The following is a 131,546-nucleotide window of genomic DNA, read 5'->3' as shown; positions in this document are numbered from 1 at the left end:
TATATCTATAGATATATATATAATCTGTATGCACTAAAGTTATTTTTTATGTTTTTGTTTGCGCTAATATTATATCGGATGCAAAGAAACAGTGTAAATATATATCTATATATAGATAAATAAACAGATATTACCCATTTTTTGGTAAAATATTAAACACTTGCCAACCGAGCCCCTTCTCTCATATATGTAATGATCATTATTTTTATTTTTTTGCTAGAAAATTACTTAGAACCTCCAAATATTCCAAATATTATATATTTATTTGGCAGAGACCCCAGGGAATAAAATGGCAAACGCTTCTTTTTTTAAAGTCCCGCTGTATTTGCACAATGGTTTTTCAAACTACATTTTTGTGGAAAAAATACACTTTAAATAATAAAAAAGAAAAACCACAATATATACCCCAACTTTTTTAGTAAACGTTAAAAGATGATGTTACACCGAATAAATAGATACCTAACATATTATTATTATTATTATCATACAGGATTTATATAGCACCAACAGTTTACGCAGCCCTTTACAATATAAAAGGGAGACAATACAGTTATAATACAATAAAATACAAGAGGATTAAGAGGGCCCTGCTCAGAAGAGCTTACAATCTAATAGGGTGGGGCAGGGGGTACAGAAGGTTGTAACTGTGGGGAATGAGCTGATGGAAGTGGTAGGAGATTGGTTGGAGATGTGATAGGCTTTCTTGAAGAGATGAGTTTTCAGGGATCTCCTGAAGGTAGCGAGAGTAGAGGGATAGCCGGACCAGTTGAGGTAGCGAGTTCCAGAGGATGGGAGAGGCTCTGGAGAAATCCTGGAGACAAGCATGGGAGGAGGAGATGAGATGAAAGGAGATGAAATGAGATGAAAGAGTATGAGAGTAGGAGGTCTTGAGAGGAGCGGAGGGGACGATGTGGGTGATATTTGGAGACAAGATTGGTGATGTAGCTCGGGGCAGAGTTGTGAATGGCTTTTTATGTTGTGGTTAGTATTTTAAATTGAATTTGCCGGAAAACGACACTAAGATATAGGCCATGTAAGCTAACACGTGACCCTATGGTACTCTGTAAGAAGTACGAGTGGTAAGATACGGACAGGGTTTAAAATGGAAGTAAACCCTTCCAAACAACTTTGACCTACAGGTAAGCCTAGATTAAGGCTTACCTGTAGGTCCAAGTAATATCTCCTAAACCTATATGGTTTAGGAGATATTTGCCCGAAAATGGGCACCGCTGTCTACGGCGCATGCGCCGTAGACAGCGGCGCGCAGGCGCACTAAATGCGGCAAGTCCAAGAATGGATTTGCCTAATTTGTCGACTCCCGTGCGCATGCGCGGGAGTGACGTCATCGCGGCTCCGCCGAATGGCAGCGTCGGAGCTCCGAGACGCGACTCCCGTGCGCATGCGCGGGAGTGACGTCATCGCGGCTTCTCCGCTGTCATTCGTCGGAGCTGCGAGAGACGCCACAACCAAGATGGATGCGGCGGACTACAGGTGACAGCGGCAACTTCGCTGGCTCCTGTGTCAGGTAAGTGACACATAATGAGCTACTATGCGATGCATAGTAGTCCATTATGCTTTACCTTTGCAGGGAAAAAAAGAGGAAGTAAACCCATCAGGGTTTACTTCCTCTTTAAATACTGTGGGAGTACAATGTTAGAGTTTTTGTTCTATGTTGTGGATGCAATGTTAATTCCTCGATTGCTACAGCTGTATATATGACATAATATGTACAATGTTTATGACCTGTTACCTTTTAAAACCAAATAAAAAACACTTGATATAAAGTGAATTCGCTGGGTGATTGGGAGCCAGTGTAGGGATTGGGGGAGAGGGTTGGCAGCAGCATTCATGATAGACTGAAGAGGGGAGGAGCCTATGAAGAGGCAGGCCAATGAGAAGGGAGTTGGAATAGTCAAGGCGAGAGATAACGAGGGAGTGAATGAGGAGCTTGTTAGGGGTGAATTGTAGAGATGTTACGTAGGGGAAATCTAAAAACTCTTGACAATGATTGGACTTGGGGCTGAAATGACAAGTCAGAGTCTAGGATTACACTTTAAAACTGGCCATGCTCATGGAATGCCGACAAACTACGGTACTTAAAAATCTCCATATAGGAGACGATTTAAAAACCTTTGCAGTTTAGAGTTACAGAGAATGTCTAGGGCTAGAATTATTGCTCTCAATCTAACGATCGCGGCGATACCTCACATGTGTGGTGCAAACGCTGTTAACATACATATGCGTTCACTTCTGTGCGCAAGCATAGAGGGATGAGGGAGCGCTTTCATTTTTTTTAGGTTTTTATTTTATTTTATTTATTTATTTTTACACTGTCCCTTTATTTTTATTTATTTTTTAATCACTTTTTGTTATCAGAGCCTCTGATGAAGCTCCCGGGTGGAGTGAAATGCATTAGAGGTACAAAGACTTCCTGGGAGGTAATTTCTTGGATTTTGGAACGCAAACCACGGATTGCATGGTGTGTTATATGCTTGTCATGAAAGACCAACATGTGATTGAATATTATTTTAAAATAAAACCTTTTTAAACGATATCACGCCATGTATGCTCTATTTCTTCTCCTATGAATATGTCTAACTATTGGGGATGTGTGGAAGAGGAGAAAGACACACGAGATATTTCACCAGTACAGGACGATCGTTACATGGATAGGTGTTGAGGGAGGGCACAGGAGGAAGGGGCGCACAGCACTTTCATCGCCTTTGCCATATATTGCACGGATTAAACTTTTAAAAATAGCTTTTTCTGCACGGATGGCAATATATAAACTTTTATTGTTATGCTTTGTCATTACCTTGCGCCTGCAAGGTAACCCCCTCGGCAAGGTAACCCCCTCGGGGGAAGCACTTCTCCATGGGGGGTTATTGGATGTGGGGAGGAGCTGCAAGAGCCGCTGGGGGAACCCCAGAAGACGAGGTTCGCGGCCACACTGTGCAAAACGAGCTGCACAGTGGAGGTAATTATGATATGTTTTTTATTTTTATTTCTTTTACCGTTACAATCACTTTAAGCCTTTGGGGTTTGCAGTATTGCATGTGGCTCGAGGTGCGGGGGGCACCGTTGATGCTCAGAGACATTTGGTGATGCTCTGAGACACTCAGAGACACTTGGTTCCCTAGTTTCTCTGAGCATCTACGAGTGGTCTCCAAGCGTCTCCGAGTGTTTCTGGCATCCCCCACCTCTGGCCACATGCGGTACTGCATGCACTAGTAGTGACACTGGAACAAATTATGCGAGTTTCCATTGATTCCAGTGGGGAAACTCGCTTTGATATACGAGTGCTTTGGATTACAAGCATGCTTCTGGAATGAATTATGCTCATAATCCAAGGTACTACTTGCTGTAAAACCTATTTTTTTAGTAAAATATTAAACAACGAGGTTACACCAAGTCAATAGATACCCAACATGTAAAGTCACGGAGGCCTCCATCTCTGCAAAACCACAGCGCCCAAAACTATCAAGAAGTGAAGCTTTAACCCTGTCGACTCTGACCATCTCCTTTATCATGTCTGCATTCCCTGACCATTTCCTGTAGTATATCTGCAGTCTCTGACACTGAAAATTATGTGGTTCCCTTTGGCAATGTCAAGAGCCACACCAGTGTTCCCCATATCAAGAAAGCTAACAAACACTGACACAGAGGGCCAATCGGCCCCTATATGATAACATATTTAACTCCAGCTCACACTATAAAGCCCAAGGAAAGCACATTGCATTCCTGTGCAATTCACATGCGATTCAGTGCAGTGCCATTTGAGCCCATTCATTTTAAATGGTTCAAATCGCACGCAAAGACACAGCAAGCGGATTGCATTGTACAAAAGGCACAAGCCATGTGATCCGTTGCAGGCAAACACACTGGGTTTGAGACCTGCGTTTGGGGTATCATTAACTCATCGTTGACACTTACACAGGGGGTTTAATGGACCGCATTCCAGTGTGAACCTAGACTTACAGTGGCAGTTTCTCTTTCTGGAGACATCAGCAATCTATTAGAAAGAAGTGAACTGCGATACAAAATTGATACAAAATGAATACAATGTTGCAGAGATGGAATTCCATTGCTTCAAAAGTTTATGGGACTGAAATCCTTTACAGATCTAAGGTAAACAATTAAGTTATTTCTCTGCAACATTGTATCAATTCTGTGTATAAGTTCACTCTCTGTAGGAGCTGATTTATAGCTCTGTCCGTGATCAGCACACCATACAGTACTATACACTTTATACACAGACCAGGGGACTCCTTCATATTATTTCCTCTTCTGGTTGAATGTACTTAGCTTATAGGGTTAGGCTATTTTCCCTAATGGTCGAATGTTCTTTAACTCTTCTGATCATATATTCTTAACCACTCACCACCAGGGCCATTTCTGACACTTCGCTCCTACATGTTAAAATCAACTTTTTTTTTTTGCTAGAAAATCACTTAGCCCTTGTACACACGGTCGGAGAATCTGTCGGAATGAGTCTTATCGGACCGCGTCGTCAGATAATCCGGCTGTGTGTGGTATGCATCGGACTGATTCCGTCCGAATCTCCGTCCGATCCAAATTTCCAACATGTTGGAAATATTTCCCGACCAACTGGGCCGGACGGACCTAATCCGATCATGTGTAGAGCATTTTCATCGGACCAAGTGCCACGCATGCTCAGATCAAATTCCTATATCAAAGCTATTGGCTACTAGCCTGAATGTAGTCCCATCGTAACGAAATTACGTCATCACGTTCTGAAAGATCGGATTTTTCGCCAACTTGGCCCGACCGTGTGTATGCAACAGTTTCGGACACAATCCGTTGGCCTAAATCCGTTGGGCAAAATCCAACGGATTTGGTTGGCAAAATCTCCGACCGTGTGTACGTGGGCTTAGAACCCCCAAACTTTATATTATATATATATATATATATATATATATATATATATATATATATATATATATAATATATATTTTTTTTTAGCAGAGGTCCGATAGAATAAAATGGTGGGTGTTGCATTTTTTTATGTCACATGGTATTTACGCAGTGGTTTTTCAAAAGCAATTTTTTTGGGAAAAAAAACACTTTCATGAATAAAAAACAAAACAAAAAAACACTAAAGTTAACCCAATTTTTTTGTATAATGTGAAAGATGATGTTACGACAAGTAAATAGATAACATGTTGCGCTTTAAAATTGTGTCTGCCTGTAGAATGGCAGCAAATAACTGCAAATAATCTCCATCGGCGATGCTTTAACCTCCCTGGCGGTATTCCCGAGTCTGGTTCGGGGTGGAATTTCAGAACCAAAAGCGGTAACTCCGAGCCAGACTCGGGATTGCATCGCAGGATCCAGGAAGAGCTTACTTACCTTGTCCCCAGGATCCTGCGATGTCTCCCCGCAGTGTGAGCGTCTCGTCCTCCGCTCGATTCATAATGGGGGCTCCGTTCTCTGCGAGCGTTGCGACGCACGAGGACGGAGAACGGCGCCAAATTCAAAAAGTGAAACACACACAATACATACAGTACACTGTAATCTTACAGATTAAATTACTGTATGAAATTATTTCACATCCCTTTTGTCCCTAGTGGTTTCTCCAGTGCCCTGCATGTAGTTTTATATTATAAATACTGTTCTTTCTGCCTGGAAACTGGAGATTGTCCATAGCAACCAAAACCGTCCCTTTACATCAAAAGTGGTTTTAGACCAGCTAGAAAACAGCGATAATAAATTAGAATCACTCGCAGAATTGAGCGATAGCGATTTGTGGGGAGATCCGTCATCAAACGCTGAAAGTAATGACAGTGACAATTCTGCAACTGAGCAAATTTCAGTGTTTTTGATTTGATTACATTATTGAATAATTTTAATTACTATTATATTATTATTTGGTATAATTATTTATAGTTATTTATTATATTATAATTTATGATTTAATTTTTTTAACTTTATCATACCCGGGATGTCTACTAGACTCTTGTTGGGACAGATTTAAGTGAGTTATTCCTAAGAATTACAGGACTACAATATAAAACGCCAAATTTCCATGCAAAATAATTGTACCGCTTTCAGCACCAAAAATCTGAAATAATGGTACCGCCAGGGAGGTTAAAGAGCTTTGCAGGTTACCAGTTTAGAGTTGCGCCAGAGGTCTGGTGCTAGAAATATTGCTCTCACTCTGACGTTCGTAACAGAACCTCACATGCGTGGTGCGGGAGTAAAGTATGCGTTCGCATTAGCGCTTAAGCACAGTGGTACAGGGGCGCATCATTACATTTCTTTTTATATTTTATCATTTATTTTATCCCAAAAATTTTTTATTTAACCCTTTTTTTAATGAACTTTATTTCTATCACAAAGGATGAACAACATCCCTTGTGACAGCATGGGCTGTGACAGGTCCTCTTTTTTATAGAGAAATCTCTCCTCTTGCCTCCCAGGCAACCAATCAGACACATCGCCTTAATGGCTGCTTCCCTGGCCACCGGTGCCAGGTAAACAAAGCCAAAACCGGAAGTGATGACATAACTCTTGCTTCCAGTTTCCATGGTTACAGAGAGAGGAGAACAATGTAAATTCCTTTCTCTCTGTACAGGGCAACAATCACCGACGGCCTCATTACCTCTGGCCTCCATGATGGGACCGGGGGGCCCGGCAGAGGCAGCGTTGGGGTTAAAGCAGGCGGTAAGCCTTATTGTAGGCTTACCTGTAGGTAAAAATGTGCTAAAGGGGTATACAACCGCTTTAAGTTTGGGGGCATTAAAAATGAGCGGCTGAGCTTTGTAGTTTGTAGTGCCCCCAACAGCCCCCCTTAAGCTGCAAAAGCAGCGGACAGGGTTGTTTACATGCCACGGTCATGTTGCTTTGACAAAAACTATAACTCCTGTTATGTTCAGCGGGCAGTAAGCCTGCTGATCATGATACATTGAAGTGAATGGGGAAGCACTACAAATGCCCTGCAACCGCATGCAATGCACATGATTACAGCACGTTGTTGAGACAATCGCAGGGTTAAAACATGCTGTAAGTAAGAGGCACATTGCCTCCTTACTGGCGGACAAAAGGCTCTGAAAAGCATTCCATGCGCAGATCACTTTTCAGAAGCGGAGAGGTTTTGACAAAAGTCTAAGGCCGCGTACACACGTGGGGACTGTTCGCCCAACTTTGTCCATCAAACAGTTTCGGCAAACAGTCCGCTCAAAATTAGCATGGACGGACATGGCCACACACGACGAACGAACAGTTTGCTGAAACCGTGCGCGATGACCTGAACGGCACGTACGACGGGACGAAAAATACGACGTCCTATACACTGCATTATAACTTTCGGCGTGTAAATCCTTTCTGAGCATGCGCGGAACTTAGTTTGACGAACAAGCCTACACACGAGGGGACTGTTCGCTGAAACAAAGTTTCAGTGGACAGTTTTTCGGAATTTCCGAAAAACCTTGTTCAGCGGACTGTTCGCTGAAACTGTCCGCTGAAAGCCCACACACGAGCGGACTGTTTGCCGAAACACTGTTCAGCGGACAAAGTTGGGCGAACAGTCCCCGCTTGTGTACGCGGCCTAAGGCTCGGTTAACACATGAGCCGCATGCGGCTCGCAGCAGGGGTCCGGTGCGTGCTGTTTTCGCCATTTCTGGTGTGATTTCAGCCCAAATTTTGGGCTGCATTCGGACCTGAAATGGAACAAAAGACACACAGCGTTTTTGTGCAAAACGCACCGGACCGGCTGCGGAGATATGTGAACCGCTCCATAGAGAGCCGGTCAAAATCTCCTGCTATTGCGAATTGGATGAATGCGGGGATCCTGCATCCAATTCACAATGATGTGAACCCCTTACGCCTTAACATAGCTTTAGAAAATCATACACTTCTTCCAAAAATGAAAATTTTTGTTCATCATTTTGCTCTTGTGTGGTCTACTTTAGAGGGTGTGCCCTTGTTGTGGGTTTAGAGTCACTATCAGAGGAGAGGAGATGCAGGTAAAGCACAATAATACAGAGTGGAAAGTTCTTGTAGCAGATGGAGCTGAGGCTTTCTTTCATATGCAAGTGTTTCTTTAGAATGCAGCAGCCAAGGGTGTTATGTATGCACAGCTAGTGACATGAAAAGGTCCTATTCAGATTCCACATTGACCTATTAATGGCATGTGATGGCCAAGAGAATAACCGGGCAGGGGGGTTAAAGTGCTGGTTTCACCTTTTCAGAAAAAAGGTGACCTAACACTGTACACCCTTCCCCATCCTAACCCTGGTCCCTGCTATACTTACCTCCAGGGATGCTGAATTGTCAGCGCCCATGCAACCAGCGCAGTGGTCCAGGGATTTAAAATCCCTGTTCTTCACCCTTTAATCAGTGCCGCACTTCTGGGATGGATTAGAGGGATTCTGATTGGTCAGCACAGAGCAAGGCTGTGATCCATCCCAGAAGCGTTGCAGAGAAAAGAAGGAGAAGAGTGGGGATTTCTAATCCCTGGACTGCTGAACCAGTTGTGTGGGCACCTTTTCATTTTTTCTGAAAGGGAGAACTAACAATTTAAGGGGAGCATATGCCCCTCCGGTCCAATATTTATCTGGTATGTTAAACTGGTGGCCATGAGTGGAGATGCTGGGGTTAATTTACTAAAGGCAAATAGACTGTGCACTTTGCAAAGTGCACTTGCACCAGAGCTTAGTAACTGTAGTAAAGCTTCAATTTGCAAAGAATAGCCAATCACATGCAAAGAAAATGTAAAAAAAACAGCATTTTTGCTTGCACATGATTGGATGATGGAAGTCAGCAGAGCTTCTGCTCATTTACTAAGCTCTGGAGCAACTGCACAGTCTAATTGTCTTTAAATCAACCCCACTGTATTCTACCATTTAGACCTCAATCAGAGAACAGGCATACCCCACTTTTAAGTACACAATGGGGTTTATTTACTAAAACTGTAAAGTGCAAAATCAGGCTCACTTCTACATAGAAACCAATGAGCTTCTAACCTCGGCTGGTTCAATTAAGCTTTGGTAATAAAACCTGGAAGCTCATTGGTTTCTATGCAGAAGTGAGCCTGATTTTGCACTTTACAACTTTAGTAAATAAACCCCATTGTGCACGTAAAAGTGGGGTATGCCTGTATGCTTTGTTAGCGCCACCCCCCCACCAAAAAAAACAAAAACACCATCTGCCACTGTTCCTTCCACTGACACCAACAGGTAAGCCTATAATAAGGCTTCCCTGTAGGTAAAATTAAAAAAAGATCACCAAGCGCTTTAAAGTGGTTGTAAACCCTTACAAACCACTTTGACCTACAGGTAAGCCTAGATTAAGGCTTACCTGTAGGTCCAAGAAATATCTCCTAAACCTACACGGTTTAGGAGATATTTGCCAAAACACAGGCATCGCTGTCTACGGCGTATGCGCCGTAGACAGCGGCGCGCAGGCGCACTGAGCGTGCCGCTGTCAACGGCGATATGCCGCGAGTGGCGGCTCCCGTGCGCATGCGCGGGAGTGACGTAATAGCGGCTTCGTCGAATGACAGCGGCAAAGCAGCGAGACCCACCGAGAAGATGGATGCTCTGGACTACAAGAGACAGCGGTGACTTCGCTGGCTCCTGTGTCAGGTAAGGGACACATAATGGGCTACTATGCGATGCATAGTAGTCCATTATGCTTTGCCTTTGCAGGGAATCAAAGAGAAAGTAAACTCATCAGGGTTTACTTCCTCTTTAAATGCTCCTGCCTCTAAATGCCATTTACAGATGCCTATGTGTGCATGGACACTTAGAGGTTGATTTACTAAAGGCAAATAGACTGTGCATTTTGCAAGTGCAGTTACTCCAGAGCTTAGTAAATGAGGGGAGCTCTGCTGACTTCAATCATCAGGAAGGAAATCAGGAAGTGAAGCCTTGAGGGGGGGGGGGGGGGGGGTTCTGAAAAGCAAAAGTTCCAGTTTTGGGTTGAACTCAGGTTTAAGTTGCAACACAGGTTGAGATATGAGGACTTTGGAACCCCCCCATAGTGCTAACCTCTGGTGACCACGTCCAGACCGGTTAATCGCCCTTTTGTGTAAATGCATATGAGATGTAATTGCATAAACATTAACCAGACACAATGGCAGCACGTTTGTGAACAATATCAACAATGAGATGTATTCCTGGCTCCTGGCGGGGGACTGATCACTCCTAACTCTATCATCGTCTTAGTAATGGGTTTTCACACCTTTACAGGAAGTTTTTAGACACTGGGAACATTTCACTCATCTGATAACGTTACTGACAATCCAACAAAGTTAATGGCTGGTTGGGAGAAATGTAGAACCTCATCGTTACATTAATCTGCTTAAAAAAGACACAAGTCTATTCAGTTCAACCAACATGAGAAGGAATGGCATCAGTAAGTGGAATACCAGCGCCTGATCAATTTGGTTCAAAACAATTTGGATTCTACAATCCTATCCATGAAAGATGACTGTAGGCCCTATTCATACATACATTTTACTATAGAAACACTTAAAGTGGAACTTCACTCTCCCAAACAACATTGACTATTTTTATTCCTTATGCCCCTAGCATTAGTAAATAGACAGGAATGAATATCATATTTACTTGTTCTAATTTTTTTTTTTTTAGATTTCTTCAAGCAGTAGTAAAGCTCGCTTTGTGATTTTTTCCTACAGTTACTCCTATAATAAGGCTTACCTGTAGGTAAAATGAATATCTCCTAAACTTGCACCGTTTAGGAGATATTCACCCTGAATGCAGCTGGTGACCTCACCGGTGCATGTGCTCTGAAGATCCAGTATACCGTGCCGGACCTTCTGAGATTCGTGCCGGAACCGAGGGCTCCCGCGCATGACGTCATCGCAGCTCTGGCCACTCACACCGCCGGAGCCCACAAACCTGGAAGAAAGACCAGGGGAAGATGTCAGCCCTCTCAGCGGGGAACAGCCTGCCACTGGACGGCATACTAAAACACATTACAGGCATACCCCACTTTTAAGTACACAATGGGTTTTATTTACTAAAGCTGGAAAGTGCAAAATCAGGCTCACTTCTGCATAGAAACCAATCAGCTTCTAACCCCAGCTTGTTCAATTACGCTTTGGCAATAAAACCTGGAAACTCGTTGGTTTCTATGCAGAAGTGAGTCTGATTTTGCACTTTCCAGCTTTAGTAAATAAACCCCATTGTGTACTTAAGGGTCGGTACACACTGGGACGACTTGTCAGGCGACTTAGCCGCCTGACAAGTTGCGTCCCGTTCTGTACAATGGAACCGTTCTAATCGGAGGGACACAAGTCACTCCGACTTAGAAAAGGTTCCTGTATGACTTTGGGGGCGACTTGAGGCGACTTGCATTGACTTCTATAGAGAAGTCGTTTTGCAAATCGTGGCAGCGGTCATGTCCAGGTCGCCTGAGGCGTTGCAAGTCATGCTACCTCAGTGTGAACCGACACTCAAAGTGGGGTATGCCTGTATGCAAGTGCCTTACAGGTGTTTTTCTTTTTGTTTTTTTTTAAAGCGGAACTTCAGTCATTTTTTCATCTTTCCGTCTATTAAATCTTCTGCCCTTGTTGTTTTAACTTTGGATAGTAAAACATTTTTTTCTGACAAAATACCTTATACATCGCACTTCCTGTTTCTTGTCTGGAAAAAAAGCCTAGGCTTATGACATCATGCACAGCTCTCTCTCTCTTGAGAGTTTGCCAGGAAGGGAGGGGTGATGAGCCATAAGAGGGCCAGTGAGAGCTGCAAAGCTGGAGGTGCGCCACTGTGTGTCTGTGTAAATCCAGGAAGTGAAAAGGCAGCAGCTTCAGCTGCCCACAGTTAAAATGACTGCAGCCAGACACAGTGGAAGGAGAGTTCTGCAGCATATTTGGCAAGTACAGAATCCCAGTATGGCTACTTTCACACTGGGGCGGATGGGAGCTGGTGGTAAAGTGGCAAATTTTTTAGCGCTGCTTTACTGTCATTTTAGTGGCAGTATTCGGCCACTAGTGCGGCGATTTTGACCACTGCTAGCGGGAACAAATTAGAGTAAAACTGCCCGCAAAGTGCCACTGCAGTGGCGCTTTGCCGGTGTGTTTGCAGCGATGCCCCATTGTTTTCAATAGGAAGGGGCACTTTAGGAGCGATGATTACACTGCTCCTATAGAGCTGCAAAGATGCGGCTTGCAGGACTTTTTTGACCGCCCTGCAATCGCACCTCTCCAGTGTGAAAGCCCTCGGGCTTTCACGGGGGAGTGAATTAAGCGGCTCTTTCAGGGTGCTTTGCAGGCACTATTTTTAGCGCTATAGTGCCTGCAAATCTCCTCAGTGTGAAAGTAGCCTAAATATAAAATAATATGCAAAGTGATTGGAGGGAAGTTTCAGAATGACAAAGATGTTTTTATTACAAATTATGTAAGCAGACCGCAGTTCCTCTTGGTTTACCTCCCTTCATGACCAGGCCATTGTATTTAACTGACAATTGCGCAGTCATGCAACGCTGTACATAAATGAAATCTATGTCCCTTTATTCCCCACAAATAAAGCTTTCTTTTGGTGCTTTTTTTTGTTTTGTTTTTTGCAATATAAACAATAAAAGACCGACAATTTCGAAAAAAATAAAACTTTTTTTACTTTCTGCTTAAACACATATCCAATAAACTTTTTTTTTTTTACGAAAATCTAATTTCTTCATACATTTTAGGCCAATATATATTTTGCTACATATTTTTGGAAAAAACAAAAACAAAACAATAAGCGTATATTGATTGGGTTGTGACTATAGTGTCTACAAACTATGGGATATATATAAACTGGATTTTTTTTTTATTTATTTATTTTTTATACTAGACTATCCTTGGAAATAAGGGGCATTACACAACTATAAATAAAACACACACCATGTGTGCTGCTAAAGAAAAAAAAAAAAAGACAATAAATTCATTATTTAAAAAGAAAAAAAAAGAAAAAACATTTTGTAGCGATATCATTGACTGTAACAAATTTCAATAAAAGTAATCAAAGCGAGAAATGCTCTTTGTGTACAATAATAAGCCTGTTTTTAGATAGATAACACAAAGTTTACAAGTTAATTTATGCAAAGAAACAATTGCTAATGTGTCTTTTGTTCTCAACAAAACCACCAATCAAAGTCCTGGGCTCATTGTCAATTCCAGTTTCATGGCTGATGCTGTTTACACAATAGAGAGTAGACTGAGCCTTGGAGGTGTGATCATCTATGGGGGACACCTTAGCCCCAGGGACACATTCCATCCAGGACCACACCCGCGCTTGTCAATTATTCACCTGATGAAGAACCTAGACTTTTGTTCTATAAATCTATTCAACGTGTGTAAATAATGTGGAATGGCAGGATGGAAAGAAATCGCCATTGGTAGTCCTTTGACGTCATTCAAAGTTTGTCCTGTCCAGTCCCAGGAATGACAATGCATTGGCAGCCAAGAGCTTGTCCTGGAAAATATAAGAATTGAAATGGTTTTGATGTTATTAATGGAAGGCTTATTATTATAAGAGTAATCTTTTAAGAGGAACTTCAGTCTCCTTTTTTTTTACAATCATATAATTATTATTATTTTTTTTTTACAATTTTTTTTGTTATAATACATATAAACAAATAATATATCAAGTCCATCCATAAGATATTTGTTGTGATACATATAAACAAATAATAATATAGTCCATCCATAAGATATTTTTGTTGTGATACATATAAACAAATAATATGTAAAATGAATCCATGCCCCATCCCCCCTTCCCTTGAACCTTGGCTACCATCTATGATTGCCCAGGACATGTGCAGATGCACTAAAGGGCTCTTCCTAGCCTAAAGCTGGCCAATAGATGGATTGATTTTTTTTTTTTTTTTTTGTTCAGCAGGGACCAGCTGCACTTCAATCCATCTATGGCCATTCCTACTCAACAGAAGTTGATCTAAACGGTTGTCTCATGCCAAACAGGAACGTTGGAAAGTTTTCATTCGATCAATGGCTGCAACGCTGATCAGTTTACTCTGACAGCGAGGAGGATTCCTTTATCCATCTTGCTTGTGTGGATGGGGGAATCTGTTCAACTTGTTTTTTTCAATAAGCTGACTGCCTGATTAAAAAAAAATAAAAAAAAAGACCCATCTATACCCAGCCTTAGAGTCCTTTCACACTCACAGCACCCGGGCCTTGCGGTAAAGCGCGGCTGTTTTTAGCGACACTTTACCATAGTTTTAGCAGCACTTTTTGACCACCGGCAAAGTGACGCTTCCCATTGATTTCAATGGGAAGGGGCGCTTTAGGCTACTTTCACACCGGAATGTTGGGGACATCGGTGGTAAAGCGCTGCTATTTTTAGCGGCCCTTTACCATAGTTTTTGCAGCCCTTTTCGCACGCTAGCAGGGTGCTTTTAACCCCGCTGATGGCCGAAAAAGGGTTAAATGTGCCCACAATTTGCTGCAGTGGTGCTTTGCCGACACTTTGGCGGCGCTGGCCATTGATTTGTAGCTCAAAGATGTGACTTGCAGGACTTTTTTTGACATCCTGCCAGCGCAGCGCTCCAGTGTGAAAGCCCTCAGGCAGGAGAGGCAGTTTGCAGGCGCTATTTTTAGCGCTGTAGCGCCTGTAAAGCACCTCAGTGTGAAAAGGGTCTTAGGGTCCCAGCAGAGACCTTCAGCACATGGGAGATTTTTCACATCTGCACAGACACTGCATGTTTTGGGACATCCCTAACAGCCATGTATTTGTGCATGCGCTGCTAACCAATGGGTTGATTTACTAAAGGCAAATAAACTGCTATGCATGAATCTATCCATTATGAATATAGGGGGTGGCGTGAGAGGGGGGACGGCGCCCGGGCATCCCTAATGGACAGGCCACCACTGCTTACAAACGTGCTCTTGGAACAGAACTTGATTTAAGAAGCAGCGGTGTGCAGCAATACCACTGAAAAAAAATCCTCTAAAAATGAACCTACGTGACCTATAAAAGCCACATAACGCACTCTTTTTCTGTGCTAAGTGGGGAGAAATCCATGGAGCAGTACTAGCTCAATACAAGGATCTTCATTTTATGAATGGGCTGCAAAATGCAGGCCACAGTATTCTAAATAGTGTGAAGTAACAGAAAGCAGATAGCGATATAGACTCCCAGATATGAAATTATATATTTGCAGTACATATATCATATATCTAAAATATAATAATGGTATATTTATCTGTATTATAAAATCATTGTATTATAGATATGAAGTTATGCTTTAATAACTCAACAAAAAATCTTACTTTTAAATTCATGTCAAAGTTTTCCATTGATTCAATAAGCTGTCCCGGATTATGCTCTCCCAAGGGAAAAGGATAGTCAGTTCCTAACATCACTTTTTCCTGTTTGGGGTGGAAAAAAGGAAAAATATGGATGGTTAATTACAAAGTTACTGATTGTAATAACTAAAATGTCACACTGCGTTTTCCAAAAGGGGCATTCCAGAAAAATAGAATGTTCCCTATTAACCTCCCTGGCGGTATGATTATTTCGGATTTTAGGTGCTAAAAGCGTTACAATTATTTTGCATGAAAATTTGGCGTTTTATATTGTAGTCCTGTAATTCTTAGGAATAACTCACTTAAATCTGTTCAAACCAGAGTCTAGCAGACATCCCGGCAGGCCCGGACTGGGACATAAAATAGGCCCGGGCATTCTAAGCTGAGCAGCCCATTAAAAAAAAAAAAAAATGAATTATAAATAATGGCAACCGGTTTCTCAATGTATTTTGGGGCCCCCCAACCGCTCTTAGACATTTAACATATAGCAGTAAGATTCAAAATCAGTTTACTGCAGAAGATCAGGCAGCAATTGCAATTGGTTGCCAGAGGATACAGCATATTATTACTGATCACTGACTGGTTGTTAAAGGCTACAACACATAATTTCTGCTTCCTCATTCATTGATGGAGGATACTGCACATTATTACTGCTCACTGAGAAAAGTACGACAGGAGATGACCAGAGACTGCGGATCTAATACAGGAGATGACCAGAGACTGCGGATCTAATACAGGTGATGACCAGAGACTGCGGATCTAATACAGGAGATGACCAGAGACTACAGATCTAATACAAGAGATGACCAGAGACTACAGATCTAATACAAGAGATGACCAGAGACTGCAGATCTATTACAGGAGATGACCAGAGACTGCAAATCTAATACAAGAGATGACCAGAGACTGGGGATCTATTACAGGAGATGACCAGAGACTGCGGATCTAATACAGCAGATGACCAGAGACTACAGATCTAATACAAGAGAGGACCAGAGACTGCGGATCTATTACAGGAGATGACCAGAGACTGCGGATCTATTACCGGAGATGACCAGAGACTGCGGATCTAATACAGGAGATGACCAGAGACTGCGGATCTATTACAGGAGATGACCAGAGACTGCGGATTTAATACAGGAGATGACCAGAGACTGCGGATTTAATACAGGAGATGACCAGAGACTGCGGATCTATTACAGGAGATGACCAGAGACTGCAAATCTAATACAAGAGATGACCAGAGACTGCGGATCTATTACAGGAGATGACCAGAGACTGCGGATCTAATACAGGAGATGACCAGAGACTGCGGATTTAATACAGGAGATGACCAGAGACTGCAGATCTAATACAGCAGATGACCAGAGACTGCAAATCTAATACAGGAGATGACCAGAGACTGCGGATCTATTACAGGAGATGACCAGAGACTGCAAATCTATTACAGGAGATGACCAGAGACTGCGGATCTAATACAGGAGATGACCAGAGACTACGGATCTAATACAGGAGATGACCAGAGACTGCGGATCTATTACAGGAGATGACCAGAGACTGCAAATCTATTACAGGAGATGACCAGAGACTGCGGATCTAATACAGGAGATGACCAGAGACTACGGATCTAATACAAGAGATGACCAGAGACTGCGGATCTATTACAGGAGATGACCAGAGACTGCGGATCTATTACAGGAGATGACCAGAGACTGCGGATCTATTACAGGAAGTGACCAGAGACTGCGGATCTAATACAGGAGATGACCAGAGACTGCGGATCTAATACAGGAGATGACCAGAGACTGCGGATCTAATACAGGAGATGACCAGAGACTGCAGATCTAATACAAGAGATGACCAGAGACTGCGGATCTAATACAGGAGATGACCAGAGACTACAGATCTAATACAAGAGATGACCAGAGACTGCGGATCTATTACAGGAGATGACCAGAGACTGCGGATCTAATACAGGAGATGACCAGAGACTGCCAATCTATTACAGGAGATGACCAGAGACTGCGGATCTATTACAGGAGATGACCAGAGACTGCAAATCTATTACAGGAGATGACCAGAGACTGCGGATCTAATACAGGAGACGACCAGAGACTTCAGATCTAATACAAGAGATGACCAGAGACTGCGGATCTATTACAGGAGATGACCAGAGACTGCGGATCTATTACAGGAGATGACCAGAGACTGCGGATCTAATACAGGAGATGACCAGAGACTGCGGATCTAATACAGGAGATGACCAGAGACTGCGGATCTAATACAGGAGATGACCAGAGACTGTGGATCTAATACAGGAGATGACCAGAGACTGCGGATCTAATACAGGGGATGACCAGAGACTGCAAATCTAATACAAGAGATGACCAGAGACTGCAGATCTATTACAGGAGATGTCCAGAGACTGCGGATCTATTACAGGAGATGACCAGAGACTGTGGATCTATTACAGGAGATGACCAGAGACTGCGGATCTAATACAGGAGATGACCAGAGACTGGGGATTTAATACAGGAGATGACCAGAGACTGCGGATTTAATACAGGAGATGACCAGAGACTGCGGATTTAATACAGGAGATGACCAGAGACTGCGGATTTAATACAGGAGATGACCAGAGACTGCGGATTTAATACAGGAGATGACCAGAGACTGCGGATTTAATACAGGAGATGACCAGAGACTGCGGATCTATTACAGGAGATGACCAGAGACTGCGGATCTATTACAGCAGATGACCAGAGACTGCGGATCTATTACAGGAGATGACCAGAGACTGCGGATCTATTACAGGAGATGACCAGAGACTGCGGATTTAATACAGGAGATGACCAGAGACTGCGGATCTAATACAGGAGATGACCAGAGACTGCGGATCTATTACAGGAGATGACCAGAGACTGCGGATCTATTACAGGAGATGACCAGAGACTGCGGATCTATTACAGGAGATGACCAGAGACTGTGGATCTATTACAGGAGATGACCAGAGACTGCGGATCTATTACAGGAGATGACCAGAGACTGTGGATCTATTACAGGAGATGACCAGTGTGAAAGGGATCTCTAAGAGAGACTGACCACTTTTATTTTTTATTAAGATCAATTTTAGGCTGGGTTCGCAGTGCTGCGGCTACGAGAACCGGATGTGATTCGCACCGCACTGCAGTGCAAATCACATCCGATCTCTGTGCGATGCGAGTTCAGCCATACAGATAATATGGCTGAATTCGCATCGCACCCGCCCCAAACTCGCACAGGACCATTTTTTTGGTCCGCAGCAGAATCGGAGCGCATGGGTGTTCACACCATGCGATCCAATTCCTGTCCGAGTTTGCAGATCGCACTGCGATATGCGAACTGATCTGGGGGTGTCATTAACATTTCACTGACACTCCCAGCAGTTCGCATAGGGCAGTGTGAACTGCCGCCGGGAGGCATGCGATGCAGGAACCCGCCGCGGATTCAAGGCGTTCCCGCATCGCTGCAGTGTGAACCCAGCCTAAAGCATTGCCAGGCATGAAAAAAAAAAACACACTATCAGCCAAGATACAAAAAACACATTGGCAGGCATGATAAAAAAAAATAAAAAACATTGGCAGGCATGTAAAAAAAAACACATTGGCACAGGCATGATAAAAAAAAAAACACATTGGCACAGGCATGATAAAAAAAAAAACACATTGGCACAAGCATTAAAAAAAAAAAAAAATTACATTGGCACAGGCATGATAAAAAAAAAAACACATTATCAGCAAAGATGCATAAAAAAATATACATATGAGGCAGGCAATAGTGTCACTTACCTTTCTAGTTGCAGGTCCTTTTACGACACTAAGCAGATGAGGTCTCCTCCAACTCCTCCCCCTTCGGTCACATGACCTCTTCTTCACTTCCTCCTAAGGTGAAAGGCTGGCCGGATGGCCGCGGAGGTGGCCGAGGAGATGGCTGTGGTGAGCGGCGCTGGCACAAGGAGCAGTCCAGCCCGCAGCCCGCGACCAGTCTCTGGCAGAAATAAATGCGGCCGTCTCCGCGGAGCCGGCCGTGGAGTCGGCCGCGGAGCTCATGGCACATTGGCAGGACCAGCTTTGCAGTGACATGCGGCCCGGCGGTCCGCGGCCCACCGGGCAAATGCCCGGTGTACCCTATGGCCAGTCCGGGCCTGCATCCCGGGTATGATAAAGTTTGAAAAATGAAATCATAAATTATAATATAATAAATAATTATAAATAATTGTACCAAATAATAATATAACAATAATAAAAATTATTCAATAATGTAATCAAATCAAAAACACTGAAGTTTGCTCAGTTGCAGAATTGTCACTGTCATTACTTTTCAGTATTTGATGACGGATCTCCTCACAAATCGCTATCGCTTAATTCTGCGAGTGATTATAATTTATTATCGCTGTTTTCTAGCCGGTCTAAAATCACTTTTGATGTAAAGGGACAGTTTTGGTTGCTATGGACAATCTCCAGTTTCCAGGCATAAAGAACAGTTTTTATTATATAAAACTGCATGCAGGACACTGGGCAGACCACTAGGGACAAAGGGGATGTGAAATAATTACATACAGCAATGTAATCTGTAAAATTACATTATACTGTATGTATAGTGAGTGTTTCACTTTTTGAATTTGGCACCAATCTCCGTCGCCATGCGTGGCAACGCTCACAGGGAACAGTGATCGGTTCCGTGATAGATCGAGCGAGACACAGCTCGCTCGTACAGCGCGGGGACATCGCTGGATCCAGGGGACAAGGTAAGTAAGTGTCCTCCTGGATCCAGCGATGCGGTCCCTAGTCTGGCTCGGGGTTACCGCTTTTGGCATAAAAATTCCACCCCGAGTCAGACTCGGGAATACCGTCAGGGGGGTTAAATTAGGATACCCCCTGTCAACATCAGAGAACACTGCAGTTCCTTTAGAGAAGCCTTTCTCAAATACTTTAACACAGAGGAACCCTCAAAATAATTTTCAGGTCTTCGGGAAGCCCTACTAAAATTATTAGAAATACAGCTCATGATATATTAGTTTACTCAGTAGGCTGTAGAGCAGGGGTGGGCAAACTTTTGGGCGCAGTGTGCCGAAAAATGTTTTCAAAGAAATTGAGCGCCCTGATTTTAGAATAAAAAAATGTCAACTTCACACTCTCAATCATGAAAATGATTTTCTATAAAGCAAATGCTGTAAACTACTTTAGTAGTGAGAAATTAACATCCTGCAACTCCACACCTCAGATCAGCCCCAATTCCTGCAACTCCAAACCTCAGATCACTGTCCCCCCTGCAAATCTGTCCCGCCACTGTACTACCCTGCATATCTACCCCACCTGTGTACTCCCCGCTCTTCTGTCCCACACTGTAACCCCCTGTACATTTGCCCCACCTCTGTACCCCCCTGATCTTCTGCCCCACCCTGCTCTTCTGCCCCACCACTGTATCACCCTGCTCTTCTGCCCCACCACTGTACCACCCTGCTCTTCTGCCCCACCACTGTACCACCCTGCTTATCTGTCCCACCACTGTAACCCCCCTGCTCTTCTGCCTCACCACTGTACCACCCTGCTCTTCTGCCCCACCACTGTAACCCCCCTGCTCTTCTGCTCCACCACTGATCCACCCTGCTCTTCTGTCCCACCACTGTAACCCCTTGTACATTTGCCCCACCTCTGTACCCACTGCTTTTCTGCCCCACCACTGTACCACCCTGCTCTTCTGCCCCGCCACTATACCACCCGCTCTTCTGTCCCACCACTGTAACCCCCCTGCTCTTCTGCCCCACCACTGTACCACCCTGCTCTTCTGCCTCACCACTGTACCACCCTGCTCTTTTGCTCCACCATTGTACCTGTCAGGAATCCGCCCGTTCCGTGCGATCGGCTCTCCGTACGCGCACGCGCGTTCGTGCCGCGGGTCGTCGCGGGCACGAGCGTCTTCCGACGCGCGCGGGTGCACGTCGTTCGTATGTGCGCGCGGTACACGCACGCACGGGCGAGTGTTAGCACGGTTGGCGCCAGTGGCCCTTTTTAAAGGCACAGCTGCTAGGGCTCTGTGCTGTCTCGTCTGCAGCTTGTACCCGAAGTTACCTGCTATTCTGCCTGAACCCTATCTGATACCTGACCCGGCTCCGTCTGACCTTGCTGATCTCTCCTGCTCCGACCCCGGCTTGTTTGACCCTTCTTGGACTGATTCTTGTTGCCGAACCTCTGCTTGTTACCTGATTCCTCTGCTGGCTCCTGCTTGCTTCTGTGTCTGCTACCTCTTCATCCAGAGATCCATCCATCCTGATTCCACGGTCCGTGGCCTTCTCCCAGCTGCCTTCTTGCTACAGAGAGCTCCTGCTCCAGAGGATTCTCATCTACCTAGCATCTGCTGCTGCACCTGGCTGGATTCTCCTACCCCGCTGCGCTCCGGTCTCCCTGTTCCCATTCCAGAGAGACTAGAACCAGAGCCGTAATAGAGGTCCCCTTCCACTAAGTCAGACTCACTATCTGAAGACCCTAACAGTACGAGACAGCCATGTCTGAGTCTGCGGAAGGGGCCTCCGCCATGAAGGAGATCTGCTCCCACCTTGCGGCTCTCACCCAGGCCGTGAAGTCTCTTCAGGATGGCTACACCAGGTTGGAGGAGCGTGTTCAGCATCTCTCTACCCCGGGTTCACCAGACACCACACCTCAGCCTCCTCCTGTTCAGCCAGCCGCCCATTCGGCAATCATGATGCTTCCACCTGAGCCTAGGGTTCCCATTCCGGAGAGGTTTTCGGGGGACCGCTCCAAGTTCCGGGCTTTTCGCAACGCCTGCCAGCTATACTTTGCCCTCCAGCCCAGGACCTTCTCCCTGGAGGCAACTAAGGTGGGGTTTGTTATCTCTCTCCTGCAAGAAGAACCTCAGTCCTGGGCCCACCACCTTCTGGAGAATGACAGTCCCCTTACTCAGACTCTCTCCACCTTCTTCGAAGGGATGGCGCAACTTTACGACGATCCCCAGCGGGCTGCCACCGCAGAATCCGCATTAACTGCGCTCCAGCAGGGCCGTAGGACGGCTGAGGACTATGTCTCGGACTTTAGACGCTGGAGCGCAGATACCCAGTGGAACGAGTCGTCCCTAAGACACCAATTTCGCATGGGCCTGTCTGAGGGCCTCAAGGACGAATTAGCCCGTGTTGGTACCCCTGACGCCTTAGAGGACTTAATTGCTCTGGCCATTCAGATTGATCGAAGACTTCGCGAGCGTAGGGCCGAACGCTCTTCCCAACCTCTGAGACCTGCTTGGATGACCGCCAGAAACCCGTCTTCCACACCTTTCTTCTCTCCTCCCCCTCAAAAGGGGCCTGCCAGTGTTTCTCCTGCTCCTGAGGAACCTATGCAGCTTGGATTACTCCGACCTACCCTGTCTCCTGAAGAGCGAGCCCGCCGCCGACAGATGAACTTGTGCCTATACTGTGGCGGCTCCGGACATTATGTGGCCAACTGTCCTGTTAAGTCACGTAAGTGCCTCTCTTCAGTGTCTCGCAGTTCCTTAAACCTGCCTTCCAACTCTCTCCATGTTGCCCTTCTGCTCTCGTTTCAGCTTCCGGGAAGAACGATCCACGTCAACGCCATCCTTGACTCCGGAGCCTGCGGTTGCTTCATTGACGCTGCCTTCACCAACCTACATTCCATTCCACTCCAGAAAAAACCTCATGGACTCTCTATCTTCTTGGCCGATGGTTCCCAGATTAAGTCTGGCCGGGTCACCCAGGAGACCCTTCCATTACCCACCTCCACCTCCTGCCGACATACGGAACTGTTAACTCTTGATGTCATTTCATCCCCACTCTTCCCTGTGATTCTGGGTATACCATGGCTGCAGGCCCACAATCCCTCCATTGACTGGTCTACTGGGGAGGTGAGGTTCCTCTCCCCCTACTGCCAGGACCACTGTCTTCCTGGGGCTTCTGTACAATCCGGAACGCTTCTCTGCCTAGACCCAGACCTGGACTTATGTCAATCAGTCCCCGAGCCTTACCATGAGTTTCTGGATGTCTTCAGTAAACGGGGGGCTGACTCCTTACCCCTGCATCGCTCCTACGACTGTCCCATTGAGCTCCTTCCTGGGGCAGAGATCCCGTTTGGACGTGTCTACCCTTTATCCGAGAAGGAACAAGAGGCCCTGAAGGCGTACATCTCCGAGAACCTCAAGAAGGGGTTCATCCGTCACTCCACGTCTCCTGCCGGGGCTGGGATATTTTTCGTTACTAAAAAAGACCAGACCCTCCGACCCTGTGTGGACTATCGAGAGCTGAACAGAGTCACGATTAAAAACCGCTATCCCCTACCCCTGATTCCAGAACTCTTTCAAAAACTGAGGTCGGCTACTATCTTCACCAAGCTAGATTTGAGAGGAGCCTATAACTTGGTCCGTATGCGAGCAGGTGACGAGTGGAAAACTGCGTTCCGAACTCGCTTTGGGCACTACGAGTACCTGGTGATGCCTTTCGGGTTGTGTAACGCCCCAGCCACCTTCCAGCACTTGATCAACGATGTCTTCCGGGACTTTTTGGATATTTTTGTTATTGTATATCTTGATGACATCCTGATCTTCTCCAGGTCCCTGGAACAGCACCGGGGACACGTCGGCAGAGTACTGCTTCGGCTTCGGCAACATGGACTCTACGCTAAAGCCGAGAAATGTAAATTCGAGCAACAGGAGATCCAATTCCTCGGCCTTGAAATCTCCCCAGCAGGCATTAGGATGGACCCGCAAAAAGTCGCTGCTGTCCTCGAATGGCCAGCCCCCACCGACAAGAAAGGCATCCAACGCTTTGTGGGCTTCGCCAACTTTTATAGAAAATTTATTAAGGGGTTCTCGGCCATTATCTCTCCTATCACCCAGCTCACTAAGCAAAACATGCGTTTTCTCTGGGGTCCTGAAGCCCAGGCCGCCTTCAAGAAACTCAAGGACTTGTTTACCTCTGCTCCCATCCTCAGTCACCCGGATCCATCTAGACCCTATATTCTGGAGGTAGATGCCTCTGAGATAGCAGTAGGGGCGGTGGTCTCCCAGCGCTTAGGTAAAGACGACCTGATGCACCCCGTGGGGTTCTTTTCCCGAAAACTCTCTCCGGCGGAGAGGAATTATGATGTGGGTGACCGGGAACTACTTGCCATTAAGTCCGCTTTGGAGGAGTGGAGATACTTACTTGAGGGGGCGGTACACCCCGTGCTCATCTACACGGATCACAAAAATCTCGAGTACCTCCGTACCGCTAAACGCCTAAAACCTCGGCAGGCCCGCTGGGCCCTCTTTTTCTCCCGGTTCTGTTTTCACATAACCTATCGCCCTGGATCAAGAAACGTAAAGCCGGATGCACTCTCCCGCATGTTTAACAGCCCCAAGGACACCGCACCCCCGGATACCATCCTCCCTGCTAACACCTTTCTGCTCATCCAACCAGACCTAGTGTCTCTGCTAAAGAGTGCTTCCTCCACATCTTCCTGTCCCCCAGGAATTTCATTAGCATCCAGGGAAGGCCTGCTTTGGAAGGAGAACCTGATCTTTGTCCCTGAAGATGTGAGAGTAAAGGTCTTGGGTCTCCTCCATGACCATCCGCTCGCTGGGCACTTTGGTGTCCGCAAGACTTTGGAGCTGGTACAACGCTCCTTCTGGTGGCCAGGCATGAGGGAGTTCTGCAAGCAGTACGTGAATTCTTGCCCCGTCTGTAGCCGGAATAAGGTCCCCAGAAATCGGGCCTGGGGGCTGCTTAAACCTCTTCCCGCACCCGACCGCCCCTGGCGGATGATTACTATGGATTTTATCGTGGAACTTCCCCCTTCTGAGAACTGTACTGCCATCTTTGTAGTTTGTGACCGTTTGTCCAAGATGGCCCACTTCCTACCCTTAAAGGGAACCCCCTCCGCGACCGTGCCTGCCCACATTTTCATCAAGGAAATAATCAGGCTTCACGGGGTACCCACCAACATTGTATCTGATAGAGGGGTTCAGTTCACCTCCCGTTTCTGGAGAGCTCTATGTGAAGCTTTGAAAATAGAATTGGCCCTGTCCTCCGCCTACCACCCACAGACCAATGGGCAAACAGAACGCACCAACCAAACCCTCGAGCAATATATCAGATGTTTCTCTTCCTTTGTCCAAGACGATTGGGTTTCCCTGTTACCTCTGGCGGAATTCGCCTACAACAATGCCAGCCATGCTACCACTGGGCAGTCCCCGTTCTTTGCCAATTACGGTTTTAACCTGTCTTTTCTTCCCGATATCCTTACAGAATCTCATGTTCCAGCAGTACAGGACACAGTATCCTTTCTTCAGCAGAATAACCGGACCCTGCAGGAGGCCATAACCAAGGCTCAGGCTGACAGCAAGAGGAGCTTCGATCGAGGGAGAAGGGGAGAATTGATCCTTCAAGTCGGGGACCAGGTATGGCTGTCTTCTTCTAATTTAAAATTAGCATGCCCCTCCAGGAAGTTGGCACCCAAGTTTCTGGGCCCGTTTCCTGTTAAGAGGAGGAGTAACGAGGTGTCATATGAATTGTCCTTACCTGATTCCATGAGAATACACCCAGTCTTTCATGTAGCTCTACTTAAGCCTGCTGTACCTGATCCCTTCCCTGGTAGAGGAACAAGGCCACCTGACCCTGTGCTGATTGATGGCAGTGAGGAATTTGAAGTGGAGGCCATCCTGGATTTCAGAAGACGACGGGGACAAGGTCAGTTTCTGATTAAATGGAAGGGCTATGGCCCGGAAAATAATTCATGGGAACCTGCTACTAACTTACATGCTGATAGACTAATCCAGGCCTTCTTTGCTGCACACCTGGAGAAAAGAGCCACTAGGGGCACCCGGAGGTTGCCCCTTGTGGGGGGGCAACGTCAGGAATCCGCCTGTTCCGTGCGATCGGCTCTCCGTACGTGCACGCGCGTTCGTGCCGCGGGTCGTCGCGGGCACGAGCGTCTTCCGACGCGCGAGGGTGCACGTCGTTCGTATGTGCGCGTGGTACACGCACGCACGGGCGAGCGTTAGCACGGTTGGCGCCAGTGGCCCTTTTTAAAGGCACAGCTGCTAGGGCTCTGTGCTGTCTCGTCTGCAGCTTGTACCCAAAGTTACCTGCTATTCTGCCTGAACCCTATCTGATACCTGACCCGGCTCCGTCTGACCTTGCTGATCTCTCCTGCTCCGACCCCGGCTTGTTTAACCCTTCTTGGACTGATTCTTGTTGCCGAACCTCTGCTTGTTACCTGATTCCTCTGCTGGCTCCTGCTTGCTTCTGTGTCTGCTACCTCTTCATCCAGAGATCCATCCATCCTGATTCCACGGTCCGTGGCCTTCTCCCAGCTGCCTTCTTGCTACAGAGAGCTCCTGCTCCAGAGGATCCTCATCTACCTAGCATCTGCTGCTGCACCTGGCTGGACTCTCCTACCCCGCTGCGCTCCGGTCTCCCTGTTCCCATTCCAGAGAGACTAGAACCAGAGCTGTAAGAGAGGTCCCCTTCCACTAAGTCAGACTCACTATCTGAAGACCCTAACAGTACCACCCTGCTTTTCTGCCCCACCACTGTACCACCCTGATCTTCTGTCCCACCACTGTACCACGCTGCTCTTCTGCTCCACCACTGTACCACCCTGCTTTTCTGTCCCACCACTGTAACCCCTTGTACATTTGCCCCACCTCTGTACCACCCTGATTTTCTGCCCCACCACTGTACCACCTGCTCTTCTGCCCCGCCACTGTACCACCCTGTTCTTCTGTCCCACCACTGTAACCCCCCTGCTCTTCTGCCCCACCACTGTACCACCCTGCTCTTTTGCCCCACCACTGTACCACCCTGCTCTTCTGTCCCACCACTGTAACCCCTTGTACATTTGCCCCACCTCTGTATCACCCTGATTTTCTGCCCCACCACTATACCACACCCTGCTCTTCTGCCCCACCACTGTACCACCCTGCTCTTCTGTCCCACCACTGTAACTCCCCTGCTCTTCTGCCCCACCACTGTACCACCCTGCTCTTCTGCCCCACCACTGTACCACCCTGCTCTTCTCACCCACCACTGTAACCCCCTGCTCATCTGCAGGGGGTTACAGGAGATGGATACATTTTGTAGCTTCTCCACCTTATGTTTCTGCTTCCCCTGGTTGGGTTGCATGATTAGAAATTATATGCGATATGTTTGTCTCCTTGCAGATCTAAATTTACTACGAATCCACCTATTGCCATGAAACGCGTTGGTCTTATACTGATGCATTATGGTTACTCTTAGGATAATATCTAATTTTTTAGAATTTGGTTTATGGAGGATGACCTTTTTAATCATGTTATGTACAAGTTGACAATTATATGCCTATGTTTTGCTATATGCTGTTCATGTGTGTTTTTTTCTTTATCAGATCATTCTTTATTATTACTTTTTCATACAATATACAAAAACATCACAGACAACATACAACTGACATACAACACCCGGCACGAAATAAGATGGGGTGTGGGGAAAAAAACCCCCTCATAAAAGCGCTCCCCCCCCCTCTCCTCTCTCCCGCCACATTATATATCCAAAATGTCCATCCATCTTCCTCATATATTTTCAAAGTTCCCTGGGCAGCCTCTGTGTAAAAATATATACTTTTCCTTAACTAATGTTTCCCTTATTTGTATCTTCCATTCCGCTATTGTAGGTGGGCTTAATGATCCACTTTTGCGCTATGAGCTTACGCGCCTGAAATAAGATCCTAGTTAATGATATCCTGTATTCCCCCGGGATATCCCACTCATCTAGGATACCAAAGAGGCAGCCTCCCAGTTCAGGAGACATCCTGGTCCCAAAAGTACTATTAACCACTAGGCGTCCATGCTATAGCCGAAAGATGGCTACAGCGCGGCGCCCAATTGCAGGGAGGGTGTCCCTGGATGTCCTCCGCGGGTGAGCATCAGGGAAATTCTGTGTTGGCCGTGTCCCTTGGACATAGTCTGTCACAGATCGCTGTAAATGGCCAATCACAGCCGCTCGATCTGAGCGTCCAATGAGAGATGATCTCATATGTAAACATATGAGATCATCTTTTATTGCCGGCTCTCCCTCCTCACACAGAGACAGCGTGTGAGGAGGGAGAGCGACCTGCTGCAGAGTGAGTGTGAAAAAAAAAATACAAAATACAGTACCCACAGTAACCGTCAGTGCCATCTGTCCCCAGTGTCACCTATCAGTGCCAACCATCTCCAGTGCCACGTATAAGTGCCATCTGTCATCCGTGCCACATCAGTGTCACATGTCATCAGTGCCACATATTAGTGCCACCTATCATCAGTGTCACCTGTCATCAGTGCCACATATTAGTTCCATCTATCATCAGTGTCATCAGTGCCAGGTATCAGTGCCATCAGTGCCATCAGTGCCATCTGTCATCAGTGCCACCTATTAGTGCCATCTGTCATCAGTGCCATGTATTAGTGCCATCTGTCATCATTGCCATGTATTAGTGCCATCTGTCATCAGTGCCACGTATTAGTGCCACCTGCCACCGGTGCCATGTATTAGTGCCTCCTGTCATCAGTGCCACATATTAGTGCCATCTGTCATCAGTGTCACGTGTCATCAGTGCCACATCAGTATCACGTGCCAACAGTGCCATCTGTCATCAGTGCCACATCAGTGTCACATGTAATTTTCCTGGTGCTCCAGGGCCTTCAAAAATGTAATAGGTAGTCAACAATTTAGAAGTGTAATTTATGCTCCTAGAACACCTGATGGTGCTCCCTGCATGTTGGGCCTCTCTAAGTGGCCAGGCTGTGAAAAAGTCTCACACAAGTGGTATCGTAATACTCAGGAGGAGTAGCAGAATGTATTTTGGGGAATTATTTGTGGTATACACGTGCCATGTGAGAGAAATAACCTATTACAATGACAATTTTCTAGGTAAAAAAAATCTTGATTTTGCAAAGAATTGTGGGAAAAAAATGACAACATCACAAACTTCACTATGCATCTTACTAAATACCTTGGAATGTCTATTTTCAAACAAGGGGTCATTTGGGGGGTATTTGTACTTTCCTGGTTTGTTCGGGTCGCAAGAAATGAGATAGGCCACCAGTACATCAGATGTGATCAATTTTTTATGATTTGCACCACAACTTGTAGACTCTCTAACTGTCACAAAGACCAAATAATATCCACTAATTTGGGTTATTTTTACCAAAGACATGTAGCAGTATAAATTGTGGCCAAAATTTATGAAGAAAAATTAATAATTTGCAAAATGTTATCACAGAAACTAAGAAAAATGCGTATTTTTCAACCTTTTCAGTCTTTTTTAATTTATAGCGCCAAAAATGAAAAACCCAGAGGTGATCAAATACCACCAAAAGAAAGCTCTATTTGTATGAAAAAAATGACAAAAAATTTATTTTGGTAGAATATTACATGACTAAGTAATTGTCATTCAAAGTGTGAGAGCACTGAAAGCTGAAAATTGGTCTGGTCACGAGGGGGGGTTAAGTGCCCAGTAAGCAAGTGGTTAATCATTGACATCACTTCATGTCAATGGTGATGGAGCTTGGGGCATCTTCATAACATATGGATTAGATCTGGGATCTGACCCAGCTAGATATCTCCTTCATCTTTCAGATTTCTAAAAACGCAAATACCGAAACTCGTTGGTCGCTCATTTGTTGTTTGTCCAGCCTTATGGAAGCAGAAGACACCCCCCTCGATCTCGCTGTGGTTTAAAAAAAAAAATAGCTGATATATATGCTATGGAAAAAGGTATTGCAACTATGCAGGGGAAAGAGGAAAAATTTAAAGATCCACCCTAAAGTGGAGCTTACGCTCATTGGAACCCTCCCCCACAATTGGCACCTTTCAGGGGGGAGGGGGGTGCAGGTACCTGTACAGTACAGGTATCTGCACCCACTTCCGGCATAGATATCTGCAGAAGGTACGCCCCTTTCCGCAGAATCTACGCCCCTTTCCGAAGGTCCCCCGCTGTCTGCTGGGAAACACACAGATCCCAGAGACAGCGGGGACCATACTTATTGCGCAGCGCGACTCGCGCATGCGCAGTAGGGAACCGGGAAATGAAGCCGCAAGGCTCCACTTCCTGATTCCCATACCCAAGATGGCGACGGCAGCACCCGAGAGACGATCGAGAGATCGGCTTCGGTGCCGACATCGCAGGTGCGCTGGGCGGGTAAGTGTCATTATTTTAAAAGTCAGCAGCTGCAGTATTTGTAGCTCCTGGCTTTTAAAAAAAAAAAGGTGGACTCCCGCTTTAAGTTAAAATAGGAACCTTGGTCCCATTTTGTATGTACCAGGGAATATGGCTGTGCGCTTGTGGAGGGAGAATCAGTGGGGGAGGGAGGAGAGAGAACCTAACCCCCACACTTTTTTTTTTTTATAACGGTTTTAGGTATAATCAGATGAAAAACTAAACTATGTATATTTAAGATATGTTTTGTGGTACGCATGCAATGAAATTGTCTTTGTGTATGTACCGTATTTATCGTCGTATAACGCGCACCCCAAGTTTAGGAGGGAATTTAAAATAAAAAAACTTTTAGGAGGGAAGTTTAGGGAAAAAAACTTAAATTTAAATTCCCATCAATGCAGCCTTGTCAGTGTCAATTGCAGCCTTACCAGGCATTTGCAGCCTTGCATTGCAGCCTTGCCAGTCATTTGCAGTCTTGTTAGTGTGTTTGCCATTTAAAAATGGCGCAGCCGAGATACAGAGCGGATGTCCTGTGTATCTCGGCGGCGCTCGGTAGTTCTCGGCCGTTCTCGGCGTCCTTCAGGTATTTTCGGCCGCACTCAGCCGTTCTCGACTATTTTCGGCCACTCTCGGCTATTTTTGGCCACACTCGGCCGCTCTCGGCGGCTTTTGGCTTTCTGAAAGCCGCTGAGAAAGGCCGAGTGCGGCCGAAGAGAGTCGAGAATGGCTGAAGATAGGCGAAAATACCCAGAAGCCGCAGAGAGCGGCAGAAAGGGATAGAAACAGCGGGGGATCGGCGTATAACACGCACCTCTGATTTCCCCCTGATTTTAGGGGAAAAAAGTGCGTGGTATACGCCGATAAATACGGTATATAAAAATTGTTGAAAATAAAATATAAAGTATAAAATAAAATAAAAAACATATGGATTAAGTTCGCCAGACTCCCTTCACATCCAGGGCATTGGGCTGTATCTCTACGTTTCCATTTAAATAATTTCTCTGGTGTATAATGAGCCCTGTGTAATATGAATATTTGTATTAAATTTTGTGTTGGGGATAGAGATGACAGGGATGTTACCGGCAGTGCCGATGCCCATTGTTCATGTGAGATTGGCCCTATATCACATGACCACGCTGCTCTTGCTGGTATATCTACTGTTCCTTTAAATTTATCATATAGTATATTATAGATTTGTGAAATCAGACCCTTTTTTTTGTCTTTTCCAACAAGGCTATTACCTCTAAATTATTAAATTTCAATTCTGTCAGTCGGGCCTGTGCTTGTAATGCATGCCTAAACTGTAGGTATTGAAAAAATCTTTTGTTTGAGCTATTATATTCACTTCTTAGTTCAATAAAGGTTTTTATCACTTTTTCCTGTAAAACCTGTGTCAAAGATCTTAGTCCCTTGAGCCTCCATATCTCAAATCCTTCCAGTTTCATCAGTTCCGCATAGTCGCTATTATTCCATATAGGGGTATACGCCGCATAACCTTTTATTTCTTGGATTTTTGTCATTTCCTGCCATACCTTGTCAAACAATTCACCCGTAAGAAAACCTTTGTTAGACCATTGGTTTCTCGTCTCCAATAAAGAGATCAATGGGTAATCGGGATATACTGATAATAGCAGGCTCTGTATGAAATCACAATTTGCCATTACTGTCCATCCAAAAAAGTGTTGTATTTGTGAAGCTAAAAAATAGCCTTTTGGACGGGGAATCGCCAATCCACCTGCTCCTTTATTAAACATTAATGTTGTTTACTTTATGCATGGTGTTTTTTTTCTTCCAAATAAGCTCTCTAAAGGGAGAATAGCATACTAGCTCATTATGAATAACTTACCTGAGAACGAAGCCTCTGAAGCGGTCCTCCGTCTTCCTCTTCGCTGCTGCCATGTATCCCGGAGAGACTTCCGGGTCTCGCTGCTCCGGTGCTGTGATTCGCCGGAGCCGCGATGACGTCTCTCCCGCGCATGCGCACAGGAGCCGACACTCGCGGCATATCGCCGTGATCTGTGGCCTGCCCAGTGCGCCTGCACACCGCTGTCTACGGCGCATGCACCATAGACAGCAGTGGCTGTCTTCGGGTAAATATCTCCTAAACCGTATAGGTTTAGGAGATATTTCTTGGACCTACAGGTAAGCCTTAATCTAGGCTTACCTGTAGGTCAAAGTGGTTTGTAAGGGTTTACAACCACTTTAAACACATAAAGCAATTGTGGGGACCAAATCATTTTAACAAGCTTTGCCCTGCCTATCACTGTGAGTGGTTATTTACACCAACTTCTGCATTTTTCCTTAAATTTTTCCAATAAAGGTTTAAGATTCAGTTTAATATAATCTTTTGCACTTCTTGAAATCTCAATCCCCAGGTAACTCACTACATGCTTAATTTGAATTTGAGACACGTGATTTAGTAAAGGGACTTTTAATTCCGACTTAAATTAATCTGGTTCCCCCGAGATTCGCCCAAATATGGAGGTAAGGTGGCACAGTGGTGTAGTGGTTAGCACTCTTAGCTAGCACTAAAAAGGGTTGCTGGTTCAAATCACAACCATGGCACTACCTTCCTGGACTTTGTATGTTCTCCCTGTTCCTGTGTGGGTTTCCTCCCACATTCCAAAGATATGCTGGTGGGTTAATTGGCTTCTGTCCAAAAATTGGCCCTAGTATCAGGGCCAGGGCTACCAATAGGCAAGATAGGCAGCTGCCTAGGGCGCCCCGGCCACTGGTGTTTATACTCTCTTCTCTCTGCAGCAAACAACTAAGTCTCAGCATCATCAAGCAACTGCCGCTATGTTCGCACATAGTGTCAGAGGCATACTGGTGGCAGAGGACTATGTCTGCATCCCAACTCCTGAATGAATGGAAACAAGCAAACATTCATTGATGGGTGTTGGTGAGGCTGCATTTGATGGGTGCTGGTGAGGCTGCATTTGATGGATGCCAGTGGGCTACATTTGATGGGAGCTTCACAAAAAAGGTGGAGTATACATGTGCAGGACAAAGGAGGTGGAGTCAGGGGTGGAGCCAATGGGGGGGAAGGGTGGCAAAATGAGGTTTCACCTAGGGTGTCAAAAATCCTTGCACCAGACCTGCCTAGTATATGCATGGGGACCTTGGATTGTTGTATCCTTGAGGGTAGGGAACGATGTGAGTGTGCAATGTACAGGGATAGAGACAACTGTAGATACTCACTCAGGATGGACTGGTGTCTTTGTTCAACCTTACTAACTATGTAACTATGTATCCCCCAGGAAAATAAGAGCATCATCTGCATAGAGAGCTACATTGTCCTCTCTTCCTGCTCGTCGAAACCCAACAATGCTATTGCAAACAATAGTGGGGACAGAGGGCATCCCTGCCTAGTCCCTCCAGACAGATTAAAGGGTCTGAATAATGCATTCATTCTTACCCTTGCTTTTGGTTCCCTGTATAACATTTTGACCCATTTTAAAAATCCTGGGCCTATACCAAACGCCTCCAATGCGGCCCAAAGGTATTTCCATTCCACCATATAAAAAAGCTTTTTGGGTATCCAGGCACAATATTGCTCTGGATCCCATATTTACCACAGGGAGCTGCATGTTTAAAATAAAGTCTACGTATAATAGTTGAAGCTGCTCTAGGTGGAATAAAACCTGTTTGGTCCTCATGAATCAAGGTGTTAATATAGCATGATAATCTATTTGCAAGAACCCGGGCCAATATCTTAACATCTGAGGTGAGGAGGGAGATAGGGCGATAAGACTCGGGTAGCATTGGGTCCTTAACCGGTTTTATAATTACTATAATTGTCGTTTCCTGCATTGACTCAGGGAGTTTTTGTTTCTGGAAGGCGTCATTTAGTACTTCTAATGCCGCGTACACACAACCGGACTTTCCGGCAGACTAGGTCCAACAGTCTTCCTGACGGACTTTCTGCACAGTTCCGATGGACTTTCTGAACGAACGGACTTGGCCACACACAATCACACCAAAGTCCGACGGATTCGAACGTGATGACGTATGACCGGACTAGAATAAGGAAGTTCATAGCCAGTAGCCAATAGCTGCCCTAGCGTCGGTTTTCATCCGTCGGACTAGCATACAGACGAACTGATTTTACGACTGGACTCTCGGAAAGATTTGAAACATGTTTTAAATCTAAAGTCCATCTGATTTTTAGACAGCAAAGGTTCGCTTAAGCCCACGCGCGATCGAATTGTCCGGGGGATTCGTTCCTTCAGACCTAGTCCGTCGAAAAGTCCGGTCATGTGTACGTGGCATTATAGTTCTGGCAATAGAATCTTACCAAATTTTTTATAGACTTCCGTTGGTGTTCCGTCCATCCCGGGAGCTTTATTATTGTGTGTTTGAAAAACTGCTTGTTTTAGTGCTTCCAGGGATATAGGGCTATTGAGAGAATCTCTTTCCTCTAATTTCATAAATGACCTGGAGGATGGGGTAAACAGGTCAATCTCTGCATTTGCGGATGATACTAAGCTAAGCAGGGCAATAACTTCTCCACAGGATGTGGAAACCTTGCAAGAAGATCTGAACAAATTAATGGGGTGGGCAACTACATGGCAAATGTAAAATAATGCATTTGGGTGGAAAAAATATGAATGCAATTTATACACCTGGGGGCAGAACCTCTGGGGGAATCTAGGATGGAAAAGGACCTGGAGGTCCTAGTAGATGATAGGCTCAGCAATGGCATGCAATTCCAATCTGCTGCTAACAAAGCAAACAGAATATCGGCATTAAAAAGGGGATCAACTGCAGAGATAAAATGATAATTCTCCCGCTCTACAAGACTCTGGTCCGGCCGCACCTGGAATATGCTGTCCAGTTCTGGGCACCAGTCCTCAGGAGGAATGTACTGGAAATGGAGCGAGTACAAAGAAGGGCAACAAAGCTGTTAAAGGGTCTGGAGGATATTAGTTATGAGGAAAGGTTGCGAGCACTGAACTCATTCTCTCTGGGGAAGAGACGCTTGAGAGGGGATATGATTTCAATTTACAAATACCGTACTGGTGACCCCACAATAGGGATAAAACTTTTTTTGCGGAAGGGAGTTTAACAAGACTTGTGGCCACTCAATAAAATTTAGAAGAAAAGAGTTTTAAACTTAAACTACGTAGAGGGTTCTTTACTGTAAGAGCGGCAAGGATGTGGAATTCTCTTCCACAGGCGGTGGTCTCAGCGGGGGGAATTGATAGTTTCAAAAAAACTATTAGATAAGCATCTGAAGGACCACAACATACAGGGATATACAATGTAACACTGACATATACAGTGGTGTGAAAAAGTGTTTGCCCCCTTCCTCATTTCCTGTTCCTTTGCATGTTTGTCACACTTAAGTGTTTCGGAACATCAAACCAATTTAAACAATAGTCAAGGACAACACAAGTAAACACAAAATGCAATTTGTAAATGAAGGTGTTTATTATTAAAGGTGAAAAAAAATCCAAACCATCATGGCCCTCTGTGAAAAAGTGATTGCCCCCCTTGTTAAAACATACTATAACTGTGGTTGTCCACACCTGAGTTCAATTTCTCTAGCCACACCCAGGCCTGATTATTGCCACACCTGTTCACAATCAAGGCATCACTTAAATAGGAGCTGCTTGACACAGTAAGGTCCACCAGAAGATCCTTAAAAGCTACACATCATGCCGAGACCCAAAGAAATTCAGGAACAATTGAGAAAGAAAGTAATTGAGATCTATCAGTCTGGAAAGGGTTATAAAGCCATTTCCAAAGCTTTGGGAATCCAGCGAACCACAGTGAGGGCCATTATCCACAAATGGCGAAGACATGGAACAGTGGTGAACCTTCCCAGGAGTGGCCGGCCGCCCAAAATTACCCCAAGAGCGCAGCGACGACTCATCCAAGAGGTCACAAAAGACCCCACAACAACGTCCAAGGAACTGCAGGCCTCACTTGCCTCAGTTAAGGTCAGCGTTCATGCCTCCACCATCAGGAAAAGACTGGGCAAAAATGGCCTGCATGGCAGAGTTCCAAGGAGAAAACCACTGCTGAGCAAAAAGAACATCAAAGCTCGTCTCAATTTCTCCACAACACATCTTGATGATCCCCAAGACTTTTGGGACAACATTCTGTGGACCGTTGAGACAAAAGTGGAACTCTTTTTGGAAGGTGTGTGTCCAAGTATATCTGGCGTAGAAGGAACACTGCATTTCATAAAAAGAACATTATACCAACAGTAAAATATGGTGGTGGTAGTGTGATGGTCTGGGGCTGTTTTGCTGCTTCAGGACCTGGAAGACTTGCCGTGATAAAAGGAACTATGAATTCTGCTGTCTACCAAGAGATCCTGAAGGAGAATGTCCGACCATCTGTTCGTGTACTCAAGCTGAAACAAACTTGGGTTCTGCAGCAGGACAATGATCCTAAACACACCAGCAAGTCCATCACCGAATGGCTGAAGAAAAACAAAATGAAGACTTTGGAGTGGCCTAGCCAAAGTCCTGACCTGAATCCTATTGAGATGTTGTGGTATGACCTTAAAAAGGCCGTTCATGCTCGAAAACCCTCTAATGTAACTGAATTAGGACAATTCTGCAAAGATGAGTGGGCCAAAATTCCTCCAGGACGCTGTAAAAGCCTCATTGCACGTTATCGCAAACGCTTGGTTGCAGTTGCTGCTGCTAAGGGTGGCCCAACCAGTTATTAGGTTTAGGGGGCAATCACTTTTTCACACAGGGCTATGATGGTTTGGATTTTTTTTCACCTTTAATAATAAACACCTTCATTTACAAATTGCATTTTGTGTTTACTTGTGTTGTCCTTGACTATTGTTTAAATTGGTTTGATGTTCCGAGACACTTAAGTGTGACAAACATGCAAAGGAACAGGAAATGAGGAAGGGGGCAAACACTTTTTCACACCACTGTAATCACACACATAGGTTGGACTTGATGGACTTATGTCTTTTTTCAACCTCGCCTACTATGTAACTATGTAATTTAAGCTTAGGAAAAGCCTGTTCATGTGTTTACTATACTCTATGTATTCAATGCTGCATGTTATTGTTGTGTGTTTTAGACAATAAACACATTTTCCACTACCTGGCTTTACTTGCCGAGTCCCATCATACTTACCTCATATAAAGTCCTGACAATCCTTTCTTTATTCTTTCTGAGATTGGTAGTGGCAACCAAGCAAGGCATCTTCCTCCAGATGGTGGATGGGGCTAGCAGGACTGTGATTAGCTTTAGCAGTGGCCAATTACAGTCCTCCTCCTCCTAGAAACAGGGACCGCCACCCACTAGCAGAACTTCACCCAATCTCTTCCCCATCACAAAAGCTGACGATCGCATCTACAGCAAAGTTAGAGAACCAAACAATGTTTCCCATCTTTTACAATGTGTGGGGGCGCAGTGCGGGGAATGCTGAAATTGGATTGCATTCGTGTCTCACTAACACTTCCCTGCACTGCTCTGCTGATGGGGATGGAGCCGACTGTCCGCAAAAGAGGATTTGCGTTTCGTGGGAAAATCGTAGTGATCCATTACATCGCTGCTCAATGTGGACATGACCCCTTACATTGGTGCTCAGTGTAGAAATTATCCCTTACATTGGTGGTCTATATATACTGTATATTGTCAAAAGGATTGTGACACCGGCCATTACACACACATGAACTTTAATGGCATCCCCGTCTTAGTCCGTAAGGGTCAATATTGAGTTGGCCCACCCTTTGCATCTATAACAGGTTCAAATCTTCTGGGAAGGCCGTCCACAATGTTTAGGAGTGTGTCTATGGGAATGCTTAACCATTCTTCCAGAAGTGCATTTGTGAGGTCAGGCACTGATGTTGGACAAGAAGGCCTGGCTCGCAGTCTCTGCTCTATTTCATCCCAAAGGTGTTCTATTGGGCTGATGTCAGGACTCTGTGCAGGCCAGTTAAGTTCCTTCACCCCAAACTCACTCATCCATGTCTTTATGGACCTTGCTTTGTACACTGGTACGGAGTCATGTTGGAACAGGAAGGGGCCACCCCCAAACTGTTCCCACAAAGTTGGGAGCATGAAATTGTCCAAAATGTCTTGGTATGCCGACGCCTTTAGAGTTCCCTTCACTGGAACTAAGGGGCCAAACCCAACCCCTGAAAAACAACCCCACACCATAATCCCCCCTCCACCAAATGATTTGGACCAGTGCACAAAGCAAGGTCCATAAAGACATGGGTTTGTGGAGGAACTGTTGTGGAGTTGTGGAGTTGTGACCTCAACCCGATAGAACATCTTTGGGATTAATTAGAGCGGAGACTCTGAGCCAGGCCTTCTTGTCGAAGTTGAGTGCACTTTGGTTGACCATGGTAAGGTCTGTTCTGAGTGGAACTTCTCCTGTTAAACCACTGTATGGTCTTGGCCACCGTGCTGAAGCTCAGTTTCAGGGTCTTGGCAATCTTCTTACAGCCTAGGCCATCTTTATGTAGAGCAACAATTCTTTTTTTCAGATCCTCAGAGAGTTCTTTGCCATGAGGTGCCATATTGAACTTCCAGTGACCAGTATGAGAGAATGAAAGCGATAACACCAAATTTAACATGCCTGCCCCCTGAGACCTTGTAACACTAACGAGTCACATGACACCAGGGAGGGAAAATGGCTAATTGGGCTCAATTTGGACATTTTTCACTTAGGGGTGTACTCACTTTTGTTGCCAGTGGTTTAGACATTAATGGCTGTGTGTTGAGTTATTTTGAGGGGACAGCAAATTTACACTGTTATCCCCCTGTACACTCACTACTTTACATTATAGCAAAGTGTTGTTTCTTCAGTGTTGTCACATGAAAAGATAAAATAAAATATTTAGAAAAATGTGAGAGGTGTACTCACTTTTGTGAGATACTGTATCAAGCACTTGCAAAGCAATTGAAAATATTCTCTGTAATTAGCCTAATGTGTGTATTTCTTATGATTGTCTTATGATGTCCGCTCCATCTAGTGGCCATAATGCAGTATTTTCGTGAAATACCCTTATCAGTAAATACTACATTATGGCCACTAGATGGAGTTGATGATCATATAAAAAAAACAAATTAGGTAAATTACAGGGACTATTTGTGAGGGCTGGTAGATAGATATATTTGTTAAAAGTAGAACCCTAAGCTAGCCCAACCCATGACAGTAAACTAACCACTTATCGTATACTGGGAGCAGCCATGTAAATTTGAATATTGGGTTTAGATACATTTCAGGTTAGTACTTTTTAACCTTTTTAGGTATGGCTTTTGTTTGCACAGCATTAGTTCAATCCCTATAGGAGTCGGAAAATGCCTCTAGAAGGCAACTGCTATTACAGTGTTCGCCTCCAGCTTTATGGGTGCCATTTAGGGAACTCTTTTGCCACGTACACACGATCAGAATTCTCGTTGGAAAAAGCTCTGATGGTTTTCCCGATGGAATTCCGACGGAATTCGGCTCAAGCTGTCTTGCCTACACACGGTCACATCAAATTCCGATCGTTTATAACGCGGTGACGTACAACACGTACAACGGGACTAGAAAAGGGAAGTTCAATAGCCAGTAGCCAATAGCTTCTCTCTTGTAGTTGAATCTGAGCATGCGTGATTTTTGACGTGTCGGAATTGCATACACACGATCGGAATTACTGATAGAAAGTTCTTCCGTTGGGAAAATTGAGAACATGCTATCAATTTTTGGCTGGCGGAAATTCGGACAGCTAAATTCCGATGGAGCATACACACGGTCGCATTTTCCGATGAAAAGCTCTCATCTGTCTTTTTCTGGCCGGAATTCCGATCGTGTGTATGCGGCATAAGGCATTTTCTCAGTGAATGCAAAATTCTCACCACTCAATGAGGAAGAGATCGTGACCCGCCTCTGGACCTTGTCCATGGCGGACCACTTTAACTATGCAAAGAAAAAAAAAAATCATACCTAAAGTTTAGTTTTAATTTAGCCCCATGTGTGGCTGGACTATTATTAGGACATGGTCACAGGTTCTTCTTTCCCTGAAGGACTTCTGAGGTTCCTCCAGTTTCAAAAATAAAAGTGTAATAGGGAAAATAATTTGTCAGCCACCCATGATCCTGCAGGGGGCAGTATTTACTAAATATTTTTTAGACATTGCTCAATCAAGCCCTGCACGGTTTTCGGCAGAGGTCAGGTCTATCATTTGTTTTATTAGCGTGTGCAAGCCAATTCTGCTGGTCTTTACAAAAATACACGGAGCATCCAGATCAGTCTCTGCTCAAAAGAAGCTGTCAAATAATATCCTTACTACATTCATACAAACGCATGCACTCTCTAGGGTCAGGTTTACGTGAAAGCCAGCATGTTTGGGTTGCAGGAGATCAATGAGAGCATTCAAAAAAACAGTCAATGATGGGAGTAATAGTACAGAGTAATTGGTAAAATAACAATAATTAAAGAATACAGTATGTAACCCCAACATTGCATATTCCTGATATGTGACTGCTGTATCATGTACTTCTATGAAAAAGTATCCTGTTCTCTATGTATTGCTTCCTTTATGTGAAATCCCTAGTGTTCCTGCCAGTCCTTTGCTTTCCTATTAAAAACTGACCACACCAAGCATGCAAGCATAGTGTGGTTAGTTTTCTGGCTGTGCTGAGAACTCAGCCTGCTTTTCTCCAATGATCAGGCTTGTCCTGACACCCCCCCCCCCCCCCCCAGGGCCAGATTAAGAACATCGTGGGCCTGGTGCTGAGGATTTTGAATTTTGATGGGGCCTTTTATAAACAATAAATAAATAAAAATGCTAACTATTTTTTGTTATAACAAATTAAATTAAAGAGAGAGAGGGAGGAAGAGAGAGAGAGAAAGGGGATGAAAGAGGTGTGAGGGGTAAGGGAGGGAGGATGAGAGAGAAAGGGGGGGATGGGAGAAAGAGGGAATGACATCAACGCAGCCTGGCCAAGGCAAATGACGGAAGGCACAGAACCCAGAAGGAAGACCGGGTGAAGATGGAAGTGCCCGGGCCCCGCCGGACAGATCACAGCACAGCACTGGAGGTCTGACAGGTAAGTGTACCCTAATGTGCTAATATGCTGGGCACACTTGTACATTATGGCATAACCTCCCCAAGGGCCTCTAAAAAGTAGTAATGTTAGAAAAGTTTACTACCGCTTTACTATCACCGGAGCCTCTCATGGGGCCCCTACTGACCCTGTGGCCCTTGGGCAGTGCCTAAGTACATGGTTGTCAACATTTCAAATATATTTTAGGGACGCTTTTTTTTACAAGTGCTATATTTAGAGTAGCTGACATCCCCCGTGTTCCTCTATACATCACAATAGTAATTACAAAATAAAATAAGTACTAATAATGGGGCAGAACAAATATGAGGACTGTGAGATTTCCTTTAGTTGAACTGACAAAAGTGCCTATTCTAGAGCTGGTAACATTGAGGAACATATCATTTTAACATATAATTTTAACATATAATTTTAAAGAACAGTTTTTGTGGGTAAGAGGCATAGGGGAGGAGTGTGGATGGTATAAAAGTGTGAAGTATGTGCAGGTGAGGGAGAGGAATGTGGAGGGTCTAACAGTGGGCACTATGTACATGAGAGGAGTGCAGAGGGTATGGCAGAAGGCACTATGTACAGGAGAGGAGTGTGAAGGGTAAGACAGTGGGCAGTATGCACAGCAGAGGAGTGTAGAGGGTATGAAATTGGGCACTATGTATAAGAGAAGAGTGTGGAGGGTATGACAGTGGGCACTATGTACAGGAGAGTAGGACAGTAAGCAGTAATTACAGGAGAGGAGTGTGGAGGGAGGGTAAGACGGTGGGCACTATGTATAGGAGAGGAGTATGGAGGGTATGAAATATAGTAGTATGTACAGGAGTGGAGGGTATGACAGTGGGCACTATGTATAGGAGAGAAGTGTTGGAGGTATGGCAGTGGGCACTATGTATAGGAGAGGAGTGTGGAGGGTATGACAGTGAGTAGTATGTACAGGAGAGGAGTATGGAGGGTATAGCGGTGGGCACTATGTATAGGAGAGGAGTATGTCGGGTATGTCGGTGGGCACTGTATAGGAGAGGAGTGTGAAGGGTACGACAGTGGACACTATGTACAGGAGAGAAGTGTATGACAGTGGGCACTATGTATATGAGAGGAGTATGGAGGGTATGATAGTGAGTAGTATGTACAGGAGAGGAGTGTGGAGGGTATAACAGTGGGCACTATGTATAGGAGAGAAGTGTTGGAGGTATGGCAGTGGGCACTATGTATAGGAGAGAAGTGTTGGAGGTATGACAGTGGGCACTATGTATAGGAGAGAAGTGTGGAGGGTATGACAGTGAGTAGTATGTACAGGAGAGGAGTATGGAGGGTATAGCGGTGGGCACTATGTATAGGAGAGGAGTATGGAGGGTATGGCGGTGGGCACTATGTATAGGAGAGGAGTGTGAAGGGTACGACAGTGGACACTATGTACAGGAGAGAAGTGTATGACAGCGGGCACTATGTACAGGTGAGGAGAGTGTAGGATATGACAGCGGGCGTTATGTATAGGAGAGAAGTGTGGAGAGTATGACAGTGGGCACTATGTATAGGAGAGAAGTGTGGAGAGTATGACAGTGTGCACTATATATAGGAGAGGAGGATGAAGTAATCTGGGAAGGAAAAATGTAAAGGTTTGTGAAAGGATGTTTAGGGACTGCGTAGTGGTTAAGCGGGCCAGACATGGATTGAAATTACACCAATTAAGCAGAGACCAGCCATAGTCGATCTATGTATGGGCTAGCTGGTTTTACACAAGTCAACCTATTAAGCGACTTGAGTGCAACCAGCCTGGCAGGTTTCCCCCAAAACAATTAGTGCTGCCAGCTATAGTTAGCAACACTAATCATTGTATTCACTGGCAGAACACAATAACACTGCGGGAGTGATTGCCCCATTCACAGGTCAGCAGGTGAGAGGGTGTGTGGGGACAGGCTGGGGAGAGATACTAGTCAGTCCCTGGGTAGGTACTGGTTAGTATCAGAGCCAGATACACACAGGTTACATACGCCAAGATCATTAGAGCGAGAGCAATAATTCTAGCACTAGACCTCCTCTGTAACTCTAAACATGTAACCTTTAGGGCCGGTTCACACTGCAGGCGAGGCGAGGCGACTCCGACTTGCCTCGCCGCGACCTGCAGCGGCCTCGGCGGCGACTTGCAAATGACTTCTGTATAGAAGTCAATGCAAGTCGCCCCGAGGTCGCCCGAAAGTAGTACAGGAACCTTTTTTCTGAGTCGGAGCGACTCGAGTCGCTCCTCTCAGAACGGTTCCATTGTACAGAACGGGGGCGACTTGCGGGAGCGAGGCGAGGCGAGTCGTGTCGCCTCGCATCGCCCGCTGTGTGAACCGGCCCGTAAAAAAATGTAAAGCATCGCTTAGTACACAACAAAAAATCGTGATAACTTTAGTGTTTTTTTTCTATGAATGAAACAGTTTCTTTCCAACATAAAAAGTTGCAAATATCACCATTTTATTCCTTGGGTGTCTGCTAAAACAATATATAATGCTTGAGGGTTCTGAGTAATTTTCTAGCATAAAAAAATTATGATTTTTAAATGTAGGAGAGAAGTTTCAGAATGGGCCTGGGTGGCAAGGGGTTAATTATCATAAGTAATATACAAATAATTATTATAAGCACTGTGAGTTCATCCTCTCCGTCTGCAGCAGAGTGTTCCAGCTTGTATATATACTGCCGCTCTGTATGTAGCTTCTGACAGGCTGTGCAAGGAGACCTGTATCTCCGGAACCATATATGATAGCAGCCCCATATTTTAACCAGTGCTTGGGTGGGTCTTTAGCTACATACCCACCAAATATGGGGTCTCTGTGACTCCTGATCGCCGAGCTACAATCCTCGAAGTTGATCCTTTTTTTTTTTTTTTTTTTTTTTGGGCAAATGGGCCTATCTTGAGAAAGGGGCCTGGAGCTGCAGCTCCAATAGCCCCTATGTTAATCCGGCCCTGCCCCCCCCCCCCCCCCTGCACAGCCAGGAATTCTCCTCCCCCAGCTCTTTAACCACCTCAGCCCCAGAAGAATTTACCCCCTTCCCGACCAGAGCACTTTTTGCGATTCGGCACTTCGCCGCTTTAACTGACAATTGCGTGGGTCGTGCGGCGTGGCTCCCAAACAAAATTGATGTCCTTTTTTTCCCCACAAATAGAGCTTTATTTCGGTGGTATTTGATCACCTCAGCAGTTTTTATTTTTTAAACAAAAAAAGAGCGACAATTCTGAAAAAAATGCATTCTTTTTTACTTTTTACTATAATAAATATCCCCCAAAAATATGTAAAAAAAAACAATTTTTTTTCCTCAGTTTAGGCCGATGCATATTCTTCTACATATTTTTTGGTAAAAAAATCAAAAAAAATCGCAATAAGTGTTTATTGATTGGTTTGTGCAAAAGTTATAGCGTCTACAAAATAGGGGATAGTTTTATGGCATTTTTATTGATAATTTTTTTTTTTTACTAGTAATGGCGGCGATCAGCAATTTTTATCGTGACTGCGACATTATGGCGGACACGTCGGACAATTTTGACACATTTTTGGGGCCATTGGCTTTAATACAGTGATCAATGCTAAAAAATTGCATTGATTACTGTAAAAATGTTGCTGTAGGGGCACTGTAGGGGCGCTGTAGGGGCGCTGTAGGGGTTAAGTGTGTCCTGGGGAGTGATTCTGTGGGGAGGAGGGGCTACGTGTGACGCAACACTGATCCCGGTTTCAGGGAGCAGAGATCAGTGACAGTGTCACTAGTCAGAACTTCCTCTCTGTGAGACGATCGTGGGTATGCCTGTGGACATCGAGTTTGCGGGACCCGCGATCACACTCACGGAGCTCCCGGCGGCCGCAAGCCGCCTCTTAAAGGGCAACGTACAGGTACGTTAACCTTCCTGCACGTGCCCTTCTGCCGCAGTATATCTGCGTGAGGAGGTTGGGAAGTGGTTAAAGGGGTTGTAAACCCCTCAAGGTTTTTCACCAATCTATGCATTAAATTGAAAAACCTTCTGTGGTGCAGCTGCCCCCCGGAGCCCTCCTTTTACTTACCTGAACCCGATCATTCCATTAATGGGGACAAGCACAGCAGCTCCAGCCGCTGTCTGGGGTCCCCATTGGATAGATTGATAGCAGCGCAGCCAATGGCTCCTGCTGCTGTCAATCAAATCCAGTGACACGTGAACTGGGAGGGGGGGCCGAGTCCTGCTGTCTTTGTCAATGGACGCAGCAGCAGGACTCGGGAGCGCGCCCGCACGGGTGCCCCCTTGGAATGCGGGTGTTTGCGGGGGCACCCAAAGCGAAGTAGAAGCCAAGAGCGCCGCTGGGGGCACCCCAGAAGAGGAGGATCGGGGCCACTCTGTGCAAAACCCTTGTACAGAGGAGGTAAGTATAACATGTTTGTTATTTAAAAGAAAAAAACCCGAACCTTTAGAACCCTTTTAAAGGGACGTTACGGCCACAAATTTTTTTTTTAAAGTCAGCAGCTACAAACACACTTACCTGTCCAGCAATCCCACGATGTGGGCCACCCCGAGGCCGTTCTGTCCATCGGAGTGGCTGCCGGCACTGCCATCTTAAGGAAGGGAAACAGGCAGTGGAGCCATACACAAATACACAAATATAGCCTATACACAAATATTTTGCCGTTCATTTCTATTTTAAACTGAATGGGTTGTTTTACAAGGTCATTGTTCACATATACCTTAAAGCTGAACTCAAGGCAGATAAAAAAAAACAACAACAATTAAAACGATAGTAAAGTCTGATTTGTGCTTTTTACCTACAAGTAGGGATGAGCTCGGTGTTCGACTCCAATATCGGTCGTTCGTCTGTTCAGCGAATTCAGAACTTTGTGGACCGTTTGCACCAAATTAGTGTGGCATGAACGGCCCACAATGCACTAAGCTATCGCAGCCATCGCTCATGATTGGCCAAGCATGCACCGTGACCCCGCATTCTTGACCAATCACAGCGCCGGCAGCGAGGAGAGCCATAATTGGCCACAGGCAGGATGCCTGTGGCCAATTATAGCTCAGGGGGTTTAGTGCACGCCCCACACTATATAAGGCTGCCAGCGCGGCGGCCTTGTGTAGTGTGTTCCGGCGTGCAGGGAAAGAGCAAGATAGGCATGGACAGTGTTCTTTTCTCAGGCATCTGTAGGAGTTAGTGGGTGTTGTGTGCCTCCGGCACCGTATACACCTGTATCTACCCTTTTTTGCTGGTGTTCTCTAATACAGGCATCTGCAGGAGTTAGTGGATGTTGTGTGCCTCCAGCACAGTATACACCTGTATCTACCCTTTTTTGCTGGTGTTCTCTAATACAGGCATCTGCAGGAGTTAGTGGGTGTTGTGTGCCTCCAGCACAGTATACACCTGAAGATGCCCCTTATTGCTGGTGTTGTCTGTTGCATATCTTGCATATTAGCCTTTAAAATTAGCACTTTTGATTTTGAACGTTCGAGTCCCATAGACTTTAATAGGGTTCTAAAGTTCGTACGAATTTTTGGTCCTTTCGAAGGTTCTGGTGTGAACCAAACCGGGGGGGTGTTCGGCTCATCCCTACCTACAAGCCTATAATAAGGCTTACCTGTAGGTAAAATGAATATCTCCTAAACCTGTACAGTTTAGGAGATATCCACCCTGGATGCAGCAGGCTTACGAACATAACCTTCCACCAAAGAATAACTCAAATTAAATTCTCCTGCTCTTGACGATTGCGGGGATACCACATATGTGGATGTTAGTTGTTGTTTGTACCTGTAGTAGAGCCCAAAATCAATAGTGTTTTTATTTTATTTTTTTGTATTTTATTTTTTATTATTGTTTATTTTATATTTTTTTTACGCACAGATTTTTTTCCCTGCAAGAAGAGAGAGAGATACTAAGTATCTCTCTCTCTCCTCTATTCACAGAGAAACAAAACAAGGGGGTAGGGTTCACAGTGACTGATCACTGTGATAGCCAGTCAGAGGCTATCACAGCGATCAGGTGACCCGGAATCGGGAGATGCGGGTCCCGATCGTTAGTACGGAGCCCGGGGCTCTCCCTGACACACTCCCAGCAAGTCATCTGACGGGTTTCAGCCTATAAGGCCTTAGTCATAACCCGCAGATACGCAAGTATGCGGCCCCATGGAAAAAGGCCAGTCCAGTGGTGCCACATATCTGCATACGGTCGGCGTGACGGGGTTAAAATAGTCAGTTTTAATTCCTTTACCGCAAAAGGAAAACAGCTGTTGCTGTAACTACTTAACCACTTAAAGTGGTTGTATACCCAATTTTTAAACTTTCACCTACAGGAAAGCCTATAATAAGGCTTACCTGTAGGTAAAAAAAAATATCTCCTAAACCTGTACGGTTTAGGAGATATTCCCCTCGGTATGCGCCGCTGACTGCAGCGACGCATGCGCACAAGGGGATTCTCGGCCTGAAAATCCATCATTATGCCTTTTGCTTTTCAGGTTTAAAAAAATAAATAACAAATGTGCGGGTTTACTACCGCTTTAAGGACCGAGCCTCTTTCTGAGATTTCTGGTGTTTTGGTGTTTACAAGTTAAAAACATTTTTTTTTTGCTAGAAAATTACTTAGAACTCCCAAAACATTATATATATTTTATTTCTAACACCCTAGAGTATAAAATGGTGGTCGTTGTAATACTTTCTGTCACACCGTATTTGCACAGCTGTCTTACAAGCGCACTTTTTTTTAAATTGAAAAATAAGACAACAGTAAACTTAGCCCAATTTCTTTTTATATTGTGAAAGATATAGCTGCATATGATGGGAAAAGATGCTGCATATGTAGGGCATAGAAGCTGCATATGGTGGGCACAGAGGCTGCATATGATGGGCACAGAAGCTGCATATGGTGGGCACAGAGGCTGCATATGGTGGGTACAGAAGCTGCATATGGTGGGCACAGAAGCTGCATATGGTGGGTACAGAGGCTGTATATGATGGGCACAGAGGCTGCATATGATGGGCACAGTGGCTGCATTTTATGGGCACAGTGGCTGCAATTGATGACACAGTGAGGCTGCAATTTACATTTTTTTCAGTGTTTTTTCAGAATTTTGCAGTTTGTTTGCTCCCCCCCCAAAAAAAATTATGAGCACCAGCCGCCGCTGCTTCACAGTCTGGTACATGACAGGTTTACAACCACTTTAACTGATCACTCATAGCAATGACAGAATTGGTCCATTAAACATAGGTATGTTCTCCAATACAAGCATGTACCTGCAAAGGTGAGAATGCACAAACAAGTAGGCATTGTTTTGTTGGTAAGGGAACTATGTTTGTTGGGTGAGATCACGTTTAGTAAATGTTCCCCATTGCATCTCAATGACACAACAACTCACCTCTCCAATCACATCAATCAGGAGTTTTAGAGCTCTCGGGTCATGTACCAGGGAGTCTGTGTAGAAAGATCCAAGGTATTTTTGGGGGGGTTCCTTATTGTGAATAGCACAGAGATCAGGACGCACATTAAAACCATGGTTAATGCGACCTACGGTAAAGGGGAAGGCTCCACCTATAAATAATAATAAACAAATAATAATTAATACCTTTTATAGTAAATTAATAAAACAATAATGATACATTTGTAGAGCACAAAGAACATAGTATTAAAAAAAGGGAATCAAATTTAAGAAAAAAAAATAGAATTTTGAGTACAAAAAATTTGGTTTGTGTGTACAACCAGCACATACAATGAACACCGACAATTACAATCAACACACACATTAGGCCATCTATTTCATTCAGCCATCCCTAATCATTGTATAGTGTAATTGTTAGATAAAGTTACTCCGATGATAAGCGAAATCCAAGAAGTCTACATGTAGTTTGGCAGAAACATCTTCCTTCTTCAGGACCATGAACAGAGACAGTTTTAGACCTTGGGCGGCCCGGGACACTTCAGGCCCAAAGGGGCCCCTTATACACAGAGTTGGTTTACATTCTCAATGACAGTCACACATTTTTAAAATGCATGACACGTCATTCTGAGGTCATGCATGCGCACGCACACGCAATTATAGTGCTCTATGTGTGGTTTGCTTGAGCTTTGGGTGATGGCTGGCAAAATATTATTATATTTAATAAAAGAAAATATGTTTTTTATTATACATTTTATATATTTTTTTATGATCTTTTTATTATTTTATATAATATTTTTTTTATGTTGTTTGATATAATTTTTGTATAGAGCAGGGCCATTTTGCCCACCTTATAAATCCGGTCCTGACTACGAAGGCCTCCTTTACATGAAACAATGACTCTGCTGATCTATGTGGAATGCAGATGTCTTCTTAAAGGTGAGGATGACATTTTGCATAAGGGGCTTTTTCGCTGCCAGTGGCTGATTTTTTGAGGGTAAATATGCATTTTATGGTACATTGACTGGTGGTATGCTGTGGTGTGGTGTGTTGTAGTACTACATTACTTTACAGACTTTGCTATAAAAACTTCAGCCATCCTAATTAATCACTTTGGTCAAGTTATGGTTCTATATATTAAAGGTCATTATATTCATGAAGAAGCATGAGGTTCCACCGAAACACGTTGGACCTCTTGATTGGACCCAGGGCAAACATTTTCTTGGGCCCCCCACCATGCAATTTAGACTCTCCACCTGCTCTAAAAACATACAATAAATAGCAGCTAGACTCAAAATCTGTTTACTGAATCAGATTAAGTAGCGATTGCGATTGGTTGCGAGAGGTTACAGTGTATAATTACCGCTCCCTGACTGACTGCTAGAGGTTACAGCACACATTATGGCTCACTGATTATTCGCTAGAAGTTACAGCACATGACTTCTGCTTGTTGATTGGTTGATGGAGATTACTGTACATCAATACTGCTCACTGATTGGTCGCTAGAGGTTACTGGACATCCTTATCACTCACAAATTGGTTGATAGCGGTTACTGCACCTTATTGCTGTTCACTGATTGGTTGCTAGAGGTCACTGCATATCCTTACTGCTCAATGATTGGTTGCAAGAGGTTAGTGCACATCATTACTGCTCACTGACTGTTCACCATGGACTGGGGAGGTGAAGGGACCCATCAATAGACAGAAAATTCCTAGGTTTCCTAGGACTCCTGGGATCAGTGGCAATGCTGGGGGGGGGTGATCAGTGGAAATGCTGGGGGGTTCATGGGATCAGTGGCAGTGGTTGGGGATGGGATTAGTTAGGAGGCAGTACACTGTGGCAAATTCTGAATCATGTAGAGCAAAAAGCTGGAAATCTTTGGCAAGCATATAGTGGGGGAACCTACACTGACCACCAATGTAATGGGGAATTTACAATGACCACCAATGTGAGGGGGATTTACACTGATTTACACTGACAACCAAAATAAGGGGGAATTTGCACTGATCACCATGTAATGGGGGACTTCTACACTGACATCAATGCAATAGGATAATTTACACCAACCACCAGTTGACCGCCATGTAAGGTGATACTTCTACAGCGACCACCAAGGTTAGGGGGATTTACACTGACCACCAATGTAAAGCGGGATTTAGACTAACCACCAGTGTAAGGGCAATTCTGCACTTACCACCAATGTAAAGGGAAATGTACACTGATCACCAATGTAATAAAGAATTTACACGGGCAACCAATGTAAAAGGGGATTTTACATCAACAACCAATAAAGGGGGATTTCTACACTGGCTACCAATGTAAGGGGAGATTTACACTCCTCACCAATTTAAAGGGGGCTTCTACATGGACCACCAATGTAAGGGGGGATTCAGGGCTGAACACAAATGCAAGTTTGGATTATTGTACCGATTACCAATATAATGTGGAGTTTCTACATTGGCCACTAATTTAATGATGATTTACACTGACCACTAATGTAATATGAGCATTTACAGTAACCACCAACGTAAGGAGGGATTTACACTGACCACCAATGTAAGGGGGGCCTCCACTAATGTAACTGAGACATTTAGCCTACGTTCATAGTTGTGTGTGTCGGGGATGCATGCAAAATCGCTTTCCTGACACCACAGAAACGTGCTGCCCTTTAGAAGATACACAGCAGTGCCGTTAATTGTTAATGACACTCTCACATGTACCATGTATTAACATGCACCAAAATTCATGGTGCTGTGGCACCATGTTATTTTAATAAAGGGTTCCACCTCCAATTTGCTTATCTTTGCAGAACAGTCTGATGTTAGGCTTAATGACCACAGTTGTAGGCAAAACTTTCCAGCATGCCCCTTTACCTCCCCAGTGGGCAGCATTCAGTAGAGGCGATGGTGGATACGACTTCAGAGGGGCATGATCTACATATGAATGCCACCTCTATTATCAATGCAGCCGCCCACGTCTATTTACATATCAACGTAGGTTATTTACATGTAAACACAGGGTCTGCAGGAGAGTCATCTGTATATGGCAATAGGGCAGAGCTGGGCAGCATTAGTAACAGAACTTCAAACTAAGATATTGGGACACAGCACGGCACTAAAACTTCAAGGGACAAGGGAATTTAAACTGGGATGGTTGGCAAGTATAAGGCAACTGCTTTGGGCCCCACAACAATGACAGGGCCCAGGGCAGCTGCCCCTTTTGCCCTGCCATAAAGACGGCCCTACTGTCTCCGAGCAACATTATCTATAAATTGCAAAATACAATAAATGCTAATTGATATTATCTGTGTTCATTCTTGGTGATAATTTTGTAATGTTTGTAGAAATAAATAATATTTTATATAAACTTTCTTTTTGCAATTTTTTTTATTACAAGTATTAAGATTTAATTCACTTTAAACCTCCTTCCTTTAACCTTCTATTGTTGGAACCAGACAAATGGGTAAAATTTTAAAGACGACCCAATATCCAACATCTCAGTCAATAAATGTCCAAAACATGTTTCTAAATTGCTATTTATTGAAATGACATCATATTACATTGGATTTTCCCAAATTTTGGTATACTGTCAATATTTCAGACAAATAACCTCCTAATAATATCCCAGTTTCAATTAACACCATTATGCCCTGTACACACGGTCGGACATTCCTGTGACAAAATCCGTCTGATTTTTTCAGACGGATTTTGGCCCAAACTTGTCTTGCATACACACGTTCGCACAAAGTTGTTGGAAAATCCGATCGTTCAGAATGAGGTGACGTAAACCACATACGATGGGTCTATAAAGAGTCCAGTAGCCAATAGCTTTCGTCACGTAATTTATTACTGAGCATGCGTGGCACTTTGTCAGTCGGAATTGTCTACACACGATTGGAATTTAAAGGATCGGATTTTGTTGTCGGAAAATTTGAGATCCAGCTCTCAAACTGTGTTTTCGGAAATGCCGATGGAAAAAGTCTGATAGAGCCCACACACGATGGGATTTTCCGGCAACGCGATCCGATCGCACATTTTCCGACAATATTTTTTTTAGCACAGACTAATATGAATTAGAACTTACAACCTTCATATTGTAGAAACTGTGATAATATTAGGTGGTTATGTGTCTCAAATGTTGACAATATGTTGTACCATACTCTTTAAAAATATATGTACGGTATATATATATATATATATATATATATATATATAAAATCATATATATATATATATATATATATATATATATATATAAAATATATATTTAATTATATTTAAATGTGAACACTTGAAACAAAACATAAGCAAAAATAAAGCATATATAAAATATAATTTTACATTTCTTAAAATGGATGTTTATTCAAATTACATCATAAAATACTGGCTGTTTATAAAGTACTACATACTGTCAATACTTGATACACATAACCTCCTAATAATATCCCAGCTGTTGATAATTTATGATGCCAATTTGCATAAATATATTTGTAGAAAAATTATTTATTCACTGTGATGGTGGATGTTGGCCACCTTTAAAATTTAATAGGGGATAGATTTTATGGCATTTTTTTTTTCTTCTTTTTTTTTTTTTACTAGTAATGGCGATGAACAGTGATTTTTACTAGGACTGCGACATTGCGGTGGACAGTTCGGACACTTTTGACATTTTTTGGGGACCATCGACATTTATAGAGCACTCCTCCAACATGATGGGACCATCGACATTTATAGAGCACTCTTCCAACATGATCTCCAACATCTTCCCAAGTGCTTAACCTTAGAAAAACAATAATAATATGCATCCATTGTATTATAGGAACCAGGTAAAAAATGAGTAAACCTCGTACCTCCATGAGCAAAGCAAACTTTAAGTTTGGAGAACTTTTCGAATATTCCACCCATAATCATACTGCAAATGGCGGTGGTTGTATCCGCTGGCATGCCTAAAAAAAACAGTATTCAAATGATAGTTATCACAATTGTTTTCCATTTATTGTTCCATTCCTATCCTATTGCTGCTGTGTATCAGACCCAATGTATCCCCTGCTCCCTTTGTGTTAAGGGCAATTTATATGTTTTCTGTTCTTTTCCTTTGTTTTATGGCTGACCAGATTGGTCTACTCGTCATATCTCCCTGACCTATGTTACTGTAATGGAATTTGGACTCTGTAAGTTCTGTTATGTATTTCCACTATAATGTGTACAGCATAGTCACTTGGAAATTGCCATTTTCTCTTAAAAAATGTGAAAACAAAAACACAACAATGTAATATATTGCAGCTTTCCAGTCCTTAGATGTGTTGTTTGTATTAGTGTTCCCTTTGTTTTCACCTGGGGATCCTGCCAGTAACACACTTCCTGTCCCAGATTGACAATGTTCAGTCTATGTGTCTCATACTACTGCGGCTGGATGCTCTACCAAGTGCTGCTTAGATTTAAAGTGGTTGTAAACCCTGACATATACCCAGTGAAGGGACTAGCCTCGGGTGATACACGGATGAAACAAATCCTTGTACATAAGTTGTACCTGTTTATCTGCCGTCTTCTATTCTCTACATTCGTTCAAAGTCCAGAATTTATACAGCTTGCCTGAGCTGCCAGAAACAGTGGGCAGAGAGCTGAACTTACTCTCTGCAAAACTTAGTGAGGAGAGCAGTGAGAGCTGACTGAAGGGAAGGGACCCCCCCCCCCCCTCCACACAGCAACAGAGCTGAGGCTGTCAATCACATGCTGTGTGCTGGAGCTCCCTTCCCTGTCACAGTTTTTTCTCTTGGTGTCAGGAAACATGTCAGAAGTGATTTATGCTGATAACAGAGGAAGCAGACAGAAATTACACTTAAGCCCCGTACACACGATCCGAAAATCGTACGGAAAATACCGCTTTCGAAGCGATCGTACGATAATCGGATCGTTAGTACAGAGCTTTCGAGAGCCGATTCGAACAGTTCATCCGATATTATTCTATCGGACGTGCACGGAAATTTTTTTCGTACGATGCCAGATCGTACGATTTTCGTGTAATCAGTACAGCTATCGTTCGAAAATGCAATACAAATGCATTACAACACATGACATCACTTCCGAATTTTTTTTCTGTCGTGAGGGAATTTTCGTGACTTTAGTAAACTCATCAGATTCGATCTGAGATTAGCATGCAATAAAAAACGGACGATCATTCGTCCGATAATCTCATCGTGTGTATGGGGCATTAGTGTTCTTAATTGAGACAAATAAACACTATAGAGGGATATGCATTGTTCATATTTCATGTTTGAGGTTTACAACCACTTTAAACACTTGCTTACTGGGCACTTAAACCCCCCTCCTATCCAGACCATTTTTCAGCTTTCAGCGCTGTCGCACTTTGAATGACAATTGTGCGGTCATGCAACACTGTACCCAAATGAAATATATTTGGTATTTGGTATTTGATCACCTGTGCGATTTTTTATTTTTTTTTAAATGTAAAAAGTAAGATTTTTTTCTATTTTATAACGGGTAATTTTTGTCCATCATTGATGTATGCTGATGAGGTGGCACTGATGGGCCCCAATAGATGGCAGTGATGGGCACTGATGGGTGGCAGTGATGGGCACTGATGGGTGGCAGTGATAGGCAGCACTTCTAAGTGGCACTGATTGGCACCACTGGTGGGCATTGATAGGTGGCAGTTGTGGGCATCGGTGATCACAGCGCAGGGAGCATGCACAGGGGAGGCCGTCATTTTCTGCTAGTCTTAGTAAACAGATAGGAGGGTATATTATATAGACCAGTCTTTCTCAACCTTTTCAACACAGAGGAACCTTTGAAATAGTTCTCTGGTCTCAGGGAACCCTCTGCTAAAAATTAGAAATCTACAATTCATGATACATTAATGTGATGGTTGTTGGAAAGAAGTGTCCTTACACTTGTGGTCATTGGGAAGTATCCCTTTACAGATAGCTAAAAAGGATCAATGGGATCTTGGGAACAGGGGGAACTTATCTAAGAGGCAGAAATTGCCCAGTGCTGAAGGAAGCCTTGCAACCTCTGGAGGAACCCTGGTTGAGAATCACTGATATAGAATATAGAAATATGACGGCAGAAAAAGACTGAGTAGTCCACAAGTCTGCCCATTTTTTTAAATTTATTTAAAATTTTTTGTTAACTTTGCTGTTTACCTTTACCTTGTGCCTTTTTCTCCAATACCTTTGAAGTTAAAGCGGGGTTCCCAATTAAAAAATAAATAAAAATTAAAAGTCAGCAGCTATAAATACTGCAGCTGCTGACTTTTAATGGTTGGACACTTACCTGTCCCAGGGTCCAGCGATGCACTGTGCGCCGTCACTGGCCGCGCAATCATCTGGGACCGGTCACATGTTCCAGATGATTGACAAGAGGGAGGGGGGAGAGGCGATCTCCCTTCCTGCGCCGAGGGAAGTGACGTCAGGAGCCCAGGCCCCCGAAGGAGGCAGACTATGAGGGACCCCCTAGCAACAGGCATTTAGAGGTGAGTAAAAAAAAAAAAATTCTCCAAATGTTTTTTGGGGGATTTTTTTTAGGCACATTAATAAATTATTTTTTTTGGGGGTGGAACTCCACTTTAAGCGCCTGAACGTCTAACAACTGTCAAATTATGTAATTGCCTGCCAACTTACAGAGATTTGTGTGCAATGGGTGGTATGCCATTCTATTCGGTGCCCTTGGAATGTAGAGTAATTGCCACTACTAAAGCCCTATAAATGATTCCTTTAGTACATCATTCACTTGACATTTTTCTAAATCATTGAACCCAACGACCCAAGAAATATATGATACCATTACTAACCTACCAGCCAGGGAAGCCAGTACTTTTCCATCCTGCCTGTGGTTGGCATGTCCCAGGGGTGCACAAATATGGAGCAGTTTAATTCTTCAGCCGCCTGAAAAAATGTTAGATGCGTTATTACATTGCCAGTAGCTGTGTGAGCACATTATGTGTGGTTGTTTTCTATATGCAGGAGATTACTCATATATGAATGGGCTGGTTGTTCAGTATGCCCCTGTGCCTTTAAAGAAAGTTGGGCCCCCTCCAGGTTTTTCTGCCCTACACCTGTCCATTTAATGCATGTGAGAGAGCAAAAAAAGATGGTGGATTGGCTCTACCTGACTTTTCTAAATACTTACAAGCAGCATCACTGATCAGAATAATAGATTGTTATCACAATGTGGAAAACAAGCAATGGATTAACCTTGAGGAAGATATTGTAGGGACAAAAATAAAATATTTACCATGGATAAAACCTAATTTGAGACCAAAAGAAAAAGCATTACCGATTTTTGTAAAATCCACTTTAAAAACTTGGGATACCATACTGAAAAAAGGAAAACTATCCACTATAGTGGGACCCATGACTCCAATATTTTCCAATCCGGAATTTATTCCAGCTTTAAAAGCCACAAAATATCTAAAATGGAATATCGTGGAACATGAATGGGCAACTCAGATTTTATTGGATGGGAAAATGCCAACACTTCAAGATATGGGGCCTGAATATAGAAATAAATGATTTCAATATATTCAATTGAAGGCATTTATTGAGCCAATTGAGACCTAAAACTAAATTTGAACAAATAATAGTGGAAAAGCATAAATCGATTAAAAAGTTTTCTAAGATATATGCCTTATTACTTCCCTCTGGAGGAATCAAGGAAATAACAGGCATAAAAAAATGGGAGGAGGAAACAGAGAACCCATTAATGGAGGAAGAATGGGAATTTTTTTTTTAGGAGAATACCTAAATTATCAACTGCAACTAAATACCAAGAAAAAAAATTATAAAACTGCACTAAGATGGTACAGGAGCCCAGTGATAATGAATATGATAAATAAAGAGAATACGGAAAAATGTCGGAGATGTAAGGTAGAAAGAGGAACTTTAGAACATATATCATATATGGTATAGTTGTAGTAAGGTAAGAGTATTTTGGAATACGATAATGGAAATATATCAGAAAGTGGTTGGAATAGAAACAAACTTAAATGTAGTAATTGCGTTGTTTTCCCTTACTTCAAACTTAATAAAACAAAGGGGGATAGAGTTATTGCACCATATGAATACAGCAGCAAGGGTTGTGATAGCACGTAAATGGAGAAATACAAGCAGCCCAGAGGTGACGGATTGGATATGTGAGATGAACGAAATATATCACATGGAAAAACAGGTAAGAGAAGACGGTTATAGAAATAATCCATTATCAAAATTATGGCAAAGATGGGAGGAATTTTGTTCCTCAAGAAGGATCAGAGATTATGCATAACAGAAGGGAGAAATGGGATTGATGGGGGGGGGGGGGAGTACCACGTGATACTGTATGTGGTATTGTATAAGAATGAATTTTTGAATGTTGAATATTTATGGAATGTAATGTTTGATATATATGTCTAAAAATTGAATAAAAAGTAATTGGAAACATTTAATGCATGTGTCTCCATTGTTGGAGACTCACAGAAATTAGAGTTTAGGTCCACAGAAAATGGGGTGCCTTGCCGAATCTCTGTGGCTTACACATGTATTTGCAAATGTGTGCAACTAAACCCCTGTTTTTAACGCTGTTGGACAAGTCAGTTTGGTTGGTCGCAGGCTGGTCGGTAAGTTGAGCTTGGAAATGTCTTTGTTTTTTTTAAATATGCAATTGCCTTTCCAATGCTCCTTTCTGCAGTGACCAGTTATAGGTGGGTGCAGTGACCTCTTGTTTGTACCCATAAAATAGAGCCTGTCTTTGTACTGAAAGTCTTTGAGAAAGTCAGGGAGTCATGCCAGAACTATGGGCTAAGGTTTACATCTTCCTTGTAAAGGTGACACTTGTACATGAGTGGAGCTTGCCCTTATATACCAATACAGTAGCAGGGCATCAGATAATATCAGATAATATCAGAGGTTGCCTAAAAAAGCCACTGTGGGTAGGATTCCTGTACGTACCGCATAAATAGGATACAGTTCAGGTGAATTCAGGTCCCACTGATTGATATGGGATCCAATCTGTACACCAGGGAACCCCAGTTCTTTTACGCAGCGATGCATCTCCTGTACTGCCAGCTCTGGACTCTGCATAGGTAGTGTCCCCAGCCCTACAAATCTCTCTGGATACTTCCGAACCACAGCCGCCAAGTCATCATTGAGGAACTGAGACAGATCCAGGGTATCCTGGGGCTTGGCCTGTACCGAAAAAACTCACAATGTTAGAAGATAAGGTTATATGGATGCCATGACCTTCTAATACATATGCGGCTATATTTGTTGCTTGAACTATATTGTTTTTTGATACTTTCTGGTGAGCACTGATAAAACTTAGATTAGCACTTTATATACACTTTAATCCTTCTTTAATAATCTTCTTGTAATATGAACATCTTCTTCACATTAAAAGAAAGGAAGCTCAGAAATCCATAGCATGTTCTGAAACATAAAACCTCCTAACACTAATGCACACGGTTGGAATATCGGCCAGCAAAAGACAGATGAGAGCTTTTCGTTGGAAAATACGCAGGTTCTCAATTTTTCAGACGGAAATTCCGATCATGTGTATGCAGTTCCGACACGCAAAAACTCACGCATGTTCAGATTCAACTACGAGACAGAAGCTATTGGCTACTGGGTATTGAACTTCCTTTTTCTAGGCCTGTCGTACGTGTCGTATGTCAACGTGTTCTTGACGGTCAGAATTTGGTGTGATCGTGTGTATGCAAGACAGCTTGAGCGAAAACCATCAGAGCTTTTTCTGACCAAAATTCTGATCTTGTGTACGGGGCATAAGATGAATATGAAACATAAAACCACCAGCATGATCCTCTATCATCTTTAAATACTGATGCACTGCTGCCCTGGAGTCTTCTGAGCTTCTATGAAAATCCTGACTTTAGGGATTATCCTTACATCCCAAATAGAGATGGGAAGAGCCAGAAAAAAAACTGAAAAAGTGGGAAAACAAATGTTTATTTTTTATTTTTTCTGTTTAATTTTTTCCCGGAAAAATTGGAATATGTACTTTTACAATGATAAATATATCTATGACATGGTATTCAAACTATTTAACATGAAGACCTTAATGAAGGATTTAAGACTTGCAAGCTCTCTCAGGTGAAGACAAGCAAATCTTGGAATACAGTTCAAATAACACTGTACTTCTCAAAGCAGTTCTCAAAGCAGTTCTCAAACAAGAGAAATATGCATTTCTGCCACTGATGCCACGTATACACGATTGGACTATCAGGCGGACAAACCACCGGACTTTGCAGCGGAGGTCCGCTGGACTTTCTGAATGAGCGGACCTGCCCACACACGACCGGACTTTTCCGGCAGACTAGGTCCGGCGGACAATCTGCCGGACTATGGCAGCAGTCCGCCAGACTTTTGAAATGAATGGACTTGCCCACACATGGAGTAAAGTCTGTTCATTTTGAACGCGGCTCCAGGTAGACGGGACCAGCGCAGGAAGTCAATGTCGCCACCTACATCGGCGAGATTGACACCTTGCTGGCCGCGTCACCTGGTATGGACTTAAAGGGGAAGCCCTACGCCGAGAAAACGGCATGGGGTTCCCCCCCAAAGTCCATATCAGACCCTTATCCCAGTACATAGCCTGGTCGGTCAGGAAAGGGCAGTACCAGGCCCCGTACCCTCAACATGGGGGGGTGCTTTGGGGAAGGGGGGCCCTGCGGCCCCCCACTCCAAAGCACCTTGTCCCCATATTGATGAGTACAAGGGGGTCCTCTTCCCGACAACCCTGGCCGTTGGTTTTTGGGGTCTGCGGGCAGGGGGCTTATCGGAATCCGGGAGCCCCCTTTAATAAGGGGGGCCCTAGATACCTGCCCCCCACCCTATGTGAACGAGTATTGGGATACCATGTACCCCTACCCATTCACTTGCTGAAAAAAAGTGTAAAAAAAAGTTGTCGGGAAGAGGCCCTTCTCCTCATCAACATGGGGACAAGGTGCTTTGGGGTGGGGGGCCCCATGTTGAGGGCACGCAGCCTGGTACGGCTCAGGAGGGGGGCGCTCGCTCGTCCCCACCCCCTTTCCTGACCGGCCAGGCTACGTGCTCGGATAAGGGTCTGATATGGACTTGGGGGGGACCCCCACGCCGTTTTTCCCCTTTAAGTCCATACCAGATGACGGGGCCAGCGGGGTGGCAATCTCGCGGATGGAGGCGGCAACATTCACTTCCTGCGCTAGTCCCGTCTACCTGGAGCCACGTTCAAAATGAACAGACTTTACTCCGTGTGTGGGCAAGTCCGTTCATTTCAAAAGTCCGGCGGACTTGCACACAGATGGCCAGATTGTCCTCCAGACTCGACAATTTTGAGTCAAAACTTCTTTCTAAGTACGCTAGACTTTTGGGAAAAAAAAGTCTGCCGGAGCCCACACATGGGCGGATTGTTCGGCGGACTCTGGTCTGTTGGACCATGTCTGCCAGATAGTCCGATCGTGTGTATGCGGCATGAGGGGCACTGCAGAGGAAAGGCTCCATTTTTGTTGCTGGTTGGCTCCACATTGTACCTCCTACAGTTAGTACAGCTGATTGTTGGGATACAATAGATGATAGTTTCTGACCTCTCAGATCTTAATTGACAGGTAAGATGTTAAATTTGTGTGACAAATGAGTTGATTTTTTTTAACCTTTAAATGATTCCTATTAATGTTCTCCACCATCACAGCATAATGTTTTCCTATATTCTGGTCAGTAGATTGGTTTATCTTCTCCTCCTCTCAGTAAAATGGTGAGATCAACGTCTAGAGCTTGGAAACATTTCCACAGTACAGTTGCTGCTGAGATCCAATCTGCATTTTGCAAATATTGTGAGAAGAAATTTTCTTTTCCAAATGCTACAAGGATGACAAAACATCCTGGCATGCCAGAGGTGCCCGAAAGACATTAAAAATACTTTATAGAATGAAATGATGAGGACCAGAATGAAAGTGCGAGTTGCTTTTCTCTCTGGAGTTCCTTCCACAAACACTCTTTCTGCTGCTTCTGGATCATAACAAAGTGTTTCTTCACCAGCAGCTTCTTCAAGTAAGAAAGTATTACAAACCACGGCCTTCCAAAAGTACACAATCCCTTCATTTATAGATAAAACCACACCTGAAATCAGGAGAGCATTGATCAAGCTCTTAATATCTGCTTCTGGATCATCATTGTCCATAACTGAAAATGCATATTGACAGGAAGCTTATAAATTATTATGAGGGAAAGGGGGGAGGTCGCCTGTTGTCATGTATAGGTGAAATGTTCTTAACATATACAACTCTTATTTTATTTGTAAAAAAAAATATCATTTTAAAAGAAAGTTTAGTTTATTTACTGAATAAGCTGTACTTTTATTTGAAGCATAATACTTTAATATACACTGCATTTCACCTTGCCAGTGTAACAAAATGACTTTCAATTACTCTACACTAAATTTTTTATTTTTTTTTCAAAATGTCAATTATTTCCTAAACAAAAAGAAAACTGGGGAAAAATGTTTTTTTCCCATGGCTTTAAAATTACCATAAATTTTACATCTCTAATCTCAGAATGCAATGCGAGCACTAGAGGTGCCACAATGGATACTTCAGAAGCCTGTACCGACAAAACAAAATATGAATTAAATGCTTTAAAAAATATATATACTACTGTGCTGTTTGAAATCTATCACAAGAGCTGCACTTTAAAATAAAAAAATATAATTATACATACCCAATAACTGAACATTACTGGCACTGTTGAGAGCACCTGCACTCTTACTCCTGCATGAGAAAAAGTATTTGTCTTATTTTATATGTAATTGCCCATCGGTAATATAATATTTCTTTGCAATGATAGGATTTTTGTACTTAGTGTAATATTCTTTTCTTGGAATCCATTGAGGGACACAGGGATTACAGGAGGACTGGACATTAAAATGATGTAGGCCAGTCAAGTATAACCCCTCCAGCATGATTCAGTTTTGTAACAAAAAAGTACAGAAAGCATGAAAATAAACACAGAGGTATGGGACCAGTGCAGCATTGCCAACCTCCCGCAGCATATTTTACTGACAAAACATGGACATTGTATTGACAAAGCACATTTTTTGCTGACAACCTGATATGGAAACACTGACAATACACATAAAAAGTAATTTGAGAGGTCAATCAGCGTGAAGAGGAAAAATAGCCGATTACCGGCTCTGTTTACATCACATGATCAGCTGTCATTGGCTGACAGCTGATCACGTGGTGAGGGGTCGGGATCGACCCCTTACTCCGATCTGTGATCAGGCACTGATCACAGAGCGTGCCGCGCACGCCCCTGCAGGTGACGCACAGGCCGCTTGAGCACGGGAGGACGTCCACGTACGCCCTCCTACCAAATTAAGTCTGCGCTGTAGCCGGCAAGTAGCTAAAGAACTTGATGTCTTTTGGAACTTTGAAAGCCTGCACAAGTTAGTTCCCATACGTTTGAGGCCCATTAGGACAAAAGAGTGCCACCAGTGACAAGAAGTCACTACAAAGCCATGTAATGCCATTGAAAGGTAAGAGTGGCCATTGAACAAATTATCGTTCACATGTTTTGAATATTGCTTAACATACCATCCAAAATGTTTATTTTATTTGCTGATTAAGATATTTATAATAAATGCACATACGTCCATTGTAAACACCTATTGAGACAACTCACTTGTGCGCAGGCAAAGTTTGTGTTTATTGCATGCGGTAGAATGCAACCAAGGTGCAGGATGAGCAACCGCCAGCTGTTAAAGCGGAGTTCCACCCAAAAATGGAACTTCCGCTTTTCCTGTTCCTCCCCCCCCCGGTGTCACATTTGGCACCTTTCCAAGGGGGGAGAGAATGATTATGAGACTCATTTATGCTTTTAGCCTGAGCTACCCTGAAAACCTAAAATATACCTTTGGAGTTTTTCAGAAGATCTTTTTAGAGCTAGATGTGGGTAATCTACCTTCAAAAATGTACACTTTAACCGCTTGCAGGCCAGCCACCGTCATTATACTGCAGCAGGTCGGCTCTCCTGCGCAAACTGCCATAGGAGTATGTCGGTCTTTGCACAGGAGATAGCGGAAGCGCGCCTGCGGGTCCGGCAGACTCGATGTCCAGCGGCGACCCACGATCTCCATGTGCAGAGGCAGAACGGGGAACTGCCTCTGTAAAGAAGGCGATTCCCCGTTCTGCCAGATGACATGTCAGAGATCTTCTGTTCCCAGTAATCGGGAACAGTGATCTCTGTCCTGTCCCTGGTAGCCCATCCCCCATGCAGTTAGAACACACCCAGGGAACACACTTAACCCTTGATCGCCCCCTAGTGTTAACCCCTTCCCTGCCATTGTCACTTATACATTGATCAGTGCATTTTTATAATACTGATCATTGTAATAATGTCACTGGTCTCCAAAAAGTGTAATTTGGGGTAAGATTTCTGTGCCGCAATGTCACAGTCCCGTTCAAAATCGCAGATCGCTGCCATTACCAGTAAAAACAATAAAAAAAATAAAAGTCCCTAAATCTATCCCATAGTTTGTAGACGTGATAACCAAACCAATCCATATATGCTTATTGCGATTTTTTTTTTTACCAAAAATATGTAGAAGAATATATATCAGCTTAAACTAATGAATAAATTCGTTTTTTATATATATTTTTTGGGATATGTATTACAGCAGAAAGTAAAAAAACATTTTTTCAAAATTGTAGGTCTTTTTTTGTTTATAGCGCAAAAAACAAAAACCACAGAGGTAATCAAATGAAATCAAAAGAAAGCTCTATTTGTGGGGAAAAAAAGGACGTCCATTTTGTTTGGGTACACGACCGCACAATTGTCAGTTAAAGCAATGCAGTACATTTACATTTTATGTTGCTTTAATAATATTACATCTGTAACACTTTATAAATAATAAATGTTAATTTGTTTTGAAAACCTTTTCATGAGACTATTCCTATTTTTTTTAAAACATATTATTGTATTATTTTTATATAAAAACTTTCAAACATATATCAAATACATTTGGATAATAAGTTTTACCAATTTAAAAAAATTTAGTCAGTTACAAGTTAATAATATCAGTTAAAACGAAGTAACATAATATTTATTAAATCATTCACAAATTCCCAGAAAACGCTACTTCAAGTCGGTGGCTATGCACTTGATAAACGCTGCTAGGCTATGTGTACTGGTCCACTGGAGATCTACGTCTCTGCTCCACTGGACCTCTTGTATCCGCCTCGTTGCAGTGATGGAGAAGCTCATATATACCACCCTCGATAAAATATCTCAATACTCAGCTTGACACACCTACGAGAATCCCATGATCACCAAGAGCTGATACAACATAGCAACTGACATGTCCTATGAGCAGGGGACTTGGCAGCAAAGGATACTCCTGACTACTCTTCATGAGTCATAAGATACAAATTGACATGTTAGAAATGGAGAGGGTAGTTGGTGGTGGCGCCACCCCTTCTACTCCCTTTTTTTTTCTTTTCTTCGGTACTCCTACCCATAACCCCCACCCCCGCTCCTCTTCCCCCCACTTTTTTTTTTACACTTTTAAGTTTTTTCTCTCTCTCACTCCCTTTCTCTCCGTCCTTTCTCTCTCTTGCTCCCCGCCCTCCCCCCCTACCCTTCCCAGTTCAACATGAAACGGGAAGGCGGGATCAATACCAAAAAAGTGTTGAATGCTCTTGCTCCCACTCCTCCTTGAGATGCTTTAAATTACCTAACCAGTAGTGCTCCTATATACCTTGTTCTTAAATGTTGGACAGTTTAGGGCTACTCCCTACAATAACCCTATATGAGGAATAACATAGTGGGTATAGCTACCCAAATACTGCAGGGACAGGAGACCCGACTCCCTCGGATCTTAAGATATATAGGCTATAGGTGGATTTCTTTTTGTTTGCCATATTTTGTAACACTTTCTGCATGTACTAGTATATTTACAATGTTGTCCATGAAACCATTTACTGTATTGTACATGAAAACTTTTTAATAAAATATGTATGAAACAAAAAAAAAACAAACAAAAAAAAAAGTAACATAATAGGGCAGCACAGTGATGTAGTGGTTAGCACTTTTGCCTAGCAGCAAAACGATTGCTGGTTCGAATCCCGACACTACCTGCCTGCAGTTTGCATGTTCTCCCTGTGCCTGCATAGGTTTCCTCCCACACTCCAAAGGCATACTGATAGGGTGATTGGCTCCTGTGTAAATTGGCCCTAGTATGTGTATATACTGTATGAATGTGAGTTAGGGATCGTAGATTGAAAGCAACTTGAGGGCAGGGGCTAATGTGAATGTACAATGTATATGTAAAGTGTGCCATAAATTGACGGTGCTATAAAAGTACTTGAAATAAATAAGTTAATGTATGTGTTCCCAACTTAAACTTTTCTAGAAACTATAAAAAATGAGTTGGCTTTACTTGAACCTATGGTCTATAAACTGGAAAAATTGAGTTGGATTTACTTGAACCTGTGGTCTATAAATTGGAAACATTTAGTTGGCTTTACTTAAACCTATGGTCTATAAACTGGAAAAATGTAGGCTTTACTTAAAACTATAGTTCCAGACAATTTACAGTATGTATTCCTAACTTGAAACACTATGGTCTATAAACTGAAAGAAATTGAGTTGAGTTTACTTAAAACAACAAAGTTAAAAACATGAAAAGTCTAGTGAGTCAGACAAAAATAAGTTTAGTTGACAGTACTTAAAAAGCTGATGCAAATAGTTGCCTCGATTTTTTTGAGTAGACTCAGCACAACATTTTTTACAGTGTGTCCTTGGGTGGCACCCTGGAATGTTCCTAGTTTTCGTTCTGCTGAAATCATGTAAATAAACTCTTTATTTTGCAAATAATAATTTAAAGCCACATTTCACCTTTCTAAAAGAAATTGAAAAACCATGGCCAGCATTTATGACAATAAAAAAGCAACCCCCATGGTAATACTCCCCTGCTTTCCAGAGTAAGTAACAAAAATAAATAAATAAAAGAACAAACAAAAAAAACAGCTTATCAAATACATATTTCTAAATTGCAGCTTGATGAACCAAGGCCATTACATTGTAGGCCAGTTGCAGAAGGTACAAATATGTAGACTTCATCTACCTGACTGATCCATCTCTTTTAATCTCACTTCAGGATTCCAACAGTTGGACTGAACCACCCGGAAAACATTTCCATCCTTCATCATTCTCGCCTCATCCTAAAAACAAAAAAAAATGAGAAAAGAAAACAATGGAACCTTTTGCAAAGCTCAATTTTGAAGCTGCAGGAATCCAAATGAAGCCAATGATTCATATTCTTGCGTATTGACGTTTGGTTAGTAAAAAATGAATTTGGATTAGATGTCATTCATTTATGCCCCTTTTTTTAACCTGTTTGGAGCAGTATTTCTCAAACTTTTTTCAGTCAAGGCACCCTTTACAATTATGGACAGTCTTGAGGCACCCCATTCTAAAATGTAAAAAATTATTCTAATAAAGTTACATAATGCAGCAGCATCCACACACGTAAGACACCCAACGTTAGAGGCGATTTTTTCTTTCAAAGCAAATACACCTTTGCACACTAGTACTGACTAGTATTCCAATGTTTCTCCTTTCCCTCAGTTTCTCTCCATCACTCAGCAAATGTGGCCCCAGTGCTGATAGAGAGGGGTAGTGGAGGGTCAAACAACACCCTTCTTATCAACACTGATGACATCACTGGTCGTTAGGATGCCGGTAGCTGGATGGTTGTACTGGTGCACAATAAAAACCAGTGGCTTTGTGGAACTAAAAGGCAGTCTTCATCCACAGGCCGACTTGTATACATTTTTGGGCAGTTTTTTTAGGCATTTTGCCAAGGCTACCCTGAAGAATACTCAAGGCACCTGTTTTAAAAAGGCTGGTTAAGAGATCGGGTCGTGCCGTGTCATAGAGATCGGGTCGTGCCGTGTCATATGGCGTGGTCACGATCGCCGCACTGCGCGCCCCCGCGGGGGCACAAGAGTGGCCGTTCTGGGACACCGTCATATGATGGAGTCCCAGAACGAGAACCGCACCACCCCATCTTGTGGCCGGGCGGCAACTGGTTAAAGAGTAAAAGGAAATTGAGGAATACTGTGCAATGATGGCCGTTTTTTTTTTTTTGGAGAATCAATGTATGGTAGAAGGTGGAGGCACATGAAAGAATATTGCTGCTTCTGCTGGGCAAATCTCTGGTCTACACCCGAACATTTAGGGATCAATTTGTAGAACATTGATTGCATGAATGTGAGAAGCATTTGTGCACGCTGAATGAAAGGTCCTGTAATATTCTAAAGAGATTATTGCCTGCAGCTTCATCTCTATCTAGTGGCCAAAATGCAGTATAGCTTTCTCATTGAGGTGTTTCAATAAAGCATACTGCATTTTGACCATTACAGTGAAACCTCGGATTGCAAGTACCGCGGTATACGAGCGTTTCGCAATACAAGCTATTTCTTTTTTTAAATCCTGTCTCGGTTTGTGAGCGTTGTCTTGTAAGACAAGCAGGATTCAAGCCGCTACGGTGTGCAGTACCACATTTGGCCAGAGGTGCGAGGGCGACAGTGACGCTCAGAAACACTCGGAAACACTCCGTTCCCGAGTGTCTCAGAGAGCTTCCGAGTACCCCAAAACCTCTGGCCAAATGAAGTACTGCATACACCAGCAGTGACTGTAGAACCAATGATCTGAGTTTCTGCTTTGGATTACATGCATGCTTCTGGAACGGATTATGCTTGTAATCCAAGGTACTACTGTATATAGAGCCATAGGCGTGCGCAGAGGGTGTGCCAGGACACACCCTAATCACTCTGTGTGGTGCTGATTCCCCCTACTGACTGGGCAACCCCCCGTGTTGTACCCCCTACTGCAGTGCTGCTGGCTTCCCTCTTCTCCCCCAGCTGCTGCAGAGGATTTTTCAGGATGGAGAGCGAGGGGGGGGGGGGAGGGGGGCTAATCAATATGTAATTTACTGGCCCATTCCTTTTCTAAATGAACACACTCACACACAGTGTTCAATCTTAACTGAAGCATAGTAAACTGTGTTTACTATGCTTCTGTTTGTGAATTAACAAGAATGCGTACTAGCTCATTATGCCTTTGTCTTGCAGATTTTTTTTGTGGGTTTACAGCCACTTTAAAGCCGTCCTTCAATTTTGTTTCTACTGGGTATCTATGTTTCTCAGTAAGGTGGTGTGGTCAAGGCAGGGACACAAAATCTGCAGCAGGGAAAAATGTTGTCATCCTCCTTATATTCTGGATTGTCTTTGACAGTAAAAGTCTTCTTATGTGTTTATAGTTGGAGATGCCCTTTAAAATAACCCCCAGTAATTTATTTCTCCCGATTCCAGGTATATAACGCCGCTGCTTTTATAACCTTGATTGATGGCGCCGTGTCCGAGATGAAAATTTAATTAGGCGGAGAGACCGCAGTTTATTCGGTTTAGATGGGAGAACGCGCTAGGCATTCCGCGGAGGTCAGGAGGCCACAAACCCCGCGACAAAGCTGAAAAAAGCTCAACATTTTAACACTGTGCAATCAAAGAAAAGCACCGACTCTATTTATAGAGCACTCTCTGACCTAGATTTACTGCAATATTCAATAAAAAGATCAAGGAAAAATCCATGATACATCTGTAAATGGAAGGCGATCTCTTCCATCCGGCCAATTTAGCGCTTATTAAAGCGGAACTACCCTGCATATGAACAGCATAAACCGAAAACGCTATTTAATTAATTGGTAAATAATTAAAGCAAACTCCCCCACCCATCTGTATCTCCATGTCTTATTTTGCTGAGAAATCACCTTGAAAAAACTCCCCTCTATGCGGCCATCTTGAGTAAGGGCAGATTGATTCATGTAGCATTTACTTCTTGGAATCCACCTGCCCTTAGCTCAGGCACACAGACCGGAGGGTGTGCTTAGTTGAAAAAACTCATCTTCCCCTCCTGAAGACTCCTGGAATGTATGACATAATTTGCCTAGACATGAAAAACCAGGGAGTAACTGAAGAAATGTAAAAAAAAACAAAAAACATTTTTAACCACTATACGACTGCATGCTGTGGATATAATGTGGCAGGGCAGCCGCTCGGCGCCAGATCACATACCCAGTAAGTGATATGACACATACGGGTCTGGGGTGTGCACGCACACCACCAGACTCCAGAAACCCGCCAACTGTTCAGCACAGAGGTAAACATGACAGGTCGCCGTTTTGTCAGAAGGGAAGGCATTGATCCATGTTGGAAGAACAACAGCATATAATGCAAAGCACTGTGAACTATATATTTGCATTATACCTGTCTATACCAGTAGGTGGCACTGCAGTGTTATAATGTGCATTCTATGGTAATGTAATGAGAGGAAGTGATTGTCTTTCCTCTCTGTGTACTTGTATGTTCCTACCTATCTCCATGATGTATAGACATGCTTTTCAATCTATCATGAAAGTAAAGTACCGTATTTATCGGCGTATAACATGCACCCCAAGTTTAGGAGGGAATTTAAAGGAAAAAAACTTTTAGGAGGGAAGTTTAAGGAAAAAAAAACTTACATTTAAATGCCCATCAATGCAGCCTTATCAGTGTCATTTGCAGCTTTGTCAGTCATTTGCAGCCTTGCATTGCAGCCTTGCATTGCAGCCTTGTCAATCATTTGCAAGCTCGTCAGTGTCTTTGCCATTTTAAAAGTTGCGCCACCGAGATACAGAGCGGATGTCTTCGTTCTCGGCAGCTTTCGGGTATTTTTGCCTGCACTCGCCCATTCTTGGCTATTTTTGGCCCTTCTCTCCTATTTTCGGCCGCACTCGGCCGTTCTTTCGGAAAGCAGCCGAAAATAGCCGAGAACGGCCGAAAATAGCCAGGAACGGCCGAATATACCCGAGAACGGCCGAAAATAACCGAAAGACATTTTTTTTTACCACTACTATTCCTTTATATTGGCTTTTGGAATTTACAAATGCAGCAATTTATAAATCAGATGAAAGGTTTAGCACCGGAAAACACTTTTTGATAGATAAATTTTTTTATATATATCTATATGGATCAGACCAAAATGAGGGACAAATGGTGATGAATGAGGGACAGAGGGGCATTGCTCCAAATCAGGGACAGTCCCTCGAAATCAGGTACAGTCCCTCGAAATCAGGGACAGTTGGGAGCTATGCAGAAGATTTGACAATAATGCCTTGCAAAGTGTTTATGAAATGCAAGTGCTATTTTGAAGTAAGAGCCACACGTGCTCCCCTTCCACAAGCATCTCAAAGAAAAACTACCGATACTCTGCAGCTCATACACAGCGACGTATGCGGTCCAATGAAAACTCTCACGTCAGGAGGAAACAGATATGTACTGACTTTCATTGATGACTATTCCAGGTACACAACCACTTTTCTAATAAAACATCAGAGAAACCTCAAGAGTTTGTTTCCATGTTGCCAAGTCAGGCGCACAGAATCCAAGTTAGAAGAAAAGCCGTGGTATAAATCTTTGGTAATAAATCCTTTTTTTTTTTGTCTAACTTGGATCCCGTTGCTCATGACTTTCTGTTGTTTGAAATCTATTCAGTAGAACCAAGTTTCTCTGCTATGATTTGTGCTTCTTTTGGTGTAGCCATACCTCCCAACATTTTGAGATGGGAATGAGGGACACCTTACTAGCAAAAGTATGTAGGCGTAGGACACGCCTCCTGCCACACACCCTTAAAGGATAATTAACCCAAAAAAAGGTTAATTAATTCCACAAGGGTTTTTTTTTTTACCACTACTATTCCTTTATATTAGACTTCTGGTCTTACCTGTGGGTTTGGTGCACTTTCAGAAAGAAATTCTATCGCAAAGTACAGCTAACCTGCGGGAAAGCCACAGGTATGGGTAGTCTACAGACCATCAGTGTAAAAGTAGCCTTATGCCCCTTTAACATGATCTGTCTGACCCAATCGGACCCTCCATTCACCTCTATGGAGCGGCAGATGTAAACAGACTTGTGTCCTTTTTCACCTGCCTCCTTGCAATCCGATCTGCTAAAAAAAGGGAAGTGGATCCGCCCCCTTCCATTTGATCAGATAAGAGGGCCCCATAGAGTAGAGTGGGCTGTGTTTGTGTCCGCTTTGCATAAGCAGAGTGGATGCAGAAATGTCATCTGCTCATTGTGGCCCATGATCGGTTACTAAGTTTCTTAAGTGGCCCTCGGTCTAGAGCAGGGATATGTAATTAGCGGACCTCCAGCTGTTGCAAAACTACAAGTCCCATCATGCCTCTGCCTCTGGGTGTCATGCTTGTGGCTGTCAGAGTCTTGCTATACCTCATGGGACTTGTAGTTCTGCAACAGCTGGAGGTCCGCTAATTGCATATCCCTGGTCTAGAGGATGTCTTTTTGTACAAGAAGACCCATTGTAACTGAAATCTGCAGGATTATTATTGCATTTTTATAGTTTGCAAGAAATTCCCTTTTTCTGCCACAAGATGGAGCTTTGTGAACTCTGATTCATCTTTACTTATGCCCCGTACACACGATCGGAAATTCGGGCAGCAAAAGACAGATGAGAGCTTTTGGTCGGAAAATGTGACCGTGTGTATGCTCCATCGGACTTTTGCTGGCGGAATTCCCACCAGCAATAGATTGAGAGCAGGTTCTCAATTTTTTGGTTGGAAAAAGTTCAGATCGGAAATTCCGATCGTCTGTAGCAATTCCGACACGCAAGATTCCTGCGCCTGCTCGGAAACAATTGAACGCATGCTCAGAAGCATTGAACTTAATTTTCTCGGCTCATTGTAGTGTTGTACGTCACCGGGTTCTTGACGGTCGAAAGTTCAGAGAACTTTTGTGTGACTGTGTGAATTCAAGCCAAGCTTGAGCGGAATTCCGTCGAAAAAACCATCCAAGTTTTTTCCGACAGAAAATCCGATCATGTGTACACGGTATTAGAGAACGGGTTGATGGAAAATGCAGTCCCAGCTAGAAGGAACTCCATTATCAATAGAGACACAGTCAACTAAAAAATCCAGTGTGCCTGCATGCAGGAGGGGTTATGTACATTTAAAAGCCTGGGAAACTAGAGGGGAGTCCAGAAGGGGCGTTGCTAGGTCTGCAAAAGATCTGTGGCTAGAGCCCATAGCCACGGGTGGTAAGCAATTTTTCACCGGCAATGGCTGGTATTGGCGCCTCAATCATCATGGCACCATGGTTGATATGGTGTCAGGGTGATTGAAGCACATTATTTCTATTATTACATTGTAATATATAATGAAGTGGTTCAACTCACCATAATGCAGAATCAGTGGGAGCCCCGAGTATGTTACTTGCCAAATCTCCTGCCACCAGATGCAGCTTGTCACTTGCCACTGTTGCCTATAACCAGGTGCAGCTTGTTACTTGCCACTGTCACCTGCCACCAGATGTGGATGATCGCCTTCCACTATTTGCAGATTTTCACTTGCCATGCCAGCCAGTGCCACCAAATGTGCATTGTCGCTATATTGGTGCCAGGCTGACAGCACAGGTCCATTTAGCATTTAGTTCTGAGCGAGGGCAGGAGAGAGGTGATGCGGGACGTGCAGTGAGAGATTATGTCATCTCGCTGCTCCCCGCCGCACCTCCGACATTGAAGAGGCCCTCGCTGTGTGGGCAGAAGAGCAGTGATGTGGGACGGGTGGAGAGAGATGATGCCATCTCACCGCTCCCCGCCGCACCTCCGACATTGAAGAGGCCCTCGCTGTGTGGGCAGAAGAGCAGTGATGCGGGACGGGTGGAGAGAGATGATGCCATCTCACCGCTGCCCGCCGCACCTCCGACATTGAAGAGGCCCGCACTGTGGGGGCAGAAGAGCGGTGATGCGTTGCAGGTGGAGAGAGATGATGCCATCTCGTTGCTCCCCGCCGCACCTCTGACATTAAAGAGGCCTGCGCTCTGAGGGCAGAAGAGCGGTGATGCGGGGCAGGCAGAGAGAGATGATGTAATCTCTGCTCGTCGACCCACTTGCTTCTGTCATCCACCTGCCCGACTCTTTCTTTCAGCCCGTCCACCGGCTGCATACGCAGCCTGGCTGCAGAGAGACCACGGCCCTCTGGTTAGGCAGGAACCCTTGTGGTAAGAGACTCGGGGCTATGGGCCCCAGATTCGGGCTATAGCCTCAATAGCCGCCCCCTAGCAATGCCACTGGAGTCCAGTCTGTGTCCATGCTGCCGTTTGCTGGAGCTGGGGGGCTCCTTCTGAGGCCTATTACTGGATCCAGACCTGCTGATTCCTGCTCTGATGTCACCAAGCCTAGCTAAAGGTTACAGCTGGATCGCAAAGCCACCGCTGTCTGATCGCTGCAGAAGCTAACCTGGAATTGTTCTCATCTTAAAGGGGGCCAGTGTTCATCACTAAAGGAGACCTGCTACTACAAATATTGTGGAGTTGGTGACTGGATTTGAACCCTTTGTGACATATTGACTGACCCAGTAATTAAATCTATTGGAAAGCCATATTGCACCTTCCCATTTAAAGTCATCACATAAAATCCCTATAAAATAAATTTACGTTTTTGGTTATAACATGACAAAACGTGGAAAATTTCAAGGGGTGTGAATACTTTTTCAAGGCACTGTGTCATGTTGCCTCCCCCCTCACTCTCTCATAATTGGATATGAATGTATTATTCTAACTGTATGTAATTTATTTGTTCTGCAAAGTAACACTTCTGCATTTATCGCCTAAGCGAGAAAAACTTTTTTTGTTCTCTCCCCCCAGCAAATGCACAGATGTGCCACAGGGATTCGGTTCCCAAGTGAGCCCTGTGGCACATCTATGCAGGTGCAAATTTCCCAAGCTATCTGTCACAAAGACGGCTATTATGGAAGTCTGAAACTTTTTTGGATGTGTGGGTAAATCTCCCGTCTCTGTGCTAATGGGTGCTGCCAGGATCCAAAACCTGGGTAGATCCCTTTGGCACATCTACGCATGGGCCTTTATGGCGGTACTGGAGGGGGGCTATCTATGTTAGCAGGTGCATTTAACTTGTCTGGCTATGTTGCTATCATGGCATGGTAAGGGAAAATTATAAGAAAGTGTTAGCTACCCTTTTAGAGAAAACCCTCCTCTTGCGGTGTAATGAGTGGAGTTAGTGCCCATAAAAATGTCAGCTGTGGGTGGGACCCAGTGTAGATGGGGTTTTGTAACAGAACATCCTAGAGCTGCTAACATATAGTCCTACACAGAGCTGATCCAAAGAGCCCTTTGCAAGACTGACTTCCCAGGCAAGGTGGTACAGAACATGGGAGGAAAATCTGGTGTCGTCTTGTCTCCACTGACCTTCTTCTGCAGGTCCTGTAATGGAGTGGACAAGGCATTGGAGGCCTAGACAGAGTCCTCTTATGTGAGAAGTGGTGGAAGCCTAAGGATTATATTGTCACCTGGGAGCATGCCCAGCTGTGTAGAGCTACAGAAGGGTCATTGGGAGGAGAATGGTGGGTCCTGTGACTTGGTGATGGTAGTCTAGGACCGTGGACTTAGTACACGCAGGGAAGTGGTCCTAAAAGTGTGGTGCTCCTAAGAACAGGAATAGAGGAAAGGGAAGATGGGTCAACTAAAAGATGTGCACTTGTGCTACGGAATGTCTAACCTTGCATGTGGGGTTCCATGAAGATTCTGTTAGTATTTCAAATGTGATACAGAGTGTGTCACGGGAAGTTACATGAAGATGTGAAGTTGCAGTAAAGTGTTGAAAGTGCATCTGTGTGTGGACATTCCTTTATTGTGAATATTAAGGCTTCTGGCTAGAGATATCATGAGCAGGCCTTTGGCCAGGAGAGTGGCACAAAATGGTTTCTCTCAACAACTGGTGGGGTGATTGTTCTATCCGAGAAGAAGCACTCACATCTTGCTATCAGAAGTCCCCTTCCATGTGTCCCCCAAGGGGAGATTTCCCTTCACTTCCTGTCCTATAGCCAAAACAGGAAGTGAGGGATTAAATTGGTTTACTTCTGCTTAAAGACTAGGTTCTCACCAGCCCATTCTCTGATAATGTGGTTTGCAGTCCTATTGTAAAACCATGGTTATTTGCGGACCCATTAACTTGAATAGCCGAGTTTGACAGGCGGTACCACCTGTCAGTTCAACATGACGTGTTGTGATGATTTTATCGCAAAGAATCGCGACATATCAAATTGACAGGTAGCACCGCCTGTCAAACTCAGCCATTCAAGTCAATGAGACCTCGAACTAGGGTTTTACAATTGGACCGTCAACCACGCTTTTCAAGGAATGGGCTAGTGAGAACCTAGTCTTCAAGTGGAACTAAACCAATTTAATCCCTCACTTCCTGTTTTGCCTATAGGACAGGAAGTAAAATCTCCCCTATGGGACACGTGTAAGTGGACCTCTGATTGAAAGATAGTTCTCCTTCTCAGATAGAACAGTCACCCCACCTGTTGTTGGGAGAAACTCTTTACCATTTTGTGTCACTTTCCTGGCCAAAGGCTTGCTCAAGACATCCCCAGTCAGAGGGGAATTTTTACTATCCAGCACCCAGAAGGGGACCTTTGAAGGATCATGTCATCTCTATTGTTACATTGAGTCCACTGATCATCTGAGTCGGATCCCATGTACCACTGCACAATGTTGATAACAATATTTGAATACTCTAGTACAGCCTTTCTCAACCTTTTTACCCCAGGGGAACCCTTATAATAATTTTCAGGTATTGGGGGAACCCCTGATAAATTCCATTCATTGGGGGTCAGTGGGAACAATGCCCCTTACTTTGTTGGCCATTGAGAAGAATGCCCTTTTTTACAGTGGTGGTAAAAATGTCCCCCTTACAGAGAGCTATAAAAATCATTGGTGTCATACCACTCGCTCCTCCAAATGACATTGGCTCAGAACTATGGAGGCAACATCAAAACAGGAGGTAAATCAGCCACAGCTCTGGGAACCCCTAGCCACCTCTGGAGGAATCCTAGGGTTCCACTGAACCCTGGTTGAGAATGGCTGCTCTAGTACAGAAATTGGACATTCCATGATATAAGTTTGGCTGGTGTTGAATACTACATCCCGAATAACTCATTCCCAAGTACAAGAATATAAGGTCCGGAGGAAGCAATTAAAGCGGAATGCATCGGCCTCTAATGTCTTGGTCCTACGGGGCTTATACATTAATGGAATAGTATAAACTATGCTGTGTGGGTCTTCTGTCTCAAGGACCCTAAATAAATCTTTTTGGAGATGTTTTTTTTTTATGTGATTTTAACTAAAATAAAATTATTTGTAAATTTTCCTATCTGTTGGCTTGTGTGTCCCTAGAGTTACCACCTTTCCGGAATGCACCCGGACAGTCCGGGTTTTGAATCATGTGTCCAGGTTCCAGTCCACCTGAAACCCGAAAGCATTATTCAAACAGGAAGGTCGCTTGGAACAGGGCTTGACAGGGGGTGAGGGGGCACTATGTGTATCACATTACTATTCTCTTTGGAGTGCCCAAAGGTGTCCCAGGTCTGTTACAATCCTATAGTGGATACTAAAACCCCAAACATTTACTGTGCACAGCTGAAGTGTTTGGGTTCGGTTTGAAGAGAAAGGTAGCAAACCTATGTGTCCCATTTATACTAGTAAAGTTTAATCACTATTTTTTCTGACAACCAGGGATTCCCTCACTTTGGAGGGATTTTCTCTAATTTCCTGTTTTGGCAATGGTACAGGAAGTGAAGGGTAATCTCCCCAATGTGACACATGTAAAGGGTGCCACCTGTCTAGTTGACAGGTGGCACCACTAACTGATAGCGGTGCCACCTGTCAACTTGACACGCTGCGTTAAAAAAATTTGCGATGGCCACATTGCAAAGCATTGCGGCATGTTGAGTTGACAGGTGGCAACGCCTGTCACATTCTGCCATTCAAGACAATGGCACCACAAACAACGGTTTTACAGCACCCTCGGCCATCTACCTAAAGTATACAAAACTTGTATTGTGTACTTTAGATGGGTATTCAGGCAGGGGGGCTGTGGGTCCTTTTTTTACCACCCTCCCAGCTGTTGTGTGGAAGAGGCCTAAGGCTGGCTTCACTATAGCGCGTGGCAGGAATGTGCGCAAAATCACATGTTTTCCCCCGACATGCACAGAAATGCGCCGCCCTTTAGCGTGCGTCAGTACCATTCGCTGTTAACGATACCCCCATGCAGCTGCAGACGTGTGCAAGTGCATTTTTGGAAAAGAGTCAGGGACTTGAAATGAATGGGCTGCCCTTTGCATGAGGGGAAGGGATCACCGCTTCAGGTGGATGTGTGGAAATGACACTCTCCTCAGGGTGGAAGCATCAGGTGCAGGCTAAGCACATAGCAATTAGAAGAGGGAAGGTCTGGTCAAGCACTGTTGAGAGTGTGAAACGCGTCAGATGTTTTTTTTATCTCGTACCCTGCTGTGGTTTTTACTTTTGTTATTTTGCACAAAAAATGCGTTTTTATTGGAGTACGGCTGTCCAGACCTTCCCTCTACTAACTTCCCTATGCATGACCCGCAGGGATGTGCCCGCGCTTTGGTGGCACCTGTAGATGTGAACCCAAGCCTTAGCAAAATCTATTTTTTTCGGAGCTTTCCAAAAGTCAGAGCAAGAAGAAGCTGTATTAGTCGTCGCTCGCTAGAGGTATAACCCCCCCCCCCCCAACACACACACACAAAACCTGCCCTAATTAATGGAATCAAGTCCCCGTGTTTGTGAGCGCTGCAAAGACAGTTCATTAGTTTCCAAATAAGACTGAAGGGGCTGAATATTGACGTGCAACTGGCACAAGTGTCCTCGCGAGGATATTTATTCATACATGACGGAGAGGCTGACCATGGTTGCCATGGCAACCCGTTCCTTCGATATCTCTGTTCCAGAACTTGATTAATGCGGCCTCTTCTCTCATGATAAATGTCAGCGCCGCCAGAAACGTGCTTATCAGCCGCCCCGGAAATATGTGAGAATAATTCCTCGCACCACGAAACGCTCTTCTCTCTTCTCACATCGGTTTAATGACAACAATTCCAGTGACTTCGGAAGTGCCGCCAAACCTGAAGAAGAGGGTTCAATATTATAGGGGATTTCATTGCATTATCTGCGTTTACGCATTCCGAGTTATTATTGTCAAGTAATACTAAGCACACACCGTTTAATTCACATTCTCCTTTCTATTTCTGTATCTGGATGATGGCACTTTAACCACATGCTGACCAGCGCACAACGATATACGTCGGCACAATGGCATGGCTGGGCAAATGGGAGTACGGGTACGTCCCCTTTAAGAAGCGGCATTGTGGTCCCGCTGCATGCTCTGTGACCACGGGTCCCGCGGACTCGATGTCCACCAGGTGCCTGCGAACGTGTCACGGAGTGGAAGAGCGGGGAGATGCCTATGTAAACAAGGCATTTCCCCGTTCTGCCTAGTGACATGGCCGAGATTACTGCTCTCTGTCATCGGGAGCAGTGATCTCTAACATGCAGGGCCATCTTTAACCAGTTAAGCCCTGAACCATTTTGCTGGCCAAAGACCAGAGCACTTTTTGTGATTTGGCACTGCAACGCTTTAACTGACAATTGCGTGGTCGTGCGACGTGGCTCCCAAACAACACGTCACTGATCTCTGCTCCCGGGCATAGGGAGCGGAGATCAGTGACACTGTCACTAGGCAGAACGGGGAGATGCTTGATTACATTAGCATCTCCCCATTCTTCCTCTCCGTGAGACGATCGCGGGTATCCCCGGAGGTCCCGACCCCTGCGCGCGTGCGCTGATGGCACAGCAGCAAATTTAAAGGGACGTACAGGTACGCCCATTTGCCTGTCTGTGCCATTCTGCCGACGTACATCGGTGTGTGCCGGTCGGGAAGTGGTTAAGGCAGGGCAAAAGGGGCAGCTGCCCTGGGCACTGTCATTGTTGTGGGGCCCAAAGCAGCTGCCTCATACTTGCCAACTATCCCAGTTTCAATTTCCTTGTCCCTTGAAGTTTTAGTCCTGTGCTGTGTCCCGATATCTCAGTGTGAAGTGCTGCTACTAATGCTACCCAGCTCTGCCCTATGTGTACAGATGACTCTCCTGCAGACCCTGTGTTTACATGTAAATAACCAGCATTCATATGTAAATAGTGGCGGCATTACTAAGCAAATAGCTGTGACTGGCGGCATTGATATGTAAATAAAGGCGCCATTCTTATGTGTATCATGCTCCCCTGCAGTGAGGAGATGATGTGCTGTAACCTCTAGCAACCAACCAGTGAGCAGTATTACTGTATAGTAATCTCTAGCAACCAATTAACAAGCAGAAATCATGTGCTGTAACCTCTAGCAACTAATCAGTGAGCCGTAATGTGTGCTGTAACTTCTAGCAACCAGTCAGTGAGCAGTAATGATACGCTGAAACCGCTGGCAGCCAATCACAATTGCTGCCTGATCTGATAAAGTAAACTGATTTTAAGTCTAGCCTCTATTTATTGTATGTCTCAGAGCAGGTGGAGAGCGAAGTTGCATGGGGGACCCCCAAGAAAAATTTTGCCCAGGGTCCAATCAGTATTAAAGACAGCCCTGCTGTTATGTGACTATTAGCCCCCCCCCCCCCAGTTAGAATCACTCCATAGGACACGCTTAACCCCTTGATCTCCCCCTAGTGTTTTTTTTAACAATAAATAGGTTTTTATTTTAAAAGTATTGAAGTTAACAATGACACAGTACATGGACATTAGATATTTACAGAAGGTGACAAAGTTGAGTAGTACAGCTGGTGTTGAACCCCCCCCAGTATTTAATCCCTTCCCTGACAGTGTCATTTACACAGTAATCAGTGCATTTTTATAGCACTGATCGATGTATAAATGACAATGGTCCCAAAATAGTGTCAAAAGTTTCCGATGTTCCCACCATAATGTCGCAATCACTATAAAAATTGCAGAAACATTAATATAAATAAAAATGCCATAAATTATCCCCTATTTTGTAGACACTATCCAAACTATCGCACACCAATCAATATATACGCTTATTGCGTTTTATTTATTTATTTTACTAAAAATGTGTAGAAGAATACATATCGGCCTAAACTGAGGAAAAATAAATAGTTTTTTTATATATTTTTGGGGGATATTTATTATAGCAAAAACTAAAAAATATTTCTTTTTTTTCAAAATTGACGCTTTTTTGTTTACAGCGCAAAAAATAAAAACCGCAGAGGTGATCAAATACCACCAAAAGAAAGCTCTATTTGTGGGGAAAAAAAGACGTAATTTTTTTGGGTGCAACGACGCACAACCGCCCAATTGTCAGTTAAAACGACGCAGTTCCGAATCGCAAAAAGTGCTCTGGTCAGGAAGGGGGTAAATCCTTTCGGGGCTGAAGTGGTTAATTATTTGAATAATAATAAAAAAAAAATCTGAGTACCTTTTTCCTAATCGATATCCAGCTGTCACATGACCCAGCTCTCTCCCAGCCTGTCTGCAGGGAAACACAAGCAGGAGGAGCTTCTAGTCCTCTGCTGCTGGTCACATGTTCAAAATAAAAAAACAGCTTTGGGTACAGAGTAAAAAGAAATAATTAACCGCTTGCCACCCGTGTAACGTCATATGACGTTGCAGACTTTGAGCGGTGATATCTGAATGATGTCTACAGCTACAGGCATCATTCAGATATCAGCTTTCAGAGCCGGCGTTTCCCTTCACCATGAGAATGATCATATCGTCTGAATTGTTCTTATAGCGGAAAGAGGGCCCCCCCCCTTTCCACCACCCTCCAGTGCTTCTGCCGGCTCGCCCCTGCCATTGGCGAACTGGAAAAGGAACCGACCAGCCCCGGATGCTGACCATAGAGATTTCCGGTGGGCCAGATGGTTCCCGGAGTCTCTATGATTATTCGGAGGCTGGGCACAATGTTATGACGTCACGCCCAGCCTCTGCATTTGGAAAATGTTTTTTTTTTTTTTTTGTAGTATCTGTTTTAGCTTTTTTAAGTGAGATTTTTTTCACCATTACTTTCATTTATTAGTTGTTTTATTTTTTAACTAATTTTGGTTTCACTACTAATTAGTATCTTCTGGGATATAACCTTTAGCAATTCCAGTGTGGTATTTGCCTTAGTTTTCTCAGTTGAGAGTTTTCCACCATTGCTTTTTTTTTATCCATAATTTTTATTAATTTATTATATTAGCGCTGCATCTTTATTTATGACATTGCATTTGAGTTTAGTATTAGACTTTTTGGTGCTGGCATCTTTTATAAATCTTTTCTCAATAGATCTTTTTTATTTTTTTTATTTTTTAACCCTTTGGGTTTTGTTTATAATTTGGAAAAACTACGCCCGCCTTGGCTGGGAAGCTGAGATCTTTTTATTTTTTTATTTTAGGTTTCCCAGCCTAGAGGCGAGATGTGGGACTTATTGGCCTCATATCTCACTGTAAAGAGGACCTGTCAAGCACTATTCCTATTACAAGGGATGTTTACATTCCTTGTAATAGGAATAAAAGTGATAAAAAAAAAAACTGTAAAAAGTGATAAAAAAAATGTAAAAAGAAAGTGTCAAAATATAAAAATAAAAGTAAAATTAACAAAAACAATACGAAAAGTAAAGCGAATGCATACGTAAGTCGCGCCCACATATGTAAATGGCATTCAAACCACACCACGTGAGGTATCGCCGTGATCGTTAGAGTGAGAGCAATAACTCTAGCACTAGATCTCCTCTGTTATACAAAATTTGTAACCTGTAAAAAAATTTCAAACGCAATCTATGGGGATTTTTAAGTATCGAAGTTTGGCGCCATTTTACGAGCGTGTGCAATTTTTAAGTGTGACATGTTATGTATCTATTTACTTGGCATAGCATCATCTTTCACATCATACAAAAAAAATTGGGCTAACTTTATTTTTTTTTTATTTTTTTTTTTAATGCATGAAACTTTTTTTTTTTTTAAACACGTTTGGAAAATTGCTGCACAAATACCGTGCGAGATAAAAAGTTGCAACGGCGGCCATCTTATTCTCTAGGGTCTCTGCTAAAAAAAAACATATCTGTAATGTTTGGGGGTTCTGTGTAATTTTCTAGCAAAAAAATAAAATAATGATTTTTACATGTAGGAGAGAAATGTCAGAACTGGCCTGGGCGGCAAGTGGTTAATTACAATAAACAACTTTTAGTCATAATACAAATATACATTTGAAATCAAATCTTTATTTTTTATTTTTGGGAAATAACATGGAGTGGGTGGATTTCTGCCAGTCATAGGCTGTGTCACGCCCCTCCAGTCTGCGTCTTAGATTAAGAGGGAGGTGAAGCCTCCATCAATCTACATGTAATATCCTGCCCTCATTGTGCTTAGCTGGAAGGAGTGGGCAGTCTTTTACCACTGTGTATACACCCACATGTGTGACTCTGTACTGGCAAAATAAGTTCAATAGATAGAACTAACCTTGGTGGTATGTTGCATCTGGATCCATCCACCATAGCCGTATTTCTGAAGAGATAAAGAAAGAAGGCACATTGATGACATTGATGTACAATTCTATAGAGTTAGATCATTTCAATATTGGTTGGTTGTATTAGTCTTTGATCTGACCAGTCAATGTTTGTGCATTTCCCGGCTAGTTCCTTGGACTACAAAACTTTTCCCCCTGTTTATATATAGAGAAAGAAAATGGGATTTTTAAGGTGCAAATTAATTCGAAAAATAGTAACAACTATGTTATATAAGAATTTATTTTATTTTAGAAAAAATAAAAAAATATTAAAAACACAACAATTGGCAACTACAATTCAACAAGATTTTATGGATACAGCATAGAAGGATAAAATTCCCAACATGTTTCACCCATATATCGGGCTTCTTCAGGGGATGTTGTCCAGCTAGAGGTACAAGCCTTCTATTGAAAAAACATATACCTGTGACCCCTTAGAGAAGGTAAGGAGTGTTGCCCTGATAATAGACATGCACATGTATATATTGAGGTTGTTATGCAATTAAAATTAAAATATTATGTTTGTGATACTATGGTTATAAATTAATTGTTGATGTAATCATTATATGTATATGTTTGTTCAATAGAAGGCTTGTACCTGAACAGCATCCCCTAAAGAAGCCCGATATATGGGTGAAACATGTTGGGAAGTTTATCCTTCTATGCTGTATCCATAAAATCTTATTAACTTGTACTTGCCAATTGTGTTTTTAACAATGTTTTCTTATATAACGTAGTTGTTACTCTCTAAGTCACTCTAACCCAGGTAAGAAATACGGAAGTGCTGCTTTGCGGCACAAAAAAATTCATTCAATTAAAAAAAATCTATTAACATTCAAATGTGAGAGAGGGAGGGGGGAGGAAGCATCCAAACTTTTGCTCTGGAGTAACCGATTTAAAGCAGTATTAAACCATAAACCATAAACCAAAAATGTCCTATATTGCAGCTTACCAATCATTAGATGTGGTGGCTGCATTAGTTTTCTTTTTTCAGGCCCCCCCCCCCTCCGCTTTCACCTGGTGATCTGGCCAGTAACACAACTCCTGTATTAGAGTGCCTCCACTCTGGATGAAGGAGCACAGGGGGCACCTTTGGATGGACAGCAGCATTGTCAGTCTGGGGGGAGGGGAGTGTTCGATGGACTATCAGATTTAGAATTACAAATTGAAGCCAAACCCCAGCTCACACTTTATCAGTTACAGAAAACGTTTTTTTCTTTTCGTTTTTCATTTTTCTGTAATTGAAACATCCTGCTTGACAGCTTGTTCTTTTGAAAAGCAACAGATTTACTGGCTGGATCAAGGCCGTCTTTAATATTGATTGGACCCTGGGCAAAACTTTTCTTGCCCCCCCGCCCCCTCTCCATGCAGTTTTGCTCTCCACCTGCTCTGAGACATACAATATATAGCAGCTAGATTCAAAATCGTTTTACAGAATCAGATCAGGCAGCTATTGCAATTGGTTGCCAGAGGTTACAGTATCATTACCACTCACTGACTGGTTGCTAGAGGTTAAAGCACACATTACAGCTCACTGGTTAGTTGCTAGAGGTTACAGCACATGAATTCTGCTTGTTGATTGGTTGCTAGAGATTACCGTGGATATGACCTCAGGGGGGCATGATATACATATCAATGCCGCTGGCCGCCTCTATTTACATATGAATGCTGCCGTCATTTACATGTGAATGCCAGTAATTTACATGTAAACACGGGGTCTGCACAGAGCTGGGCATCATTAGTAGTAGCAATTCACACTGAGATATTGGGACACAGCACAGGACTAAAACCACAAGAGAATTTAAACTCGGATAGTTGGCAGGTATGAGGCAGCTGCTTTGGGCCCCACAACAATGACAGGGCCCTTTTGCCCTGCCTTAAAAAAAACGGCCCTGGGCTGGAGCCCCAGATGAAAATAGAGGAAAGAAAGCTTTTAAAAGAAAACAAATGCAGCCACCAACATCCAAGAATTGGCAAGCTGCAATATAGTAAATGTTTGCTTTTAGGTTTATTAAAGAGGAACTGCAGTCTTCTCACATAATTTGTAATAAAAACATCTTTGCCATTCTGAAGCTTCCCTCCAACCACTTTGCATATTATTTTATATATACTGAGATTCTGTACTTGCCAAATATGCTGCAGAAATCTCCCTCCGCTGAGTCTGGCTGCAGCCATTTTAACTGTGGGCAGCTGAAGCTGCTGCCTGTTCAATTCCTGGATTTACACAGCTCTCATTGGCCCTCTTATGACTCATCCCCCCTCCCTTCCTGGCAAAATCTCACAAGAGTGAGAGAGAGAGCTGTGCATGATGTCATAAGCCTAGGCTAATGACTAGACAAACAGGAAGTGGGCTGTATAAGGTATTTACTGGCAGAAAAAAAAAGCTTTTACTATCCAAAGTTAAAACAGCAACAAGGGCAGAGGAAAAATAAGTGGAGGTCCGCTTTAATGCTTTAATCATTCTTCAAAACAACTTTATCATTTCCCACTGCTGATTACTCAGCAACAGTAGCATGAACGATAAATGTGATATCAGTCTGCTCTTCCTGCGTTCCTTGACAGATGAACTGTGTATCTCGGCCAGGATTGAGTTATTCATTGCCGTATCAGAGGAAGTCTGCAGATCCCTCCATGTAGAATAGATGACTCAGTGGGTGAAGGTCACCTTTCTCCCTTCATTCATAATTTAGCAGCAGAGATGGGCTGGGAGGTGGAAGATCACCCTGCTGAAGGCTGTGCCCTCTTTAGTCTATTGATCTACTAATAATAAGATCCCATTCATGCCCACAGTGGGGGGGAATTGATCATTGCATGAAATGGTGATACAAGCAACGCTGTCCCTGCTAAATACACTGGAAAAATGTTTTTTAGGTTATTTACAGCATTTTCGGGAAAACAAGAATTTTTTTTTCTAGCAAAGCCAATGTCGTTATCATAGATAAAAACCCTAACTGCATGGCATTTACAGTAAAACCTTGGATTGCGAGCAGAATTAGTTCCGGAAACATGCTTGTAATTCAAAGCACTCTTATATCAAAGCAAATTTTCCCATAAGAAATAATGGAAACTCAGATGATTCGTTCCACAATTATTCATTAATAAGTCCTTCAGTTTATAGTCCATATAAAAAGATTATAGCAATGTGATAGGTTGTGTAACCATAAAATGTCCATCCACAAATGGAAGCCTCCACAAGGGGATTAGAAGCAAAATTCAGCAGGAGCTACAGAGTATAAAAGAGAAGAGGGGCGCCTCTAAGCCCTTGTACACACGGTCGGACATTCCGACTGAAAATGTCTGATTGGACCGTGTTGTTGTATAATCCGACTCCATCGGACTGTTTCCGTCTGAATATTCGACAGACAAAGTTTTAGAGCTGGGCTATAAAACTTTCCGACAACATGATCCGATCGGACTTTGTCCGATTGTGTGTAGAGAATTCCGATCGGACAAAGTGCCACGCATGCTCAGATCAAATTCCTAGACAAAAGCTATTGGCTACTAGCCTGAACGTAGTCCCGCTGTAACGAAATTACGTCATCACGTTACGTACAATCTGATTTTCCAACAACTTTGTCCGACTGTGTGTATGCAACACAAGTTTCGGACAAAATCCGTTGGACAAAATCCGACGGATTTTGTTGTCGGAATGTCCGACGGTGTGTACAAGGGCTAAGTGTAGCCATATGGTTACATTTAATGAAGGTACAACATTTAGCAACTCACATGGTTGATGATTAAAAGAGGCACATCTAAGTATGCAGGAATGCGGGGTAAAGCTGTCCAACCTACACCAGTGTTGGTGAACCTTGGAACCCCAGATGTTTTGGAACTACATTTACCAAGATGCTCAACTACACTGCAGAGTGCATGAGCATCACGGGAAATGTAGTTCCAAAACATCTGGGGTGCCAAGGTTCGCCATCACTGACATAGACCATCCCCCGCACCGCTGGCTCTTACCACTGTCAGTCTGCAATCGTGAGAGGGAAGACTTCCCTGCAGTAGAGCGATCTGAAAGTGAGGCTTGAAGTGTTCATGGAGTGCAGCGTGGAAGGGATGACGTCGATGGCGGTGTGGAGGATGGTCTATGTGGACAGCTTTACCTAAGATGCCTGCATACTTAGATGTGCCTGTTTTATTCGTCAACCATGTGAGTTGCTAAATGTTGTACCTTCATTAAATGTAAATGCTTTTTTAAATGTAAAAAAGAAGCAATCTCAGCCAGTGTTTACATCTGCCGGGCCGGATGTGACGTCGTAACGTCACGCCTGGCCTCTGAAGGTCATAGAGACTGCCGGGGACCATGTGGTCTGTGGTATTCTCTATGGTTACCACTTTAGATTTACAGAGCAGGTGTAAGGCTAGAATTACTGTCCACAATCTGACGTTTGAGGCGATACCTCACATGTGTGGGAGGATTGCTGTTTGTTTGCATGTGAGCACAGGGGGAAAAGGACGCTTTACATTTTTTAAAACTATTAATTTATTTTATTTTTTTATTTATACTCTGTTGCTTTAATTTTATTTACATTTTTTTCACTTTTATTGCTGTCACAAGCGATGTAAACATCCTGTGAAAGCAATAGGCATGTGACAGGTACTCTTTTTGGAGAGATCTATAAGACCCCAAATGCTTCCTCTGCCCTTTAAAGCATTCAATACACCAAGATTGGTGTTTTTGAATGCTTTATATTTTTTTGTTTATTGCGCCATTGACATCCGGTTATACCAGGTCATCACTTCCGGGTTACCATATTCGAGATCTATTCCAAGCCAATCTGGGCTTTGTTTGGCTTTTCAACCAGCTGGCAGACGCGCGGGCAGGGGCGGACTGACCATTGGGCCACTCGGGCACTGCCTGAGGGCCCCATGCCACTTGGGGGCCCAATCAGAGTTGCCAGCCTCAGTAAAACCAGGGACAGTATGCAAAAATGTGTGTTTTTTTAACATCCGTCTCTGAAATGTCCTTTACCGACATCCTTTTGGTCTAAAAATCCAGAGATTATAGCTGCCCCACCTCTCCAGTACCTTCTCAGCCAATAGAAACATGTCTGTGTATACTATGTGTACATGTATGTGTATACTGTGTGATTGTATACTGTGTGTGTTTATGTATACTGTGTGGCCCCATAATCTCTGATTGCCTGGGGGCCCCATAATCTCCTGTTGCCTGGGGGCCCCATAATCTCCTGTTGCCCGGGGGCCCCATGAGTTGTCAGTCCGCCCCTGCGCGCCAGCTGATCACTTGGGTCTCCCGGGGGGACGGATGAGCCTGAGAAAGCCGTGGAAGCCTCTAGGACTGCTTTTACGAGAGAGTCGACTGCCGGCTCTAAAAAAAACAGTACTGCTGCAGGCATTATCCCGGTATACCACCCCCCCCCCCCCCAAAGTCCAGTGGCATATGGGTATGTCTCTGGTCTGGAAGTGGTTAACAACGAGATCTCACGAAATCTTAGGGAAACAAAAGATCAGAAACTTGCACCCCATTTACATCATCAGCGCCTATCTTCTTGCTTCTGCTCTGCCAGTCCACCAATGACACCATGCGTCTCATCTCACACATGCAATGTATTAAATTAAAAAAAAAGTGCAACTTCCATTAAGATTTACATTACACTCATCTGTTAAAAATAAATAAATTAATAAAAAAAAGGGGCGGGGGGGGGGGGGTAGGTTCATATCTTGCAAGTAAGTCAGAAAAATCTTTTTTTTGTATGGCGCATCCGTGAGATGAAACGTATAACAATGTAATTGGTGGGCTGGCAGAGTAGAAGCATGAAGCCAGATGCCTATGATGTATATTTTTTATTCATAGCGGTGTGGGGGGGGGGGGGGTGGGTTTGCAACTGGTGGGGGACAAAAAGCACTCAGACTGGGGAAAATGCCTTAAGAGGGGGCAGGTAAGTACTGCTGACTTCAGGGCCGGGACAAGGGGTTGGCAGGAGGGGCATCTGCCCTGGGCACGGTCATAGCTCCCAACTGTCCTTGATTTTGAGGGACTGTTCCTGATTTGGAGCAATGTCCCTCTGCCCCTCATTTTGGCCTGATCTCTATAGCTGTATATAAAATGAACTTTATATCTATCAAAAAGTGTTTCCCAGTGCTAAACCTTTCATCAGATTTCTAAATTGCTGAATTTGTAAATTCCAAAAGCCAATATAAAGGAATAGTAATGGTAAAAAAGCACTTGTGGGTTTAACCAATCTTGTTTTTTTTTTTGTACAATTCTCCTTTAAGGGGGCGTGGCAGGGGCGTGTCCTATGCCTGCATACTTTTGCTTATAGGTGTCCCTCATTCCCATCTCAAAAACTTGGGAGTTATGGGTACTGTAGTATCATGTAAGGTGCGGGGGGCACCACAGGGAGATTGGGGGGGGGGGGATTTGTGTTGGGTGGGTGAATTTGGGGGCAACAGGGGGTAATAATTGTTCTAGGAGGGTGAATTTGGGGGGAGAGGGTGCTAGGAAAGGTGATTTAGATGGATTCATGTTGGGGGGAGGGTGAGAGGATTTGTGCAAGAAGAGGTGATATGGTAAAAGGGGGGGAGGGGATTTGTACTAGGAGGTTTTTTTTTGTGCATGTGCGTGGGGGGGGGGGGGGGGGGGTCCAGTAGGGATGACTGGTGGGAATTTGTGTTAGGAGGTGAAATTTGAGGGGGGGGGGGGGGATTTGTACAGGAGGGATTTGGGGAAAGAGTATTTGAGCTAGGAGGGGGGATGAGGCAAAGATTAGTTGCTGGTAGGAGGGGGGACTTATGCTTAGGAGGTAAGCATGCAGATTAGTGCTCATTTTATTGGGGGGGGGGGGCGGGGGAATTTTTGCTAACACATAATGCTCAAACATCTCTGGTGGGGGGTGGTTGCATTTTGGTATGTTCGCCCTGGACTCTAGATGACTTTTCCCGGCACTGGCTGACTTTATTCTTTTTTGCTGTACATAGGTAGTCAGGTTTATTAAGGCCCCATTCACACCTATGCAGGTGCGGTGACGTGTGCCCATATTTCTGTAGTTTAACAAGTCATATTTAGGGAAGTCCATTGGTAAAAATTGCACTTTTTTTAAAAATCGCATTGCAACAAAACGCATGGTATTTTGTTACTATGTGTTTTGGCATACGTGAAAACACGTGCATTAGCAAGGGGCTTTGGGGAGACATTAGGAATTAATTGCACCTCCACCCACCTGCAAAAAGGGTGAGACATTTAAAACTTTATAAGTTTTAAACCTTTTATAAGGTTTGATTTCATCTACACCTATTGCTGTCTCTACACCCCGTCTTCTGTGGGAGATGTGCGAAGGTGCCCCTGCCTGCTGTCGGTGGAGAGCTGTGGCTTTCCTGGAAATGTGATCACTCAGCAGAGTTTTATTGACTCAGCAGAGAAAGTTGTCAGATAAGAGATGAAGAAGTGAAAGTCCCTTCTGTCATCCGAGGTCAGGCGGGAGCTGTACATGTGCACAGAACGTGGATTTCATCCTGCCCAGAAGGAGGCGCTAACTTAGATCAGGCTCATAATAACTGAAGTCATTCAGTTCATTTCCATTTGCTCCAATGCATTGTCTGTAATAGTAGATGTACATATAGAGCAGAGTTTCTCAACTCCAGTCCTCAAGGCACCACAACAGGTCATGTTTTCAGGATTTCCTTCAGATGAAACATCTGTGGTAAACAAAATAACCTGTGAAAAATAATGGTAAGCCTGAAAACATGACCTGTTGGGGCGCCTTGAGGACTGGAGTTGAGAAACACTGATATAGAGGCACCCGCGTACTTTGTCACAATACACATTACATGCAGCGCTGATGTTTCATTCTGAATGGCACCCCATTTCACAATGGCAAGGCAGCTACTGGGTAGGGGCAGAGACAAGGGGTGACTAGGAACGGGGCAGTACCCGCACCTATACTGTGAGAAAAATAGCCCTAATATGAACACATTTGGCTGCCTCCATGTACATAGGTTATTACAGACAATGCATGCTGTAAAGCATGTGCCCTGCCATTGTGCAATGGGTGCCATTCACAGCCTATGACGTAGGCTCTTTACCCTGTGATCAGCTATGTCCAATCACAGCTGATCACAGTGTAAATAGGAAGTACCGGTTATCGACATTCCTCTCCTCACGCTGACAGCAGGTGAGGAGAGGAGAGCCGATAAGCGGCTTTTCTCAGTGGGGACGTGCACAGATATTCAGTGCCCTGATTATCAGTGCAACCTCGGGTTTCCACCTTTTCTTCAAGTGGAACCCTTTAGCAACGCACAGCAGTTTTTTTTTTATAGTATAAACTATACATATATTTTGCTATTAAATAACATTTGTAATCATATGATGTTAATAACAAGCGTCCCCCCTTTACATCAGAGTCCACAGAGTTCCCCTTTTACATCTGAATCCAGAGTTCCCCTTTTACATCTGAATCCAGAGTTCCCCTTTTACATCTGAATCCAGAGTTCCCCTTTTACATCTGAATCCAGAGTTCCCCTTTTACATCTGAATTCAGAGTTCCCCTTTTACATCGGAATTCACAGAGTTCCCTTTCACTGTAAGGGGAGACTCTGCAGACTCTGATGTAAGGGAGAACTCTGGGATGACAATGGCAAAAGAGCAGTGGGCCTAGAGGTGTAAAGGCTCCATTAATAACAAAATGCAAGCTGAAATGATGCTGTTCTAGATAGTGATGCAGAAGTGTTAATAATTGCTGCATGTAGACTGTGATGTTGGAACTGTAATTTACTGACATGTTTGTAAACTGAGTTTTTCAATTAAACTTTTTTCTGAGAAATAAAAAAAAGGGGAGAACTCTGGGGACTCTAAAACACAAGGGATGCTCTGGGAACCCTGATTTAAGGAGGAACACTGGGAACTATGACTTATGGAGAAGACTCTGATGTAAGGGGAAATACTGCAGCCTCTAGTGTAAAGGGGAAATCTGATGTAAGGGGTGCTCTGAGGACCCTGAATTACTTTGGTTTACTCACTTAGAGGCAGGAGAGAGAAGGAGGGAGACTTCAGTCACAGACAGGGATGGATGGTGAGTTCACTCACCCCTTGGCAGTCAACACCTCTCATCCAGATGTATCTGGAAGCCATGGTCCGGTCTGAATAATGTGTCCGGGTTTCAAGCAGTCCGAAACCTGGCCGCATGATTCCGCCCCAAACTGTCCTGGTGAATCCCGGACAGGGAGCAGCCCTAGTGCAGCCCCATCAGTGATGCCTTCCAGGGATGCTCACCAGTAATGCCAATCAGTGCCCATCAGTGATGCCCATCAGTGCTGTCTTTCAGTGCCCATCAGTGATGCCTGTTAGTGCCCATCAGTGCCTCCTCATCAGTGCCATCTATCAGTGACTATCGTTGCTGCCTATCAGTGCCTATCAGTGCCCATCAGTCCTGCATATCAGTGCTGCATATTAGTGCCTCTTCATCGGTGCCCATCAGTGCAGCCTATCAGTGCCCATCAGCAAAGCCTTATCAGCACTCATCAGTGAAGGAGAAAAATTACTTAAATTTAGGGAATTACCGGAGTATATACCCCAGAACCCTAGAATGACGGACTATAATGGAGTATATACCCCAGAACCCTAGAATGACGGACTATAATGGCCACAGAGAGGAGATATTATTGATAAAATGCTTCAAATTTTTATTATCAAATTGGTTAAAAATAATGCGGAAAAAGTTAAAAAAATAAAAATAAACAAATGCATAATATACATAAATGTACAATCCATACAGTGGTATCAATTGGTACCAATACAAACGGTCAATAACCCTTCCAGAGAAAAATTACTTATTTACAAAATTTGATAACAGAAACTAAGAAAAAAATGTTAAGAAAAAAAACGTTCAAAAATGTGTGTTTTTTTATTTGTTTTTATTTGTTTAGCAAAAAAAAAAAAAAAGTTTAAATACCACAAAAAGAAATTTCTATCTGTCTCAAAAAAATGATAAAAATGTTGTTTGGGTACCGCGTTGCATGACTGCGCAACTGTCAATGAAAGTGTGACAGTGCAGAAAGCTGAAAATTGGCCTGGGCAGGAAGGGGGGAAAGTGCCCGGTATTGAAGTGGTTAAGAACATTAAAATAAAAAAATAAAAAAAATGTAATAGGAAACATTTTGATCAGTAAATAAAGGGCCGGAAGGTCTAAAAATATTGCGTTTTTAGGTGTCCATGTGCAAGAGGCCTTAACACACCTCAAGAATGTAATTGGGCCTTTAGCGTTTCACCAGTCAACCAGTCTATAAAAACTATGCACTCCCTGTGTGGCTGTAATTTTATCTTAGCAATGGTTGATCAGTAATTGCTTAACCGCTTCAGCCCCGAAAGATTTTACCCCTCTTCCTGACCAGAGCACTTTTTGCGATTCAGCACTGCATCGTTTTAACTGACAATTGCGCCGTCACGTGATGTTGCATCCAAACAAAATTGACGTCCTTTTTTTCTCACAAATAGAGCTTTCTATTGGTGGTATTTGATCACCTCTGTGGTTTTTATTTTTTGTGGGAAGCCAGCTGTGGCTGTAGTCTTCTGGGACCTGTGACATGTCCCAAGAAGCTGGGGGGGTACTTTGCTCAGATTGCCAATTGGGGGTGGAAGTGGGAGCAGTTACCTGTCAAAACCAGGTACCCGCTCCCCCCCCAAAAAAAAGTGCCCAAAAATTGAAGAAAAAGTTGAAGAGGGTGGGAGACGAGGCAGAAAATCAGAACTTCCCTTTAGGGGTGAAATTCTGCTTTAATATCAAAAAACAATACAATTATCTATGAAACAAAGCGATGGAAATATGGTACAGCAAGCATTTAAAAATACGAATGTCTATATCAAAACTGTTTTGGGAAAACATTATAATAACTTAGAATATGTGCTTAGTGAAGATGCACTATATATATCAGCCAGCCTAGGTGCAGAATAAGGCGAATATCTATATGTATAATACGTGGTATTGTTACCTGTTTGAGATCCGGCCATTCTTGGGGAAGTATATGGCTGTGAATATCAATTTTCATTATGTATGGAGCGCTGCCAGCTACTATATAACAAAACGGCGTCCCTCCGGGTCCAGCACAGTATGGATAGGATATGTTGTGTTACTTTGTAGGAAAGGAGTTACACACCCCTTGGCAGGAACCAATAGGAACACAGACCAGGTAGAGAACTGTAACTGTCCAGGACCAAGCTCAAAGGGCAAAATAACGCTGACTAACGTAGAAAGTATTTTCTTTTCTTTTTTTTTTTTTATAAAACAAAGAACTTCCATTTTATTAAAGTGAAGGATATAGATTCTACACAGCTTGTGGAAATTGTTACATATCAAAAGGTATAATCAGAAAAAGATGCAGGGGCACAGGACCATGACTATCAATGGAATAAAAATCAAAGTGATATTACACCCTCAGTTTTTTAACAGCTATCAACAGCTGATTTAATCACATAATAAGTAGACACCTTCTTTATTTTTGAATCCTTGCCTCTGTTCCAGTGTAAGCTGGTGCTAGGGTTACCACCTGTATGGGTTTCACCCGGACAGTTTGGGTTTTTAATCATTTGTCCAGGTTTCAGGCGGACTGAAACCCGGACATAATTGAATTCAGACCAGGCTATGGTTCCCCAAGTAACTAAAATCGTAACATACAAATCTATTGCCATCCAAGAGCTGCAGCAGCCACCTGGTGGCAGGTTTGGCATCACTGGAGGGCAGGGCGATGAAGTTAAGAAGAGTAATCTGGCCACACCCACCATTCGCTGCGGCACGCATTACTACTCTCCCAAAGGTGTCCCAGGCCACTAAAGTGTTCGGGTTTGGCTTGAAGAAAAGGTGGCAACCCTAGCTGGTGCCACGACCGCTGCCCCATGTCTCCTGTTTCAGGATGGCTCCTTTCTCTTGCAGCATTCTATGGAGCCACATTTGCATGCAGGGAGCAGTGGCGGTGCATCCATAAGGCCGCACAGGCACCGCACCCCTCTCTCCAGCCACCCCCCTATATGAATAATGGATAGATTCATGCATTGCGTGAATCTATCCATGGCCGCCGGCGCCACCCCCTATTCAGGGGCGGGGGTGTTTTTGAAGCACCTGATTAGAGCCATAGGCTCTAATAGGCATCAAAAAAGGTAACAAGCGAGCGCCATTAATATTCGCTTTCCTAACACTGAACCGCCTCTCCGCCAATCAGGTGCTCGGGTCTGTTACCCGGTCACCTGATTGGCTGAAACGACAGGCGGTGTGATTGGATGCCTATCAGGTGTTCAATCATAGGAGAGGATGGGAGGAGAAGACATCGAGGACATCACTCACCACCCGCCGCCATCACCCGCTGCCCCCCCCGAGACAGGGTAAGTGCTGGGCAGATGGTGGGTGGGTGGGGCACAGTGGCAGCATTCGATGGGCACAGTAGGAGCATTTGATGGCACAGTGGCGGCATTTGATGGGCACAGTGGCGGCATTTGATGGGCACAGTGGCTGCGTTTGATGGATACAGTGGCTGCGTTTGATGGCACAGTGGCTGCATTTGATTGGCACAGTGGTTGCGTTTGATGGCACAGTGCTTGCGTTTAATTGGCACAGTGGCTGCGTTTGATTGCACAGTGGTTGCGTTTGATGGCACAGTGGTTGCGTTTTATGGCACAGTGGCTGTGTTTGATGGCACAGTGGCTGCATTTGATGGTACAGTGGCTGCGTTTGATGGTACAGTGGTTGCGTTTGATGGCACAGTGGTTGCGTTTGATGGCACAGTGGTTGCGATTGATGGCACAGTGGTTGCGTTTGATGGCACAGTGGTTGCGTTTGATGGCACAGTGAGGCTGCATTTGATGGGTTTTTGTTGTCAGAATTTTTCAGTTTGTTTGCACCCCCCCAAAAATTTTGAACACCAGCTGCCACTGGGCTAGAGTTGTGTTTCTCTACACATCATACTTGTCTCATCCATGTCTTTATGGACCTTGCTTTGTGCACTGGAGTGCAGTCATGTTGGAACAGGAAGGGGCCATCCCCAAACTGTTCCCACAAAGTTGGGAGCATGAAATTGTCCAAAATGTCTTTGTATGCTGACGCCTTAAGAGTTCCCTTTACTGGAACTAAGGGGCTGAGCCCAACCCCTGAAATACAACCCCCCCACACCATAATCCCCCCTCCACCAAATGATTTGGACGAGTGCACAAAGCAAAGTGACCTAATACTTTACTTTAGCTGTAGTTGCTGCTGTGATACAGAGTTCTGGCTGTCAAAAGGAAACCCTTTAGTGGCTAATAATTACAGCGGGGAAAGAAAAGGAACAATATTAAGATGACAAAAGTCAAAGAGAGCATATAAACACCATTGTTTAAATATTTTAAATAGCTTATACATCTCTGTCTTCCTCCAGTTAAGCCACCCCCACACAGTTTGAAAGTACTCCCTAGGCGCACATATAACCCTTTGATCACCCCTGATGTAAACCTCTTCCCTGCCAGTGTCATTAGTACAGTGACAGTGCATTTTTTTCACTGATCTCTGTATTGGGGTCACTGGTCCCCAAAAAGTGTCACTTATGCCGTGTACACACGAGCGGACTTTCTGGCAGACTAGGACCGACGGTCTTCCAGACGGACTTTCGGCAGAGTTCCGACGGACTTTCCGAACGAACGGACTTGGCCACACACGAGCGGACTTGTCGTTTTGAACGTAATGACGTACGACGGGACTAAAAAAGGAAGTTCAATAGCCAGTAGCCAATAGCCTCCCTTGCGTCGTATTTGGTCCGTCGGACCAGCACACAGGCGAACGGTTTTCCCAATAAGAATTGAGTCCGTCGGACAGATTTGAAACATGTTCTATTTCTAGGTCCGTCTGATTTTTAAAAAGAAAAAAGATCAGACTAGCCTAGACCTAGTCTTCCGGAAAGTCCGGTTGTGTGTACGCGGCATTAGGGGTTGAAGGCAGCTAGTATTGGCGAGTATTCGCAGAGTATTGGCAGAGTATTGGCGAGTATTGGCAGAGTATTGGTAGAGTATTGGCGAGTATTGACAGATTATTGGCAGAGTATTGCAGTGTTGCAGAGTATTGGCAGTGTATTGGCAGAGTATTGGCAGATTATTGGCAGAGTATTGGCAGATTATTGCACAGTATGGGCAGAGTACTGCAGAGTATTGGCACTGAGCAGCGCTGTGGGCACTTCACATCCAGCCCACAGCACTGCTGGCAGGGGAGAGAGGAACCAGTGTCACGTCAGGTTTGTTTACAAATGACGGCGTGATCACCTGGTAAACGGCCGCTACCAGCGGCCCTTTACCGTGATCTGTGATGCTCCGGGTCCTCTGGCGGTCACAGATGTTCCCGGGTGCGCACCCCACGGGGCGCGCAGGAACAAGATTTTGGGAGGACGTCCATGGACGCCCTCCCAGAATAAGCCGACCGTGTCTTTCGGCTATGGCCCGGTCGGCATGTGGTTAAAGGAGAACTGAACAAAAAAACAAGATTTGTTAAACCCACAAGTGCTTTTTTACCACTGCTTTTCCTTTATATTGGTTTAGCACTGGAAAACAGTTTTTGATACATAAAAAGTTCATTTTATATACATCTATATGGATCAGACCAAAATGAGGGACAAATGAGGAGGAATGAGGGACAGAGGGACATTGCTCCAAATCAGGGACAGTCCCTCCAAATCAGCTATGTACTTCCTAAAGCAGAAGGAATAAAAACAGACGCTCCTGCCCCATAATTCACAAAGGTGACGGCTCTTTGTGTATAACTTCAAAGAATGACATTGGGAAATGTAGTCTCCATAGGGCCAGTCTATCCACATAATCTGGAGATTTCCAATTATCGCAGGAAATAGTATCCCTCCAATCCCCGGGGTGCAGCTTCTGAGCCGACATTCTGATGATAATTAGGGAAAGACGATTGATGGTGAGTGGTTATTGATCGCTACTCCTGCGCCTGAAGTGGGTTTGTAGAGAAATCTGACATGATCTCTATATTAACTGGATTGTACAGTCTCTATCACTGACAAGAATAAGTCTGTCTTCGGTATCGGTACCCAGAACCAGATTTTTTACACTAAGTAAATAGATACCTAACATGTCACGCTTCAAAATTGCGCACGCTCGTGGAATGGCAACAAACTATGGTACTTAAAAATCTCCATAAGTGACACTTTACATTTTTTTTACAGGTTTCCTGTTTAGCGTTACAGAAGAGGTTTAGAGCTAGAATTATTGTTCTCACTCTAACAATCGTGGTGATACCTCACATGTGTGGTTTGAACACCGTTTACATATGTGGGCGTGACTTACGTATGCATTCGCTTCTGTACACAAGCTTGGAGGGATTGGGTGCTTTAAAAAATGTTTTTCTTTTTTCTTATTTCTTTTACTTTTTATCTTTTATTTTTACACTGTCTCTTTAAAAAGATTTTTTTTGATCATTTTTATTCTTTTAATAAGGAATGTAAACAGCCCTTGTAATATCATGACAGGTCCTCTTTGTTACAAGATCTGGGGTCAAAAAGACCTCAGATCTCACATTTACACTTAAAAGCAAAAAAAAAAAGAAAAGAAAAAGAAAAATGTAATTTATATTTACTAATAAAAAAATTGGTCCTTTAGGGTTGTTAGGCGGAAGTGACAACAGACGTTGCTCCGGATCTCCAAGGGCATAGAGTCAAGTGGGGGGTCATCTTGCTCACACTTGACTTCCTGCCCATCGCTCCACGGGATCGGACCGCATCCGCTGCCAAAATTGGATAGATTTGGATGATTGTTGATTAAAAACGTAATATAAAAAGGGCTGTTTCATTACTTTTTATTTTATTAACAATTAAAATTAACTTGGACACTTTTATCTAATTTTGGTCAGCCATTATTTTATGTATTTTTGTGGTTTAAGCTGCTGTTGCGTGCCCATCAAGGGAGGTCTTATTGTGTGGGAGCCGCCTGACCAGAGCTATTGAGCTTGTGTGAAGTTTTCCTTCATCTGACAACACATATAGGTCTAAACACTACTGACCCCTGAACTATGCATAGGGACCTACTAGTTTCATCATACATGACACCCCTGATGACTTCATGTATGACGAAACTAGTAGGGTGCAGTTTATGCTCAATCACACCACGCTTGTTTGATTGTGATCTACAGATCATTTTAACCCTGGATTATTTAATTCATGTCTTGCTGGACTTGTGGAATTTTATATGAACTTTTCAATTAACCATCACGGTTTTACACTATGTGCCGATTTTTCCCCCTTTTTTACACCATATCTGTGAGAGAGAGAGAGAGAGAGAGAGAGAGAGAGAGGAAATGACCAGTGCGGTTGGTATCAACATCTCCCTGCTTACATCCAGTGGATGGATCCCTCATGATGTATGAACCCATTTATTACTAGATTCCTTTAATGTGGAGTCTACCTATCCGGTAAGGACATATCCTTTTCTAATCACAGTTAAATGTGCACTTTTGGGTGTATAGTCGTCGACCATCCTTGAAACACAACAGCAAAGGATTCTTTAACATTATTTGTTTGGGCACTCTCAAATGGGCGGCACAGTGGTATAGTGGGCAGCACTCTCACCTAGTAGTAATAAGGGTTCATATACCAACCATGACACTACCTGGCTGGAGTTTGCATGCCTGTGTGGGTTTCCTCTGGGTACTCCGGTTTCCTCCCTCACCCCAAAGACATGCTGGTAGGTTGATTGTCTCCTGTCCAAATTGGCCCTAGTATATGAATGCGAGTTAGGAACCTTAGATTGTAAGCTCCTTGAAGGTAGGGACTGATGTGAATGTACACTGTATATGTAAAGCGCTGCGTAAATTGATGGCACTATATAAGTACCTTAAATAATAATAATAATAACGGACTAATCATTGTTATTCATTTCATATATATTTGTTATTTCACTTACATAGCTTACATAGTGAGACATTTTTTTTTTTTTTTTTTACTTTCTACTGTTCTCTGCAATCTGCGTTACTACTTATCTCTGAACTCTGCGTTACAACTGACCCCTGAATTATGCATTACCTACTACTTAAAGGGGTTGTAAAGCTTTGTTTTTATTTTCTAAATAGGTTCCTTTAAGCTAGTGCATTGTTGGTTCACTTACTTTTTCCTTCGATTTCCCTTCTAAATGTTTTTTTTCTTTGTCTGAATTTCTCACTTCCTGTTTCTTCTCAGTAAACTTCACACCATCATCTCATCCGAGCGGTGTTTAGTCAGCCAGAACAGCTTACTGAGGAGGAACAGGAAGTGAGAAATTCAGACAAAGAAAACAAAGAAAAAAAACATTTAGAAGGGAAATCGAAGAAAAAAGGTAAGTGAACCAACAATGCACTAGCTTAAAGGAACCTATTTGGAAAATAAAAAACAAACCTTTACAACCTCTTTAACCCTGCACTTAAAGGCCCTCCTCATATCTGACCAGCCCATGGTGAGCCCCCAGGGGCCACAATGAGTCATTATGACCCCCAGGCTTTCCTTTATTGTCATGATTACCCATTTGTTGGCCATATATTCTAACAACTGCATCATACGTGACATATGGAAGAAAAAAAATGTACTGGCGTTAGGGCCAGTAGATATTAACCAGTAGATGCAAGGCTAAGATTGGTGAGTACAATTCAGGGGGCAATTTGTGCTGGAGGTGGTCTTGTCATGTGGGGGGGGGGGGTGCAATAATGTCAGGAGGGGGTAGTTTCATTTTTTTTCTACTTTGTGCATTACTTACTATTGACCCCTGCACTCTTGACTCAGAGCAGAGTAGGCTCAGGTTTTATTTAAGCATAAGCAATAAGGAAGCCCAACAAACAGCGTCTGAAGTTTGACAACCTAATGAATCAGATTTTTCCTGTACACAGATGAGGAAAAATGAACTCAAATTGCTGGAAGGGAACATCATATGATTCTAATATATATTATACTGTACATCTCCCAGCATCCTCTAGGGGGAGACATTTAGCAACTTTTTACAATGGCGGAGAATCTGTAAGTCGTGACTTAAAATGTGAAGCATTATTTTTTAATACAAAAGTAACGTGTTCAGAAAATTCTTAAGAAAACATTCTAGATAATACAGAATGGCATTTGGACGTCATTAAATCAGTGCGCGAAAAGTTCCTAAAGCTCTTGGATTACTTTCCTGCAGCTGAGCTGAACCATGGAAATGTCTAAGCTTTGGTTTTGCTCCATTGTTGGGTTGGTTTTGTGTTTATATTGATCCAGATAAATTGGCGGGTCTAAATGTACAGTTGACACATTGCTTTGCACACCGATGTGCAGCCTTACATATTTCTAGTAAACATCTGTATAAAGCCAGGCACTCTTGGTTCACATAGATTGTGATTAGGAATGAGCTGGGTTCAGTCCGAACCCATCACATAATTGCATTCCCAACAGTTCAATCAGCTGCAGACCAGACATGTATTGCCCATATTGCTATACGTGTTTGTTTATGGATTACAGGTACTTATATAGTGCTAACAATTTACACTTTACATGTAAACACTATATTGTCAAAAGTATTGTGACGCCTGCCTTTACAAGCACATGAACTTTAATGGCATCCCAGTCTTAGTCCGTAGGGTTCAATATTGAGTCGGCCCACCCTTTGCAGCTATAACAGCTTCAACTGTTAGGCTGTCCACAAGGTTTAGGAGTGTGTCTATGGGAATTTTTGTGTCCCATCATTGGTATTAGTGGGAGAAATAGTGCACCATCATTGGTGCCAGTTGGTGGAATAGTGCCCCATCATTGGTATCAGTGGGAGGAATAGTGTTCCATCATTGGTATCACTGGGAGGAATAGTGTCCCATCATTGGTATTAGTGGGAGGAATAGTGCCCCATCATTGGTGCCAGTTGGAGGAATAGTGTCCCATCATTGGTATTAGTGGGAGGAATAGTGTCCCATCATTGGTATTAGTGGGAGGAATAGTGCCTCATCATTGGTGCCAGTTGGAGGAATAGTGTCCCATCATTGGTATTAGTGGGAGGAATAGTGTCCCATCATTGGTATTAGTGGGAGGAATAGTGCCCCATCATTGGTGCCAGTTGGAGGAATAGTGTCCCATCATTGGTATTAGTGGGAGGAATAGTGTCCCATCATTGGTATTAGTGGGAGGAATAGTGCCCCATCATTGGTGCCAGTTGGAGGAATAGTGTCCCATCATTGGTATTAGTGGGAGGAATAGTGTCCCATCATTGGTATTAGTGGGAGGAATAGTGCCCCATCATTGGTGCCAGTTGCAGGAATAGTGCCCCATCATTGGTATTAGTGGGAAGAATAGTGCCCCATCATTGATGCCAGTTGGAGGAATAGTGCCCCATCATTGGTATCAGTGGGAGAAATAGTGCCCCATCATTGGTATTACTGGGAGGAATAGTGGTGTCAGTGGGAGGAATTATGTTATTAATGTTATGACTGTGGGAAGCATGGTGCTCTGTTGTTTATCAGGGAGGAATTGTGCCTCATCATTGCATCATCATTGCTGTCAGTAAGATAAATTCCGCTCCATTGTTGGTGTCAGTGAAAGTTATGGTGCCCCAAGGGCCAGATGAAGGCAAGCAAAGGGCCACAGTCTGAAAAGCATTTCTCTATAATCTTTTCACATCAGATATATCAGGCTATAACCCTTGTGTCATAAGATTATTTTAGTAAAATAAATACTAAAATGTGCTATTAGAAGCATGTTGTCTGCTTTAAATGCAGAACTATTAAACTATTAGAACTGTATAGACCCCCAACTGCTGTGAAACAACTACATATGAGCAGCCAGGACAGGTAGAGACAGGACCAACACCCCTCCTAGTCCTGACCAGAGTGTACAAAGGTGTCCATAGCACCATTGTAGTCTGGAAATCAATCCACCACTGGACACCAAACAAGACAAAGGAGATATGGTTTCATGTTTCCTGAACAATAGAGAGCTCTCTGACTCCTCACAGCAGCTTCTGCACCCCTATCTCCCTACAGATCTCCTGCAATATGTCGCCAAAAATGTGCAGAAAGGACAAAATAAGGAACAGCAATCACAATTTTTAAATGTTGAAGCTCTTTGCTGCCTCCCTATAATGCTGCTGCCCTAAGCACTGGCCCATATGTGCCAATTATGGTAAATATGACCCTAACTTTACACTCAGTAGCAGGAATGATGCTGTCATCACATCTTAAACCGTTTTTCTACATTAACCTGCAGTATCAGGGGTATGCAGGACACCATTGCTACCCTCCTGAAAGTGCTATCTTCTCTAGCTTCTCTGTTCTAGAGTCACTGACCTAGAACAATCATGCTACAATTGGAATCAGAAATCTCTGTCTAGTTATTTAGGTTGAAAAAAGTAAACTAATTTAAACCAAAAGCGTAATCCAATTTCCTTCAAAAGGGAAAAACATCCTTCCTGATTTGATGGTGCCTGGCCTGCATAGTTCCTAGGCCAATGCCACTCGGCAGAATTAATGGCATGGCACCAACAACCTTTCTAAATATCTCTAAGGGTGGAATTCTGATCATCACTGTAGGAGGGCACTCTTTCCACTGACCTAAATTAATTGGTTTTAAGGTGGGGATTCCCAGAGACCTGAAAATTATCTCAAGGGTTCCTCCAAGGTAAGAAGGTTGAGAAAGGCTGTTCTCTGGTGTTATTTCTCATTAAAATCAGTGGCCATTCATATTTTGTCCATTTGGAAACACATCTAGCTATTTTTGAAGCAATATACCGAGTTGGTTAGAGCCAGTTCCTGTGTAGGCCATACTTTCCAATATTTCAGTCCTGGACCCCAGAATACAGTTAATCCCACCTCAGGACCACAAAGACTCCACCAACTTCCTGGAATGGCTCAATTCAACCTCACCTCTAGTTATGCAGGGCCCGCCCACTTAACGCAACTAATCACCATAATGATTACCTTATTGGGTCAATGCACATGTGTAGTATTTTAAATAAGGGTGACATGGTGACATGATGTGGCTTGGGACACTGCATCGTGGGAACTGAAATTAAAAATGCTGGATTGTCCCAGCAAATCTGGCACAGTGGTCATCTATGGCGGAAGTCTATTCCATGTTTCCACAGGGCTTACTGCAATGGTGTGTTTTCACATTTGGAGGGCAAACCCTTTTCCTCCAAACACAAGGAGCACAATCCTTCGGAGATGTGTTTTAGGCTTCTTTCACACATGATGTCAGCTTGTTCACTTTTCATTCATTCGTTGATGGATGAAAAACGGACATCAATGCATTTCATGGAAAAACTGATGTAAATTGATGATCATCCTTTTACATCAGTTTACATACGTGTAGCACTAACCCCCGAAGGAGCTGCTGGTTATTTTTGAACTTACCGTTACCTTCCATTCTCCTTGTTGCACGTCTAGGGGATGTCCCGTGGTAGATGGCTCAGTAACTTGAGACTGACAGATCCACTTGAATGGATTTTATTAGCAAAAACTCGAACCATTGAACAATCTTTCAACTTGGGATCAGAGGGTTGGAAAGGTAGTTTAGGAACTCTCAATGTCAAAGTCCAAAAGAAAGTGCTTACTTTGACTGCATCCAGAGAATAGCCATTCGCAGCTGGATGAACACTTAGGTTGGACAGTTCCTCTCTCACAAGGCCTAGCAGCCAGCAAGGTGCTTACTCAGGAACAAAGTCTCTGTCACAGACGTTGTTGCAGAACACGTAGGGAAACTAATTTGTAGAACACTTGTAGGTTACCTGGATCTTTCAGTCTGCTTGGCAATATCCACAAGACTGGATTCTCTTGGTTACTTCAGCCCTTCCAGGCTCTTGTTAAGAAAACCAACCCGTACGTGATGTTCTTCTAAAGAGTCCTCCCCCTGGAATGCTTGAAGTACACTGGGTTTCTCCCGAACCGGAGACGGCACCCATCCACCTCAGATTCCTCCTTTAGTTTCCTTACCTTTGGCTAGCCAGCCCGAGGCATTAAAGTTGGGTGGATCCGCACCCCAGGCCATAGCCTTCCTGGGGGCTGGTCTGGAGGACCAGGACCATGAAATCAGCACATCATACTGGACTGGAACCCCGAACCACATGATGTACGCATCTTAAATACCCTCTCCCAGAGGGCACAGCGAGATGGCTACTCCCACTGACCTGACTCTGAAAGAGAGTAACTTAAGCGCCTGATCAGACCATAGTTCCACGCCTGCCACAAGAGACAGTGCCCCCCTGTGGCCAGGTTGAACATCTCACAACCCAGTCAGACTAATACAGAAGTCTAATTTAGGCAAATAGACCCAAACCAAACTGTAGTTTGGGTAAAGTTTAACTTTGAAAACGCATAGTGCGTGCTCTTCAGGAGCCCGCCGCTACATACGTATTCATCATAATCCGTTTTTTTCAACTGATCAAAGCTTTATTTTTCTCTTGTTAAAAAAAAAATTGAACGGACGAAAAACGGATGTAAACTGACAAATGGTCAATTTTTCATCTGTTTTTGCATTGGTAGTGGATGTGAAAAAAACTGACGAAAAACTTATGAAAACTGATAAAAAACGGATGAAAAACTGATGAATACTTTATGTGTTAAAAGGGCCTTATTGCAAAAATGTAATTAAAATCTTTTGTGAACACAAGGAGCGATTGTTTGTCATTTTCAATATCTCTCTATCGTAGGAAGTTTATTATTTGGACCAATGGCTCTATATACTATTGGCTTACGTTCTGTTTAAAATTCTCATAGTCCCTAAATCAAGAATGTATATATATTGTCATACATTAGCAATGTGGCAATGCAAACGTTTAATCCCCTGAAGGACTGTGGCATTATCCTAGCTTTGCTGTATATCTTACAGAAGTGGGGGACAACTCAGACCAGCTGCAAGGATGTTGGTTTTGTAGAAGAATCTTTATGGGCATTAAAACAGCATAGACAATCAACAATCTCTCCACTATATGGAATGAGTTCTGCCCAAAGTTCCACATTTATAGCACTGGCCTTGGAATAACCTCCCTGGGGCGGCCCTGTACATTAATCCCCTGGGTGACAACCACTATGAGCCAACATAAGAGCTGCATGAATAGTGTAAGATTATATTGGAACTCTAGTGGAAAATAGTACATCAACCGTATAATAAAACACAGCCTGCCAGGAACGTCTCCTTCTGGGCATTAGTGTTCCCCACCCTTTATAGCTGAACTACATTAAAAATATAACACCATTTTTTGAGCCTGCAGTAATTTCTCTGTAGAAGCTCAACATTGCCTATTGAAGCGTACCTTAGATTAGAAATCAGTTCAGTCATCATGAAAATCACAAATACATTTAATAAACTTAAAATTAACATATTAAAACAATTTGGAATTCATATCAATGTTCAAAAACAGATAAATCATTTTCAGTAGCGCATTAAAAATTATGTTATAATAACTCCAAAACGTATGTGGTATAGAACGTGATATGACACCTAGTATTCACTTTATAGTAGCATACAATCATGCCCTGACACCTCCAAAGCATACATATATATATATATATATAAACCAAAGAAAACAGTCACAAAAAAGTCCATAAAAGACTAATTCCCTGTACACATGACCGTTTTTTCCGATGGAATTCTGCTGAAGCTGTCTTGCGTACACACGATCACACCAAATTCCAACCGCCAAGAACACGGTGACGTACAACGCGTACGACGGGTCTAGAAAGAGGAAGTTCAATAGCCAGTAGCCAATAGCTTCCGTCTCGTACTTGCTTCAGAGCATGTGTCGTTATTGGTATGTCGGAACAGCATACAGACAAGCGGTTTCCCCAATAGGAATTGGTTCCGTCGGAAAAATATAGAGAATGTTCCCTTTCTAGGTCCGTCAGAATTTTTGGTGTAAAAAGTCCGATGGGGCATACACACGGTCTAAATATATGATGAAAAGCTCCCGTCTGACTTTTTCTGTCGGGCATAAGTGTATATATATGCATACAATAACACTGCGCAGTACCAAAGGTATAGGAGAAAGCTACCAACACGCTAAAACTAGGATTTTTTAGCTACAGGGATATCGAATATAAAGTGTAAGCGCTAAACATATGCTGCTGTGATAATCAAAAAGTAACCAAAAATAACCAGTGAAGACAAATAAAAATGGTGAACATTGAAAGGTAAACAACATATATACTAAAAAGGGAATATATATAAAACCCAATATAGTGTATTCATGTAACTATAACTTTTAGTGAAACATGACCCCTAATCTGGAGGATGACAACTTCAAAAAAAAGAAAAAAGTATATAAACAATAAAGTCCATATATTGGTGAAAATAGATGTGCAGATGTGAGTCCCAACAAATTTTGGTGACGACAAAGATCCAAATCTGATGTGACCATAAACAATTCCACCGCAGTGCAGCTCCCACCACCTTAAGGAGCACAGGCTTACCAGATGGAAATGACCCGACTTATATCTAAGGGGTCAACAATAGCTTATAGTTCCAACCACTGAGGCACTGGTTCAGCATTCCATAGTTGTGTGGATCCCAGGGCAAGTGGTTCTTTCAATATAATGGACTGTATATGGTCCCCGTTTTTAGAGAGACAACTCCGGCATCAGCTCAGACATAAAAATGGAAGGATAGAGCCAAGATGGTGTAATAACGTTTAAAAAAAATGTTTTCTTTAATAAAAATAAAATATCAAACTCACATTCCCATAGTTGCTAACAGACATGTCAGAGGAAATAGGCAGTGGTAGAGTCTTCCCGACGCGTTTCGACCTATAGGTCATCATCTGGGGCATAAGTGTATAGCCTGTGGGTTAATAGTCCATTTATTAAATCTTCATGTTACGCACATCCAGCCACGTATCCAACCACTGTGTGTTTAATAGCAGGAAAACATTCACCACCGATCCACCACCAATGTGATCAAAAGAGACCATCTCCACTATGCAAATGCACTCACCAGATCCTTATGTGCCTTATATACAGTATTTGTGTCACTTTCCACTAGGACCTCAATCTGTAGGGTTCATCTCATTCTAAAAAAAATAGAAGAGAGAAAAGAATGCCTCCAATAGTGCATTATTCCCACAAAATATTATTGTTTTAAAAAACATTTACACTGTTTCTAGCTTTAAAACAATGGGTTTCATTTGGTGGTCATCCACAGCTTGAGCTCACCACCTCCATGCTGGTAATAGTCACTGCAATGGATTCACCTCTCTTCCCTCACCAGCCTCAACAGTGTATCTGAATTCCACGCAGCCACATCCCGGCGCGTTTCGTCATGGTGTGTGTGTGTGTGTGCGCGTGTGCGTGTGTGTGTATATATATATATATATATATATATATATATATATATATGTATATATGCTTTGGAGGTGTCAGAGCATGATTGTATGCTACTATAAAGTGAATACTAGGTGGCATATTATGTTCTATATCACGTAAGTTTTGGAATTATTGTAACATCATTTTTAATGTGCTACCATTTTTGAACATTGATAAGAATGCCACAATTTTTTAATAAGACATATATAGTAAGTAGCAGCAAGGTTTATAAATATTGTTACAGGTAATTTAAGCGTGGTGGAATACACAATATTTACATTTAATTCTAACATAATTTCACATTAAAGCTGAACTCCACTCTTTCCCCAGAGGCGTGCGTCCCGGAAAACACTCCACCTTACTCCAGTCGGCAGAGTCAACTTTATCACAATGGTTTATTTACCAACATTTCTTTATTACTTCAGGAATACCACAGTTCCCATATCAACAAAACATTTTTAACAAAGTGAATATTATAGTCTTCTCCTTTGTGTAGGCTCGGAAAATACCAAGTCTTGCAAAGTCGACATTACAACTTCCTTTGTCACAAGGGGGACTATCCCCTCCAAATTTTTAGCTGTACTATTGGCCATTGGTACTGGTGATGGTGCACTGGTGGTTTTCACAACCTGGAAGCAACCCTGCAGTTACCCTGGAGGCAGCTCTCTTAGGGTCGTATGTAGACCGATGCAGTCTGCTTCCTCCACTGCAGGTGGCGCCGGAGCGGCATCACAGCTTGGAGAGGAAGTCAAAGGAAATTCGGTTTCTCTGTGGTTTCCTGGTTCCTGTAGGCAGTGTTCTGGTTTGCCACACGGCATGCAGGTGACTCTAGCTGGCCATTTTTGGATGATGTCTTTATAATTCCCTGCCCCCAGGTTTTGGTGCGCATTTGCAAGTGAGTAGTGTAGGCACAGGTAACCCGTCTGTCAGGGAAAGGTTCCAGATAACAAGGGAAAGCTTAGTGCTCCCAATCTTTTTGTACATCTTCTCGTTTGGGTACGAGACAGCCTGGCCGCATTCTGCCCCTCCAGACAAATGCTGTCAGTTCAGCTGATAGCTGCTCCACTACATGCTGTTGGCCAAAATCCAAGAAAGACAAAAATGCTGTTGGCATTCGTGAGTGTCCCCAGATGGGCCCTCTCCCACCAGGTTGTTTTTGAACTGTTTTGCCTTTACTACGATACAAGTTCTACTAATTGCACGTGGACTGTGTGTGTTATTGCCACTGCGCCACACTGCACCCACCCACACCTATGATACTTTAAGCAAATTAGTCTTTAGGGTCCCTAGATCTGTTGATGATATCCTGCTCGTCAGTCCTGCCTACTTAAGCCATCCAGTCCACATGATCTCTGCCTTCGCCTTGGTCACATCTCTAGAGACGCTCTCCTGTGTACCTGTTAAAGACTTGCTTTGGCTGACATTCCTTCTGGCTCCAAATCCTGCTTGCTGTTCTACTACATTCATCTCTGGCTCCAGTGGCGGAACTACCGCCATAGCGACACACGCGGCCGCTATGGGGCCCGCAGCTGAGAGGGGCCCGTGGGAAGGATGATGTATGCATACTGGGGGGGGGGGAGCACCGCCCGCACGGTCCCCCAGACAGCGGAAGTGAGGAGAGGAAGAGGCAAGCTGTCTGTACGAGCAGTGAGCTGTAATAGCTTTCATTTGAATGTCCTGTGTTCCCGGGGCTCACCGTCACATAGCCCCACCTCTTGGCCCGGTACCTTTGATAGACAGAACATCGGTCCAATGCGGGACATGTGACGTCATCAAAGGTTCCGGGCCAAGAGGTGGGGCTATGTGACGGTGAGCCCCGGGAACACAGGACATTCAAATGAAAGCTATTACAGCTCACTGCTCGTACAGACAGCTTGCCTCTTCCTCTCCTCACTTCCCCTGGCTGGGGAACTGTGCGGGCGGTGCTCGCCCCCCCCCCCACTCTGAGGCAGCCCCACGCTTGCCAGCAGCCATTTGAGGGCTCCAGTATGCATTGGCTCGCCTCTTCCTCTGCTCAGGTGAGGCTGCATTGTGACTGCACATTCATTCAGCATTTCTCTAGTTGCTAAATTCTAACATTAGTCATTGGTTATATAAAGGAAAATTGCCAGATCATTTAGATCTTTACAAATGCTGATCTTTTAATTCGTGCTATATGGTAATTTTTTGAATTGGCAAAGAAACCAATGTTTGAAAAAAATGTTATGTCTAAAGAACATGTAATGTATAGTGCATTTTTGCATGTAGGAAATATCTTCACTACATATTTCAGATTTTTATTTTTATTTTTTTACAGCTATAAAAGGTAGCAGTATTAGTGTTTGCGTTTTTAAACGATAACTTAACTACTTGCAGACCGGACCAATTTGCTGGTCAAAGACCAGACCCCTTTTTGCGATTCGGCACTGCGTCGCTTTAACTGACAATTGCGCGGTCGTGCGACGTGGCTCCCAAACAAAATTGACGTCCTTTTTTTCCCACAAATAGAGCTTTCTTTTGGTGGTATTTGATCACCCCTGCGGTTTTTATTTTTTGCGCTATAAACAAAAATAGAGCGACAATTTTGAAAAAAAACGCATTATTTTTTACTTTTTGTTATAATAAATATCCCCCAAAAATATATAAAAAAACATTTTTTTCCCTCAGTTTAGGCCAATACGTATTCTTCTACATATTTTTGGTAAAAAAAATCGCAATAAGCGATTATTGATTGGTTTGCACAAAAGTTATAGCGTTTACAAAATAGGGATAGTTTTATAGCATTTTTATTAATAATTTTTTATTATTTTTTTACTAGTAATGGCGGCGATCAGCGATTTTTATTGTGACTGCGACATTGTGGGGGACCCATCGGACATTTTTGACACATTTTTGGGACCATTGTCATTTATACAGTAATCTCTGCTATATAAATGCAGTGATTCCTGTGTAAATGACACTGGCGGGGATGCGATCGGGACCGGACTCACGGGGGTCCTGACCAGCGCGGGAGCGCGCTGCCGGCGGCGCGCTCCCGATGGCAGGACGGCATTGAATATTGGACGTACCTGTACGCCAATATGCCTGCCCGTGCCATTCTGTCGACGTACATCGCCGTGCGCTGGTCGGGAAGTGGTTAAAGCGGGAGTCCGCCGTTTTTTTTTTTTTTTTTTAAAGCCAACAGCTACAAATACTGCAGCTGCTGGCTTTTAAAATAATGACACCCGCCCAGCATGCCCGCGATGTCGGCACCCGAAGCCGATCTCTCGATCGTCTCTCGGGTGCTGCCGTCGCCATCTTGGGTATGGGAATCAGGAAGTGGAGCCTTGCGGCTTCATTTCCCAGTTCCCTACTGCGCATGCGCGAGTCGCGCTGCGCAATAAGGATGGTCCCCGCTGTCTCTGGGATCCGTGTGTTTCCCAGCAGACAGCGGGGGACCTTCGGAAAGGGGCGTAGATTCTGCGGAAAGGGGCGTAGCTTCTGCAGATATCTATGCCGGAAGTGGGTGCAGATACCTGTACTGTACAGGTACCTGCACCCCCCTCCCCTCTGAAAGGTGCCAATTGTGGCGCCGGAGGGGGGAAGGGTTCCAATGAGCGGAAGCTCCACTTTAGGGTGGAGCTCCGCTTTAATTTTTCACTTAGAATGAAAATGAGGGAAAGAAAAAAAATCGCTGGGTTGATTGGTTGAAAAGGGACAGTTGGTAGATTCAACCCTATAATGAAAATTCTCACTTTTATTCTATCCAAGTAAAGGTATAAACCTCTGCCAAATACAATGGGGCTGATTTACTAAATGAGTAGAGAATGTTTACTCTCAAAAGTGGTTATGCTAAGCCAGCCTTTCTCAGCCTTTTCAACACAAAGGAACCCCTCAAATAACTTTTCAGTTTCAGAGAACCCCTGCTAAAAAATGACTATATCTACAACTCATGATATACTAGTATGATGGTCAGTGGGATGAATGCTCCTTACGCTTGTGGTCATTGGGAAGAATTCCCACCTTACAGATAGCTAAAAAGATCAATGGTGTCAGTGGGAACTTATCTGAGGCAGAAATTAATCAAGGAACCCATAGCAACCTCTGGAGAAACCCTAGTTGATAAACCCTGTGCTAGGCTACGGTTTAGTAATTCCTTTATTAATATTATAGTGTAGCACCCTCTACCTCCTACCACCCTCTACCTTAGGTAAGTACGTGCTAGGTGTAGGTTTTGTGTAAGCTGCCAGCGCAGGTAAATTTAAGAAGGCCTATGCTGTGAGCTAGGTCTGTTTGTTTTGATCTGGGGGCAGGGGAGTGGTTTAGTATAGCAGCAGGTGACTGATATGTGCCTCAGTTCTTGGGCGCCTCCTCTGTTTCCAGGGAGAAGGTTCTGGAAAAGGGGCATGGCAGAGAGCTGGAGTGCCATGAGGTGCATGTGGGAGCTCTGACCAATCCCCAACTAGGACTCCTTCATATACCCATGGTCAACCTGCTGTGGGAGGAGTTGTCAGCTGGATGATGGAGTGTTAGACTGTTGTGTCTGAGGGAACCCCCTTTCTTGGGGGGGTGCTCGGGGCTGGGAGGGAGCCTCTCCTTACACGGTTATGGAGAGGTGTCTGGGAACAGGAGCCAGAAAGGACAGCTGGTCAGTAAAGTCATTCAGGAGGGATCCAGGCCAGGTATCGGTGAGTGGAAATCACAGTGGAAAGCTCTGGAAGAGACATGCCAGAAGTTGGATGTAGAGCCAGAGCCCCCCACTCTGAGGCAGTCCCACGCTTGCCAGCAGCCATTTGAGGGCTCCAGTATGCATTCCTCATCCTCCCCGGTAGTTCCGCCTCTGGCTCGCCTCTTCCTCTGCACAGGTGAGGCTGCATTGGGCACCTGTCACGCTGCATTGGGCACAGGTGAGGCTGCATTGGGCACAGGTGGGCACAAGTGAGACTGCATTGGGCACAGGTGAGGCTGCAATGGGCACAGGTGAGGCTGTATTGGGCATGGATCACTATGCATTGGGCACAGGTGGGCACAGGTGAGGCTGTATTGGGCACGGGCAGGCCATGCTGCATTGGGCACAGGTGAGATCACATTGGGCACAGGTGAGGCTGCATTGGGCATGGGACATTCTGCATTGGGCACAGACAGGTCATGCTGCATTGGGCACAGGTGAGGCTGCATTGGGCACAGGTCACGTTACAATGGGCACAGGTGATGCTGCATTGGGCACAGGCCACACTGCATTGGGCACAGGTGAGGCTGTATTGGGCACTGGACACACTGCATTGGGCAGTATTGGGCACAGGTGAGGCAGTATTGGGCACAGGTGAGGCAGTATTGGGCACGGGCAGGCCACGCTGCATTGGGAACAGGCAGGCCACATTGGGTACAGGTGAGGATTATTGAAGCGCTAACACCAGCTGTTTGGAGTATCTTTATCTGTTGATTGTTAAACTTTCTGGAATACGTATATTGCTATTGTGGTGTAGGATCTGGGCGTGTTGTCCCTCCATCCCTTTTCTTTGCTTCCTTCCTTCCTTCCTCATTCATCTCAGACTCGAACCACACCCCCTTTGAGCCACGCATTTTAAACCACGCCCACTATTTAATTTAAGCCCCACCATTTTTTGTGGGGGTGGGCCCCATACAACATTTTGCTATGGGGCCCTGTGATTTCTAGTTACGCCCCTGTCTGGCTCCCTGGTATTTTGGCTTGTCTGGCTATATTTTGACTACGTTTACTCTGTTTACCTTTTTTTATTATTAAACAAGTGTGATTTAATTGTACTTTTGTCACATTCTGATTCATGGTTTCTGACAGTAGGCGAAGTTCATGAATTCAGAAGATGAAGTGAATCCACTTGTTGGCAACATTTTTTCCAGATTGCATGAGCAACTTTGTGTTCGCACCTCAGTTTATTAGGCCTTTCCGTATTCTTTGCAGGATTAACCCAGTGGCTTACGTATTAGACCTTCCTTCTGCTATGCATATTTTGAATGTATTTCATGTCTCCTTATTAAAACACAGTGGCTGCGTTTGATGGGGCACAGTGGGAGAAATTGATGGGCACAGTGGTGGCAATTGATGGGCACAGTGGCAGCAATTGATGGGCACAGTGACTGCATTTTATGGCACAGTGGCTACATTTTATGGCACGTGGCTGCATTTGATGGCACAGTAGCTGCATTTGATGGCACAGTGGTTGCATTTGATGGTACAGTGGCTGCGTGTGATGGGCACAGTGCCTGCATTTGATGGCACAGTAGCTGTGTTTGATGGGCACAGTGGTGGCAATTGATGGGCACAGTGGCTGCATTTGATGGCACAGTGGCTGCATGTGATGGGCACAGTGGCTGCATTTGATGGCACAGTGGTTGCATTTGATGGCACAGTGGCTGCGTGTGATGGGCACAGTGCCTGCATTTGATGGCACAGTAGCTGTGTTTGATGGGCACAGTGACGGCAATTGATGGGCACAGTGGCTGCATTTGATGGCACAGTGGCTGCGTGTGATGGGCACAGTGGCTGCATTTGATGGCACAGTAGCTGCGTTTGATGGGCACAATGGCTGTGTTTGATGGGCACAGTGGCGGCAATTGATGGACACAGTGGTGGCAATTGATAGGCACAATGACAGCAATTGATGGGCACAGTGGCTGCATTTTATGGCACAGTGGCTGCATTTGATGGCACAGTAGCTGCATTTGATGGCACAGTGGCTGCATTTGATGGCACAGTGGCATGCGTGTGATGGGAACAGTGGCTGCATTTGATGGCACAGTAGCTGCATTTGATGGGCACAGTGGCGACAATTGATGGCACAGTGGCTGCATTTGATGGCACAGTAGCTGCGGTTGATCGGCACAATGGCTGCGTTTGGTGGGCACAGTGGCGGCAATTGATGGCAACGTGAGGCTGCAATTGACTGGGTTTTTTTCAGAAATTTTCAGTTTGTTTGTTTTTTTTGAGCACCAGCCTCCACTAATTTTGTGTTATTCTCAAAACTTTTGGTCACAGCTGTATATCTCAGAACTGGATGGACAGAAATACGATTCAATTGGAGAGTGATAGACCCTTGTCATCTTGCAAATGCATGGGGCTAATAATGCATAGGTGCCTTTACTGGATCTCCCATGAATTCAGGAGGTGATGACAGCCAAATGTATGCAATTTGTGAAGATAGCTAATCATGATAATGATTCCCTGCAGACAAATTTACCTCTTTGGATGTGTCCAGAAGTATACCGTTTTCAAGTGAGGGTGAGATTCCGCAGTATGTGTCACATTCACCCTGATAACTGTTCTTCTCCAACTGTCAACTTACCAACTGTCATTTCTTCTATTCTTGGAGGAAGAGAATAAACATGTATCCTGGGGAAGTATTAAAATAATCACGTTTAGACATAGATTTAGAATACTCTGGATAATCATGCAGCAATTGCGAGGACGGTTTCTATATATGACTGTTCAATTTTATAACGCTCTCACTAATGCTTGGCGCTAATTACAGCAATGAATCGTCTTGAGTGAGCAGCTTTTATTACCTGCATGATAAAAAGTTATATATTTTGTAAATTCTTTATTTAGATAAGTTATATATTAACCTGCACAGCGCATGGTCGTGTTAGAAGGGACAGTTAAAAATGTACTGACACAACATTTCCCTGTAAACAAATTTGTTCCCAGCTCTCTGCATTCATTCCTATTGCCTCTCTGCTTTTCCAGGTTCAGACATCCATGCGGCACATTACATGCCTTACAAGGTTTTTTTCATTACAATATGTACCATATGCAACAATCTTAATTGTTATGTTCTCTTTTAATAAAATGAAAAAACTATGGATAAAAAAAAGAATACATGGATAAAATACATATTTAGGAGCTGTTTTACCTTCTGAGGGATTTGTATTTCTATTAATTCAGTCCCAATATTTTTACAGCTCTAAGTAACCAACAAAAATCAATCCCTGCAGTCCAGAAACACCCTATTATGGGTTGCAAACTCATACTTTAGACTTAAAGTGTTACTAAACCCACAACTGTAAAATCAGTTTGTATATGCAGTAAAGCATGCTTGTTATACTCACGTGGAACCTAATCCTGCGCATTGTGTTAAAAGGGCTGTTTGATCCTGTCTTCTCTGATCCTCCCCTTCTTGCACAGTCTCCAATCCATTGTATTGATAAGGCATAGCCTTTGGAGTCACTCTGCACATGCTTAGTTTGGTGTGTATTGTTGATGTTTTTTTTTTTGGGGTGGGTGCACGTGATCAGCACAGGGCCAATAAGCACTGTCCAGACAGAGGGTCAGGGTTCCTGCAGCCTCATAGGACAGTCAGAGGAGAATGAAAACTCCTCCTACAAGCTTTAACCAGACACTGATAGAAGTCACAAGACTGCTATATACTGCTGATGAGAAAAGGTATTTAGCAGTTTATATTTACTAAAATAATTGCATTTCCATGTTCTGTGTACTGTGGGAAACCAGATAAAGTGAATGCAGGGTCCTGGGTTTAGTAACACTTTAATGTAAAATATTTTAAAATAGTGCAGCGCTAACCAAAACGTGAAAATATATGTAAACGAATAAGTCTCAAGTTTGGGCGCAACGCTATAGGAGCGAAGCTGAGGATTGAAGACGTCATCATGCTTATTACCTTGGAGTCTGTTGAGCTGGAGTACTCAAAGTGGCTTAAGAGTTTTGAGTTCACAGAGCTCCTCTTTACATCAGAGGACACGCCACTGGAGAATCAGAGTACAGGGATCACCATTGGAGAATCAGAGGACAGGGACAGGGACATCAGTCCCACCATGGCTACAGGACGGCATTCTCCTCCTCTTGCCTCGCTGAGCTCGGTTACCATTCCATGTTGCCAGCACACAGCATAGACCATTCCCCATCCTGGGCTGTTCTCATCCCATGCTCCTCTCCATTCAGAAAATGGCTCACAGCTTCTCCCTAGCCAATGGGAACAGAGGGGTGTGGACTGTGGAAGACAAAGTAGAAGCCCGGTACTGGAGCGTGGCAGTAGGGCCCTAGGGCAGATCGGAGCTGGATTTTTTTGGAGAATATGATAATATGAAAGGGAGGCTGCAGGGGCCCACTGGAGCTAGGGGCGGGGTTGCGATTGTGATCCCTGCAATCCGTTATGCTATGCCCATGAAGGTATGTGAACAGCATATCACTGGACAGCTGGATTCACTAGGTACAGTAGATGAGTATATGTTTTGAAAGGACCCCAACAATACAGATGAGAAGGAAAAAAACATGGGGGGTAAACTTCCTTATCAAGTGGCTTTACTGACAAATATACAATGCCTTGAAAAAGTATTCATACCCCTTAACATTTTGAACACCCATTTATAATTTTCCTTCCACTTCACAATTATGTGCCACTTTGTGTTGGTCTATCACATAAAATCCCAATAAAATACATTTACATTTTTGGTTTTAACACAAAAAAATATGGAACAATTCAAGGGGTGTGAATACTTTTTAAAGGCACTGTAGAATGAGTGCCAATATATAGGGTATTTCTTTGATTCACTATAAAACTACAGTAGTAAGCTAAAATCCAAAAAAGACAAAATGAAAAAAAAAATATGCAAGCGACTGCTGTTGGCTTTCTTGCAGATTTAATGGCAAGCATACCCCTACATTATTTAATATGTCTCCAATTTAATCAGAAATCAAAAACCCGCAAAAGGTCAGTCCATTAGCGTCATTTTGCATTGAGACACTTGCGAAGAGGACCATTTGGGTCCAGCAATGAGAAGCCCGCCTCTGGAAATTAAATTAACCTTTCAGAAGTTTAATTAGACGCCGGGTACTCCAGAAATCATCAGAATCTCTGACTCCCATTTTCAGATTCCAGAGATGATTAATTAAACACATCCGCTGCTGCACAGATCCCAGGACGTGCTGTTTTTAATTAAATGAAAGTGAACTTCAGAATGAGACTAATAGTTCTGTTTCACTAGAGGACTCAGCAGAAATTTGTATATTCTGGCTGCTTTCTGACGACTTCCAGTCTCGGGCTGTCAAGATGAACCCGGGAAATGCTAATTTCTTGTTTTCCTACTTGAGACAGCACCTGACCAACTGTGGACAGCCATTGAACTGCTGGTGATTTGTAGCGAACATGGCAGCTGCCCTAATGTCATTAAAGAGGAGCTGCACCTTAAAAAAAAAAATTAAAAGTCAGCAGCTACAAATACTGAAGCTGCTGACTTTTAATAAATGGACACTTACCTGTCCCAGGGTCCAGCGATGGCGGCAGCAGATGACGAGCAATCGCTCATCTCTCAGCTGCCCCCGCCGCCATCCTCTGTCAGGGAATCGGCAAGTGAAGCGTTGCATCTTCACTGCCCGGTTCCCTACTGCACATGCGCGAGTCGTGCTGCGCATCCCCACTGGTTCCCGCTGTGTCCTGGGAACTGTGTTTTTCCCAGAACACAATGTGGGGCGGGGGCGAGGCATCTGCGGCTAGCTGCGGCTAGCTTGTCCTGGAAGTGGGTGCAGATACCTGTATTATACAGGTATCTGCACCCCCCTCCCCCCCTGAAAGGTGCCAATTGTGGCACTGGAGGGTTCCGATGAGCGGACCTTCCACTTTTGGGTGGAGGTCCGCTTTAAACACTTCAGCCCCGGATGATTTGGCTGCTCAATGACCGGGCCATTTTTTGCGATTCTGCACTGTGTCGGTTTAACTGACAATTGCACGTAGTGCGATGTTGCACCCAAACAAAATTGGAGTCCATTTTTTCCCCCACAAATAGAGCTTTCTTTTGGTGGTATTTGATCGCCTCTGTGGTTTTTATTTTTTGCATTATAAACAAAAAAAGAGCGACAATTTGGAAAAAAATACAATATTTTGTACTTTTTGCTATAATAATTATCCCCAATTTTTTTTAAGCTATTTTTTTCTCAGTTTAGGCTGATACGTATTCTTCTACATATATTTGGCAAAAAGATTGCAATAAGCGTATATTGATTGGTTTGCACAAAAGTTATAGTGTCTACAAAATAGGGGATAGATTTATAGCATTTTTATCATTATTATTATTTTTTTTTACTAGTAATGGCAGTGATCAGTGATTTTTATCAGAGCTGCGACATTATGGCGGACACATCGGAACACTTATGACAAATTTTTGGGACCATTGTCATTTATACAGCAATCAGTGCTCTAAAAATGCACTGATTACTGTAAAAATGTCACTGTCAGGGAAGGGTTTAACACTAGGGGGCGATCAAGGGGGAAAAAAAAGAACAGAACAGGGATTTGTGTGTTTACACACACGTCCCTGTTCTGCATCTCGTGCCCACAATCGCTCGTGGCCGGCGGTCATCGTGACCATCGGCCACAAGCATCGGCACCCCTGCAGTGCAGGGGGCGCGTGTGGGTGCCTCAGGCGGCTCGTGCGCACCTGCTATCTTGATCCCGCGAGCCGACGTATAGCTGTGGGATAATGCGGACCTGCCGCAGTATAATGACGGCGGCTGGTCGGCAAGCAGTTAAAGTGTATCCAAACCTAAGAACAAAAATTTAATATATTGAGGGTAACTCAATGCCACGTAACCTCCCTCTTCCGCTTCTGCTCTTGATCTGAACAATACATCACAGGTAGGAACAATGGAGTATGTAAGCAGCTATTCCTTCTCATAAGGCCATAAAGCACCTCACGGGACAAGATGTCTGCTTCTGAGCTGAGACACATTTTTATCTCTGGTGGAACAACGTCACCACTTCAGCTTTGGAAGATTTATCCCCCTCCATGACCAGGCCATATTTTGCAATGGGGCATTATGTTACTTTAACTGACAATTGGGTAGATTTACAAAAAGTGGAGTGTGCAAAATCTGGTGCAGCTCTACACATCATTCAGCTTCCAGGTTTTATCGTCAAAGCTTAAAGTGATTGTAAAGGCTTGTTTTTTATTTATTTAAAATAACAAACATGTCATACTTACGTCCACTGTGCAGCTTGTTTTGCACAGAGTGGGACCGATCCACCTCTTCTAGGGGCCCCCAGCAGCTCTTGCGGCTCCTCCTCTTATCAGATAAACCCCTGGGAGAACCGCTCTTCTGGGGGGATTACCTCGCAGGTGCACTTTCGAGTCCAGCATTCAGCGTCCATAGACACAAACGACGGACACGGCCCCGCCCCTCGGCACCTGCGTCATTGGATTTGATTGACAGCAGTGGGAGCCAATGGCTGCGTTGTTATCAATCTATCCATCCATCAGCCGAGAACCCGCGCAGAGAGGGAGCCTGGAAAGGGAAATATGAGGCTCAGGTAAGTAAAACAGGGGGAAGGGGGGCTGGGGGGCCGGTGACTGGCAGAAGTTTTTTTACGTTAATGCATAGGATGCAGACAGGAGGATTTACAACCCCTTTAACTGAACAAGCTGACGTTAGAAGCTGATTGGCTCCCCTGCAAAGCTGCAACAGATTCTGGGTGCTCCAGTTTTAGTAGATCAACCTCAATCTACCCAAATAAAATTTTTGTCCTTATTATTCCCCACAAATAGAGCTTGCTTTTGGTGATATTTGATCACCTCTCTGTTTTTTACTCTTTTGTGCTATAAACAAAAAACGACTGACAATTTTGAAAAAAAAAAAAAAACGAAACTATATATTTGTGTTACTTTCAGATATAAAAAAAATTCAGTAATAAAAAAAAAATGAATTTCTTCATTAACTGAGGCCAATATGTATTCTGCTACATATTTTTGTAAAAAAAATCGAAATAAGCGTATATTGATTTGTTTGCACAAAAGTTATAGCGTCTACAAACTATGGGATATATTTAAGGATTTTTTATTTATTTATGTTTACTAGTAATAGCAAGGATCAGCGACTTATAGCAGGACTGCAATATTGCAGCAGACAAATTGGACACTAACTGACATTTTTGACACTTTTTTGGGAACCAGTGACATTAATACAGTGATCAGTGCTAAAAATATGCACTGTCGCTGTACTGATGATGCTGTCAGGGAAGGGGTTAACATCAGGAGTGATCAAAGGATTAACTGTGTGCCTAACTAGTGTATTAGTGTAGTGTGGGAGGTGCTTTTACTAGTGGAAGGCATGCATCAATGTCACTGCTTTTCATGAACACAGGATTCAGGCCTTCCCTACTGACTGAACAGTAATTTGCCTTGTTTACATAGGCAGACTGCCGTTCTGCCTGTGTAGCAAATGATCAGCGGGTGCCAGCGGACATCGAGGCCACGGTACCCACTGATTGGCTCCTACTGTGTAAAATTACAGCGGGAGCAAGCCGCTGGGAGCGAGCACTTACGCCCTCTACCCAGAAGTGCAGGATCACTTAATTATATACTGTATATGTGATCCTGCACAGTGTGGCCGCCATGTAGCAGTAAAACTGCTATAGGGCGGTCAGCAAGTGGTTGAAGGAGAATTGCAGGATTATAAAAAAACATGCATACTTACCTTCTGCAGCATCAGTCTGATGCTGCAACCTGTCCCCCGCTGGCTCTAACCCCTGAGAACTGAGCAATCACATGACTGCTGATCCCTCAATTCTTGTCAGCTCCTAGCAGAGAGTGGTGAGTGTCAGTTACTGCTCTCTGTCCTGCCCCTGCAGCACTCATTGGAGACTTGGCTGTGGGGGAGTTGAGGGGGTGGCTGAGTGGCATCTGAGTGGATCCCAACATTATTGTCAGGATCCTTCCATAGTCTGGAGCGAGTCTTTGATGTCAGCCAACAGTGGACTTTAGCCCACTGTTGGCAGATTCTAAGACAAAGGATAGCACTTGGGTCAGGTAAATGAACTCCTGTGACCTACATAAGAAGTATGGCCAAAGAGCTTTTGCCATATTCCTCTTTTTATCAGAAGGAATAGAAGGGGCCAGAAGATGCCAGTAGGATTAGAGTGGAGGGGGGGGGGGATAGAGTAGAAAGAGGGCAAGAAATACCCGGGGGTTAGTATAGAAGGGACAGAAAGTGCCAGAAGGATGAGGATAAAGAAGGCAGATAGGAGTAGTATGGGTTAGAAAATGTCAGAAGGATAAGAGTAGAAGGGGGCTGAAGGTGTCAGGAGAATGTAGCGCCTCTTTAGGAGCTGCAAGTAGAACAGTGACCCCCCACCCTGCATAGCCAGGTAAACCAAATATCCACAGACGAGCAGTTTTGAGTCAGAGAAGAGTCCAGTGCTTATTTTTTTTCATTTTTTGGGTTATTTATTGAGGAATTATAACTTGGATAGGGATTGGGAAATTATGAGATGCCCACATGACTTCAAACTATTTCAGGGACAACTTTCCTACATACAGTGTATATACAGTACACTCCTTCACTTCCTCCAGCACTAACTTGCTTGCAGAACTCCGGCTGGCGCACTGTTTTGTGAATCAGACAAAAGGGCACTCAGATTTTAGCAATAGCCCTTTACAGTCAGGAAATCGAGGCCTCCTTTAAGTGTGTTGCAAATTTCAGTGTTCAACATACATCACTGTGGCTACTGATCCCAACACCACCTCTACAGTCACTGCAAACCTGCCTGGCTACAGCTGTCCCTTTCACTAGCCCTCCTGGCCAACTTCCCCACAGTCCTCTCCAGACTGAAACACTCACCAGCCCACCCAGCTGACTCCTCAGGAGATCTCCCAGATGTGCTGACTCTCTCCCGCTGTCCTCTCCTTGCTCCTGTGACTTCAGGATAGGATTCCTCTGTGAGTTGTAGAGGGTCCCTTCAGCACCCGAGCACCCCCCCAGACTAGGGGACCCCCTCAAGGGACACGCAACAGCCTCCTCAGCGCTCCATCTCCATCTTCCACCCGACTGCCCCTGCTGGCCTAAACTATGCATATTTAAGAGGTAAACAGGCCCCCCTCCAGTCCCTTTCCACCAGAGATTGGCCAGGACCTCATAACTATGCCAAGCAGCTCTTTCTAACCTCCTACCACCACTTTTTAGAAGCTTCTCCAAGTTTCCAGAAGTAGAGGGAGGTATCAGAGATGCTGCCTTTTGAGTCATCCATCCTCCCTGAGTCACTCAGACCTGACCGAAATTCAACCCCAGCCTGGCTCTCAGCCAAGCAAAACTTTCCTACTACAACAACTAACTACAGTATGTACACCTAACCCAGCACACTAGAGGTTGCTAAAAGAGTAAGAGTAGAAGGGGTCAGTTAGAGAAGAGTAGAAGGATGTAGAATGTGTCAGGAGGATAATAGTAGAATGGGGCAGACGGTGTCAGAAGGATAAGAGTAGAAGAATGCAGAAGGTCTCAGGGGCATAAGTGTAGAAAGGTGCCAAAAGTTTCAGGAGAATAAGAACAGAAGGATGCAGAAGGTTTCAGGGGGAAAATAGTAGAAGGGGCAGAGGGTGATAGGTGGATAAGAGTAGAAGGATGCAGAAGGTGTCAGGGGGATAAGAGTAGAAAGATGAAGAAGGTGTCAGGGGGATAAGAGTAGAAGGATGCAAAGGATGCAGAAGATGTCACGGGGATAAGAGTAGAAGGGGAAGAAGATGTCAGGGGGATAAGAGTAGAAGGGGAAGAAGATGTCAGGGGGATAAGAGTAGAAGGGGAAGAAGGTGTCAGGGGGATAAGAGTAGAAGGGGAAGAAGATGTCAGGGGGATAAGAGTAGAAGGGGAAGAAGATGTCAGGGGGATAAGAGTAGAAGGGGAAGAAGATGTCAGGGGCATAAGAGTAGAAGGGGAAGAAGATGTCAGGGGGATAAGAGTATAAGGGAAGAAGATGTCAGGGGGATAAGAGTAGAAGGGGAAGAAGGTGTCAGGGGGATAAGAGTAGAAGGGGAAGAAGGTGTTAGGGGGATAAGAGTAGAAGGGGAAGAAGGTTTTAGGGGGATAAGAGTAGAAGGGGAAGAAGGTGTCAGGGGGTAAGAGTAGAAGGGGGCATAAGGTGTCAGAAGGATAAGAGTAGAAGGATGCAGAAGGTGTCAGGGGGATAAGCATAGAAAGAGGCCAAAAGTGTCAGGAGAATAAAAGTAAAAGGCTGCAGAAGGTGTCAGGAGAATAAAGCTATGTACACACGATAGTATTTTCTGACAACAGAACCTTGGATTTTTTTCCAAAGGATGTTGGCTCAAACTTGGCATACACACGGTCACACAAATGTCGCAAATTTAGAACGTCAAGAATGCGGTGACGTACAACATGTACGATGAGCAGAGAAAAATGAATAGCCAGTGCGGCTCTTCTGCTTGATTCTGAGCATGCATGGACTGTTGTGCGTCAGAATTGTGTACACATGCTCGGAATTTCCAACAACAAGTCTTGGTGTCGGAAAATTTGAGAACCTGCTCTCAAACATTTGTTGGTGGAAATTCCGACAACAAATGTTCTATGGAGCATACACACAGTCGGACTTTCCGACAACAAGCTCACATCCAACATTTGTAATCAGAAAATCCTATCGTGTGTCCGGCCCATAAGAGTAGAAGGGAGCTGAAGGTGTCAGGGGGATAAGAGTAGAAGGGGTCAGGGGGATAAGAGTAGAAGGGGGCTGAAGGTGTCAGGGGGATAAGAGTAGAAGGGGCTGAAGGTGTCAGGTGGATAAGAGTACAAGGGGGCTGAAGGTGTCAGGGGGAGTAGAAGGGGGCTGAAGGTGTCAGGTGGATAAGAGTAGGAGGGCTGTAGGTGTTAGGTGGATAAGAGTAGAAGGGGGCTGAATGTGTCAGATGGATAAGAATAGAAGGGGGCTGAAGGTGTCAGTTGGATAAGAGTAGAAGGGGGCTGAAGGTGTCAGTTGGATAAGAGTAGAAGGGGACTGAAGGTGTCAGGTGGATAAGAGTAGGAGGGCTGTAGGTGTTAGGTGGATAAGAGTAGAAGGGGGCTGAAGGTGTCAGGTGGATAAGAATAGAAGGGGGCTGAAGGTGTCAGTTGGATAAGAGTACAAGGGGGCTGAAGGTGTCAGTTGGATAAGAGTAGAAGGGGGCTTAAGGTGTCAGTTGCATAAGAGTAGAAGGGGGCTGGAGGTGTCGGGTGGATAAGAATAGAAGGGGGCTGAAGGTGTCAGGGGGATAAGAGTAGAAGGGGGCTGAAGGTGTCAGGGGGATAAGAGTAGAAGGGGGCTGAAGGTGTCAGGTTTATAAGAGTAGAAGGGGGCTGAAGGTGTCAGGGGGATAAGAGCAGAAGGGGGCTGAAGGTGTCAGGTTTATAAGAGTAGAGGGGGGCTGAAAGTGTCAGGGGATTAAGAGTAGAAGGGGGCTGAAGGTGTCAGGGAGATAAGAGTAGAAGAGGGCTGAAGGTGTCAGGGGGATAAGAGTAGAAGGGGCTGAAGGTGTCAGGTGGATAAGAGTACAAGGGGGCTGAAGGTGTCAGGGGGAAAAGAAGGGGCTGAAGGTGTCAGGTGGATAAGAGTAGGAGGGCTGTAGGTGTTAGGTGGATAAGAGTAGAAGGGGGCTGAATGTGTCAGATGGATAAGAATAGAAGGGGGCTGAAGGTGTCAGTTGGATAAGAGTAGAAGGGGGCTGAAGGTGTCAGTTGGATAAGAGTAGAAGGGGACTGAAGGTGTCAGGTGGATAAGAGTAGGAGGGCTGTAGGTGTTAGGTGGATAAGAGTAGAAGGGGGCTGAAGGTGTCAGGTGGATAAGAATAGAAGGGGGCTGAAGGTGTCAGTTGGATAAGAGTAAAAGGGGTCTGAAGGTGTCAGTTGGATAAGAGTAGAAGGGGGCTTAAGGTGTCAGTTGCATAAGAGTAGAAGGGGGCTGGAGGTGTCGGGTGGATAAGAATAGAAGGGGGCTGAAGGTGTCAGGGGGATAAGAGTAGAAGGGGGCTGAAGGTGTCAGGGGGATGAGAGTAGAAGGGGGCTGAAGGTGTCAGGTTTATAAGAGTAGAAGGGGGCTGAAGGTGTCAGGGGGATAAGAGTAGAAGGGGGCTGAAGGTGTCAGGTTTATAAGAGTAGAGGGGGGCTGAAGGTGTCAGGGGATTAAGAGTAGAAGGGGGCTGAAGGTGTCAGGGGGATAAGAGTAGAAGGGGGCTGAAGGTGTCAGGGAGATAAGAATAGAAGGGGGCTGAAGGTGTCAGGTTTATAAGAGTAGAAGGGGGCTGAAGGTGTCAGGGGGATAAGAGTAGAAGGGGGCTGAAGGTGTCAGGGGAATAAGAGTAGAAGGGGGCTGAAGGTGTCAGGGGGATAAGAGTAGAAGGGGGCTGAAGGTGTCAGGGGGATAAGAGTAGAAGGGGGCTGAAGGTGTCAGGGGGATAAGAGTAGAAGGGGGCTGAAGGTGTCAGGGGGATAAGAGTAGAAGGGGGCTGAAGGTGTCAGTTGGATGAGAGTAGAAGGGGACAGGAATTATTGCGAGGATTATAGTAGGAGAGAGAACGTGATCTTCCTCATAGGATAGCTCATCTACTGCCTAGTGCAGTGTAAGCAGATTCTTATAATAGAAAAAGGTATATGTGATGGAGAGGAGGTGGATAAGAGTAGAAGGGGGCTGAAGGTGTCAGATGGATAAGAATAGAAGGGGGCTGAAGGTGTCAGTTGGATAAGAGTAGAAGGGGGCTGAAGGTGTCAGTTGGATAAGAGTAGAAGGGGGCTGTAGGTGTCAGGTGGATAAGAGAAGGAGGGCTGTAGGTGTTAGGTGGATAAGAGTAGAAGGGGGCTGAAGGTGTCAGGTGGATAAGAATAGAAGGGGGCTGAAGGTGTCAGTTGGATAAGAGTACAAGGGGGCTGAAGGTGTCAGTTGGATAAGAGTAGAAGGGGGCTTAAGGGGTCAGTTGCATAAGAGTAGAAGGGGGCTGGAGGTGTCGGGTGGATAAGAATAGAAGGGGGCTGAAGGTGTCAGGGGGATAAGAGTAGAAGGGGGCTGAAGGTGACAGGGGGATAAGAGTAGAAGGGGGCTGAAGGTGTCAGGTTTATAAGAGTAGAAGGGGGCTGAAGGTGTGAGGGGGATAAGAGTAGAAGGGGGCTGAAGGTGTCAGGTTTATAAGAGTAGAGGGGGGCTGAAGGTGTCAGGGGATTAAGAGTAGAAGGGGGCTGAAGGTGTCAGGGGGATAAGAGTAGAAGGGGGCTGAAGGTGTCAGGGGGATAAGAATAGAAGGGGGCTGAAGGTGTCAGGTTTATAAGAGTAGAAGGGGGCTGAAGGTGTCAGGGGAATAAGAGTAGAAGGGGGCTGAAGGTGTCAGGGGGATAAGAGTAGAAGGGGGCTGAAGGTGTCAGGGGGATAAGAGTAGAAGGGGGCTGAAGGTGTCAGGGGGATAAGAGTAGAAGAGGGCTGAAGGTGTCAGGGGGATAAGAGTAGAAGGGGGCTGAAGGTGTCAGGGGGATAAGAGTAGAAGGGGGCTGAAGGTGTCAGGGGGATAAGAGTAGAAGGGGGCTGAAGGTGTCAGTTGGATGAGAGTAGAAGGGGACAGGAATTATTGCGAGGATTATAGTAGGAGAGAGAACGTGATCTTCCTCATAGGATAGCTCATCTACTGCCTAGTGCAGTGTAAGCAGATTCTTATAATAGAAAAAGGTATATGTGATGGAGAGGAGGTGGGAGCTGCAGCAAATGTTTTCATCAGCTTTATTATAGGCGGTTGTCGCGGAAGAAGTGGGATTTGTGTACACATTATTTCTGTGAGTCTTGCGGGTATTCGACAGACTGATGACAGCAGAAGCACACAGCTAGAAAGCCAGGATGTAGCGGGTTATCAGAACACCGTTGTGAAGGTGCAGAATACTTCTCTACCGCAGATAAGATTAGATGGCACCAGAAAATGAAAAGAGATTGTTATTTTTGCATAAAAATCCAGAATCACCACAAGAGCCCTTTTCACGCCAATGTGCCATACAGCTCATTTATGATGCATGCTCCTGCATTATAGCATGCTCTTTAACATGCCTTCTGCACATGTTTAAAATGTGTTTTTGTGTTCTTGCATTATGTAAAGCGAAGAGGAACATCAAGAAGAGATTCTCTATGGTGCTGAATCATTAAAAATGAAAACTGCATGATATGTGCAATTCTGTTCATTTACCAGTCAGAGGTCTGCCAAAGCGAACAATCAATTCCTGCTAGCTCATCACACTGAGTCTGCCCCTCCCAGAGCTCATTAGGAATTAGAAGGCTGAAAGACTGCCGAGTAACTGCTGGGAGGGGGGAAACAAGGTGAACTAACCTGACGAGTCACTGCTGGGAGGGGGAGCAGAGGAAACTGAGCTACTGGGTCACTTTTGAAAGGGAGAAGCAGGGTGAGCTAAGCTCCTGAGTCACTGCTGAGGAAGGGAGGAGGATGGGAGAGCTGATCTGCTGAGTTGCTGCTGGGAGGAGGAGCTGAGCTGCTGAGTCACTGCTGGGAGAAGGACCTGGCAGTCCTAGTAGATGATAGGCTCAGCAATGGCATGCAATGCCAAGCTGCTGATAACAAAGCAAACAGAATATTGGCATTAAAAAAGGGATCAACTCCAGAGATAAAACGATAATTCTCCAGCTCTACAAGACTCTGGTCCGGCCGCACCTGGAGTATGCTGTCCAGTTCTGGGCACCAGTCCTCAGGAAGGATGTACTGGAAATGGAACGAGTACAAAGAAGGGCAACAAAGCTAAAAAAGGGTCTGGAGGATATTAGTTATGAGGAAAGGTTGTGAGCACTGAACTTATTCTCTCTGGAGAAGAGACGCTTGAGAGGGGATATGATTTCAATATATAAATACTGTACTGGTGACCCCACAATAGGGATACAATTTTCCGCGGAAGGGAGTTTAACAAGACTCTTGGCCACTCATTAAAATTAGCAGAAAAGAAGTTTAATCTTAAACTACATAGAGGGTTCTTTACTGTAAGAGCAGCAAGGATGTGGAATTCCCTTCCACAGGCGGTGGACTCAGAGGGGGGGCATTGATAGTTTCAAGAAACTATTAGATAAACACCTGAATGGCCGCAACATACAGGGATATACAATGTAATACTGACATATAATCACACACATAGGTTGGACTTGTGTCTTTTTTCAACCTCACCTACTATGTAACTATATAGCTGATGTGTCACTGCAGGGTGAGGAGGGGGGAGCTGATTGCTGAATTACTGCCATGAGGAAGGATCTGAGCTTCTGAGCCACTGCTGAGAGGGGGAGCTGAGAAGCGGGGTCACTTCTGAGAGGGGGGAGCTGAGAAGAAAAAAATGAAACATTTCTTCATCAGTTTAGGCCAATATGTATTCTTCTACATATTTTTGGTAAAAAACAAAACAAAAATCACAATAAGCATATATTGATTGGTTTAAAAGTTATAGCATCTACAAAATAGGAAATTGATTCCTGGCATCTTTCTTATTTTTTTTTTTTTTTTACAAGTAATGGCAGTGATCAGCGATTTTTAGCGGGACAGCGACATTTCGGCAGACAGTTGGGACACTTTTGACACTTTTTTGGGATCATTGACACTTACACAGCGATCAGTGCTAAAAAATTGCACTGATTATTGTATAAATGTCACTGGCAGGGAAGGGGTTAACGCTAGGGGGAAATGTGTTCCTTGGGAGGTGTTTCTAACTGTGAGGGGAGGGGACTGACTGGAGGAGGAGAGAGATCGCTGTTCCTAATCGCTAGGAACAACAGATCTCTCTTTACTCCCCTGACAGAACAGGGATTTACATTGACAGATCCCCGTTCTGCCTCTCTTTGGAGTGATCACGGGTGGCCAGTGGACATCGCGGGCCGCCGCCCACGCCCATTGGCTCCCCCTGCCATGCAGCGGCGTGCGCCTGCTATAACTGTTTAAAGGGCCGACGTACAACCATAGCTCCCAACTGTCCCTGATTTGGAGCAATGTCCCTGATTTGGAGCAATGTCCCTCATTTGGAGGGACTGTCCCTGATTTGGAGCAATGTCCCTCTGTCCCTCATTCCTCCTCATTTGTCCCTCATTTTGGTCTGATCCATATAGTTGTATATAAAATGCACTTTTTATCAAAAAGTGTTTTCCAGCACTAAACCTTTCATCTGATTTCTAAATTGCTGCATTTGTAAATTCCAAAAGCCAATATCCAGTTCCCGACCGTCGCATGCCGGTGTACGTCAGAAGAATGGCATGGCTGCGCAAATGGGTGTACCTGTACGTCCCCTTGAATTTGCGTGCCGCAAGCTCCGCGAGTAGGATTGCGGGTCCCACAGACTCGATCGCCGCAGGGATACCCACAATCGTCTCACAGAGGGGAAGAACGGGGAGATGCTAATGTAAACAAGCATCTCCCCATTCTGTCTAGTGACAGTGTCACTGATCACAGCTCCCTGTAATCGGGAGAGGTGATCAGTGATGTGTCACAGCTAGCTCATCCTCCACACAGTTAGAATCACTCCCCAGGACACACTTAACCCCTACAGTGCCACCTAGGAGTTAACCCCCTTCACTGCCAGTCACATTTACACAGGAATCAATGCAATTTTAAGGGCACTGATCGCTGTATAAATGTGAATGCTCCCAAAATTGCGCCAAAATTGTCCGACGGGTCCGCCATAATGTCGCAGTCATGATAAAAATCGCTGATCGCCGCCATTACTAATCTAAAAAAATTATTAATAAAAATGCCATAAAACTATCCCCTATTTTGTAGACGCTATAATTTTTGCGCAAACCAATCAAAAACCGCTTATTGCGTTTTTCTTTTACCAAAAATATGTAGAAGAATACGTATCGGCCTAAACTGAGGGAAAAAACGTTTTTTACATTTTTTTGGGGAGATATTTGTTATAGCAAAAAGTAAAAAATAATGTGTTTTTTTCAACATTGTCTCTATTTTTTTGTTTATAGCGCAAAAAATAAAAACCGCAGGGGTGATCAAATACCACCAAAAGAAAGCTCTATTTGTGGGAAAAAAAGGACGTTAATTTTGTTTGGGAGCCACGTCGCACGACCGCGCAATTGTCAGTTAAAGCGACGGAGTGTCGAATCGCAAAAAGTGGTCTGGTCTTTGGCCAGCCAAATGGTCCAGGCTGAAGTGGTTAAAAAGGAATAGTAGTGTTAAAAAAGCACTTGTGGATTTAACCAATCTTGCTTT

At 44.0% G+C, this 131,546-nt stretch overlaps 1 protein-coding gene across 1 annotated transcript; it reads right to left on the bottom strand.

Moving 5' to 3' along the window:
- Nucleotides 1–12,578: 12,578 nt before the first annotated feature.
- On the bottom strand, nucleotides 12,579–94,459 carry ACMSD (aminocarboxymuconate semialdehyde decarboxylase). The gene is made up of 10 exons (XM_077447806.1): nucleotides 94,309–94,459; nucleotides 83,316–83,360; nucleotides 67,011–67,107; nucleotides 62,606–62,655; nucleotides 58,847–59,083; nucleotides 56,713–56,806; nucleotides 53,753–53,848; nucleotides 48,885–49,057; nucleotides 15,260–15,358; nucleotides 12,579–13,442 (listed from the first exon to the last, which is right to left on the bottom strand). Exons 1-10 carry the CDS (start codon nucleotides 94,363–94,365, stop codon nucleotides 13,380–13,382), a joined length of 1,011 nt encoding a protein of 336 aa, XP_077303932.1. The 5' UTR covers nucleotides 94,366–94,459; the 3' UTR covers nucleotides 12,579–13,379.
- Nucleotides 94,460–131,546: the final 37,087 nt, after the last annotated feature.

The sequence above is a fragment of the Lithobates pipiens genome, unplaced genomic scaffold (assembly GCF_037356315.1).
Source record: "Lithobates pipiens isolate NorthernLeopardFrog02 unplaced genomic scaffold, aLitPip1_a1.2 Scaffold_22, whole genome shotgun sequence".
In the NCBI taxonomy this organism is placed as follows: Eukaryota; Metazoa; Chordata; class Amphibia; order Anura; family Ranidae; genus Lithobates; species Lithobates pipiens.
The sequence above is the reverse complement of the archived record's forward strand: the minus strand, read 5'-3'. Positions and strand labels throughout refer to the sequence as shown.

What these genes read in the sequence shown, in the direction of transcription:
- ACMSD (XM_077447806.1), bottom strand. Translation starts at nt 94,365, where the DNA reads ATGAAAATTGATATTCACAGCCATATACTTCCCCAAGAATGGCCGGAT. An exon ending in CTGGCTTCCCTGGCTGGTAG is followed by an intron (nt 53,849 to 56,712) that starts GTTAGTAATGGT and finishes TGTTTTTTTTAG; the next exon opens with GCATGCCAGCGGATACAACC. An exon ending in AGTTTGCTTTGCTCATGGAG is followed by an intron (nt 49,058 to 53,752) that starts GTACGAGGTTTA and finishes TATTATTTATAG; the next exon opens with GTGGAGCCTTCCCCTTTACC.